This window comes from Anolis carolinensis, chromosome 2 (genome assembly GCF_035594765.1).
Source record: "Anolis carolinensis isolate JA03-04 chromosome 2, rAnoCar3.1.pri, whole genome shotgun sequence".
In the NCBI taxonomy this organism is placed as follows: Eukaryota; Metazoa; Chordata; class Lepidosauria; order Squamata; family Dactyloidae; genus Anolis; species Anolis carolinensis.
The window spans coordinates 35,690,812-35,834,990 of NC_085842.1; the positions used below are offsets into that span (position 1 = coordinate 35,690,812).

At 39.7% G+C, this 144,179-nt stretch overlaps 4 protein-coding genes across 14 annotated transcripts in view; 2 read left to right on the plus strand and 2 right to left on the minus strand.

Annotated features, from left to right (window-relative positions):
• The first annotated feature begins 4,543 nt into the window (after window positions 1–4,543).
• pxk (PX domain containing serine/threonine kinase like) lies at window positions 4,544–75,737 on the plus strand. Of its 8 annotated transcripts, none has more exons than XM_016991685.2 (19): window positions 4,544–4,796; window positions 25,128–25,178; window positions 27,072–27,119; window positions 43,980–44,166; window positions 47,867–47,944; window positions 48,805–48,878; window positions 50,459–50,533; window positions 53,976–54,080; window positions 54,877–54,978; window positions 55,634–55,795; window positions 56,496–56,613; window positions 57,310–57,388; window positions 57,955–58,003; window positions 59,560–59,637; window positions 60,545–60,631; window positions 62,388–62,457; window positions 64,238–64,300; window positions 69,505–69,534; window positions 74,669–74,807. In XM_016991685.2, exons 1-18 carry the CDS (start codon window positions 4,695–4,697, stop codon window positions 69,519–69,521), a joined length of 1,545 nt encoding a protein of 514 aa, XP_016847174.1. In that variant the 5' UTR covers window positions 4,544–4,694; the 3' UTR covers window positions 69,522–69,534; window positions 74,669–74,807. The 8 variants fall into 8 exon arrangements, with proteins under 8 accessions (XP_016847174.1, XP_062825707.1, XP_016847173.1 ...); XM_062969637.1 differs by having other exon boundaries at window positions 64,241–64,300; XM_016991684.2 differs by having other exon boundaries at window positions 74,666–74,804.
• On the minus strand, window positions 75,692–85,927 carry pdhb (pyruvate dehydrogenase E1 subunit beta). The gene is made up of 9 exons (XM_003217853.4): window positions 85,748–85,927; window positions 83,527–83,634; window positions 83,204–83,266; window positions 83,040–83,075; window positions 82,488–82,773; window positions 80,897–81,007; window positions 79,497–79,588; window positions 77,530–77,671; window positions 75,692–76,711 (listed from the first exon to the last, which is right to left on the minus strand). The coding sequence occupies exons 1-9, from the start codon at window positions 85,853–85,855 to the stop codon at window positions 76,566–76,568; spliced, it is 1,092 nt and encodes a 363-aa protein (XP_003217901.1). The 5' UTR covers window positions 85,856–85,927; the 3' UTR covers window positions 75,692–76,565.
• A 9,698-nt stretch (window positions 85,928–95,625) lies between these two features.
• Window positions 95,626–127,450, plus strand: kctd6 (potassium channel tetramerization domain containing 6). 3 transcript variants are annotated; one of them, XM_008105428.3, is made up of 3 exons: window positions 95,626–95,791; window positions 121,483–121,593; window positions 123,355–127,450. In XM_008105428.3, exons 2-3 carry the CDS (start codon window positions 121,567–121,569, stop codon window positions 124,039–124,041), a joined length of 714 nt encoding a protein of 237 aa, XP_008103635.1. In that variant the 5' UTR covers window positions 95,626–95,791; window positions 121,483–121,566; the 3' UTR covers window positions 124,042–127,450. The 3 variants fall into 3 exon arrangements, with proteins under 3 accessions (XP_008103635.1, XP_003217886.1, XP_062825709.1); XM_003217838.4 differs by having other exon boundaries at window positions 95,626–95,787; XM_062969639.1 differs by lacking the exon at window positions 95,626–95,791 and adding an exon at window positions 95,798–96,019.
• Window positions 127,451–128,888: 1,438 nt separating this feature from the next.
• The window catches only part of acox2 (acyl-CoA oxidase 2), a 38,993-nt gene continuing 23,702 nt past the window's right edge, over window positions 128,889–144,179 (minus strand). For both annotated transcript variants that reach the window (XM_003217837.4, XM_016991681.2), the window contains exons 10-15: window positions 143,998–144,179; window positions 141,546–141,707; window positions 140,750–140,855; window positions 138,479–138,696; window positions 131,774–131,906; window positions 128,889–130,188 (exon numbers count right to left, since the gene is read on the minus strand). The exon at window positions 143,998–144,179 is cut by the window's right edge and continues 9 nt beyond it. In XM_003217837.4, coding sequence (XP_003217885.1) covers window positions 130,126–130,188; window positions 131,774–131,906; window positions 138,479–138,696; window positions 140,750–140,855; window positions 141,546–141,707; window positions 143,998–144,179 — 864 coding nt within the window. In that variant the 3' untranslated portion in view covers window positions 128,889–130,125. The remainder of the gene's footprint in view (window positions 130,189–131,773; window positions 131,907–138,478; window positions 138,697–140,749; window positions 140,856–141,545; window positions 141,708–143,997) is intronic.

Consider the following 144,179-nt stretch of genomic DNA (forward strand, 5'->3'; position numbering starts at 1 on the left):
CACACACACTTAAAAGTAGGATTAATGTCATACCCGAGGCAACGGAGCACCAAGAACCAGACACAGAGGCCAATATCTATCTAATATCTTTATTAAGTAAATATATAAAAGTAATAAAAACAAGTGAAGAATATAGTTCAGAAGCTGACCTATCAAATGAGGTCAAATAAAGTCCAAAAATGTATTGTCCAATAAATGATATTAGAGTTCCAAAGTTTTAAATCCAATAACCGAAACACACACTATTGCCAAGCAATAGTGTGGGGAAAATGCCCAGAGTCTTTGAAGTCCAAGGTAGCTTGAGAACAAGGCTGGAAACAAACTTGAATCATTAAACAAGGTCCGTGACTAGGAACAAGGCGAAACAGAGATTCTAAGAACAAAGTCCGTGGCTAAAACAAGGCTAGACAAATCTTGAATACTTGATCCGGAAGGCAAGGAACTGGGGTTGCGGACTTTGCGAAGTCCACACAAGGCTGGAAACACGAAGTTGCTTCTGGAGCTGCTCAGTTGACTCCGCAACAATTCTAACGTGCCAGGCACCTATATTGGGGTCTCGTTTTCCCGCCAAACGACCTCTTTCCCTAGAGAACGGGAAATGAAACCCAACTTTGTCCAGATGTGAAACTCCTTAGAATTTCCCAAGGGAAGCATGGCTAATCAGCCTGTTGTTTAGCTGCAATCCGTAAGCTCCTGCGAGTCTGTTCTCTCACTCCCCTGTCTGCAGAATAGGACTGTCTCCTAGGGAACGGGGGTGAGGAATGCCCAAGGTCTGTTTTACTGGGTTCTTGGGCGAAAACATCCGGCAGCTGGAAAGATTCTGGCTCTTGTTGAACCGGTGAAAACCCCATGTTTTCGTCTTCATCTGCCACGATGGCACTAGGAGCAGGACTACAAGGCCCATGAGGCATCACAATTAATCTCTACTGAAAACCACAACATGATATACTAACAGAATTTAAACTTCTTTTGTTTTGTAAGTGTATCTGTCGGATCTTTTGAACTGATGTGGTGGTGTTGCCTCTTAGGGTGCATCTACACCAATGGTTCTCAATCTGTGGGTCCCCGGATGTTCTGGCCTTCAACTCCCACAAATCCTAACAGCTGGTAAACTGGCTGGGATTTCTGGGAGTTGTAGGCCAAAACATCTGGGGACCCACAGGTTGAGAACCACTGATCTACACTGTAGAATGAATATAATTTGACAATACAGTACTTTGAAATGCCATGGCTCATGGGAGTTGCAATTTAGCTGAACTACAATTCCCAGAATTTCATAGCATTGAGTCATTCAATTGAAGTGGTGTCAAACTGCATTAATTCTACAGTGTAGATTCATCCTTAGATAAAGCAGTATAGCATCGGGAGCCTGTCTAATGAATCAAACACTGAATCCAGCCATGCTCTTTCAAAATAATAGGAATGATCTAAAGTACACTTTAAAAATATGCCATCTTGCAGAAAATTAAACAGTATGGAAGTGGATAATAATAGTGTTATTTAGAAGCGAGGCCTCTAATTTTCTGCATAACATGGACTATACAGATGTGATCTTCTACATGGAATGTATTTTCAAAATGTCCATAATATGCCTTTCATACAATGGTGGCAAAACTGTATTAACACCATTATGGTATATTTCACAGTCACACATGACTGCTATGACCACACACTTTGACGCAGCCAGTCTTCCAGGATAGATGAGAGTTGAACATTTTCTTGAGAATTGCCTTGCTTTTTTAGGTTCCTTTTCTTTGAGCAGCTTTTCACATTTCCTTTTCTTGCTAAAATGTGCTAATTTGGTATTATTGTGTGCTCATATGTCATTTTTACACAATACTACGTTGCTGTTATATACTGCAATTTATTGTAATCTCTTTAAGGCTGCCGCGAATATAAGCTTTCATCAACAAGATTCAGAGATGTTTTCCATTGGATTTCTCTAAGGTTGCAGCTACACTAGGCATGGACAAACTACGGCCTTCCAGGTGTTTTGGACTTCAACTCTCACAATTCCTAACAGCCATCTACATCTACATCTACACTGCAGAATTAATGCAGTTTGACACCAATTTAATTACCATGGTTCAATGCTATGGAATAATAAGAGATGTAGCTTTACAAAGAGTGCTGATACCTCACCAAACTACACATCCCAGGATTCCATTGCATTAGGCCATGACAGTTAAAGTAATGTCAAATTGCATTAATTCCTCAATGTAAATGCACCCAATATGTGCATATTATATATACAGTATCTTCTGTGTGCATGTAACCAAACAAATACAGGTGATAAGAAATACCTGTGTATGTATATACATGTATGGAATTTTCCATCCCTCAAAAAGAAGACTTTCAGGAACTGACTTCAACTGATGTTTAAGGATTGCATCATTTTGGGGTTTTTTTAAACATTATTTTCATTATTTTATTACAATGATGCCTTCAAAGCATTTAATTGCCTTTTAAAATAACTTTCAGTATACTTTTACGGATTGTTTTTTATGTTTTCAATCTGTTTGGATTTTATTGTAAACAGGTTTAAGTCTCAACATCAGGAAGCAACAGATATTAAACAAATAAAATAAAAACACAATTGTATTTATCTTTTGTGTACACATATATATGCCTATAAAATCTCATGTGTCTATATAAACGAAACAATATCAAGTACGGTACAGTCTCACTTATCCAAGACTCGCTTATCCAAGGTTCTGGATTATCCAAGTCATTTTTGTAGTCAATGTTTTCAATATATCATGATATTTTGGTGCTAAATTCGTAAATACAGTAACTACAACATAACATTATTGCGTATTGAACTACTTTTTCTGTCAAATTTGTTGTATAACATGTTTTGGTGCTTAATTTGTAAAGTCATAATCTAATTTGATGTTTAATAGGCTTTTTCTTAATCTCTCCTTATTATCCAAGATATTTGCTTATCCAAGGTTTTGCCAGCCCATTTAGCTTGGATAAGTGAGACTCTACTGTAATGGCTGTACTGTACTGTTCCGGGCTGTATGGACATGTTCCAGAAGCATTCTCTCCTGATGTTTTGTTTGCATCTATGGCAGGCATCCTGAGGTTGTGAGGTATATTGGAAACTAGGCGGGTTTATATATCTGTGGAATAATGTCCAGGGTGGGAGAAAGTACTCTTGTCTGTTGGATGGAAGTGTGTATGTTGCAATTAATAACCTTAATTAGCATTGAATAGCCTTGCAGCTTCAAAGCCTGGCTGATTCCTGCCTGGGCGAATCCTTTGTTGGAAGATGTTAGCTGGCCCTGATTGTTTAATATACTATTGGATAAACACAGATGTCTATTCTAAACAATGTAATGAGCTATATAAAACACAATAATGGTTCAAAACATAAGTAGTACTCAGTATATAAATCAAACATTTTGGTAACCCTTCTTCTGGTAAGTGGCAAATGTTTTATAATTTTTTTAATTGATGGCTCTGCTTCAGGTATTATGTTTCCAGTATCAATATGCTGCTGTGGGTTACAGAAACTGGGATAAAACCTGGGAACCAGTTGTAAACGGCGTAAACGGCGTAAAGCTACTCAGGATCTACATCAGCATTGATTCTGTCTCCTTGGCTTTACTATTGATTCTAAACCTGTGGAGTCCTGAGGAATCCTTCCAGAACTGCAGAGACTCTGAATCGGTTTGCCTTTAAGCCAATCAAATCCTTTTAGGACTGCAGAGACTTATATCATCTTGTTTGATTTATATACAAGTAGAGTCTCACTTATCCAACATAAATGGGCAGGCAGAACATTGGATAAGTGAATACGTTGGATAATAAGGAGGAATTAAGAAAAAGCCTATTAAATATCAAATTAGGCTGATTTTACAAATGAAGCACCAAAACATCATGTTATACAACAAATTTGACAGAAAAGGTTGTTCAATATACAGTAATGCTAAGTAGTGATTACTGTATTTACGAATTTAGCACCAAAATATCACGATGTATTGAAAACATTGACTACAAAAATGCGTTGGATGTTGGATAAGCGAGACTCTACTGTACTGAGTTTGATACTTTTGGGTTATATACCATAGGGCTGAGCATTGATTCTGTGAATGTAATATGTATATGATGCTCTAATATACATATTGTGTACTACTTATGTTTTGAACCTGATCGTTTAATGCCTGGAATTTCCGTTTTCAGAGTTTACTGTCCTGATTTTAGAATTTCTTTTAATACTGGTAGCCATATTTTGTCAATTTTCATGGTTTGCTCCTTTCTGTTGAAATTGTCCACGTGCTTGTGGATTTCAGTGGCTTCTCTCTGTAATCTGACAGGGTGGCTGTTAGAGTGTTCCAGCATTTCTGTATTCTCAAATAATAGGCTGTGTGTCCAAGTTAGTTCATCAAGTGCCCTGCTATGACTGAGCACCTACCGGCTGTTAGGAATTGTGGGATTTGAAGTCCAAAAGACCTGGAGGGCCCAAGTTAGCCCGTCTTTTCCCTGCTTTCCTTTTCCGGCTGGGCCTTCCCAGGGGAGACGGAGACCCGGCGGGCTTTAGGACCGACGCGGCGGAAGGGCCGGCGCGCGAGGGGGGCGGGGCGGGGCTCGCGACTGCCTGTGTTGACAGCGGCGGCTCCAGCCTTGGTTGGCCTCAGTCGTCGCCCTGGCGGGGAAGCGTGTCCGTCGAGGAGGGAGGCAAAGAGGCGATGGCCTTCATGGAGAAGCTGCCGGCGGGGAAGGTGCTGCTGGACGACACGACGCCCCTGGCCGCGGTGGTCGAGGCCAGCCAGAGCCTTCATTCCCACACGGTGAGGGGAGAAGGGAAGGGAAGGGCGAGAGGAGGAAGGGCCTCAGAAGGCCTCCCTGGCATGGCTGGGCTGAGGAGAGGAGAGGAGGCTGCCTGGGAGACCCAGTTTGAGGGGAAAGCAGCACAAGAAGACCATTTACACTACTACACTACTACTAAAGCTAACCATGTCTGTAAAGGGGGGAGAAGAGAAGAGTACTTGGGAGTCCCAATTTGAGGAGGAAGCAGGTTATAAATATTACTACTGACATTTATATTATTATTAATAATACTACTAATCATGTCTGTAAAGGGGGGAGGGGAAAGCCGCATAGAAAAACTACTCACATTTATACTACTACTAATACTAATCATGTCTGTAAAGGGGGGAGAAGAGTACTTGGGAGTCCCAATTTGAGGAGATAGCAGCGTATAAATATTACTACTGATATTAATACTACTACTAATACTACTAATCATGTCTGTAAAGGGAGGAGAAGACTACTTGGGAGTCCCAATTTGAGGAGAAAGCAGGGTATAAATATTACTACTAACATTTATACTATTACTAATCATACTACTAATCATGTATGTAAAGAAGGGTGAGGGGAAAACAGCATAGAAAGATTACTGCCCATATCTACTACTGATACTAATCATGTCTGTCAAGTGGGGAGAAGGGTATTTGGGAGACCCAATTTGTGGAGAAAGCAGCATAGAAAGACTTACTACCCACATTTACACTACTACTGATACTACTAATCATGTCTGTAAAGGGAGTGTTTGGGAGACCCAATTTGAGGGGAAAGCAGGATAGAAAAATTACTACTGACATTTTACTACTAATATTACTAATCATATCTGTAAAATGGGGAGAAGAGTACTTGGGAGTTCCAATTTGAGGAGAAAGCAGGATATAAATATTACTACTGACATTAATACTACTACTGATACTAATCATGTATGTAAAGGGGGGAGAAAGCTACTTGAGAAGCCCAATTTGAGGGGAAAGCAGCATAAAAAGAATCCTACCCATATTTACACAACTACTAATACTTATCATGTCTGCAAAGGGAGAGAAGGGTGCTTGGGAGAATGCAGGATATAAATATTCTTACTGACATTAATACTACTAATAATGATGCTACAAATCATGTCTGTAAACGGGTTGTGTGTGAGGAGAAAACAGCATAGAAAGACTGCTACTCACGTTTATACTACTAGTAATACTAATCATGCTTGTAAAGATGGGAGAAGGCTACTTGGGAGACCCAATTTGAGGGGAAAGCATGATAGAAAGATTACTACTGACAGTTAAACTACTACTACAAATATAATAATATCTAAAGTGTGTCATTTGATGGGAGGGAGAATATCGGTATCACTAATAGTAGTAATATAAATGTGAAGGAGACCCAATGTAATTAGAAAACAGGATATAAAACTGCTGACATTTATACTACTACTGATACTAATAATACTGCTAATCATTGTGTATCTATAAAGAAGGGTGTATGTGCTTGGGAGACCCAATTTGAGGTGAAAGCAGGATAAGAAGATTGCTACTAAAATTTATACAACTACAATATTACAACTACTACAGTAGAGTCTCATTTATCCAACATAAACGGGCCAGCAGAATGTTGGATAAGCGAATATGTTGGATAATAAGGAGGGATTAAGGAAAAGCCTATTAAACATCAAATTAGTTTATGATTTTACAAATTAAGCACCAAATCATCATGTTATACAACAAATTTGACAGAAAAAGTAGTTCAATATGCAGTAATGCTATGTAGTAATTACTGTATTTATGAATTTAGTACCAAAATATCATGATGTCTTGAAAACATTGTCTACAAAAATGCGTTGGATAATCCAGAATGTTGGATAAGCGAGTGTTGGATAAGTGAGACTCTACTGTACTATTAATTAATGTCTGTCAGTAAAACGGGGATAAGGCTGCTTGGGAGTCCCAAATTAAGGAGAAAACTACTACTGATAATGTTGTGTATGGAGGCTGCTTGGGAGTCCCAATTTTGGGGGGAAGCGGGAAATAAATACTATTACTACTGATAATAATAGCAGTAATAATAATAATAATAATAATACCTCTGAGGGGTCCACAAAATTGTGAGGAGAAAGAGTGTTTGGGAATCTTAATTTGGGAAGAAAGTAGAAGGTTACTACTACTACTATTAATATTTTTTTCTGTCTGTATGGTTGTCTGTAGGGGGATGAGAAGAGTACTTGGGAATCCCATTTTTGGGGGGAGGGAGCAGGTTATGAATGCTACTAATATTAATAAATTTCTTTCTGTGTATGTGTAGGGAAAGAGACGGCTTTTATCATACTATATATAAGATCTCTCCCTCTTGTCTTCTAGTGTCATTTGTTTTCTATAAAGCTTCAAGTCTCTCAAGTAACTTCAATTTTTTCCCTAGTGTGTTTAATGTTAATGATGAATCCAAGGTGTACATAGTGACTGCTGGAGTGCATCAGGCAAGGGCTGGGGGAGAGGCTTGGGTTGTGATATTGCTCCTGCTGTTTATTTCTATAGCAACATCAATTTGCATGGTGCTTCACTTGCAGTACAGCCAAAAACTGGGCCGTGCTACAGACATACAATTTAAAATGCATGTGTACACTGGGCCTTCTGCGGTTTGATTACAGAACCCCCATGGATGCTAACATCCGTGGATTCTCACATCTCATTGTATAAACTGTGTAGTAAAATGATAACTCTTGTATAAAATGACAAAATAAAGATTTATCTTTTGGGTTTTTCTTTTGTGGGGTGGGTGAGTAGAATATTTTTAAGCTGTGTATAGTGGAATTTGTGGATATACATGGTTTTGAAGAGAGAAGGAATGGATAATAAAACATAAAGCTATGCAGTACAATTGTAAAACAAAACCAGGGTTCAAATCTGCCCTCAGCATCAAAGCTTGGACTTTGAAGTTACAGTGTTTCCTCCTAAACTAGCTGAGTAGGTTTTTGTGAATATGATGTCATGCTAGACAATTCTTTTGTTTGGAGTATCTGACCTGTCACAGGATATTTTTGTAGGAATGGACTAGCACAACTGTTCCTTTGAGCAGTAGTAGGTTGTCACAACTATGTATACAGTGTTCCCTCACTACTTCGCGGATCATTTTTTGTGGATTCGCTGTTTTGAGGTTTTTCAGTAAACTCTAAAAGACTATTATAAATCATAAAAATTTACAATTTACAGCCTAAGGAAGGGAGGAAGGAGAAGCCAAAGGGAGAGAAAAGGAGCCCATGCAGCAACAGGAGGAGAAGGAGGCGATTTATCAACACACAATTGGTTGTTAAAGACTTAAAATAGTGTATAACTTCTAAAATAATGTATAAATATTAAAATAAATATAGCGTCCCTACTTTGCGGATTTTCACTTATTGTGGGTGGTCCTGGAACCTAACCCCGGCGATAAGTAAGGGAACACTCTAGTGCTTTTTATGGAGGGATGTCAGCAACAATTGTTTATCCATAATTTCATGTGAAGTGAAAAATTCTCTATATGAGTCTCTGGCCTGCCACACGAGTTTTATGCAAGCATGGACTAACATGATTATCTTTGAATGGTAGAAAGCTGTCATAACTGCAGAGTAACTCTCATAGAGGGATGCCAGCATCAACTATTTATCCATAAATTCAAATCTTGGAAGTTCCCCTGAGTCAATGAAGAATGTCCTTCACATTGCAGAGTAGGAGCATAGATTTCCAGGCAAGGTTTCTTGTTTTAAAACATGTGTAAGCTCCAGTTAGAAATCCAGCATTTATTCAGGTGGAGGAATGTGTTTACTAGAGGCTTTTTGAAGTTAGTAGGTGTATGAGACATTGATGTGTTGTGAAAGGATGTCATAAGGAAGAGGGAGCAGGCTTGTTTTCTGCTGCCCTGGAGACTAGGATGTGGGGTTCAAATTACAGGAAAGGAGATTCCACTTGAACATTAGGAAGAACTTCCTGACTGTGAGAGCTGTTCAACAGTGGAACTCTCTGCCTTGGAGTGTGCCTTCCTTGGAGGCTTTTAAACAGGCTGGATGGCCATCTGTCAGGTGTGCTTTGATTGTGCTTTTCCTGTTACATGGCAGGGGGTTGGATTAGATAGCCCAACTGGTCTCTTCCAACTCTATGAAATGTTAGCAAATAATTCTTTAATATTTTAGTGTAAATTACTATTATTATTATTATGGTAATGTAAATTTGACTTTGTAAACTGTTTTATATCTGAGCATGGTTTAGCATGGGAATACTGCACACAGACCATAGAAATATGGTTAGAAAAGACCACAAAGGCCATCCAGGCCAACCCCTTTCTGCCATATTGGAATACATAATCAAAGCACTTCCAACAGATGGCCATCCAGCTTTTATTTTAAAAACCTCCAAAGGAGATAAACGTGTGGTGATGGTCATGAGAAGGCAATGTGGGTAGGATGGATATGGTCTGAAGTGTACTTTATTTCAGTTGGGGAAGGTTAAGTTGCACTTAATTATCTGTGTTGTAACAGAATCCTTGTTTTTTGGGGGATTTAAAATACGCTTTCTGGATGGGACTAACGAAGATTGCATCTGGTCAAGTATTGTGTTTTCCAAACAGTGCCCAGTTTTTGAAAAGTTTAGAATGGGACACACATGCAGTCTTTCTCCCCTTTTTTGTCCCTAGTACCTGTTATTTGAAGGCACTTTGCCAATGTTTATGGAGTGCAAAGAACACCAGAAAAACAGACTCTAAACCAAGCCTAGTATGTTCTGAGCTTTTACTGAGATGACAGTTTTGATATTGACATGCCAATTTTCCAGAGAACTATGTCGGTCAGAGGTTAGTCAAATACATGATTCCGTGCTCTGTGTAGAGTTGCTCTGGTTAGTGTTGTGATTTTGAGATGTTTTTTTGTGAAAAAATATAATTCGTCTTTTTATTTACTATGTAGAACTGTTTTAATTTTGAATTGTTAATTTATTATTACTGTTTTTGGTTGGTAACTGCATTTTATTAAACCGATGGCATGCCAAAAGGATTGATGTTTCCTCAATGATCATCTTTTTGTGAATGTGCTTTTTCCTTTCTGGGTTGGATAAGGTGTCTAGGAAAATGAAGAAAAGAAATTAGCTTTCAGTTTCGATTTTTTTGGAGTAGCTCTGCTGTGGATTGATTAAAGCAGCTCATTTTGGGTTCTAGTGCTATCTTTGGAAATATAGTGTCAGTAGTAATGCTTCCCATTTTAATGGTTGTCTTCTTTTCATTTGCTCTACATGTATAATTGTACATCTATAACATCAGTACTCTTTCCGAATGATACTGACTCCTGTAGCATTCCCCTAGTCTGCTTGTTGATTATGTAAATAAGTAATATATACCTTACAAAAGAGAGGGAGGATTTAGTATAGATTGACACAGGCTTTATTAGACTGTAACAGACCTTAAAATGGTTCTTTAGATAAGATCATGTCAACTAAGAATGCTAGAGATTAGAAGGTTACAGTGTATTTGTTGACTTAGAGCTGTTCATTGCATGTATCCTGTAAATGGCTCTGCAGCAGGAGTCTCGTGCCCTCTGCCCAGGGGGCAAGAATGGCAATCTGATTATCTATAATGAGTAGGTATAAAAACAGGTTTAATATGAGAACTGTATAGTCAGAACAGAAACACTACTGCACTTCTTTGTGTTAATTTTCTGTAGATATAGTTTTTAAGAAGCTTAGATACGTATTTACGAGGCTTTTCTACAGACTTGTAAATAACTTACTCATCTAGTGGCCTGAGGCAAACAGCAGTTGCCTCCAAGCAATTGAGCCGGAAAGTTTTAGAACTTGGAAGAAAGTATGTTTACTTTTCTTTCAGGCTTTCAGTGCTCCTCAAATGACAACACAGGAATGTGTGGGCAGTCAAAAAGTGTGAGGCCTAAAATCACACTTGTGGACTTAACTTGCAAGCTCCACATATTTGACAATCCCACGCAAATCTTTCCTTGGCAAATTGGGCATCATATTAGCCCATATCCATTTTCTTTCACTACCACTCTTTTTGTGTTTGCAATGGCCTAACATGTCTTAGATATAATACAAAATGTTCTTCCAGCTGTTTGGCTAGAATGGTGTTAATGATTTCAGAATTTCTCCTCATCTTGCTTTTCTAGCCACTCCATCTAGATAGAATGTATTGATTTAATTTCTAAAGATGCTTGCTTTGTAAAACCTTTAACAAACAATATGTAGCAATAGCCAAAACATTTCTGATCCGTTTATTTGTAATCCAGAAGAAATGAAGGCAATTCAGGTTTTTACAATTGTCTTTTCATTCTCATTGGTGGGTGTTGGTTTTCTACTAAACGTGGTTGTTCAAAAAGTGAGACAAGGCAAGGTTTTCACTGGTGGAAAACATTTAAAAATGGGTTTCCAACTAAAAACTTTATGGGATGTGCCTTTGTGTTAAAAGTTGACCAATACAGTAATTTTCCAGTCTTGTTATCTTTTAATTCAGTTTCTTTTTGTTAAAGACACAGAGGAATATTTCATTAGAGAGAAATTATTTTAATCAAAAGTATGTCAGAAGCAAGAAATACTGGTGAATTTTTGTGGTTGCTTCAAAATTCCATTTAGTCATATCTGATCTTTTATTTTATTTGTCAGGAGGTAGACTCAAAACAATTGTACAAGGAAATAATAGTATGTTCAAGGGTTTTTGTTTCGTTGCTTTGTTTTATCTTGCTGCCCTTGGTATCCTGCCAGTTTCCTTGACCCCTCTGTAATCTGAAGTTCAAGCAAGATGAAAGCTTATGGAATAGACACTGCCTTTTGATGTAAATGTTTTACTGGATAAATATAAGTGGCAGATTTTCAGAAGAACAAGCAACACAAGTGTCTTTGAAACCATTGAAACAACCCGTGTACGTAACTAAAATCTGCAAATCAGATTTTTTTTAAAAGCTAGTTCTCATGGTCATACAAAACACTGAGAACATGGCATTGCTTCAGATATTCAGGAGTCATTTTAAATTCATTGTTTTACAACTAATGGCTTTCAAGCATCAGAGATCATTTTATTTATGATTTTGTTTCTACTTTTTGGTATAATTCAAAGGGTGGCATTGGAAAGTACCCAATTTTTAATATCATATTTAAAATCTACATAATGCTTCTAGGGGTGTTTATTCAGAGTCTACTGTATGTTATGTCCTTTCTTCAAAATTTAGTGTGGTATTTATGCTTAGTGTTGCTGATGGACAGGATAAGCATGCCGTGGAAGGGAGAGAACAGAACCTCAATTGGGATAAGAGAGCTGGTGATGGTGGGTACTAAGGTCAGTCTTGGAGTGAGTTACTGTTTTGTCTTGACAGGTACAGAAATGTACAGTTTAACAGTTTTATTGATGGTAGCTTCCTGCTCCAATTCTTAAGTTATCAAAGAAACTGCATTTGTGCCTCTAGTTTTAGCTAGTATTAGCTGTACTCTTTCCTGCGAATTGCAAAGCTCTCCATGCCTCTCCATAGACTATTTTCTGTGTTCTCCTAGAAATGACAGTGGTTCAAAGTGAGGGAGGTAGACTCTGGATATTTCAAATTTAGTATCAGCACATCCCTTATGCCATATAATTAATGGGAAAGGACTTATTATTGGTGCATCTCCCTTCTCAGCTGTTGTGGGTAATGACCATTCAAAGCCTTTCCCATTGTGATTTCTGCTCCTTGAAACACCATGTTGCAAGGAACTTAGCTGGATACATCCTTCCTGTATTACAGAGATTAGTCAAAAGTTTTGTTTTTAGAAAAATGTCTAGATTTGCTTGTTTATTTATTTATTTATTACAAAATTTATATCCCGCCCTTCTCACCCAACAGGGGACTCAGGGCGGCTTACAATAAAACACATATAAAAAAATTATACAGTGCAATATAAATCAGTTAAAAATTATTATTAACTTACATCAGTATTCATAAAACACATTATAAAATACAGGTAGGCGTGTTCAGTTCAAATAACTACCAGAGCTGTAGATTTCCATAATTTGCATTGTTTCAGGTTTTATCATTTCAGGAAGGAATTCCATCCTGGGGGAAAGGCGAGATGTAAAGCCAATAATAAATAAATAAATAAATAAATAAATAAATAACAATTTCATTCATTTTAGTCAGCCAAGCTTTCTTGGGAATCATTCTTGGGCATGAAACAAGGTCTGAATATCAATAACAAATAAATATTAAATCTTCAGCTTTGTGAAAAGTTTAAATTCTTTTAGTGGGTCAAAAAATGGAATTTCACTTAAATCTCCAAAAGATGGTTATCTGTGTGATGTACTGAGTTCCAGAGAGGTGTTAGAGGAGACAGAAGTGACTAGGAGCTAAAGAGAGATAAGAGGTTGTAGTAAATATTAATCACATCTTAAATTCATTTTAAAATGATTTGAAATGACATTATTGCATCTAGGTATGGACAGTAAATTTCTGCCTTTCTGCCCCGTTAGCTGGTTGTGTTTAGTTTGAATGTGGGCACAATTGTACTCTGGTGTGAACATTTGAATAGTGAGCTTTTTGTTTTTGTTTGCTATAGTTGCACTTCAGATTGAATTGAGCAGATGCAGGGCTCTTTATAAGCTGTACATTCCTGAAATAAAAGCCATTGCTTGTAGAAAATTAGCATGCAGTCCATGTGTATGTTTTGCAGTTTGCTGCATGTGGATTCCCAGTGCATATCGATTGGCTAGCAGTTCCTTGCTTGAGTACACAAAATGCACACGTTGCATCTAAACAATCAGAATTTAAACGTGATTAGCACAGCATTGCCTACGATAATTAAAGTGTCTTGGTGGCATTAAATTATAGGACAAGGAATGTGTCATCTGGAATACCATAATTTTCTAAAAATCTGGAGATCTTGCATTGTATCACATTTGATAGTTGGTGAAATGTATCATTTGCTATACCAGTGGCAAAAGTGCAGCTCTGTTGATTTAGGCAGCACATGCAAGAACACCTTATGGCACATTTGAACAGGAGATAGGTATGCAATTTTGCCTGTATTGCATTGCTACCAACTTGGCATATTAGAGCAAAACAGCATGGGTGGAGGCTGTGTAGATAGACACTGTTCACAGTAACACCATTTTATGTTTTATTAATGTGGAATTCATATACTGCTCTTCAGCACAGGCTTTCAGAATAGCAACCAAATCATCAACTAAAACTGAAATGCTAAAAAAGTAGCTATACAAATAAAGCTATCAAATAAAACTATAAAAACAGTAGCTTCAGAACAGCTGATTAGTAATGCCAGAAATTTTGGGGTTTGCATGATACCAGAAGGATATTATATTTGGTGCTAGGCTGACTTCACTAGGAAGGGCATTGCACTTCCAGAAGTGCGACCTCTGATTAATGTCTGCCTAACTTTCAGATAGAAGATTTAGGTTTTATCTGCACTGTAGAGCAGAGACATCACACTGGCAATGAAGGTCCGCATAGTGAAAGCAATGGTATTCCCCATAGTAACCTATGCATGTGAGAGCTGGACCATAAGGAAGGCTGAGCGAAGGAAGATAGATGCTTTTGAACTGTGATGTTGAAGGAAAATTCTAAGAGTGCCTTGGACTGCAAGAAGATCCAACCACTCCATCCTCCAGGAAATAATGCCCAACTGCTCACTGAAGGGAAGGATATTAGAGGCAAAGCTGAAGTATTTTGGCCACAGAACGAGAAGTCAGGAAAGCTTGGAGAAGATAATGATGCTGGGGAAAATGGGACTGGGGGCAGCGACAACCGATAGGAAGCTCTGGTGTGGGCTCGTCCATGAGGTCACGAAAAGTCGGAAACGACTGAACAAATAAACAACAAAACAAAAAGAATTAATGCCATTAGACTCCACTTTAATTGGGCATAGGCTCAATGCAATGCAACCCCTGGATTGTGGGTTGGTGAGGCACCAACACTATTTAGCAGAGAATGCTAAAGACATTTTAAAACCATAAAACTCCCATGATTCCATAGTATCGAGCCATGGTAGTTAAAGCAGTGTCAAACTTTATTAATTCCATGGTGTGGATGCACCCTTGAGAGAAAGGGATTAGTTTGGTGAACGTGTGGAAAAGTTCACACTAGTGGAATATTGGCTTACAATATGGACATTCCTAATGTAGAACTTTTTGTGTGTTCATACTTAGGTGTAGTATTTTCCCTCACATCTTACTGATACATATGTGAATAAAACGTCAGTTGTATTTAAGAAGGCTTTGTTCTTAGTCCAATAAGATTCTCCTATTTGTGTGTCCTCTAAAACCCAATGAAATTTGGCCTTTATCTGGGAATAATCTGTTGGACTCTGGAGTTTAATGACTGCAATACTTCAGAAGGCAGAAGTCATCTTTTATCTAATTCAACCCAACTTCAAGTAAATGTACTTCATCCTGAATCTGCTTATTGTAAATCCATTGGGTCAGTTATATCTCCAGCTGAAATAGGTTTGGGTTGCTACATAAACATTTAGCAGCAGTGCTAATATTTTTTTCTCATCTAGAAAGATGATTGAGATTATGGGTATTTTCACATGTCATCTGCTGTGTGGCTGGCTTGATGCAGATAGTAATGCATCAAAAGCAAGGATGGTAGTGAATGGGAATAGGAGGGTTAATGTAAGACAAAAATAAACATGGTGCCACATTTGAAACAATTTTCGCTGCCATCTTACAAGTGGGGAAACATGGCCACAACTGTATTTGAAATAACTACTGGAGCCTTGATATCGCATGGAGGATGGATCTTGGCATCAGGAAATTCATCTGCCATCCACCTCCTTTTTCCTAGCTGAAGGGACTGTGGAAGGGCTGGGCTGAATGGACCAATGCTTGATTTAACCCCAAGAACTCTTAAAGGGCTTCCTAAAATGAAGGGATGGGTGTAAAGACTCTTCTCCCCCTCCCCCCATAGAAAGACTCAGTGCAGAAATCTCTTAGACTTCCAAAGCTTCTACTGATGTATTGCATCCAGCTTAGTGCCTAATCCAATTGATAAGCCACTGTCTGGTCAAAATAATAATAATAATAATGATGATGATAATGATTTTAGTTCTTACCTGCCTCTCCTTGTGATTTGGGGTAGGTTACAGAATAATTAAAACACATACACATTGTAAAAATACCATAAATACGCATATTTTAATGTATTTTTATGAAAGATGTATATTAAAACATATTTCTATAAAAGACATATTAAATACACAAAACAGAAATTAAACAAAGGACACATGTTTAAAATTCATGCTTAAAAACTGACTGGGTAGGCCTGCCAGAAGAGATAGGTATTTAGATGGTGTTTAGATTCTGACAGCTCATTTTGTTGTTGGAGCTCTTCCGACAGTCTTGAGCGGCTGATGAAAAGGTTCTCTGGGTGATGGTCGCCAGTCAGATTCTGGCTGGTTGGAGTAGCTGCTCCACAGAGGATCTAAGTGTTCAGGGCAGATTGTAAGGCTTCCAGCCTGAATGAGATCCCATTTCTCCTGATTGTCAGTCAGAGCAGAACTCAGGTGAGAGCCTTGTTGACCAAGAACTCTTGTTAGGTGATGAATGGCTCTATATTAACTTGAGGGTCTTTTCTGGGACCACCTATGCAGTAGGACTGTACAGTTCAAGATGGGAGGGAGAAGGTATTGTGCCAAACCACCCTAGTGGTAGCACATTCTTTGATGGTCTTTATAGGAATGTTTGGTATATCTACACTAAACAAAGTGCAGTAGGGTTAGGACAATATTGTAACAGAAACCAGAGAAATGATTCTGAATGTTCTTGTAAGGTTAAAAAAAGAAATCTTTTGTGTATTGTCTAGGGAGCTCCACTTTAGGTCAGTAAGGGAAATGAACAAAGGGGACCTATACTGGGTTACAAGAGCTCTCATATTTGGAGGTAAGCTAGCATTCATTATTGATGTTGGAGACTTGTGGATGTCTTTTCCAGACAGACCAAGGGAAATGAGAGAAGGGGGAGAGTACAGGTAAGAAGTGAGCAAAAGGTTTGAACACACAGACCAAAGAAAGATCCACAGAGATTAAAATAAAGGGAAATCGTTATCTAGATTCCTTTCTGTCACTGACTACTTTATACAAGTGTTGATGCCTCTTTGTTCCAACAGTCTTGGCTGCTGCAACCTCAGATTGATTTAAAATTGGCTGAGTCCATAGGATTTCGATGTCTTGTGTATGGAACGTGGAAACCATGTATGCTGGGTTGCTGATTTTACAAGATTGTGATTGGAAAGGAAGATTAGGGCCATTATGTGCAAACCCCATCCTAGGTTGGCCTAGGTAACCAGTCTTATTTTCCAATGGAAGGTGTCATAGCAGGGCTGGCAGTGAACCCTTCCTTCTGCTTCTCTTTACAGCCACTGGAGGGTGGGGTGGGATGCTGACCATTGCTATTCCAAACATCAAAGTCTGGGGTGAGATTCAGTCAGTTATTGTGTTTAAATTTACACTAGGACTTCTGGTATTTCCCTTCAATTGTATTCCAAGTATACCCTGCAAACATCCTGACACCCCTCTTTCATGACTTTAGTCAGAGTTGACTGATTTGTGTCCTAGAAAAAAAACGGTTATTAGTGGGTTGCTGTGAGTTTTCCAATCTGTATGGCGTGTTAGCTTGTGGGGTGTATCTGAAAGTGTTTTTCAATGTGTGAGTATAGGAAACAAATACCAGAATTATTTTTTCATCTGATATAATACCTAAAAACTTTTATCAAGAAAGTGTGAGGAAATGATCTGATAAAACTATATCAGCTGAGTAACCACAGGCAGTCTCTGAGTTACAAACATCTGACTTACAAATGACACAGTTAGGAATGGGGGTGAGACAATAGGAAGTGAGATAAATCTATCCCTAGGAAAGGAATTTCACTCCTAGAAGTTATTATGGGGAAAGGGTGTCTCCACTGAAGCTCTATCGCTAATCCTTGTATCCACAACTAGCCAACATTTTCAAAATCCTATTCACTTACTTAAGCGATCCCTCGTAGTTCGAGGACGATAGTCTTCCATCCTTGGTATCTTGGGGGTAGGTTCTTAGGTGACTGAAGAGACCTATTCTTGACCCGCATATTCTCCCGCAGTGAGGACATCGGTTTCCAGGTGGAAGGCGGTCCCGGTCGAGGTTAGCTTGACGCTCCTTCCTCTTGGCACGTTTCTCCCTTAAGCCCCCCGTTCGTGCCTCTTCAAACTCCGCAGCACTGCTGGTTACAGCTGACCCCCAATTAGAGCGCTCAAGGGCCAGGGCTTCCCAGTTCTCAGTGTCTATGCCACAGTTTTTAAGGTTGGCTTTGAGCCCATCTTTAAATCTCTTTTCCTGCCCACCAACATTCCGTTTCCCATTCTTGAGTTCGGAGTAGAGTAGCTGCTTTGGGAGCCGGTGATCGGGCATTTGGACAATGTGGCCAGCCCAGCGGAGTTGATGGCGTAGGAGCATCGCTTCAATGCTGGTGGTCTTTGCTTCCTCAAGCACGCTGACATTTGTCCGCCTGTCTTCCCAAGAGATTTGCAGGATTTTCCTGAGGCAACGCTGATGGAAACGCTCCAGGAGTTTGGTGTGACGTCTGTAGACAGTCCACGTTTCGCAGGCGTAGAGCAGGGTTGGGAGGACAATGGCTTTATAAACAAGCACCTTGGTATCTCTACGGATGTCCCGGTCATCAAACACTCTCTGCTTCATACGGAAAAATGCTGCACTCGCAGAGCTCAGGCGGTGTTGTATTTCAGTGTCGATGTTGACTTTAGTGGAGAGGTGACTGCCAAGGTAGCGGAAATGGTCAACGTTTTCTAATGTTACACCGTTAAGTTGTATTCCTGGCTTTGCAGAGAGATTAGCTGGTGCCTGTTGGAAGAGCACTTTGGTTTTCTCGATGTTCAATGAGAGGCCGAGCTTCTCGTATGCTTCTGCGAAGGTGTTTAGAGTGGCTTGTAGGTCTTCTTCTGAATGCGCACAGACTACGTTGTCATCAGCATATTGGAGTTCTATAACAGATGTTGTGGTGACCTTGGTTTTGGCTCTCAGTCTGCTGAGGTTAAATAGCTTGCCATCTGTCCGATAGATGATTTCCACTCCGGTGGGAAGCTTCCCATCAACAAGGTGAAGTATCATAGCGATGAAGATGGAAAATAAGGTAGGGGCAATAACACATCCCTGCTTGACACCTGATTCCACCTTAAATGGGTCACTTTGGGAGCCGTTGCTGTCCAAGACTGTTGCCATCATGTCATCATGGAGGAGCCGCTGGATGTTCACAAATTTGTCAGGGCACCCGATTTTTTGGAGGATGGTCCAGATTCACTGTGTCGAATGCCTTTGCAAGGTCAATGAACAGAGGTTGGTTTTGTTCCCTGCATTTTTCTTGAGCTGTCGAGCAGTGAAGATCATGCCCACCATTCCTCTGGAGGGGCGGAAGCCATTCTGGGATTCTGGGAGGGTGTCTTCTGAGACAGGGAGAAGGCGGTTTGCAAGGATTCTTGCGAGGATTTTCCCAGCGGAGGTTAGAAGGGAGATACCACGATAGTTCCCGCAGTGTGTTCTGTCCCCTTTCTTGAAAAGGGTGATAATGGTGGCATCCTTGAAGTCTGCTGGGATTTTCTCGATCATCCACACCTTTTCAATGAGCTGGTGGAGTTGTTGTATCAGCTCAGGTCCACCTCTTTGAAGATTTCAGCAGGAATCCCATCAGGTCCGCTGGCTTTGTTTTTTTTTTTGTTGGCTGATGGCATTGCTGACTTCTTCCAAACTAGGCAGTGCTGCAAGCTCATCCCTGGTTTGTTGTTGCGGGATTTGTGAGAGGGTCTCTTCGGCCACATTGGAGCTGCGATTCAGCAGGTTCTGGTAGTGCTCTTTCCAACGTAGTGCAATTGATGTTTTGTCCTTCAGAATTTTGGTTCCATCTGATGAGCGTAGAGGCTGTATGCCATGGTTTCTTGGTCCGTAGATGATCTTTGTGGCTTTGAAAAATCCCTGAGCGTCATGGGTATCTGCAAGGTGTTGGATTTCCTCAACCTTCTTTGTCCACCAGATGTTCTTGAGTTCTCTGGTCCTTCTTTGGACCTCAGCTTTTGCACTGGCATAGATCTTTTTCTTGGCAGCACAGTTGGTGTCTCTCTGCCATGTTTGGAAGGCTTTCCTTTTGTTATCAATTAGCTGTTGGATCTCTTTGTAGTTATCATCAAACCAGTCTTGATGTTTCTTAGTTTGGTATCCAATGGTTTCTTTGCAGGCTGTGATGATGGAGGTCTTCAGTTTGTTCCAATGTTCCTCAACATTTTCGGGGTGTTCTGTGGGTAGATGATCCTTGAGTGTTGTTTGGAGAAGGGCTCATTTGGAGGGCTCCTTGAAGGGCTTGGGTGTTCATTTTGCGCCTTGTTTTTCTTCCTTGGAGTCTGCGTTTGGGGACGATCTTGATAGCCATCGTGGATCGGATTAACCTGTGGTCCATCCAGCAGTCATCAGCACCTGTCATGGCTCTTGTGAAAAGCACATCGCGGCGGTCTCTGGCACGTGTGATAACATAGTCCAAATGGGGCCAATGCTTTGACCGAGGGTGCTTCCATGATGTCTTGAGCTTGTTTTTCTGGCGGAAGAGTGTGTTGGTGATGACAAGGTTGTGCTCTCCGCATTTGGTGAGAAGCAAGATGCCATTCGATTTGCTGTTTCCGACCCCGTCTTTTCCTATGATCCCTGGCCACAGGTCAGAGTCCCTCCCGACTCTTGCATTAAAGTCCTCCAGGAGGATGATTTTGTCCTCCTTAGGTATCTCCGATAGGATGATGTCCAGCTGACAGTAAAAAATTTCCTTGATGTCTTCGTCAGCATCTAGAGTTGGTGCATAGGCGCATATGATGGTTGCCTGTTGGTTTTTGGCAAGGTTAATTCGGAGGGTTGAGAGTCGTTCATTGATGCCAGTGGGTGCTTCAGTCAGGTGCTTCACCAGGTCATTTCTGATAGCAAAGCCAACTCCGTGTATTCTTCGCTCTTCTTCAGGCAGTCCCTTCCAGAAGAAGGTGTAGCCTCCCTTTTCTTCCTTCAGCTGCCCCTCTCCTGCTCTCCGGGTCTCCTGAAGGGCTGCTATGTCAATCTTAAAGCATCCCAGCTCCCTTGCAATGATAGCAATCCTGCGTTCGGGGCGTTCGCTGTCAGTGTTATCTAACAATGTCCGTACGTTCCATGTTCCAAAGTTCATTTTTCTTTTTTGGCCGCAGAGTGGTGACCCCTCTGGACGCGGCAGTTCAGTCAGGGTAGGAGAGGCAGACTATGTTTAGGGCACCTTTTCTAGCCCCTTCCCCGTGTGGGGTGAGCAGAGCGGATCCTAAAAAGGGCTGCTCAGTCATGGATACAGCTGCCAGACTACTCAACTGCCATGGTCCTTGAGGTAGAACGACTGAGTCCATATCCACCGCCCATGTGCCAGTCTGTGACTAGAGGCTTCCAGATTTCACAGTCCTGCCCCCGTCGCCACTCGCTGATCACCGTGGGACTTTTGTTGGTTTGTTTTTATTTTTGTTGGAAGATGCCTGTGTGTGATTTTTTTAAATGTGTGGAGATCGGTGCACGGCCGGTCAACACACAGTCTTCACAGAGTGAGGTTCCAGCAGTGGTGTGGTTAACACAACGAAAGTGGCTTCTCAGTCTGTTGCAGCCTTCACAGCCGTTGTAACATGTACCATGTTATCCTCCGCCTGCTCCGCCGTTGAGGTCTTTGGGTCTTCGGATTGTGCTTGGTCTGGAACCTCCCCTGCGGCCACTCCTGGGAGTGCATCACTCCAGTGGTTGTGCCCACAGGTTCATTGGAACACGCAAGCCCCCTCACCACGGCAAGGTGACAATCCATCGAGGGGGATCCTATTATCACAGGGACAGAAAGTGAGGTGAAATCTTCTGAACAGATAGATAGATATGACTGGATTTACACTGAAAAATTTACCTGTTCCAACTTACATTAGTATTCAATTTAAGTACAAATTTACAGAACCTATCTTGTTCGTAACTTTGGGATTACCTATATAAGGCTAACTAGTCCATGAAGTAGGCACCTTGGTTTACCTAATCTGGCACTTTCCCATTTGTCAAAATTCATTAGTCTTCCCTTGGGCTTCATTATAAACTCTTAAGTAGCATTGCTTCTTTTATCACAAGACAAGATATCAAGTGCTTTGCAGGAGGAAAGCTGCACATACTTAGTTCCTGACTAACACGAGGAGCAAAATATTTTCTGTACTGTGGAAGGCTGAAGGGCAGGGAAGGATAAAACAGGCTAGATTATGTGGTTTATGCATGTGATTGCATTTGGGCAGACTTCCCTCTTTGGATAAAACTATTACATTTATTTTATAGTTCTCTGCTTACACAAGTCCCTATATCAAGGGAAAAACAGTGTATGTGAGAATCAAACAATTTCCATCCAAGCACAGAACTAGCATAGACCTGCTTAGTTTTAGTCCTGTTGCAGCTTTTGAGCCATATCTGTGCCCAAGAACATAGACGAAGGAGCAGGCAAATAGCCATTTTTTTGGTTATCTGTAGAATGCAAGGGAGATTCAGTTAATGTGGATTTTTGAGTGTTGGATCAGGACTCCAGGAGATCAGGGTTCAAACTTCTGCTCTTACATGGAAAGCCACTTTGTGATCTTGGATAAATCACACATTCTCAGCTCTGTCACACTTTCACAGAAGAAGGCAATGACAAGCATTGCCAGGAAAATCCCATGATAGATTTGTCTTCATGTTGCTATAAGCCAAAAATTATTTTAAGGCATAGAGCAACAACTACAAGTGAGCATGGCCTCCTCCAAATTAATAGTCAGGGAAGCTTTGCATTAAAAATAAAACAAAACAGCTTTATTTTTCACATAAATATTAAGCTAGTGGTTCTCAGCATGTAGGTCCCCAGGTGTTTTGGCCTACTACTCCCAGAAATTTCAGCCAGTTCACCAGGATTTCTGAGAGTTGAAGACCAAAACATCTGGGGACTCACAGGTTGAGAACCACTGTATTAAGCAAAACATTCATTTCAGATAATGGGTACTCTCAATGCCACTTTGAGTCTCTGTTAAGAGAGAAAAAGTGGTATATCTATAAATATAATAACAGTATGTGTAACTGTCACTTTCTGGTAAGGAGAGTTTGTATTTATGTAATAGATAGATATAGAATCAAAGTCTTGTGTGGACTGGTCTATATTCCGGTTGGTAGATAGTTGGAAAGTAGTGTATTGAACTTTATCAGTGCCATTTGGAAGGGAATACGCAGGGAATGGACATTGGCCTGGTCAAGTTATTGTGATGACTTATGGGCCATGTAGTCCCGTTCCTAGTACTGTTGTGGCAGATGAAGAGGAAAACTTGGGTTTCCCACCGTTTCTGCCAGATTTGGAGCCCTTGCAGCTGCAGGATGTTTGCCCACAAGAAGTCAGACAAACAAGCCTTGAGGAGAAATCTCCCACATTTTCGCGCCGCCTTTATTATAATCAAGATAGACACGCGCGGGAGGCGACTTGCCGAAGCGCCCGGATAGCTGCCAGACAATTAGAAGATTAAGTCTACTTCCCTTGGGAAAGTTTAAGGAGTCCTGCATCTGGACAGTTTAGGTTTCGGTTCTTGTTCCCCAGAGAAAGTCTGCTTTGGCGGGAAAACAAGATCCTATATAGATGCTTGCCCTCAAAGGGTTCCTTGCGGAGTCAATTCGTCAGCTTCGGGAGTAGATTGTGTGTGGACTACGCTACTCCAGTTTCCAGGACCTTGTTCTCGTTCCAGCCCTGCCTTGTTCCCCGGACCTCGCCACGGATTTCCCACGGACCCAGTTCTTGCTCCTCGCTTCTTGTTGCCTTGAATCAAGCCTTGTTTGCCAAGAATCTAGTTTGCTTCCTAGCCTTGCATTAAGCTTCATGGACTAAAGGACCTTGTCAATTCCCCTCACTTTGCTTGGCAAAGTGAGTGTTTCGGTTATTGGATTACAACTTTGGATCTTAATATTTCATATTGGACATTGTTTTCTTGGACTAATTTTGACCTTTCCTGAAAGGTCTACTTCTGAACTATTTTCTACACTTGCTTTTATTAACTTTATATATTTCCTCAATAAAGATATTAGACAGATTCTGGCCTCTGTGTATGGTTATTGGTGCTCTGCAGCCTGGGTCCTGACAGTTATGGATTTTCAAACTCTGTTTTAAGAGCGCTGCTGCCCCTTGCTCCAGTATTTCAACCCAGTGCTGTGGCATTTGTTTCTTGCAAGCAAAGGTATGGAAACACTTAAAAATTGTCAAAGTGCATTCAGTGGTCTATTTTACTCCTTGTAAGTGAGCTGAGAAGCAGCAACCAGTTACAAGTGTCTGATGTCAGGATTTAGAAATGGCTATTTAGTTGTCATATGTTGGAAGCAATGCTTTTAAGCACTGGGTAGGGAAGTCTCCTAAATATTTCATATGTTCTGTGACACTTGTAACTGAGTTAAATTCAGACATGGTTGGTAAAATGTATACTATATGTTAGTGGGCCTTATTTTGGAGAGGTATCCAATCATACATGCTCATGGTGATGTAGCTGATACTTTGTAATAAATGTGTCAGACATTCAGTAAAATAATAATATGGTACAGCTGATCTTTATTTGTTCTACAGAATTTAATTGGCAATCATGTACATTGGAACTTGACATTTTAATTTCTAAACTGCTAAGTATGTTAGGGATTAGTGTTTAATACCTAAAAGATAAATGAAACTGGGACAACATGAATTGCTTTGAGTTTAGAAGGTAGCCATAATTCATTGGTTGTGCTGGTTACTATTGGGAGTTGCAATCCAGCAGCCAGAGGCTGTCTGATTCCCTTCCAAGTTCAACTTGGGCTGTGTCGCATGCGGGAGAGCAAGCCAGTGCAATTAACTGCAATGAATCACTCTGACCAGGAGGTCATGAGTTCGAGCCCCGCTCGGAGCCTATGTTTGTTTGTCTTTGTTCTGTGTTAAAAGGCATTGAATGTTTGCCTATATGTGTAATGTGATCCGCCCTGAGTCCCCTTCGGGGTGAGAAGGGTGGAATATAAATGCTGTAAATAAATAAATAAATAAATAAATAAATAAATAAATAAACTATTCAGTCAGTAGTTGGGATATGGAGGAAAACATGGTGTAAGGTGTTGAAGCAAAATAACTACACATAGAGCTGAGGGATCAAAAGGTAGAGATGTGCATAACATTGGAAGAAAATAAAGCTTGTGATCTAGAGGTATATTAAATCATGTAGCCAAATTTGACTTATCTTAGTTCAGTATAGCTTTCTTTAACCTGATCTCAGTTTTCTAATTTTATTTCTCCTTTCTAGGAATACATAATTCGAGTGCAAAGAGGAATTTCCATGGAAAATAGTTGGCAGGTAATTTTTTAAACTTTTATATAAATTGTTCTGTTCTTCAGATTAAAGGCAACATAGCAAGGTCCCCCTCAAAACCTTGATGATCAAGTATATTTATGTATCTACTATGTATCACATCTTTCTTCTTAGGTGGCTTGTCACAAAGTTAGTGCACGATACAGCTAAAAACTGTCAACTTACGATTATCCCATTGATTTCATAGGGATTTTCTTAATCAAGGAATGCTCAGAAATTGTTTGGTTATTTCCTTCTGCTGAAATAAAGCCTATATCATTAACCTAAAAGCAAAAAAGGGGGATGGGGGCCAGCTATCTTCCTTTGAGAGGGCATTCCATAATTGAGGAGCAGCCACTGAGCAGCCCTTTCCCTTGTTCTCATCACATGGCCCTGTAACAATGATGGGACCATAAGAATGTGCCCCTCCCCAAGGCAGTTTTATATAGAAAGATAGGGTCTTTTAGGTAGACTTGGTAGCATGGACTCTGTTCATTCAGCAGAGTCCATGTGATATGTTTGTTCAAATAATTTTTAAGTGGAAAAGGTTATGCAATGGCATTACAACATCATGTGATGCTCTTGTTCGCTCTGTTCTACATGCAACCTTATGTCACTCTGTCCCAATTCAAACGAAACTCCTGATAGCTTTAAATGTTTCCAAGGCAATTAAAATTACTGATGCCAGAGTGAATTATTATATTTTATCTTTCTTGATGCTGGGTAACATAGTTTTTTCAGCATCTCACCATAGAATTAAGAAGCAGGGTACAAGAGGAGTCCCAATCGCAGGCTTCTTAATTAATGCAATACTAGGCGATATGCTTTGGTACTGGTCGTTGACCTTTTCTCTCTTTCCTCAGTAGAACTACTCACGTCAGCAAGCGTAGGCAAGTGTTGGCTTTTCTGGGAACCTTGCTTTCCTCTCCTCACCTCTGTACCCCCAATTTTGGCACTACTGGCTTCTGCAGCTTTAATTTTTTTCCCTCTCTAATCTGCTTGTGTTCTGGTGGAATTTGTTCTTGCATAACTGTATGTTAACCACACACACATGCATGCAAGCACAGGTCTCTGATACATTTAAGCCAGGTGCTTTTCAAGGACACGCATGTATTTCAAGGAAGAAACATGTTTGTCTCTGGACATACCATATCTATTTAGTAGTAACAACATACTCCCAAGCAAACATGGTGTTTCTGTACTGTCTTGAGTGGGATTCCAAGTATTGTGTTGCAAAGGTTGATGGAAAGAGTGATGTCAAAATTAAAAACGTCCTAAAATTAGTTTCTTAGGCCTGTTTTTTTCTGGAGAGTTTACATTTTATAGAAACATGGATATAGAAATGATGATTTGTTATTCAGGTGGCTGGGAAGTAGCAAACAAAACCTGAATACAAACATTGGAATGTTATCATGGAGTGTGGAATTAATCTGAAGTGTTGACATTTTGCAGGGAAGAGAGTTACTACTATGAAAACAGTGAGCAGAAAATTGTTTTTCCTTCCATTCTCTAGCAAGGTTTTGCATGTACAGCCAGCCTTTCACATTTTCTGGGGTTAGGGAAACGACCCCCATGAAAGTCAAAAACTGTAAATAAAGAAATTGCTATTTTTTACCTCTAGGAATTTCTAGATCTTCCAGCATGACTACAAGAAGTTGACTATAGAATCACACTGGAACACCTAGAGATTCCTAAAGAAAACATTCTAAACTAAATCTTCAAAAGTCAAAACAAATGTGGAGGAATGATTGTAGAGTGATGTTCCTCCCATCCTCCTCATGGAACCTTTGTACCAGTTAATGTTATTCTTCTGAAGTGATATGCTGATGAGATAATTTTGAATTGATACTGTCCTGAGAGGTACAATTGTTTCAGTATTATTTCCCTGTTGTTTTGCAGATTATAAGACGATACAGTGACTTTGATTTGTTGAATAATAGTTTACAGGTAAGAGCTTTTTTTCTTTTTTATACCATACTGTTTAAAGTTAGTGATACACAAATATTTTCTGGTTTGTGTGATTAGTATGTGTTCATCAGTCTCTAAATTACACTGCTGTCTGTTCCAAAATCTGCTTTTTAAGTACATTATATAATACTTGTTTTATATGTATTTACTATCAAAATAAGAATTTATATGACTTTATATGAAGATGCCAGCCATAGATGTAGGAGAAATGTCAGGAGAAAATGCTGCTAGAACACAGCCATACAGCCACACAACACTCCAATTTATATAAATTACTTAAATTAAATCTCTTAAAATGTTTGATGGGGGTTTTGGTGGCCAGGAACTGCTTGGCAAATTATAAAAAATATGGGGTTAAGTAATTAAAATTCGAAACCACATATTATTCTGGATGGTAGGATTTTGTTTAAGATTTGCAAACTCTTTAAGGCTCCCTATTTGTAGTACTACCTCCATAATTTTAAAAAAGCATTTCCACGTGAACCAATGAAAAACAAATATTCTAATAAAGGCAAGATAGAAAATACTTGAAAAAAGACTTGCTGTGATGAGTCATGGGCCATGTAGTCCCATTCCTGGCACTGTGGTGCCAGATGAAGAGGAAAACTTGGGTTTTTCACCGTTTCAGTCAGAATTGGAACTTTCCCAGCCAGATTTGGAAACCTTGCACCTGCAAGAGATTTGTCTTCCAGAAGTCTGTCAAACAAGCCCTGAGCCTAAATCTCCTACGTTTTCTCGCCATGAGTTTTGTAAACAACAGAGGGGAGTTCAAGCGGCGTCTCGCAGGAGTGCTAGGATAGCTGCTAAGAATTCAGCTGATTAGGCCTGCTTTCCATGGGAAACTTTAAGGAGTGATGCATCTGGACTCAGAGAATAGCTTTCTTTTCTGGTTCTCCAGAGAACTGCTCTTTGGTGGGAAAACTAGACCCTATTTAGGTGTTTCGCCCACAAAGGGATCTTGCGGAGTCAATTCGTCAGCTACTGGAGTAGGTTGTGTGTGGACAGCGCTATTCCTGTTTCCAAGCCCTCGCTCCTGATTCCAAGCCTTCGCTCCTGTTTCCAAGCCGTCGTTCCCGTTTCCAGCCTTGTTTACCTCCACGGACCTTGCCTTGTTTTCCAGGACTCAGCCTTGCCTTGTTTTCCGGATTTTGCCAAGTAATTCCACGGATCTTGTTCTTGCTCCTCGTTCCTTGTTGCCTTGTATCAAGCCTTGTTTCAAGTTACTCCCTAGCCTCGCTCAAGTTTCATGGACTAAAGGACATTGCCATCTCCCCTCACTTTGCCTGGCAAAGTGAGTGTTTCGGTTATTGGATTACAACTTTGGACCTTAATATTTCATATTGGACATTGTTTCTTTGGACTAATTTTGACCTTTCCTGAAAGGTCTATTTCTGGACTATTTCATACACTTGCTTTTATTAACTTTATATATTCCTTCAATAAAGATATTAGTTAGATTCTGGCCTCTGTGTATGGTTATTGGTGCTCTGCAGCCTGGGTCGTGACAGTTTGACTCCGCCACCCTAAGCACCAATTAACCTAGGCCAGTATGTCTACCGGAACCGTGCCGGGTGGCCAGCCACTTAGCTACACCATCGACAAGGACGAAGTGGACCGCATCCGTGACAAGCTCAATGCGCAGGATGGAGAAATAAGGGGTTTGAAGGAGCGCGGAATCCGTCTCCCGGCCATGGCGTTGCCAACCAAGTTTTCTGGAGAAGCTACTAAGGTTCATGTTTTCCGTCGCCAATGCCAGGCTTATCTAGAGGCCCGTGCTGCCGAGTTTCCCCAAGAAGACATCAAGGTGGCGTGGATTTACAGTCTCTTGGACGGGCCAGCGGCCAACTGGGCGACGGCACTGTTCGACCAAGTCTCCCCACATCTAAGGTCAGCGCAACATTTCTTGGACCACCTTAAGGCGACCTGGGGAATCGAGGACAATTTGGAGGCAGCCGGCCACAAACTCCGGCGCCTCTCCCAAGGGGACAGACCCTTGTCCCAGTACATAGCCGAGTTCCGAGTGCTGGCCCACAACACCGGCTGGAACGATGTAGCCCTCAGAGGACAATTTCGGGAGGGTCTCAACATTGAGATGCTGGAAGAAATCTCCAAGGTGGATCCTCCCCACTCTCTTGAAGCACTCATTGATCAATGTTTACGAGCTGAAGTCATGCTTGCCAACAGAAAACAATGGGTCCGAGGCCAGAGCGGTAGAGCTGGGGTGAAACCTCCCGCTCCCACCGGCGTCCAGCCGCGTCCAGTATGGAGACCCCCGCCACCAGCCCCATACCCCAGAGGGAGCGAGGAGGCGCCGATGCAGTTGGGCAATGTGCGTCCCAGATTAGATGCCGCCGAGAAGGCCCGCCGCCAACGCCTAAATCTCTGTTGGTACTGCGGAAACGGGGGCCACTTCGCCAGAGAGTGCCCAGCTAAGGGGAAGCCCGCCGCCCGTCTGGCGGCGGCGTCCTCCACGGAGACGAAGGCATCTGAGGCGGCTGGCGCACAGCCGGCGGGGGAAGCCAGCGACCGGGCGTAGAGAGGCTCGCCAACCCGGTCAAAAAACCCACTCAAGAGCCGCCAACCGGGGTCCTATTTCTTCTAGTGGTCACCTTGTGGTCAGCAAAAAAGGGGCCCGTCATGGTCCATGCCATGATAGACTCAGGAGCCACAAACAATTTCATTGATAGAGAGTATGCCGACTCTCTGGGATTACAATATCATGACTTCAAGAACGCCCGTGTGGTGCAAGCCATCAATGGCCGCCCCCTCAAGACGGGTCCCGTAAGCCAGTGGTCGGAACCCACCAGAATGTGGATAAGGGAACATATGGAAGAGATTTCCTTCTTTGTTACCGAGGTTCCCCATTTCCCTGTGATTTTGGGAATTCCATGGCTGACACTTCACGACCCAAGCATCTCCTGGTCCAACAGAGAACTGCAGTTTGCTTCAAAATATTGTCAAAACCATTGCCTTGTAGCCAAGGTCTGCCATGCCACAGACACTGAACCCATTATCACCTTGCCCAAGAAGTACTCAGAATATTGGGATGTATTCAATGAAAAAGAAGCCGAGAGATTACCCCCACATAGACCTTATGACTGTGCCATTGACTTGGTGGAGGGGGCCCCGATCCCGCGAGGACATCTCTACTCCCTGACTGAACCGGAGCAAGAAGCTCTCAGGGAGTTCATAGAGTCAAACCTTCGCAAGGGATTCATCAGACCCTCTCAATCCCCAGCCGCTTCCCCAGTGATGTTTGTGAAAAAGAAGTCAGGGGACTTACGCTTGGTGGTGGACTATAGAGCATTGAACAATATCACTAAGCGGAACAGCTATCCCCTGCCCTTGATCTCGGACCTACTAGACCGACTTCGAGGAGCCAAGGTCTACACCAAGCTGGATCTTCGGGGGGCTTATAATCTAGTTCGCATCAGAGAAGGGGACGAGTGGAAGACCGCCTTCCAGACTAAATTCGGATTATTCGAGTCCCGAGTTATGAATTATGGTTTATGTGGAGCTCCCGCAACGTTCCAGCATTTTGTCAATGACATCTTTCAGGATTATCTAGATCGGTTCTTGATCATCTACCTGGACGATTTTTTGGTGTTTTCTAGATCACAATCAGAACATGAGAACCACGTCAGAATGGTGTTACAACGATTGCGGGATCATGGACTTTATGCCAAGCTGGAAAAATGCGCTTTTGATCTACAAGAGGTAGATTTCCTGGGGTACCGCGTCTCGCCACTAGGGCTCTCCATGGACCCGGCAAAGGTTTCAGCAGTATTGGAATGGCGGGCGCCAACCAACAAGAAAGAGGTGCAACGCTTCTTGGGGTTCGCGAACTACTACCGCAAGTTCATTCCAGACTTTGCCCGCTGGTCTGACCCAATCACCAGCTGCATCCGTGGGAAACAGCCTTTCCGTTGGACAGATCAAGCAGAGAAAGGGTTCCAGCAACTAAAGAAATTATTCACGTCCCAGCCAATCCTTCAGCATCCAGATCCTGAAACCCCTTTTGTTGTGCAGGCGGACGCCTCCGATGTGGCAATCGGGGCTGTACTCCTACAACCAGTGGGAGATCATCTTCGTCCTTGTGCCTTTTATTCCCGTCAATTGACCGCACCAGAGAGAAATTACACCATTTGGGAAAAGGAACTATTGGCCATAAAGGCAGCCTTTGAAACTTGGAGACATTGGCTAGAAGGGGCCAAATTTCCCATTGAAGTCCATACTGATCATCGAAATCTAGAGCATCTAAGAACTGCCCGCAAGCTAAATCAGAGGCAACAACGCTGGGCTTTATTCTTTGAACGTTTTAACTTCCAAATTCATTATGTAACCCCAGCCCAGACCAAGCAAGCAGATGCTCTGTCACGGAAACCGGAATACGCTGCAGGGCGCAAGGAGACCTTGGAGTCCCAGCTGCTACAACCCGAGAACTTTGCCACGCTCACAGTGGGAAACACCAAATCCACTCCCATTGAATCAACTCCCTCTACTCCAGGGCCCCTTTGTGCTCAGGAAATCAGGGCTAGTCAGCAAGCAGATGCCTGGGCACAGGACCAACTTCGCCAAGGACTACGTTTTCCCTTTTCGCTTAAGGATGGGCTACTTTGCTATAGAAATCATGTTTACATCCCCCCAGGACCGGGCAGGGAAAAAGCACTTCGTCTGTGTCATGACTGCAAGCCAGCAGGGCATTTCGGACTATTTAAAACCATGCATTTGATCCTAAGAGATTTCTGGTGGCCCAAGATCCGCAAGGATGTGGAAAAATATGTCAACACCTGCCCAGTATGCCAGCGCTCCAAGACAAGAAGGGAAAAGCCCTCAGGGCTTTTGCATCCCCTCCCTACCCCATCCCACCCATGGGAAATAATCTCTGCGGATTTTATCACTGATCTACCACCTTCCTGTGGATTCACCACGATCCTAGTGGTGGTGGACCTTTTCACCAAGTTAGCCCATTTCATTCCCTGTGATGGCCTTCCCACGGCCAAAGAGACTGCAGATCTATTCCTTCAACATGTTTTCAGATTGCATGGGTTGCCCAAGAGTTTGGTCACAGACCGTGGGTCCCAATTCACCTCTCGTTTCTGGAAAGCACTACAAAAACTATTGGGCATAGACTCTTGTTTATCTTCGGCTCATCATCCCCAAACAGATGGGCAAACTGAGCGCACCAATGCCACTTTGGAACAATACCTTCGCTGTTATGTGAACTACCAGCAGGACAATTGGGCTTCCCTGTTATCGCTGTCAGAGTTTGCCTACAACAATGGGGTCCAGGCTTCTACTAAAGAAACCCCGTTCTTTGCAAACTACGGCTTCCATCCACGTTTCTTTCCCCCTGTCATTGAAACCTCAGAAGTTCCCGCAGCAGAGGACTGGCTGCAGGAACTCACAGCGGTGCAACAACTCTTGCTCCAGCAACTAGACCAAGCCAAGGAGGACTATAAACGTCACGCGGACAAACATCGCCAGCCGGGCCCCGAAATCAAGGTAGGAGACCGGGTTCTTCTGTCCACTCGCTTTTTGCCCTCCCATCGCCCTTGCCGGAAGTTAGATGCCCGTTTCATTGGTCCTTATCCAGTGGTGGCGCAACTTAACCCCGTGACTTTCAAACTCCAACTTCCACGCTCTATGCGCATTCATCCAGTGTTCCATCGCTCCCTACTCCTTCCGGCGGATGGTGTGCGCCCTGATATAGACCGGCCGGCCCCCCCTCCTGTTTTGGTGGATGGGGGGGAGGAGGAGTTCGAGGTTCAGGACATTTTGGATTCTCGCTTTCACCGCCGCCGCCTACAATATCTCATTGATTGGGTGGGTTTTGGCCCCGAGGAACGCTCTTGGGAAGACGCTTCTACAGTCCATGCCCCCGATTTAACCCGCCGCTTCCATCAGACCTATCCCGCCAAGCCGCGGCCTCGCGCTTCGGGGAGAGAGTCCCAGTTTGAGAGGGGGCTTGAGGAGGGGGATAGTGTGATGAGTCATGGGCCATGTAGTCCCATTCCTGGCACTGTGGTGCCAGATGAAGAGGAAAACTTGGGTTTTTCACCGTTTCAGTCAGAATTGGAACTTTCCCAGCCAGATTTGGAAACCTTGCACCTGCAAGAGATTTGTCTTCCAGAAGTCTGTCAAACAAGCCCTGAGCCTAAATCTCCTACGTTTTCTCGCCATGAGTTTTGTAAACAACAGAGGGGAGTTCAAGCGGCGTCTCGCAGGAGTGCTAGGATAGCTGCTAAGCATTCAGCTGATTAGGCCTGCTTTCCATGGGAAACTTTAAGGAGTGATGCATCTGGACTCAGAGAATAGCTTTCTTTTCTGGTTCTCCAGAGAACTGCTCTTTGGTGGGAAAACTAGACCCTATTTAGGTGTTTCGCCCACAAAGGGATCTTGCGGAGTCAATTCGTCAGCTACTGGAGTAGGTTGTGTGTGGACAGCGCTATTCCTGTTTCCAAGCCCTCGCTCCTGATTCCAAGCCTTCGCTCCTGTTTCCAAGCCGTCGTTCCCGTTTCCAGCCTTGTTTACCTCCACGGACCTTGCCTTGTTTTCCAGGACTCAGCCTTGCCTTGTTTTCCGGATTTTGCCAAGTAATTCCACGGATCTTGTTCTTGCTCCTCGTTCCTTGTTGCCTTGTATCAAGCCTTGTTTCAAGTTACTCCCTAGCCTCGCTCAAGTTTCATGGACTAAAGGACATTGCCATCTCCCCTCACTTTGCCTGGCAAAGTGAGTGTTTCGGTTATTGGATTACAACTTTGGACCTTAATATTTCATATTGGACATTGTTTCTTTGGACTAATTTTGACCTTTCCTGAAAGGTCTATTTCTGGACTATTTCATACACTTGCTTTTATTAACTTTATATATTCCTTCAATAAAGATATTACTTAGATTCTGGCCTCTGTGTATGGTTATTGGTGCTCTGCAGCCTGGGTCGTGACACTTGCTAATTACAAATAATAAAGAACCAATCTATGAGACCAAAACCCAGTTGCTGGTCCTAAACAGAGTGCATGCATTGAGTCAATTGCTGAATGGCAAATCAATATTTAACTAAATATCATTAATTCTAAGAGCCTTTTCTTCTTGGGGACTGATAATTAGACTTAGAGTCTGGAAAAATAAGGCTTTGCTAGTCAGTTGCTTATTCCTTTATTTAATACATTTCTGTATCATCCCCCTTCCCGGCAAGATATAATAAATAAAAAAATGTAAATACATAGATATAAACTTGTAAAACAAGCTAAAACCCTTTAAAAATAATTTAAAATTTCTAGCTAGAGAAATTTCAAGGCTTAAAGGCCATGCAGAACAGTACCATCTATATATTCCTAGTAACCTAGAGTCTGACCAGTTGAAATCTGAATGTGGACAATAACAACTGTGATTGTTCACATCGGAGAACAAGCCCTATGAGGAGCGGCTTAAAGAGCTGGGCATGTTTAGCCTGCAGAAGAGAAGGCTGAGAGGAGACATGATAGCCATGTACAAATACATGAAGGGAAGTCATAGGGAGGAGGGAGCAAGCTATTTTCTGCTGCCCTGCAGACTAGGACACGGAACAATGGCTTCAAACTACAGGAAAGGAGATTCCACCTGAACATCAGGAAGAACTTTCTCACTGTGAGAGCTGTTCAGCAGTGGAATTCTCTCCCCCGGGCTGTGGTGGAGGCTCCTTCTTTGGAGGCTTTTAAGCAGAGGCTGGATGGCCATCTGTCGGGGGTGCTTTGAATGCGATTTCCTGTTTCTTAGCGGGGGGTTGGACTGGATGGCCCATGGGGTCTCTTCCAACTCTACTATTCTATGATTCTATGATGGAAGTGAAATGTTGATACCAAGTATTATCCTAAGCTACTTCATCATTTGTGGCTAAAATAATTCTCTTTCTGCTGTGCTTGCAAAAGCAAAAAGTCATATTAAACTTAAACACTGAAATGCAGTATGTGCAATCGTTTTGCCCACATTGGAAATACTTTCTGATGCTTTTCATCCTGCAGTGTATTTTCTGTCACTGAGGATGTTCTTTCATTTTCCGGACACTGCAGCTACTGTGTCCTCGTAATCTTCCCAGACACTGATTTCCTTTTAGTGTGTGTGGGAAAATATAGGGAAGGGCCTGCATGGTGAAGAAACGTTCAGTGACTTGCAGGCGGACGAGGGAAGTTAGGCATTGCAGAATTTCATCAAAGTGGATTTCAGCAGTTCCTTTCACTCACTTCCCCCTACTCTCTGTCAGTTGCAGATGGTACAAGAGTTGCCTTAGTGTGGGTTGAGCCATTGAAGCTAATATGCAACTGGATGGGCTATGTTGTAATACTGAATTCACAGAATAGCAAGAATGGGTACTCCCTTAAACTTTTATATGTTTTGTTGATTGATAGTACAGAAATTGTACTGCATGTAGTAAATTATATTACAGGAGCAATGGTAGCCCCCAGGAAGTGCAGCTGATAGGCTGTTAGATGCTCCAGACCTCTCTTTTTGTGGGTGGAAAGTGTCTGGTTAGCACGTATAACTCCTTTTGTGACACTGGAAAATTCATTTGCTGTTCCACGTGTGATATCCTGAGACAGTAGCCCTGAAAATAGAGTGGATCAACAGGATCATAAGCGTCTTCATTTATGAATTTTCCCCATAGCATAGTTAATTCCCTATTATTGATCACAAGAGGGAAGAACAACAATGGTTTGCAGAAGATATAAGAAAAATAAATATAATACCTACCAAATAACTTCCTCTCTGATTGTAAGGATCTCTGACTGTAAGAGCATTTTGGATTTGTCAATAATAAAGTCACGGAAATTGTACCAAAGACATGGAAAGCATTTGAATTTCATTTTACTGTCATTGGTACTTGTTTGGGCAAATATTAATAATTTCAAAACTAAGGCAAGTACAATGTTATTTCTTGACTTTTTAAAAAAACTGAGTGCAGGCTGCTTTGTGATTTTCTCTTAAGTTGAAATAGAAATGTGGAAGAATCACAATTATTTACGTCAGGAGTAGGCACCTATTATAAGTCTGTATGCCGGTTTTCTGCCCCTGGAAACATTTGGGGGCTACCTGGATTGATCAAAAAGCCCAAATTCCTATCACAGGATTTTCACCAGTCAAGCACACAACAACCACATTCTTCTCTGTCTTTTCTTATCTATCTCATTTATTTATTTATTGGGGGCTGTTGAGCAGTTCAGGAAGTCCATGCAAACTGTTTAGAAATGATTTGCCATTTCTAGGATACAGTTCTCCCTATTCACCCTTCTTTTTGGCTAGTAGTTTAGGTAGTTTGGTGAGATCAAGGGATGCAAAAACACCTTTAGGGCCTGCATGCCCCCAAGGCGGTGTTTTGCTCATCCCCAATGTATATGTTCGTTCTTATGCTTGTTTCTTGCATTAGTGCTCCATTCTCTTTTAGCACTTTGCTTTGTAATAACTTTTCTTGTCAATCTGGTAACATTAATAAGAAAGAGTCTTATAATATTCTTCCTCACCCAGCTTCTATAGAAATTCAATGTCTTTCAAACAATGTATACATTTAAAATATGAACGCACATATGCTTTGTATATATAATGGACTAAACCAGAATATATTATCTCTGGTCTTCTATTTCTTATTGGACTGTAGTCCTATTTTTCTTGATCACTAGTCGTTCTGGGGAGGACTGATTGGTATTGGAGTCCAACATTTGGCACCCCTGAGCTGAAATGCCTCATTATCCCTAGTATGGATTATATAAACATCACTTCAGCAGAAAGACAATAGATTGCTTTTCAGGAAAATTGGGTACGTTCAGAGAGTATTTCTCTTGAAAAACATCCTCTAGGCAAAGGAAGCTGCAATTTTGCTGTAAATGCAAATTCTGTGAACCTTCTTTCCTGTTTCCTCTATGCAGACTCATAATTCCTTTGAAAAAATAGTACAATTCCTTGTGATAGATTTGGCTGCCCTCCCCCTCTTCTGCCTTTCCGGTAGGCAAGGGCTTTTTCGCTGTTAGTTCCTTTGACTTATAGTTTGTGTAGGAGAAAGGACTGTTAATTGGGTTGTATTTATATTTTATGCTACATTTTAATTATGGTTTACACTGTTTTAATCTAGTGCTTCTGAGGAGCTTAATTATTTTTAAACTTCTGTAAAAATGTATTTTTTAATTTTTTGAAAGCTGCCTTGGATCTTATACAAGGAGCAAAAGGGAATATAAATTAAATAAATGTGTTTTTTAAAAAGGGGAAATGAATTGTGCTTTCTCCGCCTCAGTAAAATAAAACCCTAATGTTTGCAGCTACTTTATTTGTTTGTCTTATCCCACTTTTCTACTGGTAGAGGAAGATGGCTTATAAAATGAATAAAAGTAGACTACAGCTAAAATCCAGGCACTTATAATGCTGAAAAACGCATTGTCATAGGACAATGTAATTCTGAACAAAATCAATTTAAGTGAATTTACAATATAGTAAAAAGCGGTTATGGAGTACGCCACCTACCATTTCTATAGTAAGCAGATAATAACCTGGTCTTATGACACAGAGTAGCCATTGTTGGTATAATCTTCAAACTGTTGTTTCATGGCCAATAGATAGAACATTTTAATGAAACTGACCTTTTTTTTTGATGGAGGAAGCAAACTTTTTTGTAGTGAGCCATTACTCAGACTCTTATTTCTATGCACTTTTTGGTGGCTTTGTACTATTTGTATGCTTTATTTGGTGGCTCTCCTCCTCTTTCAGCAGAGTGTGGTTCTTCATGAATTGTGGGTTTGGAACTACCTACATTGTTCCACATTAGTTATGATGGATTGGATAGGTGAGAGTTACCATCCAACAACACCTGTAGGGCAGAATTTTGCTCAATCTTTGGTTAAATGAAGACCCAATGGCTTGGGCTTGAAACATAGGAGTAGATTTGATAGGAAGAGTTTGCTTTCAGACAAGGATGGACCATTTGTCCCTTTGGAGATACTACTTGATTGCAACTTTATCAGTCCTAGTCAACCTTTAGGCACTGGGCAGGAGGTGAGGGGTGGGGGGAGCTACAGTCTGAAAAAGTCTGAAAACCAGAAGTTTCCCAATCTTACCATGCAACAATCTTCTGCATCTTCAACACAGATTAGCTTGGAGAAACGCCTTTTGTGTTTTGTGTGACAGGGAATCCCCAGGGTCACATCTGTTATCAGCTGGTGGGCTAAGAACTGCACAGGGATTTAACCTTTGTCCTTCCTTTGTAAAACAAAGTGTTAAAACTTTAAACCATTTAAAAGTGTTATATAAGCTTGCTTTCTGTGGATAGCTGGTTCTTAAATGTTTAAGAAAGAAGGCAAAGGGAAGAACCAGTCAGAGTTTTTTTGATTTACTGTTTCAACAATATGGACACTTTCCTATTTGCAGAAAGTTGTCTACAGAATTTTAATCCTGACAGATATTTCCACAATGGCTCTTACAGTTTAGCAGAAATTAATATACAAGCTTTGAAGAACTCTAGTCACTTCATTATGCTGATGCTTGCTAATTGGATTCTTCAAAAAACACATTCTGTTTCTAGTGACACTTCACTGCCTTCTGCATTTTTAAAAATCTTGCTTTTATCCAGTTTTCTTTCTTGTAACTACAGTTTCAGAATCTTTACTGTGAAACTAAATGTTTTCCTGGATTTTATTCCTTTATGATTCATTGTTTCCTTTATGGAATTTTACAGAGATGACTATACTACTTCTGTTTCATTTACCAGAAAAATGGGCTCAGAAGGGAAAGATGGAATAGCACTGTTTTACCTTTTGATTGATAGTTCAATGAACCCTCCATCTGAAAGTGCATATTAAATGAAAGCTTTGTCACCTTTTAGAAATCTCTAGGAGAATAGCAATTTTGCTGAGGTAGGAAGCTCTTGCAAGAAAAAACTGGAATCTTTCTAAATCTGCTGTTTTGAAAACATGTCTTAAAGAATTAAAATAACTCCCAAGTGTAGAACTCTTCCATAAACTCTGATTTCTGTTTTTTCAAAAGCTCCTGTCAGTCCAGGCTTTTTGGACTATACAGTATGAGCATTACATTCTTACCCTGAGTTGTTCTCCCATGATTGAATCAACCTTGATTGAATCAACTCATTTCCAAATAAGTTCTTATCCACTTTGATAAGGCTACAGTTGTGTCCCATTACCATTCCCCCACTCCTTTCCCACAAATGTGAGGCTAAGTAAATGTTATATGTCAATTGGAATCCTTTTTAAGACAACCTTGGGATGGGGATTTAGGAGCCATTGAGTAGTGATCGTGGAACTGGTTCTTATCTTCATGTACTGCTCTCTAGCTTGCCACAAAAGTATTCAAAATTTCTATGTTCCAGTTATGGAAAATAACCAACAGTTGTAAATAATCTCTTTTCTGTTTGGCAGTTTGCGATATATATAGAATTCCCCTGTAGCACTACATTTCAAAAGAGTTGGGTTTTTCCCCGTTAGCTTTCCTCACTGTCAGGTTTTCACAACGACACATAGAATGTAGAAATACTATAGTATGGATTATTCAGACTTTGGTATTTAGTGATAGAATTTTACACATGACAAGTTTGAATGTATCCGGAGAAGGTCAACCAGAATGATCAAAGGATTTGGAAGCCAAGCCCTATGAGGAATGGCTGAGGGAACTCGGTATGTTTAGCTTAAAGAGAAGGGACATGATAGTTGTGTTTAATTATTTGAAAAGATGACTCATTGAGGAGGAGGCAAGCTTGTTTTTAGTCCTGAGCACTGCTTCTTAAACCATGTGTTGCAATCCCAAATGGGATTAACTCAATGTTGGGGCCACTAAAAATTTGGCAACAGTAAAAGGTTTTTGAATGCTCCCCTTTTACACAAATCAACTGTTAGCAACACCATGCAGTGCTTACAGTGAACTCTGAAGAAATAGCTTCAGTTGTACTCCATAAAAAGCAAAAGCAGCCTGTTTACCAAAACTTGCAAAAAACTTGCAAATGCTGAATTTTGATCAGTAAATGCTTGATTTTTATACCTATTTTATATCCTACTAACTTAGGTATCCAGCATTGCCCGGGTTATTAGAAGATGTCTTTTTTAATTTTACTAAATGCATAAGGTAGTGGGTGTACTACAACTCACATCATGCCAGACTAACCCCCTGAAACTCTATCAATACTTAAAGTTTGTCATGCTGGGCAAATGTGCTCTAGATGTATCATTGGTGGGGTTCAGTATGCTCTCCAGCTGCAGGATGAATTACAACTTCTCTGAGCCGCTCTGAGTCCCCTCGGGGAGAAGGGCGGGGTATAAATGCATGTAATAAATAAATAAATAAAACTTCCATCATGGTGTGTCAGTTCCTTCAAACCCATCCAGTATGTTCAGTTGGTCATGGGAGTTCTGTGTGCCAAGTTAGGTCCAGGTCCATCATTGATGGGGTTCGGAGTGCTCTTTGATTGCAGGTGAACTATAAATCCCAGTATCTACAACTAACAAATGCCAAGGCCAATTTTACCTCATATCCACCAGTATTCAAATTTGGGCATATTGCCAAATTTGGTGCAGATCAATTGTTTGCATTTTATTTATTTATTTATTTCGTGTCAAAAGCATTGTACATTTCAAATAATGGGGGGGGGGGGGAAGGAATCACAAGCAACTAAATAGTTTTGGACCAAAAGCGGGCAACAGCAACCGCATTGTCTGTAGCTTTAAACAACTCCTCCTCCGTACATGAGGCAGGGCATTGTGGGCAAGCATACATATGCTGAGTTGTTTGTTCAGCTCCACAGTCACACAAGGTGGAGGATTCCTCCAGGTAGTGCCACCTTGCCAAGTTGTCTTTTGATCTGCCCACTCCACTTCTGAGTCTGTTCAGGGACTTCCAAGTTGCCCATTCTTGGTTTGCCCCTGGAGGAAGACCCTCTTGGGGGGCCATCCAGTTGGGATTGCCAGGTTTAGCTGCCCAGAGAGACACCCTTGCTGCTGCTGGAGGAACATCAAGAGGAGTGGTGGTCCTCATGAAGCCCTTCCTTGATTTGAGTCTGGTGGGAGGAGGGTGATAGCCATGCAGTGGGTGGCTTTCACAATGTTCGACCTTTTTTCTCTCACCATTAGCAGCAACTTCCCGTCGCACATCAGGAGGGGCAATGCCAGCTAACTTGTAGAGTTTATCAACAGGTGTAGGTTTAAGGCATCCCGTGATGATTCTGCATGTTTCATTCAGTGCTATGTCCACGGAAAGAGCCTCCCCGAAGATTGAGTGAATTCAGTCGGGCGTCCCCTGGGCAACGTTTCTTGTAAGCGGCCGATCTTTCCAAACCCAAAAGCATTGGATGAATTGTTTGCATTTATGTGGAGTCAATTCCCCAAACTCCTCCAGTATGTTTAGTTGCTGCTCAGTTCTACTCTGTTATGCGGACAGAGTTGATAAGAGTAGAAAAGGGTTAAGGGAGAGGCAGTGGGTGAGCTCATACAAATTCCACACCAATGGAGAGAGTCAGTAACACTGGGATGTTTGCAGTGGAGAAAACACATAAAATTTAGGATGAAATTGTCCCCAAATGAAAGCATTCCTTGGGTGGTGGGCCGTAGTGTTTGGGGAGGAATTGGGAGGGTTTGGGCTACATGTTCATTGTACTCGCTGTAACCTGAAATGTCAGCATTGTGGGTGGTTTGTGGAGGCAGGAGCCTGCCTGTGGAAGAGGTCACGCCAGCCACATAAACACATACATTTTTTTCACTTTTATTATGTGTATAGATATAAAATGCCTTGAGTGGAAAGGGGTTGCTAATAGAAAACATTTAAGAAGCCCTACTCTAGAAACTAGGACGCAGATCATTGGATTCAAACTGCAGGAAAAGATATTCCACCTAAACATTAGGAAGAATTTCCTGATGGTAAGAGCTGTTTGATAGTGTAATATGCTGCCTCTGAGTGGTGGGGTTTCCTTTTCTGGAGGTTTTTAAGCAGAGGCTAAAAGACTATTTCTCAGGAGTGTTTTTATCATTTGTTTTGCATTGATAGAATGAGGTTGGACTGGATGGCCCTCATGGTCTCTTCCAACCCTATGATTCTCTGATTCTAATCTTACCTAATTCCTTCATAGTTGCCCTTCCTAGAACCAAAAGCTTCTTCTGATTTCTTGAATACAGTTTCCATTTAGAGTGATAATTCAACCAAAGCGGAGAAAATCTTGAATTATTTCTTAATGCATTTTAAAGTTATGTAACCATCTGTAGTCATTATTTATGTAGTCATTATTTTAATTATAATTACAAATAATATAGCCTTTTAAATGCTTTTCTTCAGGACAACAGATTGGCACAAATTTTGCAAAGTAATACATGTACAATTTCACTCTCACATAGAGATGGAAACATACTCAAATATTGAAAAACTATTTTTGCAATACCAAGAAATCCTGATGAGGAAAATCTTGGACTGATGAAAAATTTGTGCTTGTTGTTTTATGCAGGTAACAGAAATTCTAGTGCAGGAAAGAAGCAGAATTTAAACTGCTATGACTCAGTGCTATGGCATCATGAAAGTTGCAGTTTTACAAGATCTTTAGCCTTATTTGTCAATGAGTGTTGATATCTCACCAAACTATGTATTCCAGAATTCCATAGTATTGAACCATTGCAGTTCAAATAGTGTCAAACTGCATTCATTCTATAGTGTAGTAGATGCACTCTTAGTTAAGTAATACATTCCTAGTTCAAACTCCATGGTCCTTTAATGTATTATGTCACCCTACAAGATTTCCTGGTACAAAAAAATATACCAAATTAAATGAAGACAAATATGTTCATAAGTAAAAAACCAAGAGCTGCCAAAAGAGAAAATATATTTGGTTATGTCCTTGGCATTGTTGTATTTACTTATAATTTGGGTACTGTGAAGGTTTGGTGCCTGTGTTCAGTTGTCTAACTTGTGTTTTAAGAATTTGCATCTTTTGATATTCTAACTAACTTTATCTAGTTAGCTTCCTGTTTATCCAGTCAGCTCCAGTTTTTTTATTCATATATAGGAATTTATGCATGATATCTGTTTACAGAATCTTTTTACAAAGTAACTATACTGTTATTCTGTATTCATGGTTATAATATTAATTCAGACTAAATTGGCTTCTCATATGTGGCCTTGTTTTGGAAGAGTGAACAGACCACCCACTAAAACTTTTCTACCCTTTAATACTCTTATCCTTTATTGACACATTGACTGTGATGCAACAAAAATAATGATTAAGATGAGACTGGCTGTTTGAATACAATGGCATAATATTTATGGCTTGTAGTGAATTTTGCTTTTGTATCTCTGGTCTGAGTTCATAATGACCAAATTTTAATTTTATGTCCATATTTTCAACTGGTTTAACCGAGTTTCCAGTTCACATCTTTAGTCCTGACTTTCCTTCTGGTGTGGTTACAGAGAAGAGTTTTCAACTTCCATGTTGGAAAAACTAAAGCTTCACTTCATGTGAAATTGAGAAATTGTGATTACTTTTCAGTATAGTTTGGAACAAGCCAACTTCAAACCATGGGTTATACATTTTTCTTTTCCCAAATAACAAAATAATTACAGTTTAGGATTCATTTGTAATGTTAAACTATGATTAATGAAACAATGGAACTAAAGGCCTCCAGTCTTCTTGCAAATATACTCAAAGAGGAAGACAGCACACAATTACAAAACATGATATGGCTTGTTCTGTCACAGGATTATTATGTTCTCTAAATGCCACCTTTATTATTTAGAAGGTGGCTGTTACTTATTTTTTAAAATAGAGACTTATAGCTCTTGTATTTCCTCTTAATATTTCGCACTGGATCTTTTCAGTTCAATGTTTTTGTTTTCAAGGTTTCTGCACTTAGCCTACCTCTTCCTCCCAAAAAGTTGATTGGAAACATGGACCGTGAATTCATAGCAGAAAGACAGAAAGGACTTCAAAACTATCTCAATGTAATAACTTCCAATCATATACTGTCCAACTGTGAACCAGTAAAGAAATTTTTGGATCCAAACAACTATTCTGTAAACTACACAGGTAAGACAGTGGTGGTCTTACAGCTTCTTTGCTAAACTTTTCTTCATGAAGATAAATGAGCAATTAGGGAATGAGTGGGACTGAGACAGATTCTCTTAAGGGTGGAATATCAGTCTATTATCTGATACATAATCAGGCAGGAGAAGTTAGTGAGAAAGTGCTATTACATTTCATTTACATTAAAAATCTATGTTGATTACATTTTTGTTGAAAATACTTTGTTTTGATTGTTCCAGTTGCTGCTGGGGAAGTGTGGGTGGGATTCAAGGGGGGATTGTGAGTTTTAAAGGCTATTTTAAGTGTATGTACTGTATTTTAATTTATTTTTTACCACACTGTACTGTTTAATTTTTTTACTTTTGTATTGAGTTTTTAAAACTATGAATAAGTTCTGGGATTGTTCGCTGCCTTGAATCCCCATGGGGAGAAAGGCGAGTATAAATAAACTTAGTAGAAGTAGTAGTAGTAGTAGTAGTAGTAATAATAATAATAATAATAATAATAATAATAATAATATCTTTGCATTTGCAGTAAACTTTCAGAAAACGATTGAACATTTCCTTCCATACTTTCATTGTCACCACTCCTCCCTGTCTGCTTTGTGCTTTGGGAAAAAATACAGCTACTTGTATCTTGGAAAATCTAATTTTTCATCCACCTGCTGAAAGGGAATGAGTGAGATTAAATAGAAATAAAAATGTCGGAATGTTGTAGGAATTATTATATTGATATCTTGCTTTCTTCTCCTAAAGAAGTTTAAAAGCAGCTAGACCTTTATTTGTAAATCTAATATATGCCAGATCCATCCTATCCTAATACTTAACCTCATCACCAGTACCAACCACTCCACCAAGAACACATTACAAGAAATCTTTTTTGAAAAACAGTGACAGTTCATTGGTTAGAACCCCCTTTACATTCTTGTGTCCAATCATTCTTGTATTCTTCATTTGTCTTGTCATTCTCCTCCAGTATCCTGTGTCCTTTTGCTCCTAGCTTTCAATTTCCCCTCCCTCTTAGTCTTTCTATTGACTACTTTGATATTTGTCATTTTCTTCTTCTATGTATCTTCCACCCCATTCTGAGTATATTAGTCTTGCTTGATTTCTCCCTACTCTTTCTCCACTTGTCTCTCTTCTTTCTCTTGTTGCATCTGTCAAGAGTTTTTTCTCCCCTGCTCTTTTTTGGCAAGCAAAGCTTTCCTTTCTTGTGCCTGAAGGCAGCATGCCCTAGGCACCCCCTTCTTGCACCTCCCTCCCTCCTGTAATTTGGTCCCTGTTGGGCTTTCTATCAAATTTTTCACCTGCCATGTGGTGAAACACCAGAGCTCATGTATCTCATTGGGAAGGGGGACAAGGTAGCAAAGGAAACACTATCTGCAAACACTATCAAAAACAGCTACAATGTTTTGATGGGAGAAAATATATTTTTCATTCTAACTAGCCTCCCTAAGCTCTTGTGATAAAACATTAATTATAGTAATCACTACCCTTGATCTCTTCCAAAAGGCAGAGGAAGCCAATTTCTGCACTCAAGAAGTTTCGCTCCTTCCTGAAGGGACTTGAAATACTTGACATCAGACTGATGTCTGTATATTTATTTTAAAGGGCAAATTGATATAGGGCTGGAAATGCAGTAGTTCCCATAATCCGCAGTGTAGTGATCCCAAGATGAGAATAATGAAATTCCTGTTTATTAAGTAGAGATTTATAGGATTCCATTTTAAGTGCAACTTAAATGTGTAGAAGTACTGTAGAACTGATGCTAAGGAGTGTTTTAAGGAGGTGAGATGAAAGGCTGGCAGTCAGCCAGAAGAGCTTCAGTAGGCTAACTTCCTGTTTTGATGTATTTCCATAAAAATGATGTGGAATTTTAAAAAATTCCCAATGTAACTTGTATCGGAATCTCAAGTGTTAAAGTATTAGCCCCCCCCCTTTTTTTTTTTAGAAAATCAAGTGTTTTTTTCCAATTCACTTGATTTATACTTAACCCGCTCTTGCTCAAAAGCCAAGTATGTTTGTTGATACAGTTCCACATTATTTTCATAACGCTGGACTTCAGAATCTCAGGTTTACTCATTTTTCTGAAGCACTTTCACCAGTTACATGCAAAACTCTGTTTGAATGTAATCCACTGAACCATTAAGGTCTATGCAGTGAATACCATTGGACTCCTTCATGCCTGCTAATATCTCATTGGCATTGCAAGGCAATTCCAGGCAGCTGGATAATTTGGGTGGTTAGAACAGGTCAGGCCAGTGTACCAAAAATAGAAGGCAGAAAGTAATGACGAAAGAAAACTCTGAGGGAAATTCTGTTATCAGGAATCTTGTTTTTGTACTTAAATGTTCTGTCTTTTGTTTCTGTCTTTGAGTATGATGAACATCCAGATACCATTGGCATCCTGCATTTTTTTCAGTTAGCCAGACTTTCACAGCTCTCTCCACTTTTTAAAAAATCTGGGAGAATATTAAAACATCAGCAGGAGACCTCTGCACATTTAAAACTGATGAGCTGAAAGGTTGTCAGTTCAGTATTAACTCATGGAAATGCCTGCTGCCTTGTCTGTGGTGTCCTTGTTAGGCTGTCCTGCTTAAACATTTTGCAGCCTGAGGCCTTTCTCCCTGGCGTGTATGGCTTTTATCCTTGGAGATGAAACACCTGGGTCCAGTGGGGTGACTTTGAGCGTGGAATGTTGTTGTTAATTTTTGATTTTCCTTACTGCTCTCTCCCTGCTGTGATGCAGCCTTCAGTGTTGATGCAAATAATATTTATTTTTTTAGAACCAAACTGTAATCTAAGCACAGCTGTTTTACGTGTGCCTGTGTGCTAGAGGAAATGTAATGAATTGCAGATATTTCAGGCAGATGACAGAGGGAGAGAGAGAGAGTGCGAGGGTATCCTTTTAATGTGGGCTTTAAAATGTGCTTGTAAAATAGAAAGCATTTAAAAACAGATTACAATGCATGGCTGGCTTTCATTTTGGAGGTTAAACGTATTGTTTCAGCATACCTTTGGCATGAGTGCAGAGCTTAGAAACATTGCTTTTTTGGACTCTAGCTTCCAGAAACATCCAGCCATCAGGACCATGCTGACTGGAGGATTGCAGAAGTGTTAGTTGGGAAAAAAGTAAACATTGCAAGCCTTCTATGAGTACAGTCAGTCCTACAAATTCACGAGTTTTACTTTTGCAGATCTTATTTTTCAGAGATCTGATTGATATGGTCTCATTCTAGGAACCTCTAGGTATTACAGTGTGATTTTATGGCCAGTTTCCTCCTAAGGTTGACTTAGAGTTATGTTGGTGGATCTAGAGGTGTTCCCTTAGCCCCAGTAAATATGGAGGACCGCTGATAAAAGGCAGCTAACTCAGGACTATTTACGTACTGACAAGTGAAGTGGTTGTTCTTGCATTCATTGGTGGCTACTCATGCTTCTTTTTAATTAGCAATTTTCAGCATTTACAGTACATGCCCTCATGAAAACCTGCTGATGGCTGCATTAGAATCTCTTGTATAGAACCACATCCAAAATCCATTTACATATCTAAGTAGATAATATTTTTTTAAATTCTGTCTTCAGTGAACCAGAGAGAATCCTTGTAATTCCCATTTGTGTTTTAGTTTTTGAAGAGAACATTTGCTTTATCAATGATACTTATTAATCTGTGTCTAACAGCTCTCCAAAAATTATCTTTTCAGAAATTGCCTTACAACATGTTTCAATGTTCTTTCGGTCAGAGCCAAAGTGGGAAGTAGTGGAACCATTAAAAGATATAGGTAAGGGTTTTGCTTTTGTGGTAAAGTGAATGAGCTACAGACCTCAGAAATTTGCTAGTTGCCTAGACCAGCAATATGTTTTCTAACTAGCGGCTGCATTCATTGCCAGAGACCAAACTAGGCATTACATCAGTCATGCAACTAAAAAAGTATCTGGTTTTAAAAATGTAAAAAACAGGGTATTGTGGGGGGTGAACTGATCCCTGGTGGGAAGAGAGGAAATCATTGCCTCAGTCATTTGACTTTTGCCATTAAAACCTTTTATTCCAATAGAGATTCCAAGTATATGAACCATGATCCAGTTTGAGACTAGTAGGGAGGAAAGAATTAGTGTGCCCAACTCACCTGCCCCAATCTGCCAGGGTTGTGGTATAGAGTGCTCTGGTTTGATCTGGAATGGCATTATTTTTTGTTTGGCCCTCAAGAAAAGTCTTTTCATTCTGTTGTTGTGTACCTTCAAGCTGTTTCCCACTTATGGTGATCCTAAGGCAAATATATAATGCAGTTTTCTGGGGCTGAGAATGTGCCCAAGGTCACACCACGCAATGAATCAAATCCTGCTCTTCATAGTAATAGTCTGATGCCCAAACTATTTCACCATGCTGGCTCTCACCCTGTAGCTTACATTGTTTTAGCTTCCAGAGCAAGTGAACCTGTGCCCTTTATATATAATCCTTTTGTTGCTCATTTCAGGAAGCAAAAATAGACAGTGCACTGTCCAGTCAGACTACTTATAAATTAAGTTGCATTTGTGCAGAAATGGGATCATAGCAGTTGTACGTTTTCTGACTGCATCTTACACACAAACCTTTTCAAAGTTCTACAACAATAGCAACATGTAAACTGTTGCTTCCTTTTAGGCTGGAGAATACGCAAGAAATATTTCTTAATGAAAATTAAGAATCAACCAAAGGAGCGGCTAGTTTTAAGTTGGGTAAGTATATCTCCTTTGTGGTTTTTATTTCTCCTTCCAAAATTGCATCGTGGATTAACAACTTTCTTTTCCCCCCCTCTGTACCCAGACTATGTGTGTGTGTATCTGCCATTTTGTCTGGAATGATTATAGTACTATGATGAGGACAGTGTTAATTGTAAACTAACACACAGTAGAAGAAGAATCAGAATAACTGGACCATGTCAGTGGTCCCTGTAACCATTATTCTGTCTATAACTTGCACAGCCTAGTGGTCCCTGAGGATTTGTGTTGTTATACAGAACCTGTTCCTTACTCCAGTCTTCTGTGTGCTTATCATTTACTAAAAGTAGGGGCATGGCCAAAACTGAAATAGGTCTAAATTCAAAATAGAGTGAAAATATGTGCATACACGCATTAATCCTGATTCAGTGAATAGAGATGAGGGAGAATGAGAACCATAAAATGTGTGTGAAGTAGAGACTGAAGTATGTAGCTCCATAATTTGCTTCTAGTTGGGTCTGTTATGTATACAAAGTGTAAGATTCAGATACAGTTGGAGAAAGGGAGAGCAGGTGATAGCTAGGATGAAATGGTTGGTGGCATCTGTCTGCACAGCAGCTAAATCAAAATGTCCATAGTGCATCTATATAGTAGATGTAATGCAGATTGACATCACTTGAACTGCTCTGGCTCAATTCTATGGAATCATGGGGGTTGTAGTTTTAAGAGATCTTTAGCCTTCTCTGACAAAGAGTGTTGGTGTCTCACCAACATACATATCCTAGGATTCCATAGCATTGAGCCAGGGCAGTTCAAGTGGTGTCAAACTGCATTTCTACAGTGTAGATGCACCCTTAGACCTCTTACATTGGTTTCACTCTTGCTCTTTAGGGGCTCATGTCACTGGGATCTATTTAAAAACACTCTCTTTTGTAGCCTGCAGAATGCATGTGAATACAAACAGGCCCGACCCATATTTCGCTTACTGGATTTAGAGGCTGGGGAGGAAGAGATTAGTGATTCCACTGCAGCAGTGACATGAACTGCCATCTCATCAAAACATTCCTAATTGGAAATTGAATATAGTTTTTGTGCCTCTTGCTGCTATGGGGGGCAATGATGATAATAATAATAATACTATCAGGACCTCAAGATTGAACTTCAAAGACTCTGGCAGAAACCAGTGCAGGTGGTCCCGGTGGTGATGGGCACACTGGGTGCCGTGCCAAAAGATCTCAGCTGGCATTTGGAAACAATAGACATTGACAAAATTACGATCTGCCAACTGCAAAAGGCCACCCTGCTGAGATCTGCACACATCATCCGAAAATACATCACACAGTCCTAGACACTTGGGAAGTGTTCGACTTGTGGTTTTGTGAAACGAAATCCAGCATGTCTATCTTGTTTGCTGTGTCATACAACGTCGTTGTGTCAATAATAATAATAATAATAATTAAAAAAACACTTTATAAAAACCAGGTATACAAGTTCTTAGCTGTTTATGTGAAATAGCTACTTAATAGCTTAAATAACATAGCAAGTAGACATTTGTTGTTTAAAAGCTTGTTATGACATAATATCTTTTGTATTTTCAGGCTGACCTTGGCCCAGACAAATACATGTCTGACAAAGATCTTCAGTGTGCTGTGAAATTTATTTCTTCTTGTTCTGTGAGTAAAATAAAATATAATACAGTGTAATATACTCCTTCATTGTCATAACATCAGATTTAGCGGAGATCAGTAGTGAGAAAGCTACTGTGCTCTACCTTTATTCCAAACAATGATGCTATGAATTATTCTTGGTGACTTTGGGCATTTAGAGAGGTGGGTTCATAGCTGTAGACCTCTTTCCACATCTAAAAATGTGTCTCCTTTTTTTAAAAAAAAACTGTGTAGCTCCAAATGTTTGTGACTACAGTTTCTGTCAGGTGCAGGTAACATGGCTAATGATGAGCATCATAGGAGCTACAGTACAGCAATAAAATGTCAAATTAAAGAAGACATTTGGTGTAGAATAAAAAAGATAACAGCAATCTTTTGAAGAATTCGGTATGAAATAGTGCCACAAGATGCGACATGCAGAGATTTGGGTTAATCAGCTCTGTTGATTAACATTGATCCTAAGAAACAGTTGCTGGGAGGTGATAAGGACAACCTATCATAGATAAAAGTATTGACTGCATGTATAGGGATAAAAAGGTTTTGTCTTATGCAAGTATAAAAATACAGTACACCTCTAAGTGAACTTTTGTGGGTGAGGGATTGCTGTCAAAAAGTGCCAAAGTGAAAACTACAGGCAGTGAAAATGATTTAAATGGTAACATAATAAAATTAGCAAAAATTGGGCGTCCCCTCAGAAATTAGCATACACTCACAGGGCTCCTCCGAGAGAGCAAATGTTTCAGGAGATTCCTAAATGTTGTGATATACATTGCTGAAATTTTCAGGGATGTTTACAATGTCCATTTTATTCTCATCCTGCAATGGTTTTCTTCTGAGACATATTAGAACAAAAATATGACCATTCATTCTGCTGTTTTAAAAGTACATTTTCTTGATAAAGTGCTATCATGAATTGACACTCTAAACACGATGTTGTGAAAAATGTTTTAAAAGGGAAATGTCAAGACCCAGGCTACGGAGCACCAATAACCATGCGCAGAGGCCGGATTCTATCTAATATCTTTATTATAGGAATATATAAAGTCAATAAAAACAAGTGAAGAATATAGTTCAGAAGTAGACCTTTCAGGAAAGGTCAAATATAGTCCAGGAAAATAATGTCCAATATGTGATATTAAAGTCCAAAGTTATAATCCAATAACCGAAACACACACTTTGCCAAGCAATAGTGTGGGGAGATGACAAGGTCTTTTAGTCCATTGAAGCTTGACAACAAGGCTGGAAAACAAACTAGATTCTTGGCAAAACAAGACTTGATACGAGGCAAACAAGAAGCAAGAACAAGGTCCGTGGCGAGGTCCGGGGAACAAGGCAGGCTTGGAACTTGGTCCTGGAAACAAGGAACTGGAGTTGCGTAGTCCACACACGATCTCACTCCTCAAGCTGACGAGTTGACTCCGCAAGGTTTCCTTCGCGGCAAAACACCTAAATAGGGTCTCGTTTCCCGCCAGAAGAACACTTTCCCTGGAGAACTAGAAGTGAAACCCAACTCTGTCCAGATGCATGACTCCTTAGAATTTCCCAAGGGAAGCAGACCTAATCAGCTAATTGTTTGGCTGCGATTCTGGCGCTCCGGCGATTCGCCTCCCTAGCTCCTCTATCTCTATTATAATTGTCCTTTCGAGAAAACGGGAGAGAATTCTGCCCAAGGCTTGTTTGGCTGACTTCTTGAGGGCAAACATCCTCCAGGTGCAGGGGCTCCGATTCTGGCTGAACCGGTGGAAATCCCATGTTTTCCTCCTCGTCTGCCACAATAGTACTAGGAACAGGACTACAAGGCCCATGAGACATCACAGGAAACGATTTCTCCTCCAAAATACAGGCCAGCATTTGCAAACTTTGCCCTTGTTTTAGGGAGCCTTAATACAAATTCAAAGAATCATTACAAATGTCTCCCATGCCCCAAAGAATGGAGGGAGTAGATGCAAATGTGAAAACAACTGGAAAAATCCAAGGAGAACTTATACTTTTTTAGACGAAACTAGAAGCACACATAGCTAAATAAAAAGCCTTGTCGTCTTTCAGGTGCTACTAAACTGTTTGCTTTTTACAGCAACCCTGATGGACATTTTTTTAAAGGAATTGCGGTTTGCTCAAATGCTACACAGCCCAACACATTTTTGGTGTCTTGGTTTTTAAACTTGTTTGGGACGCTGCTTCAGAAAATTGCATTGGATAGACTTCATTTGTTCTGGTTTCTTAGATATTGTTCTTGTGGTTTTCTATGAGTGAGCAGATGACTACTGGTAGATGCCATATGTAATGTATCTCAAAAACTGGAGCTGATAGGGGAAAACCTGTGTCATTTTTGCAGGTCAAATATACCCATAAATAGGGCTAACGTTTGAGGCAACAAAATGTGTGTTGGCCAGTGTTATCATTTGGTCATCCAATGATCATTCATTGTGGTGTTGTGTTCAGTATATACTAAGATGCAGAAGTGGATAGAAGAGAGCAGTAACCCTTAACTTTGCCTGGAGCACCAAAAAAGCATTTGCATGGCCTTGTTTGAAGCTAGCATTGATGACTACTTTGCTTTGTAGTCTCTGTAGCTCAAAGTAAATATAGCTGAATATGAGATTTCTGCTAGGGAATATTGATTCTTGACTTTCTCTTTCCTCTACCTCAGGAATAGGCAGTATAGCCTGCAGAATGCATGTGCCCCACAGGGCCCCAGAACTCAAAACAATTTTTATCCCTGAAGGCCTTCTAGGTAGTATGAGGAGTGTTCTTTGCCATATCTGGTGTGTGTGTGTGTGTGTGTGTGTGTCACAGACCATTTTAGGTCCAGGAAAAAGACTTTTTAAAATAAGTAAACTGGAAGTGGTATCTGTTCAATTCCTGTCAACATCTAGGACTAAAATGGTTCCAGGGAGTAGGGCTAAAAGGCCTCCTATATCTCCTAGAGGGCATTTGGTGGCCAAATATATTTGATAAGCTCTGTCTAGTAGTTGGATGCAGTCCTCCTAATCTCCCACCATTGCCCAGCCTTACTCCCACTGAACTCTCCTTGAACTTGTTCTGTGATTTTCCACCCCAGATATGCTATAGAATGGAAAATGAGATGCACAGCAATCTTTCTGCTGGCTTAATGATGTTTTTGAAATTTTGTTTCTTCTTTCTGTTTCAAACTCTTATTTGATCTGAGTGTCTGTAGCACAGGATCTCTGCTCTAAACTTGGACAGGAAATTACCTGACCTGCTTGTAAACATCATGTCCAATTTAGGTAGCCAGGATTTCCAGTTCATCTGGCTGAACTGAGCATGTGCTGGAGTACTGGTGAAACCTATTTAGTGTGTGTGTCTTGGGATGTGACCCTGTGCTCAGTAGCAAGTTTTTTTTGAACCGGGGTCGGTGTGAGGTATTGTGCAAATGCATAGAGGATGAATTTGTTAATAAATGGTTTTTTTCTTCTTCTTTTGACAGCATCCTTATATTTATAAAGTCATTTTTGCAACAGCCAGTGAGTCTTCTGCACTAGTAATCAGATCCTTCAATGAAAAAGGAACACTGAAAGACCTGATATATAAGGTAGTGGAAATATGAATACAGCAAACATGGTAATGCAAAGACTGTAGGAATTGCTCTGCTGAGTTGGTTCCTGAGTTAGTTATAATTCAGGTAGAACCACTGAATCCAGTGGGACTTGCATAAATCAAACATATGCAAATCTCACTGACTTCATTGGGTCTAATCTGAGTATATGTGGGGTTTGTTTCCAAAAGGTACCACCCCAGAATAATTGAAAAATGAGTTATTGGTGGCAGCACATAGTTGGCTAAGAGCAGAATATTATGTGCAAAGAAAAACTATCAAAATACATTAAATCACTTCAGTACAAGGTTTTGAAAAATAGCAAAAGAATGCATATCCTCAGTATGCTTTTCCTCCTGATTCCTGTAAAATCTGTTTATTTTTTTTTTCCTGTAATTTTTTCCCCTATAAAATCTGTTTAGATGGATTCGGTACCTTTTGGAAACAAGCACCACGTATGTGGGTTTGACTCTATGGATAGCAAACCTCAAGTTAATTTCTAATAAACATTAGTCCTCTTATTTTTTTTTGAAAATTAATTTTTATAAATATACATATATTCTTTTTGACAAAGTTTTAATTGGAAGATAGTATTAGAAAGAACTATTTTAAAGGACATAAGGAGGAATTACCCTCTCATCTAAAACACATACAAAATGTGAGGTTAAATTTCTTTAATCAGATACCAGTCCTAAAATTTCATTTGCTACATAGTACAATAATGCTGTTTTAGAAACTAAAATGCTGATCTGCTATGTTCTATTATATTAATTGTAACTATTTATTTTTAAAGGCAAAACCAAAAGATCAATTTTTGAAGAAGTACTGTAATCCGAAAAAAATTCAAGGTCTTGAACTTCAACAGATAAAAACATTTGGCAGACAAATATTAGAGGCAAGTATTTTTATTGCATAAAGTACATTTGCAGCTAAGAGAGACAATGCACATGAAGGTCATATTTGTTGAAACAAAAGTGTGTCTGAAGCCCAATTGAGTTGTAATTTCTACATGCTGAAAACATGTTGGAATGTACTTTCCAAATGGGTTTTCCAGAGAAAATGCAAAGCATATCAAGGTGAAGAAGCTTACTATTCTTACATTACTGGTCAACATTCATATGAAAGATGCTCCTTTGAAGCAGTTTATCTGTATGATGGTACACATCTAAGACCAAACTGCTTTAGATGCAATACATAGCCAAAATCAAATGAGTCCAAATGTAGTTGTGAAACAGTGATTGTTTGGGAAGGATAGCTGGTACTGAAACAATAAACATGCCAGCATGAGAGGAAACTGAGATTTATGATACTAATGGGAAAGGAAATGACATTGAATACTAAAAACTCAGCATTTCAATTAATTGTGGAGGAAAAAGTAACTTGGTGAAGTATGGATAGGCTCGGTAATCATCAGTGAGCGAAATCCTCTAAGGAATGCCCTGATTCTGAAGTTCTTGGAAGGAAGAGTATGCATCCTTGGAATAGCACCATGTCTTTATTAAAGAAATTAGTTTACTTAGTCCAAATAATAACTTTGTTTGGTCTCCTAGGTTCTAAAGTTCTTGCACGAGAAAGGATTTCCATATGGGCACCTTCATGCATCCAATGTAGTGTTGGAAGGGGATACGTGCAGGTTGTTGGACTTGGAGAATTCATTGCTGGGACTTCCGTCCTTCTATCGGTCTTATTTTACACAGTTCCGAAAAATTAATGTATGTTGGAGCAAGCATATGTATTTTATTGTATGTGGGAACTCATTAAAATTTGTAATGCAATCCAGTTGTTTTTATACTTTTAGTAATACAATGAGAAAGCGAATTAGGTTGAAAATCAGTTAAATAGTTTAGAAACAATACATAGACATAGGACTTTTTCTATTGTAAGATCAAGCTGATGCTTTGATGTTGAGAGTAAGGGGAGAAGCAATGGTGAGAGGGCCACATTAAAAGGAAATTAAATTTAAAAATCAATCAAAAAGGAAGCCTACAAGTGGGTCTTTCTATGGATTGGTTTTTCCTAGCTGGAGAGTGAAAGTAGTAACCTATGTCTAAAATATAGTTTTGTACCTCACTGTAGCTAGTTAATATTTCCAGATGAATGTTACATTGCATAATAAATCTTCAGATAGTTATTTTAATGCTACAGAGAATCCAAGGATATTTCCAAAAGTGCTTACTTGGAGACCCTGTGTTACACTATTGTGCTGTCCTCTCGCTAGATGAATCTGAATCCCGAGAGAGGGACTTCTCTAAGCTTTTGGCCTAGTCCCTCATTGCCAGCTACTATGGCTAGCACATCATTTGTGATACAAAACATCTGGAGGGCACCAGGCTGGGGAAAGATAATTCTAAGATTTTATGAGGAAAGTTATGCTTCCAGTCAGGTGTTTTTCATTGTTTGCCTTCTTTTCAGACTTTAGAAGCTGTTGATGTCCATTGTTTTGGCCATTTGCTGTATGAAATGACGTATGGGAGACCCCCAGATTCAGTTCCAGTAGATAGTTTCCCTCCTGCACCATCCAACTCTGTAGGTCAGTCAACCACTTGGACCAACTTATTATTGGTTTATTTATACTCCGTTGTTCTCCATAAAAGAGACTCAAAGCAGTCTTCGGCAGACTTCAGGCAGAAACATGGGTTATTGGTGTTTCTCTTAGATATTGTTTATTTAGGTTTATTTACACAGAACTTGAAGCCTTTCTCAAGATGTCAGGATGGAAATTCTTATACCTCTGCTTTAACTGTAGTGGCTCAATCGATGGAATCCTGGGATTTGTAGTTTGATAAGAGATTTGTAGTTTGATTTAAAAGAAGGCTAAAGACCTGGCAAAACTCTACCTATCAGGAGTATTTCTCCTAGTCAGGAAGCTCATTGTGGCAACGTGTGGTAATCCCAGAATTTGAATTGTCTTCTTTTCCACAATATGAATTGCCTTTGAGGTGCTAGGAGTCCAGGTGTTATGTGCCTACCTTTAACTACTTTTGATACTTTAGCATTCCCAAGACATCTAAGTTTTGAAATGCCGGTTGCAGATGCTCACATCATGTTTTTTTAAAAAATTATATTGTGTTACTGTTGTTTGAAATATCTGAATACCTCATTATTCACTAATGCTGATTTTTAATCCTAACTTTTTTAAAAAATGCAGCAGGATTTCTTTATATGTGTCTATCTATGGCCTAATAGTCCTGTTTAATTTGGTTTCTCTGATTCTCTTCCCCTTTAGTGACTGTACTGGAATCCATTCTTTCTCCTGAAGCCACAAAAAATGGCATGCCAACCGTTTCCCGTCTCTTACAAATGCCGTAAGTTTTCATTGGCAAAAGGGAGCATATAGTATGGGCTTGAGCAGTGGTTCCCAACCTGTGGGTCCCCAGGTGTTTTGGCTTACAACTCCCCAAAATCCCAGCGAGTTTACCAGCTGTTAGGATTTCTGGGAGTTGAAGATCAAAACATCTGGGGACCCACAGGTTGAGAACCACTGAGATAGAGATTTTCATGATTGAATTTGAGTTTCATGACATGTTCATCACAGAGTATTATAAATGTGGCTTATTGGGATAACACCTTAAATTGTGACCTCATAGGTTGAGTGTCATTTGGCAAACAGTTTCTTTAAAGCTACTGTTCAAAATTTCCAGATTTCTAATGATGCCATGGCAGGTTGAATGACATAGGAGATGCTTTTATCCAAATGATTTGCTATACATTGCTACATCCATGAGCATACAATTCCTATGAGCTGATACAGAATGTGAGATGATGGAGGCATGAAATATCAGTGGAAAGTAATAGCTTTATGAAAGAGGGGATAGATATGGCAGTGCATGGTATCCAACTTTTGAAAATGCATCTTCTGTTTTTACTTCAGGTTATTCAGTGATGTCTTTTTAACAAATTCAGAAAAAACACAGTTTAAGGTACAGTTGATGACAATTTTCTTTTTATAGTATATCATCTAGACCCCCCTTTCTTCATCCAGGTTACAGTCATGGATATATTGTTCACTTGATAAATGGCAGTAGATCTGTGTATAATATTAGGCTTAGCTTTAATTCCATTGAATATATTGGTATTAATCTCCCTATCAAAATTTCTGACTCTCCCTTTTTCTTTTCAATCTGTTTTTTTTTCTGTGCATGATTTAAATATTAAAAACATTCCTTTGTGTTCTTAAGGTTGTAAATAGCCTGAATATAAAATTATTTTACTGTGGTCCTTTGTGCTGAACAGATGTTGTCACCTTCATTTTCCTAAGAGCGGTTTCATGAAATTGTATACAAGCATCCATTTTAGTACATCTGTATTTTTACTCTCTCTCCCAGCCAGACAGCAGATATCAATTATCTCCACTTTTACATCTCCCTGAAGATTTTGCCATAAACTTCAGCCTACCCTACCTACCTATGCAAGAACTGTATTTTCACTTTTCACTAAAATATATTAACCGTCTTTTATTATCTCATTTCAAAGATTACAACAGCAAAGCAGAAGGTCACAGTTTGCCAAATAAGATCGAATGACTGCATTCGTCTCTTTAGGCCAGGCATGGTCAAACTTGGGCCCTCCAGGTGTTTTGAACTTCAGCTCCCACCAGTTGTTAGAAATTGTGGGAGTTGGCGTCCAAAACACCTGGAGGGCCCAAATTTGCCCATGCCTGCTCTAGTCCTTTCCTCTTGCCTAGTCAAGGCTCTTTACTTTGTTCCTTCATTCTTGTTCTTTTTCTTCCACATGGGTTTCAGCATGCTATTCTACTCCTATTCTCCTAGGCCAGGGTTTCTTACACTTTTTATGTGGCACCAGGTATATAGGTATATGAAATAAGTATAAGAATCACATATTTACTGATAATACATGCACATTTGGAAGACTTGCAAAATAGGCTGATTTCCCTTTTTGTGAAGTACGGCTGAAGCATTTTCTGCCGATTCCACTGCAAACATTACATGTTGTTCCTAACAGATTTGTGTAGATGGGTGGCATTCAAACACCTTTTACTGTGGTCAAGATATTTATTACCCCAACGTTAATCTAAAGAGACCCAATTTGGGGTTGGGACATACAGTTTAAGAAGCAGTGTTCTAGGCTAGCCATTATGCCCAGAATAGTTTTTCCCCCAGTGTTTGGTAGTTCCCATTTGTGAGACTGAATGATCTTCCCTGCTTACAATGCCATTTCTAAGTGCCATTCACTGGCATGCCACTGGTGGAAGTTGATAAAGCCTAAATCAGAGGAGGGCATAACTCTCTACTACACGGTGTTGCTAACTCTCTGGCAGTAATATGACAATGACTTCTGCCTCCTAAAGAACTGCTGAATAAGTGAACTGTCCCCTTGACTGTTCGGCTGTTGGAACATAGAAAGTTGTAGATACCGCCTAGCTCTGACAAACAAATTTCTGGACTCAGAATTATTTAGCTATCAACTGTTTGATTCTGCAATCATTTCAGCATTTTTTCTCTCTTTCACTCATCAGATTCCCTCTAAATTAAAAGAAGCCCTGAAAACTGCCAAAGAATGCATAGAGAAGAGACTAGTAGAAGAACAGAAACTGGTAATTTTAAAATCATTCACCCCTAGTCCTCATTGTGCTAATGTCCCTACCTTCAAAAATATATGGTGTTTCAAGCAATTATTATTAATCTATATATATAAATGAGTGATGGCATCACGGCAACCAACAAAACAACAAAACTACAGGCCCCCCAACCTCGAAATTTGACAACACAACCCATCATCCACGCCTCTAGGTTGATACAACAAAAAGAAAAGAAAAATAACATCCTAATTAGAGGGAGAGGAATGATTGTTTTTATCCAATTGCTGACAGTTAGAAGGCTAAGCTCCGCCCACTTGGTCTCCTAGCAACCCACTCAGCCCAGGGGACAGGCAGAGTTAGACCTCACTTAGGCCTATAAAATACAGATTATCAGATTTGAACTGGATTATATGGCAGTGTAGAATCAAGGCCCTTCCACACAGCTATATAACCCATTTATAATCTTATATTATCAGCTTTGAACTGGATTATCTTGACTCCACACTGCCATATAATCCACTTCAGTGTCCAGTCGGACACAACTGGACTTAATGTCAGGAGAAAACCTTTACCCTTTACCTTAACTACCACCAATTCCTCAATACTTTATTTCCCATACCACCATGCTTCGCCACAGCAACGCGTGGCCGGACACAGCTAGTACATTATAAAAAGATTAAACACAAAAAATAATGTACAAAGCCCACAGCACATTTGGAGAGACCTAGGCTTAAGGCAACTATAAGTTGATAGTTCTCGAAGATGTCAGAAGGTGTAAAAAAGAGGAAGTGCACTTCATTACCCAAGGCCATTGTAGCAAGAAGAGCATAAAATGGATTTGCTAGAAGTTGGACAGACGGCTTTTTAAAGCTGTAAATTGATGTTATGGGTTTTCTTTTATTGCTTTCTCTCTCCTTCAAAGATTCATCAGCACAGAAGACTGACGAGAGCGCAATCTCATTATGGTTCAGAGGAAGAGAAAAAAAAGAGGAAGATCTTGGCTCGAAAAGTAAGCAGCATGATAGATAAAACGGCCATCTAATAAAATGGTTGTTTCCAGTATCTTTGTTTATTGTTTAAACAGAAATGAATAGCTGCCTGTTTTATAACTTTAATTTAGAAATGTATACAGGATCATCTCATGTCTGTTTTGCAAAACGTGAAGAGTTGGAGAAACAAGGTTGGCTAGACTGTGAGCGGTCCTAGCTGGCCCAGAGCCATTCAGTGATGCTTAATGGTTGAGATGAGCAATCTTTGGGCCCCCTAGGTAGTGTTGGGTTACAAATCCCAAAATCCCTGGCAAGATGGGAAAATAAGAGTTGCAGTTCAGCCTAAGAACATCTGGAGGGATCTGATCCCATCTCTGTTCATTTCGTACCAGGCAACATGGTAACCTGTGGTGGATCTGTACCAGCTGTTCTTTGTGGAGTTATATTTTCATCAGAAAACATTGTGTAACATTATTTTATTGCAAAATGTAATTCTTTTAAAATCTGTTTTGGTCTCTTGACAATCTGCCTTCCATAAAGGGCCAGGCAAGGACAGGTAGTTAGCACATTGTTGAAAGCAACAGTGGACATAAAGTCTGGTTGAAAATAATTCTTTCTTTAAGATAGGAATAGAGAAAGCACAACCAAAAGGCTGTACGTGGCCCACTTTTGTGTCTCCTGGTGCTCTCTGACACTTCTCAAAAGTCCCTGAACTGCTTCTTCCCCACACTGTCAGACTCAATTTTAGGCTGTTTTCATCTATAAACCACATGAAAATGAATGGAAAACAATTTCTTCAGGCCCTCTTGCACATCCCCTAACCACCAAAGTTTCTCTGTCTTTGCTTTTATATTAACCAAAAATGGTAACCAGAAGTACTGCATCAGCACTTCGGCTCACCATTTAGACTGATGGTATAGCAGAATACAGAGGTATATTTGGAACAGGACAGGTGGATACAGTCTGCGAGGAAGTTGGAGAGATGAAAATTGGCCCCTGCCCTCCCCAGTTGTTCATTCCTGCCTTTTGTGGCAATTTAAATGTCGGAATGGGTTAGGAGAAGGTTGTGCATATGCAGAAGGACACTTTATTATTTTCTATTTGTATGTCAAGGTAGTGAGCAGAACAGTTCTAATTCACAGCAAGGCAAAGTTTAGACTCCTCATTATGAGGTTAACTTCATGTTGCAATGATATCAATGAGCTCTAGATCCAGTTAAGTGCTAGTACTTGTACTGTTCAAAAATTGAAACTGTGGAGACTAAGGCTATGCAGTCATAAGGTAAAGGTTTCCCCTGACGTTACGTCCAGTCATGTCCGACTCTGGGGGTTGGTGTGCATCTCCATTTCTAAGCCGAAGAGCCGGCGTTGTCCATAGACAGCTCCAAGGTCATGTGGCCGGCATGACTGCATGGAGCGCCATTACCTTCCCGCCGGAGCGGTACCTATTGATCTACTCACATTGGCATGTTTTCGAACTGCTAAGTTGGCAGAAGCTAACAGCAGGCGCTCACTCCGCTCCCGGGATTTGAACCTGGGACCTTTTGGTCTGGTAGTTCAGCAGCACAGTGCTTTAACACACTTCACCACTGGGGCTCCTTTATGCAGTTATTGCTTGGTCAAAATGTTTTAATTCTAACAGACCTGACTAGTGCAAAATGACAGACAAGTTTGAGATTGGGGCAGTGTGGAGGAAATGAAATGGCAGCAGATAAAACATCTGAATATCTGAAAACTGTTCCATTATTTCTCCTTTTTCCTGATGTGATGGCTGAAGAAGTCTAAACGCTCAGCCTTCGAGAGTGGAGAAGAACAAACTATGAAATCCAGCAACTCAAATAATTCAGGTAATTAGTTGTTCTTGTTGAGTGTGTTCAAACTGTTTCTGACTTAGGGCAACCCAGAGGTGAACCTATTTTCTTGGCAAGAACCTATTTTCTTGGCCCGGGCTGTGGCGCAGACGGGAGAGCAAGCCAGCTGCCATTAACTGCAATGAATCACTCTGACCAGGAGGTCATGAGTTCGAGGCCGCTCGGAGTCTATGTTTGTTTGTCTTTGTTCTATGTTGAAAGGCATTGAATGTTTGCCTATATGTGTAATGTGATCTGCCCTGAGTCCCTTTCGGGGTGAGAAGGGCGGAATATAAATGCTGTAAATAAATAAATAAGATTTATTCAGAGGGGATTTGTTATTGCCTTCCTCTGAGACAGGGAGAATGTGGCTTCTGCAAATTCATTCATTTACATGGCCAAGCAGGGGTTTGAACTCAAACCACACATATCAGGACAGAAATATGGCCCAAAAGAAGGCTTTATGTCATTGAGACTGATCACTGTAAGTTTCAAATAGAATGCAAAAGTGTTAGGAGAGCTGCTACACATGTCTTTTAAATTAAAAAATTAAGTGAATTGTTGGAGCTTGTATTGTTATATTTAGGATTACCTCACCAGTCAGTTTCCTTATGGGAATAAGAACTAGTGTAGACTTGGTGTGATTGTGGTAGACCTCCTTACCCCTCTATCCATTGTACCTTTTGTTTGGGTAGTATTGGATTGGTTCACTGAGACCAGAAACTAAAATGATATACATCAACTTAATACATGTTAAGAACTGGATTACAAAATTTCACTTTTCTATAGCAGTGGTTCTCAACCTGTGGGTGCCCAGATGTTTTTGGCCTACAACTCCCAGAAATCCCAGCCAGTTTACCAGCTGTTAGGATTTCTGGGAGTTGAAGACCAAAAACATCTGGGGACCCCAGGTTGAGAACCACTGGTATATAGCAACTAACATAGGCAAACATTTTGTTTGATGTTATAGTCCATCTACTTAAACTAGGAAAACAGGAAGCTGGCTACCAAGATGTTCCAGGAGATCATGTTTGGAGGCGGCATTTTCCACACACACTACTTAATTGGTCAAGTCAAGTAATATGCAGAAGATTCATAAAGTTATTGCTTTAAAATGAAAAGTGAAATGAAGCAGTGGGAAGCTACACATTTGGGTAGAGCAGTAGCTGTTCATAGGGGCTGCTTAACCCACATTCCTATCCTCTGGATGCATTGAACTATCAGTTCCAGAATTCCTCCGAATTCATAGCTGTTTACTATTGAATTACGCCTTACCAAAAAATGAAGAAACATAAGACAATACAATTGGAAACTGTTCATACACCTCTCACATGATGTTTTGATTCCCCCTTGGGGATTTTTCAAAATACAATCAAGTGTTCTGTTCATTGCTACCATTTTTGGTGGTCTTGTTTATGGCCATATATTAACAACCACCTCTGACATGGAAAACAATTGGGAAGATCTCACTTGAATAACATTTTAAGGAAGTTCTGATCACTTTGTATAAGAGGAGGAAAGTGTTAAATACCCTAACAAAAGTGGGCTTGATCTTCATTCTGCTGTTTTGGCATTCTGTTTTCTTTAAAAATTAAGAACAAACAGCAGTCATATTAAATGTAGAAATGTATGCAGTTCAATGTATAGTTTTGGCCCAGTGTCTGCCTCCTGTGCTTGTTTTGGCAGACTTGAAGTTTATTTCAGTCCTTCCACTGTGAAACAGGGAAGTGGGCTTTGAAACTGCCTCATTAGCAACCATGATTTTGTTGTTTTTCAGCAGGCTCTGGAGCAAGTTCACCTCTGACATCGCCTTCCTCCCCTGTTCCACCTTCTACAGCAGGTGAGCTGAAAGCGTCAAAATGCTGCTTGTCAATTAATAATGCCTTGGTGTGTTGCTAAGCAGAACGTGGATCACCATGCTCTTTAGGATAAAAATGCATTCCTAAAAATTGCCCTGTTTTTGCTGGGTATGCAGATAAAAAGTTCAAATTTGGGACTTCTCTTTGGTAGTGCAGGAATCTATGTCAACCTTTTTGTTTAATAGCTCCCATGGCAATCCTTGAGGAATTCTTAACCCTTTCTGCCTCGCCATCTTTCTTTAACCCCTGAAGTCTGTTCGGAGTTGGCCAAACAATATTTGCAGTATTGGCACCAAGTGGATTCAATCCATGCTTCCTGTCTTTGTTGTTCAAGATTGTATGTGTGTGTCCATGCTGAGATTAATGTGCCATCTCCTGGGTATATAGCACACACAGCTGTTGTTTGAATAAGAAAATTGTTCAGGGAACTGATGCAATTTATTTCCAGTAAGAGGGGAAGAAACTGTATCACACAATGTCAACTAGTGGCTGAAAATCAGATAATCACACTTTGCAGGATTAGAACGGTACAGTAAGGACTAGAAAGGTAAAATTTCGAAGATGTCATTGCATTAGAAAACAAAAAGCGATAGCATATCTTATATCTGTGAATCTCCAATGTCCAACATAGAGTAGCTCTAAGGTATGTAAATATCAATAGATTTGCCATCCAATTGCAATTGTATACTAAACAAATTGCTGTTTATTGAATTGATTTATATTTTATAATGACTTTCTGATATAGATTTGCTGTCTCGTTTTGTCATGTGAATGTGCTCTGTTGGCAGGTGGGAGGGGGCACAAGAATTCTTTGTTGACCTATTTTATGACAGGTAAAAGTATTTAGATCTTGTGTTAAGAAGAGGTTTATATGTGGCCAGTGTCCCTTCTACAGTGTTGATGATGTCTTAAATTGAAAACAGTTATTTTTCCCCAGCCATTGCATACAAAGTAGTCTTCTAAGCTGTATAAACCTGATGGTCTGTAACAGCTTGTCCTTGTACCGATGTCTTTTATGCTTGCTTGCAAAAGAAATATTACCTCATTTTATACAAATGATGATGGCTGCATGTGCTTACAGATAGGAATTGTTTCAGCATGAGGATTGCAATTCTGCTTTTGTGTGTTATGTTTGTTTTGAGTCCTATGGAGTACTGCCACCATTTAAAAAGCATACACATCTTTTCAAAAGCATATGTCAGAGTGAAGGCAAATAAATTGTTGCAAGCAACGTGGCATCTTTAACAATGCAAATAGTATCAACTGGAGGATGCAGGACTCACAACAGTCAAGAACATAGTGGATGCAGAAGAGTAGACCAGCTCTTTCTACCCTGGTGGTGGCCCTGAGGATGGATAAAAATCCCTCATCTCAATTCAGTGTTTTCCCTGGTAGGAAATCCCTCATTGGTATTAATGGGAGACTCTGGTTATGGCCGTAGAGTAGAGATTTTCCTTAGGACTAGAGCAAGAGGGGAAAGGGTCACTCCCGCCCTGCACCTGATTTGGTCTCATTAAAGGATATTATATCAAGCCCTTCAGTTAAAGATTCAGAATCATTTACAGTACTATAAAGCAAATGCACCCATTAAAATAGGAATACACTATGTAACAAAACTTGAAAAATATATATTCCTGGTTTGAAAGTGTTATTTCCTGTTTAATTGTACAGTAATTACTTTGGAAGTAGTTGTTATACTCCATAAACTTCATTTTTGTGGCTGCAGGGACATGAGAGAAACCTCCCACAAGGAGAGTAAAAACATCAAAACATCCAGTTGTCTCCTGGGCAATGTCTTTGCAGACGGCCAATTCTCTCACACCAGAAGTGACCTGCAGTTTCTCAAGTCACTCCTGACATGAAAAAAAATTGTGGGTGCCACAAACTATGTTGAATTGGTTGAGGCGATATTCATTGAAAAACTTTAGCAAAATGTTCTGCAGGATGTCCCGCAAAAGCAAAGTTTTTGCAGTTTAATAAACTTTTTCCATGTTTTTATGATAGACCCAATTAGGAAATGACATTTATAACCCAGGAATAAAAATCATGTTACATAGTGTTACGCTAGCAAGCGGTTACATTTAAATATCTTCAAAGCCTATGTATAAATGAATTTTTCAGCCGCTGCATGAAAGATTACAGTGGCAGAATATGTATAATGTACCTAGAAAAATATTGCATTGCCTGAGTGCTGTCTTAAAAACTATGTCATAATCAGGTGGAAACACTGTTGTTAAGGTTATAAGACAAGTGTCCCTCTGGTTTTACACAAAGCTGTGTACCTTGTTCTTTCCTGTCCAGATGTGCAGTGTTCATATTACCCTTGCCACCATCATCCCCTTCTTTCTTAAACCAATTTCCCCCTTTTCTAAAGTTGTGAGCCTTTTTGAGATGATACATTACAAGTAGCCTGCAACCACTGGCACACACAGCTGTTTTGAAATTATTATCAGTTTTTAAAAACCATATCATTAGATTAGTTAAGGTGGGTATTTGCTCTGTCACTATCTAAACAGCTGTGGAGCTATTCCTGTGGTAGATGAAACAGTCATCAGAATGATGTTGGATCCAGAATGCAATGCCTATAATTATTTCCTTAACCTTTAATTGAAAAACAGCCCTCAACATACTGTTTACTACTTTACTGCTTTACTTATTTAGATGCTGGCAGATATTTATTGTCGCATAAGTATCTATAACTTTGGGTCTTCGGTGCATGTACTATTGAATGCTTGTTTGCATGTTTTGGGGTGTTTTTGAGGGGAGTACTGTGCTTTTAGATTTTTCTTTTAATTTAAAAACTCATTTGTTTTTCTGGTTTTGAATCACCTGTGGAAAGATGGTTCGAAGGAATAAGAGATACTATTGTATATCCTTTTGTATAAACCAACTTCGTATATAAGTTGAATGCAAGTTTTGTGACAAAGATTATGGATTTTGATATGATCTCTAGATATGCTGAGGGTCATTTTGCAGAGAAGGGAAAGCCTTCTCTGATTCGTTTTTTTGATAAGAGCTAAGGTATGTTCCTTAAATTGATCGGTGAATATGTTAGCACAGGTTTTTGAGGCTGATTTTTGATTAAATGTTCTAGACTTACACATGACTATATATAGTATGTAAAACACATTGGTCAGAATGAACATTCGTATGTTAAATAAATAACATTAGGCCATGTTAGGTTCAAATTGCACACTGCTTCTTTCTTATGAAGGCTTGGCCTCTTCCTTTTCTCTTCATTTGTTGCCATGCTTGTCCTGCCATGATTGAACAAATACACCAAGAAAAGAGGGAACCATAGGATGCATGGGAAAAATAAACTGTCAATTGACTGATATGTGGCAACTGTGACTGACAGTTCAATTCAATTGCAGTTGAGTCTGGGTTTTATCCTGTACACATTTGATTGCAGAAGTTGAAGAATGTCAGTAGGATTTCCGAGTGCCTCTGTAGAGTCGCTGGGAGTTTTGCATTTTTTTTTTTGCTATGTAAGAAAGAACTGTTGGCATGAAATAATTTTGTAAAGCATTTGGAACATTTCCTCCCTTTAGCAGTTATAAATATTGCAGACTAATTCTCCAGATTGTCTGCTATCTTCATGTAGGATTTATGACCATCCCCACAGTCCCCATTCTGTTAAAACTGGCCCTTGCCAGCTGGATCAGATTCTTCCTAGTTCTTAAGCAGATTAGGGATCTGTTCTTGCAGAAAACCAGACATATATATGCCTGTGTGTGGTCGGTGGGTTGCATATTTAGCAGAGGGTCCATAGCCTTCTCTGGCTATCTAAGTTTAGATTGCTTCAGCATGCAGACATGTTATTGAGACATCTGTGTTACAAATTGCTACAGTGCTGAGAAGCTAATAATGCAGACATAATGGAATACTTAAATGTAATTTTTAACTTATCATATTCTGTTCATTTAAATAGGTTTTTCTTGGAAAGACTGTCCTCACAAGTAATGCAAGCTGGGTTTGTCATGTCTTATGGCTTAAACCTGGATGTGTCTGCTCAGAAACAAGTCCCACTATGTAGAGCAGTGTTTCTCAAATGTGCTCCTTTAGGTGTTTTGGACTTCAGCTCCCAGAAATCCCAGACAGCTTATCAGATGTTTGGAATTGTGGGAGCTGATGTCCAAAACACCTGGAGCACAGTTTGAGAAACTCTGATGTAGAGGGAAACTTACATACTCTTCCGTAAATATGTGTAGAATGTATCCTGTACAGAACAGCATGAGCTTAAATAGCTAGTCAGGGTGACATTAGTGGCAGGGTATATAGTTTTATTTTTGAAAATATTTTATCAGTATATCTTGTTTTTAACTTATTGCTGCAATTGAAAACAAAATATAACGAACTGAAGACATGTCAAATTGTGTAACTAATTTTAATGCTTTTTGTAACTGCCCCAAGATTTTTTGAAAGAGAGGCTGGGTCATAAATATGTGAATAAATATAAGTGATTTATAAATATATAAATGTATTGGCATGTTCTTTGGAAAGTTGATCACTATGCCCCAGTTGCTACTGACTCATTCTGTGTTGATGTAGAACCATGAAGCCATTGGCTTACAGATATGAAAGGCAGTGAATCATTGTGTTTTCTGGATATGTCTTTTGTCTGAAATGAATGGATTTTGCAAATCTATTAAGAATTGTTCCTCTTTATACCAAGATGACTGAACTGTGAATAAATGTGAAGATTGCTTATCTTCTCAGAGATTGAAACTATGAGCACAACAGTAAAACCTATAGCTTGCATAGAGAAGGACCCAATGGCAGTGTTAAGTAACCCAGGATAGCACGGCTGAGTGAGACCATTGCCTGAGGTCGTGGAAAGTCACCACTTGGCCAAAAGGATAATGGTAGACCTTGTTGGTCCAGGTCCATACTTCATTCCAGTTTTTCCAGAAAGATGGAATGTGTTTGCATGTAATGAAACCTGTATTGTATGTCTGTCAACTTGGATGCTTGTGTCTACAGATAATTCGTTTGGGGACTAAAAAAAGCAGAGCACCAGGCCAGTTTGTCTAATCACTGTGTGTTCATAACTGTATACAACTGCTGATGTCCGTATCTCTTTCTCTGTACTGTTGCTCAGTGGCCTACCTTAAATATCCTAATAATGATTGTTATGCTCTTTTTCCTGTCTCTTTCTCTCTCTTCATTCTGCTGTCTTCAATAGAGCATGCACCATTTTGAACGTGAATACTGGGTAAAGTAATATGATGTCCCTATCTTTAAAATTCTTTAGAGCATGGAAATCCGAGAATTGAAAGGGAAAAAAATCATGAGGCATTTAATAATTTAATAATGACATTTTCAAAATTACAGCCCATTATTTTGCTGCCTCCCTCTCTGTTCTAAATAATTAAAAGATTACTTTGTATTGCAAGACACTCCATTCACTTTTTGGTAAAATGTGTTCTGTATTTTTCTAAGACAGAATTCTAATGAAACATTTTTGCTGTTCTCTAAGTTCCTTATTACGTGGTACGATTGTAAATTGATTAGACTGCCTGATCATGCTGATTTTAACTGATTGATTTGAGAATATGCAAATATCTTTGAGCATAGAATAAGTGGCTCTTTAAGGATGCAGAGGAAACAAACCAAATGATATTTTTCACTCTGAGAGCCAGTGATGTATAACGATTTGAGCATTGGACTGTGATTCTGGAGCCCAGGATTTAGATCCTTTCTCGCCTTTTGGGTGGCATTGGGCAAGTCACATTCTCTGAGCCTCAGAGAAAGGCAAATCTCCTCTTAACAAATCTTGCCAAAAAATCCTCACTTTTTAGTAGAGTTGGAAATGACTTGAAGGTACTCGGCAACAACTGTTCACTGATAGCAATTTAGAAGAGAGACTTTTTAGCAGCTTGGAGTGTAAAATAGACTTTATAAACATACATTGAAAATGTGGCTGGAAGGAAGGGGAAACCCAATCAGCTTCCAAACACATCTTATTTTGAAACAGAACAAAAATCTGAAGTTGCAACATATGAAAAATAGGGTGAGCAGATGCTCTAGTGCTTGGGACAGGAAGATCAATTGGTTCCCCCGTGTAAGAATATAATAAACAACATAAATTTTAAATTCTGTTTGACAGAGCGTTATAGCAGATGGTGCTAGATCTAATTCCCACCTTGAACTGGAGTTTTGCAAGGCCTTCAGCCTTATCTGTCAAGGAATGCTGGTGCCTCACCAAACTACCCCTTCTCATGAGTCCGTAGCATTGAGACATGGCAGTCGAAGTGGTGTCAAAGAGTGTTAATTTTACAGTGTAGTAGCACTCTTACGACAATCTAATTTACTTTGGAGTGTAATTAGGTTAAAATGGAGGTGGCATTGAAAATCTGACCATGGTGGAGAAAGTAGCCTGTGTCACTGTCTTTTGCTTATTAGCTGAGGATCAGCTTATTACTTAATTGTCTTGAGGAAAGGACAAAACTCAACCTGTTTAGAAACAAGTGTACAGAATCAATTTTATCAGTAGTAGTATTGTTGGCAAAAGTGGTGGTGAGTGCACTACCATGACAGAAACATGGACCTGTGTCTAAGATATTGTGGGGGGCTCAACCTTAGCAGGCAGGTTTTTTTAATTAACTTTTGTACTGGGGGGGATATTTCCCCATCTATTGAAATATCCTTGAGTTATGAAGGTTCTTACAAGCACAATGTATACTTAGGAACGCTCTCCATGAATAGATTTACCTTTTTGCAAGAAATGTGGGTTGCTCAGCTACAGAGATGCTTAATACACAGGAAGAAAGCACAGGTGGCAATATCTGCATATTTAAAAACATGGCAGTCAATCTGCTCTACGAGCAGCACATATAGTCAAGAGAGGGATTCATGCAATTCCAGAAACGGACCTCTGGCAGAGATTTTAAATGAGCAGGAAAGGTGTTGCGTGAATGCAGTGCCAGTATTTCTGTCATGGGGTTGCACATGTGGGCAGGTGAGAAAAAGCATATGATCTTGGGCAATACAAGAGAGAGAACAACCTCCGAAGTAAAGCATAAAACAAGCAAAGGTATACAAAATGGTACAGCCTTGGTATTCGAATGAGAGAATCTAGTGTTTGGTATGCTTGTTTTTATGGGCTCCATGACCACTGCATACATCCCAGTAGCTCTGTGGAGCTGCGTGCAGCCTTTACAATGCATTTTGGTGTTGCATTTATGCATAGGTAATTCACTACTAATTGTTTGTGAATGCTTTTATATGGTGGTGCAACAAGGGTCACTAGTGAAGTCAAGCATTAGCCAGAGAGAAAAGCCATACTTTGCCTCAGTGGGCATTCCAGTTGGAGGAAATAGTAATGTGTTCCCTCCCCAATTGTTTTTAATGTGGACACTTGGTATCTGTTGTTTCCAGAGCATACCTGTCCTCTGTGGATACCAAAATCCATGAGTGCCAATGCCTCATTATATACAATAGTTTCATAAAATTGTATCCCTTGTATAAAATTGTAGAATGAAGATTTCTTTTTTGGAATTTGGGGTGAGGGGGCTATTTTTAAGCTGTGGATGACAGAATTTGTAGATATGGATGAGCAACTCATGTTTATCATATGAAAAGGTTGTTCACAGTTAGATAGGTAGAAAATGTTGTTCTAGAACAATCTCAATATTGTGACCTAAAAATGAGTTACACCCAAAGGCTAGATCTAATAATAGAATGTGTATTTTAGTACATGAAACAACCTTTCATTGGGTTGCTAGCATTTTAATTTGTTATCTGTTGCTGCTACTAATTTAGTTTGGACACTGAATTTTGATTTTCATCCTCTTATCTAACGTGATATAACTAATTATGCACCACAGCTTTTTTTTTAATGATGCCCTGTATTTAGTAACTTTTCTTCCTCTTCCTTGTGGTTTAATTTTATTTGCCATTATAACCTATGTTGTTTGAAATGCAAACTCATATTAGCAGTAGGAAACCTGTGATTTTCCAGATGTTTCTAGGTTCCAGGTCCAATCAGCTCTAGTTAGCATGAGTGAGATTCAACATCATTTGGAAAAGTACAGGTTGCAAGATCATGTGGACATTTTTTGCTGTTTACATATGCTGTTTATCTCTGTTCTGTTCTCATCACCCATTATTTTGTCATTTTGTATTTTCTTTATATTAATCATCTTTATATTAAGATTTTTATAATATGTTTTAACAATGTTATTAAGGGATCTGTTTGTATTGTTTTGTTTTTATGATTGCATTTTGGGCATTAAATTTTGCCAATTTTTGTAAGCCGCCCTGAGTGCCCTCAGGTGAGAAGGGCGGGGTATAAATGTTGTAAATAAATAAATAAATAATAAATAAATTATCGACAAATATACTCCATTTAGAAAGAGTGCTGCTGGAAAAAATATTTCAAAGTAGGCTTTTTAGAATGAATGGATTAACTGAATTACTATTCTTTGCTATCATAAATATGTTCATTCCCAGGGATCAAATTTGGTTCATCTGGCATAAGGTTGCAGGCTATGTCTGGGCTGGGAATGAAAGAGTTACTACAGTTGAAATGAGAAAAATATTAATTGTCCAGAGCTGTATTCATTCTTGCAGCTCTTACCAACTCTTTAGGCAGGATTTGTTCTGTGTAGTGTCGTGCATTTGAGCAGTTCTGTGTTGTAAGTTTATTCTGTGCACAGGTGCAGCATGTTGCATCCAGGCCAAAAACATTTTCCTCTACATACTGCACAAAATGCTTATTCCTCTGTGGTTCATAGCACCTTAAAGGCTACTTTCTCTAGTAAAATACTGGTCTGCAGAAAAGGACCATTGCTGGCAGGATGTTCTTTGCTCTTATGTTCTAATTTGTTCTTTTTTCTGACATTCAACAAAATCCGAGTTATAGTTTACATAGGGGGGCATTATTAATACATGATTTTGGTATTGGTCCTAGCAAACCTACCACTACAATCGTAAACGTTGATAAGATTTCCATTTTGAAGCTGAGATGAATAAATCTTTCATAAATGGTTTTTTCCTGAGCTTAACTTTAGCTTCAAAGGGCAACCACAAATACTGGAAGATATCCCTCTAGGAGCAGTAGTCTGCCCAGTTCTGACATGGTTATTTGAAAGGCTATAGAAGATGAAGTGAAAGTCCATAGAAAAATCAAGTGTATTTATAAAAACACAACAGGAAAATGCAAAGATTCCTTAGTAGTGCTGGTAGTTAACAAATATCTATTTTGTCATTTTTAACACACCCTCCCTCAAAGGTGCCTTTCTTGATCTATGTACACATTTAGTTGGGGAGGAAAAAAGTGGAAAAGCACCAGGATAAGGATTGGGGAAGGAAGAGAGGTCTAGATATGCTGTTAGAAATATATTGGATCCAGTTCATTTTGGAATAAATCTCTCTTCATGGAATTGCTTGAATAACAGGTTTTATCTTGGTCTGTTAACCATGGCTATAACTTCAGGGTAGATTTTTAAAAAGCACATGGTTCATATTAGCCTTCGTAGTACCAGATGTTGCCAAAGTGGTTTCTGTTGACATTGGAGTCCAATTTCAGTGAAAGAAATATTGGCTTTGTTATAGCTATGTGTCAAATTATACTGAGTAGATGGGAGTTCCAAAGTCATTACAAACAGGGCAATTTTGAGGTTAGAAGGGTTCAGTGCCATGGCATCCTGGTAGCTGTAGTTTTACAAGGTCCGTAGACTTATCTGCCAAAGGGAAATGGTGCCTCGCTAAAGTAACTCTCGAAATTCCATACCATTGAGTCATGGCAATTAAAGTGATGTGAGACTGCATTAATTGTACAGTGTAGATGCACCCTAAATCTACATCCTCATACGCCACTGAAGTAAAAGACTTTTTCTGCAAAGGCTTATGCCAGCAACCTCATTTTCTCGGTCTCTAAGATACGACAAGATCCCCTATTGCAGTTTAGAGATCATATATCACCGCAACCTGACTGATCAAAAAAAAAAAAGTGAGATTTCTTGTGATGCCACTGCACTTGAAATCTGGAACTTCAGTAATATCAGTTGAGTTGTAGCCATCCTGTAACCAACCTATGACCCATCCTATGGACTTGGGATGAAAATTCCCTTCCTTCATTTACTGCCCCGCATGGTTGTAGGCAGCATTCTAAAGTTACTACATTGCTTGTCTTTTTTACATACACCCATCTTACTCCAGTATGTCTGCTCCTCTTGGCCCTTTTCTTTTATTCTTAACAATGCTTTTTGGCTTATGTGCATGAGTTTCCAATTTATTTCTTTCCATTTGTATATTTGGCAGCTTTATCAGACTTACTTTTGTCATGATGTCCAAAATTGAATAAATGGGGTTCCTCTCTTACCTACCTATTTTCTCCTCAGCAGGTGCCTCGACCATCCCTTCACCGCCTCCGCCACCAGCAGTCCCGCCCCTTCCTCCAAATCTGGATGTGCCAACACAGTCTGACCCTGTTAACAGCACAAGTCGGGGTGCCTTACTTAGCTCCATTCAGAATTTCCAGAAAGGAGCTTTGAAGAAAACAGAAACCTGTGACTACAGTGTCCCCAGAATCAGCTGAAACTAACTGTTGACACCAAGTTGTCTTGGACACACTTTCCACTTGTGTTCCAGAAACAATTTTTTCCTCATCTTGATTTAGACTCTGCCTGGTGGTTTCCTTGTTTTACAGCTGCCTGTTTAGAGCCATTTCAACCCTCTGCCCCACTCTGAGCAACTTGTTTGAGTAGCAGTGCTATCTCAGATGGCATCCTCCAAAATGGCAAAGTGTCATTTCTGTTTGAAAAGAACTTGTACTCCTTTATGGAATCTTGTTTTTGGTAGGTAGGATTCCTCTTAATAGAAAAAAAGAAAAGAAAAAAATTGCAAAAGCTCAATGATACAGTTCATTTGCTGAGGCCTGTTTCCATGGGCTTCTGAAAGGTTAACCTCTCTACACTGATGCGTGTTCATTGAGTTACAAAATTCTCTTAATCTGAAAACTGTCGTGATGCTCAAGTCTTCTTCTTTCCCTGCAAAACACTGAGTCAGTCCATGAAATTATTCCAATATTGTTAAAATTAGACAAGAGTGCATTTATGCAATTTAATTGGATCTGGGGATTAGCTTGGTGTATTGAGCTACTTTATACTTAATAGAGGACTTGCAGGGTATTTCTCATCAGACCAATTGTAGCATCAGTGTGAGTGGGCACGCTCTTGAGCTAGAAGTTAGCAGAAGAGCTAAATATCCTAATGTTTTAGTGAGGGAAAATCCCTCTCCTGATTTGCTCAAACCCTTAAATTGCACTTTAAGGATTATTAGTAATCCATTTTTAAAATCACGTATACATCAGTGTTTGTTGCTATGCAGAAAATGTCATTGTGTAAAAGAGTTCATGTAACCTGTGATATACTCAGTCATATTTTTATTAAAATAAATGTCAATAGAATTTCATTGGTGCTTGAATAGAATAAGCCAGAGGAATGTTTCCATGGGGAAAGCAAGTGATTCAGTACATCCCAACCACCCCAGTTGAAAAGTAGAGAGTGCTTTTCCTGCATTGGGGGGGGGGGGGGGGGCTGGACTAGATGGCCCATGTGGTCTCTTCTAACTAATGTTTTCCCCTCTCATAGGATCATAGAATAATAATCTGCAGTGAAAAGAAGTAATATTAATTTTATATTTTCCCCTTGGGGCAGTAGATTTGTCATGATTATATTTATAAAACAAATGGATTCAGGTTGACCACAAAAACTGCACCCCATTGTGGGTAATATATACTTCTGATGGGAACCTTCTGCCAACAGCTGGCAAGTTATTGTGTAAGTCTTGGAAAAAAGTTTAAGCATCCCATCTCCTAAATTGTTTTATACAGCCTGTTTTGATTTTAGATCTCACTTCCATCTGGATAAATATACTCAATCTTCTTGTTATTTTTTTAATTCAAACATGATAAGTTACAAAGAAAGCGCAAGCTGAGTCTTGATAGACTGCAAATCAAAGGAAGCCTGCTCATGTACAATGAGAAACAAGAGTTCTTACAATGAGATACTGAATATTAGTTTTAGATTTATGCCTGTTTGTTTCCTTCTTGAAAAGATGAAAAAACAGTATATGTCCTGTAACAGATTGTGTAGCTAACGTCACTTCCTTCCACATTGCCATCCTCCCCATGTGCTATACAAGGTGCAGTTCCATATACAAAGGCTTGTAAGTACATTCCATAAATACTTTTAAAGACATATAGTTGAAGAATCCACCACATTCAAATACATAGAAGATCTAGATATTTAGTGTTTTCTTCACCGCCAGTATTATGTCCTTTACTTGAGGTATGCAGTTATCCTCCAAAATTTTTGCATAAGGCATAGGAACGTCTGCCCCTGTGACACGAACGACCGGTGCATCCAAGTGGTTGAAAGCAGGGCCTGGAAGCAGAAGATGACAGCACAACTCATCAAGATAAAGATGTTGGGTATAGAGTGCTCCCTCACCCTCAATGTCCGAATCAGCTTCGCATGATTCAATCTAGACAGCTGAATGCCTGATTAAGGGGACTGATAGCAGACTGAGATTCCTGCCATAACAGCTTGAGCTCTCATTAAGGCTACATCGATTCTTCAAAAATATGGAACAATCTCAAGAATTCCTGTTTTAAAAGTTGCAGTTAGGGTTGAGGAAGTATTTCACATTGGCTAAAAACCAGTGGAATATCCTATCTTATAATTTAGCACGTTATTAATCAAAAACTATTGTGAAATTTAGTAAACTGTACAGCACCATAAGATAGAAGCTCTAAATAGTCCACAATTTAAAAACACAGCAACACCAGAGGCACTCTTAAGTGGCCAGCTACTGGTCAAAGGACATTTAATATAATGCCAAGTTGTTGGTTTTTTAAAAACACTTCCTTTGTTTTTAAATACATTGCAACTTGTACCCTTGGTTCGCTTCTGACATGATAAATAAATATCTAAATAGAAGGATTCTAGTGGCAGCAAAACAGACAAGAAGCCTGCTTCATAGCAAACTAAAAACAGTACTTAAAGACCAATTAAAGGCAGATTCAAACCAGGGATGGGAATTGCCTGGCCTTCTATATGTTGGACCATAACTCCCAGCATACCTCACCCCTTGGGCTGCTGGGAACAATATGTGGAAGACCTTATGCTTACTTCATATGATAAACACAAGTGAAAAGAGATATGCAGCAAGCTGATTTGTAAAACGGAAAATACAACCATACCTTCCATAATCCTGGCACAGATTTCTGCTCCCACTCCAAATTGGGGCCAACCACCTTCCACTGTCACAAGGTTATTTGTCTTCATAACGCTGGCCTCAACAGTTTCGATATCCATGGGCCTAATGCTGCGGAGGTTTATCACCTGTGGAAGAGACTTGATTACTCTTTAGATCATGTCCAGTCCAGGCAACAAGCACATGACCTAGGTTTAGAGCAGAATAAAGTTCACAAAATATGATTTCTCCATCTGTTCCAAAGATCAGGGGAGGGGGGAATGGATGGAAATGGCCTCTCATTCTTACATGGATGACAGATCAACCCATCTTCCGAAGCCCAGCTTTAATGGCACTGCACACTTGCAGTGCATCTATATGGGACAAATACCCTGGAAATAATCTGGACTGGAATACTCCAAATATGCTTTGCTTGGGGGGGTGTCCACACTAGTTGCTACTGTGACAGTAAGAGAAAGTTCACACCATCCAGCAGGGGCAAGCCAATGGAAGGCCACCCTTACCTTTGTGGCTGCCACCGTTGTAATGGAAGCTACACAGCTCAAAAGAGCTCCTGGTTGCTGTTCATCTCCTTCACCAACACTAGCAAAAGCGTCAGTGCAACTCGGAGAAATGGAAAAACTAGATCACCCCCTTCCCTCTCTGTGTAGCTCTGGAGATTTTAGAAACATCCGCAAAAGCAATTATTACCAGAAAATCCTTTGAGCTCCGTGGCAGCAGCTATGGTGGCAATAAGACAACTAAGTGCCATCCCTGCTCCTGGGGAAAGCAGGATGGCTATGTGAATAGCAGTGGCCAGTTCTGAATTAGAACTGATCCAAATGGTCACATTGCCCTAAAGTGCAGGGAAGCTCTGGGAGTTTCCCTGAGTTTGCATAATGCAGGGCAAGATAGCATTAGGCAGCCTTGCCCTGTGTTGGGGTGAATCGACTGTGTGTGTCACGTAGATGCTACAGAATCCATTCAGTCCTTTTCTTCAGATTAAGGTTGAGACGCTAAGTCATATGAATGACATGAATTTATGATGAGAAATGTCAGGATAATGGAAGTAGGACTTACAGCAAAGTCACCATCTGCTTAATTGTGCCTCAATTATGTATTAATCAACAGGTCTATTAAATCTGCATGTTGTATTGCAATAGTTGGAAAGAGAAAAAAGATTGATAAGTATCCCCGTAATTAAAAACAGTATTATCTCTTGGTGAGGCAAAATGGAGTTTCTATCTGAAAATGGCACTCAACCAACTATTTTTATGTGAAAGGTAATTTTGAGGAAATTAGAAGCACTTTAACTGAGATGTTTTATCAGATGGTGTGTATCTGAGTGGCACAACTCCTGCTTCCAAAGTCCCAAATACAATCCCTACCACTTCAGACAGTGGCACTGAGAGACGCCAGCCATCTTGATGACTTAAGAAAAGGGAGCTTCAAATGTTCCATTAGCTGAATAATTAAAGGAAAACCAGCACCACGTACACATGCAAGATGATTCAATTTATTGGCACAAAGCTTGCTTTACTTTGGCACCTCAGAGCACTGCTTCTTAAACTGTGGGTCCCATCCACAAATAAGGTCCCCTTTGCTCAGTGTTGGGGTCACGAGAAATTTGGAAGCCGTAAACGATTTCTGAATGCCACCCATTTATACAAATCTGTTTGCAACAACGTGCTGCATTTATAATTGACTCTGCAGAAAATGCTTCAGCTGGACTCCCTAAAAAGGAAAAGCAGCCTGTTTAGCAAGCCTTGAAATAATGATTTTTTTTTCCTGCAAATGTCTGATTTTTATCTCTCTTTTACATACCTATATAACCTGTAAAATGTATCGGATGGAAAGGAGTCACGAGGAGAAAAAGTTTAAGAAGCTTTGCTCCTGCATTCCCTTCCCATTGATGCAATGAAACTCAAACTGCTACCCAAAGACTGGATTACAATCCTATTAAACAACACACACCTCACACTCCACTCCATCTTTGGCAAGGACTGCAGCTGCTTCCACACAGTGGCTCACAGGTCGTGAATGAGACACTAAAGTAATGTGCGTTCCTGAAACACAGAGATGACTGAGGATTGCTGCACCATTTCGAAGACATCCTCCCCATATTACTGACAGCAGAGTACCTAGCAGTTACCATCTCCTTTAATTTTTTAAAAAACTTAAAACACTAAGATTCATTGACTATTTCTTAAACAGTACTTACAGCTTTATTAATAGTTGTATCTAATACCATGACATTCAATAGAAAGGGCCTGAGTGTTTTTTGTTTCTCACTGAATGTACAGTCATTCAGACATTTAGGCCCCTTTTAACTAGTCAAATCTTCCCCTTCACATCAAGGATAAAAGGTCCTAACTGCAGATCTGTGCATGTACGTACCTCAAGGAAAATCTATCTTTTTTGGAAAATCAAAATAGCAGAAATCTATTTATAGACATAGCGCAGCATATCAAACACCCTTTCATAAACTAACCAACAATAAAGGGAGAGCATGTATAAATCAGCTGCTCCTACAGCGATTTCTGGCAAGCTTTTTTTCACTTATTAATTTGCATGCCTTCTTTAAAAATTAGTTCATCTCTTGAATCTGCAGCTGCAACAATTTATGTAAAATTGTCTCATTTACGAAATATGCCTCCTAATGATGGGTTATGTTCCCTTTCTCTTAAGTTTTTGGTTTGTTATTTTTAGTCTTTATTGACAAATATACAGCATATACATTCCTCCAGGACAACTCTATGGTGAACTTCTACTGGAAGCTGATAATAGAGTTGCACTGGAGAATCTAGAGATACCTTGTCCATAGAGCAGCAATGAGAATCTAGAGATTCCTAGAGGTGTTCTGTCAGCTTAAAAAAATTGTAATTTGGATTTTCCCTATTTTCAAGGGGGTTCTGTAATCCTAATTCCAGCAGATGTGGAGGGCTGACTGAATTTGATTGTTAATGTTCATAGTCAAGACCAGTGTATGAGGCAGAGGTTGCCAAGGAAACCCATGGCATACACCCCCCCCCACCAAAAAAATATGGTAATGTCTCCAAAAGTCAATTTGATCACGATAGCAAAAGGAACAGACATCAGATCTAAAGACTGCCATTTGGTTGGTGATAAGAGCTAAAAATTCTTTGTGAATAGAGTAGAACACATTTTCATAAAGAATCACTTCAAACAAAATTATTAGGACATGATAAGTACACATCAAGGAGGGATACAATATCTGAGATCTACAGAATTAATTATGTTTAGAGAATCACAATCATTTTGTTACACATCTTTGTACAAAAAAGACAGTTTCTCCAGCTGATCATGTAAACAGATACTGGACTACTTCAGCACGAAAAATTGGTTTTACTTACCTGGCCTTTCTATCTTAGCCTTTCCGATGGGAACAAGGAAGTCCTTTGACATGGCCTCCTCAGACATTTCAAAGGGCACTCCATACATCAACTCGTTTTCCAACATTACAACTACAAAGATAATTAAAAACATACAAATGAATTAAATTTGCAGACAAAGACTCTTAGAACCCACCACAAAAAGGTCCCATATTCCTAGCTGTGGTTCTGTGAAGCCAAATCAATCTTCCCAAGCCCTAAACTTCCCAAACATCAGACTACAGCTCCTATTATCACTAGCCAGTATGCCATGTTTAATTCAGCACAGGACAGCAGGTTGGAGAAGACTGAGATAGACCCAAACAAACCTCTGCTCATTGACTCATGAAGCATATCAGACAATAATGGCTCATACAGATTGGATTTGGGGTATATCAAATGCATTCCACGTGTACGGATTTTGAAATCCCCAACAGACAGATTTGCAATATTCAGGTGGAAATTAGGTGTGTGCTTTGTAAATTATTAATTCATTTGCTTCAGCTAATAAATTTGTTCATTTATTTGTATCAAAGGTAAACTGATAAAGGCATGAACTGACTGCATGAACAGTTGCATACATAAGGTTTGGTAGGTCAAAGTAAAAAAAAAAACACAAGACAGTAGCTAATACCTTATCATTACTTCACTCAGTCCTCTACTTTCTGGCTGTATTCCAATAACTGCATATGCCAAATCTTATTTAGATATAACATTTTTTCCCAAGTCCTTTCCTTTCCACAATTCTCTATCATAATTTTGACTAAATCCACCAAAACGCATGCAAAGGTTTTTATGTTATTGTGGAATATTAATTAAACTTGTGTAATTATAATTTGGCAGGGAGCCAAAGAATGGCTTAGACTTATGTAAGCAGCTCAAATCTAAATTTAACACTTAAGTTTACAAACTAGACAACACAAGACGTTTCTGACTGCAGAACTATTTCTCAAATGCCCTTTCATTCATGGAACTACTTGCAAGGCTGTTTAGATCTCAATTCTGCCAGGATTTTGTAGTAACAACATTTTAAACTTCATTTACACCCCTACCTTATCTGGGAGATGCATTATAGTGCCTGGGACAGTGCCTATAAAGTGGGCTGCTGTGGTCCTAATACCAACTCCAACTTACATTTGCTTCAGCTTATTATAATTAAGGATTTAAAAGAGTTGCCATATAATTTTTTTTCATTTCCTAAATTCATAGACTACTTTCAGTATTTAACAGTTACCAAAGAACAACCAAAAATTGGTAATGTAAGCCTAAAACAATTCCAAAACACATACAAGGCTGAGTCCATGAACCACAGGAAGGGAGAAAATTGAACACAACAAAAAAGCCTGCTTAATCTAGTCTTTCCATGAAGAATAGAAAGGGTTTGTCCCTCCTTCTAGGGGGTTATGAGATTCCTGAACTTCACCTCAACTTTTCAGCCACACCTGAGACACTCAGCATAGGACTAATGTTATAAGTACGATCTCTATTTGAAATGCCAATGACTGCAGTAAATGTTATACAAATACCACTCAAAAAGCCATCACAAGTACATAGTTTTCCTTGCTTTGTGCACCTGGATTATCATCCCGGATTGAGGATTTAAGGAGACCTTTTGCGTCTTCTGCACTCCAAGGGCTGACTACTTTCAGCCCAGGACAGTGTCCATACCAAGCGGCAAAACACTGGGAATGCTGGGCTGCGACCCCGGCTGATGCTCCATTCGGGCCCCGGAAGACAATGGGGACAGGCACCAAACCAGCAGACATGTAATAAGTTTTGGCTGCTGAGTTTATAATGTGATCAATAGCTTGCATGGAGAAGTTGAATGTCATGAATTCACAAACAGGTCTTAAGCCAGCCTGTTAACACAAAGAAGACCAGTTAATGAAAAATAACTACACATTTTATCTCCAGTCTGTCCCTCTGTTCAACTGTTTCTTCAATTCATCCGTCTTGGACTAAGAATCTGTTGTGCCTGTTCTTTTTAAGCCGCTTATACACAGATGCTGATGTTTATAAATAGTGGAATATTATCAATTCATACTCTATGATTTTTAAAATTCAATTAATAACATTCAGCATTTAAAACATTATATATGCGAAAACACATTTAGAAGGCACATACCATGGCAGCTCCGACAGCAATTCCAGTAAACCCCATCTAGGAAGAAAGGAGAAAAGTGTAATAAATACTGAAACTCTCATCACATTTTCTGGAAATGCATTTCAAAAACAGTAGTGTACTTGGTTTACTTTTTAAAAAAAAGTAAATATATTTTGATTTCATACCTCTGATATAGGAGTATCTATGATTCTCTTATCACCATATTTCTTCCAAAGTCCTCTGCTAATCTGTAGATTTAATAGAGAGGATTAAACTATTGTTAAATATTCTATTATATTTTAAGATGATGATTTCAAAGTGGACGTCATTCTACAGATTGTTTGTTTGAAACAGCATACACCTTTTGGTGGCCTTTTTGTATGTTTTAGTCTGGATTTAGGAATTTGAAAATGGCTTCAAGTTACATTACTGAAAAAAAAGCCAGGATATAAATGAATAAAATAATAGCAATGATAAGAAGGATGCCCTCCACTGAGTGTCTTCTTACCTTGTATGCACCATCATACTGAGCAACTTCTTCCCCCAGCAGGAAAACTTTTTCATCCCTTTCTAGCTCATCATCCAAAGCCTGGTTCAAAGCATCACGGACAGTCACCTATAGTTGATAAAAAAAATTAAAACAAGAACACAAGTAATTTACTTTACTATAATCCTACTCAGTTATAAGAAGGAAGATATTTCAAAAGGCAGTTGACTTGGGAACACCTAATGGAAAAAGTGAGTAATTTGTGCCAATCTCATCAAAGGAGTAGGAAGGATGGATCAGTGCAGGGTTGAATGTTAAAAGGTACACCTGATATACATACTCTGAGGGTTATTTTACAGTATACACAACATTATTAATAATTGTGTGCCTGAAGCAAAGTTTGTGTGCATTGAACCACCAGAGAGCAAAAGTGTCACTATCTCAGATAGCCATTTTGGAGTATTTTGAATAAAGTCACTCCACTGACTGCCAATTAGTTTTTCGGGCAAAGTACAAGGTGTTGGTTTTGATCTTTAAAGCCCTACATGGTTTGGGTCCAGGTTACCTACAGGATCACCTTCTCCTGTACAATCTACCCCACACACTTCGGTCTTCTGGGGGTCTTCAGGGGAGTAATTGCTCCAAACAGCCAGAACCCGACTGGTAATCGTCACCCAGACCTTTTCATAGGCTGCCCCACAACTGTGGAACAACCTGATGGAAGAATTCCAATAGCTAAATTTGCTGTGGGAATGTTAAAACCATGAAAAGACTGTCTTTATACATAATGAATTTTAATTCATGTTAGGAATTGAAGTTCAAAACACCTGGAGAGCTGAAGTTTGCCCATGCCTGGTTTAATGTCTGTTTTGTCCATTTTAATATGTACAGTAGAGTCTCACTTATCCAAGCTAAACGGGCCGGCAGAAGCTTGGATAAGCAAATATCTTGGATAATAAGGAGGGATTAAGGAAAAGCCTATTAAACATCAAATTAGGTTATGATTTTACAAATTAAGCACCAAAACATCATGTTATACAACAAATTTGACAGAAAAAGTAGTTCAATAGGCAGTAATGTTATGTTGTAATTACTGTATTTACGAATTTAGCACCAAAATATCACAATATATTGAAAACATTGACTACAAAAATGGCTTGGATTATCCAGAAGCTTGGATAAGTGAGACTCTACTGTATTTCATAGAGATACATTTTGGACTGTAACTTTAATGGAGGTATGTTTTAGTGTGTGTATTTCTAGTGTTTTTGCTGTGCTTATGTATTATGTCGAGCCATGAGGAGAGGTGGGTAAGAAATAAAATCCTTGTTTTTCCATCATGTCTCCTTGGGAACCCCTCCCGCCAACACCAATAGAGTGAAGAGAGGATAGCCAAGAAGACACAGCTCCATCATGTCTCCTGCAACATCACTTGGGAGCCCCTCAATATATGTAATGTAGTAATATTTATTGCATGTATATTATAATATATATACATAATTAACATTAATAATATTATATATACACACACACACATATACATATATATATACAGTAGAGTCTCACTTATCCAAGCCTCGCTTATCCAAGCTTCTGGATTATTCAAGCCATTTTTGTAGTCAATGTTTTCAATATATCATGATATTTTGGTGCGAAATTCGTAAATACAGTAATTACTACATAGCATTACTGCGTATTGAACTACTTTTTCTGTCAAATTTGTTGTATAACATGATGTTTTGGTGCTTAATTTGTAAAATCATAACCTAATTTGATGTTTAACAAGCTTTCTGCTGGCCCATTTAGCTTGGATAAGTGAGACTCTACTGTATATATAATATATAATAATTAATATTATATATATATATATATACACACACACACACACACACACATATACAGTAGAGTCTCACTTTTCCAACGTTCTGGATTATCCAATGTAGTCTGCCCCCCCCCTCCCCGATCCACAGCTGTTTCTCTAGGTAGCAAGGCCTGAGCTTTTTAGATTTCACTTCCAACAATAATGTTACTGCAGTTTTACAAGGTCTGCACTCTTTCTGGCGCCTCGCCGAACTCCACGATGCAGTTCCCCATAGCATTGAGCCATGGCAGGTAAAAGGCTGCCAAACTGGACTAATTCCTCGGTGTAGACGCACCCTCTGGCCGACCTCTAACTCCAAGCAGCTCCTTTACCAAGCCCAGCTTCCCATTCGGAGACTCTCTCCCTCAGGGATGCCCCTACCTGAATGGCGGCCGGCGGAGAGCGGTGAAATCCCCGCCGCGGGAGCCCCGAGAGCCGCCCTGCTCCCACTCGCAAGAGGCCTTTCAACGGCAATACCGCTACCGCCATCTTGGATTTGCCCTCAACCTCACCGGCGCCGCTGCGTAGCGCGTCAAGGGCACGCCCATCGCCGTTGCCTCGCAACCAGTTAAGGCAAAAAAAAAAAAAAAAAGAAGGCGGGGATATCCTCCAACTCTCGCGGGACGGAATCGACGAGAGTTCAGCTCTATCGCCTGACTTATCTATAGTCTTGCCTGATGATGGGAGCGGTGTTCCCTATACAAACAGAAGGATACGGAAAGCTGATTGGGACAAGAATGTTCCATCCGCGCTGGGTTTTTTTTACCCATTTCTCCCATTCTGAAAGATTACTAGGGAACTTTTAGCACTCAAGGGGGTGGATGAGAAAGTCTCTGTATATTTGAAGGAACAGTTTGAATATTCAGCTAAAATACATATTCAGCTTCAGTAGACTCTCACTTATCCAACATTCTGGATTATCCGACGCAATCTGTCTCCCGGCCGGATCCACAGCTATTTCTCTAGGCAGCAAGGACAGAACTTTTTACGCACTTAATTTCCGACAAAGTTATTATTGCAAGTTCATTTTATGCAATTCTATCTTTATTTGTAGTCAATTTGTTAGTAGCCAATGTTTTTGTAGTCAATGTTTTCAATACATTGCGATATTTTGGTGCTAAATTTGTAAATACAGTAATCACTACATAACGTTACCGTGTATTGAACTGCTTTTTCTGTCAATTTGTTGTAAAACATGATGATTTGGTGCTTAATTTGTAAAATCATAACATAATTTGATGTTTAATAGACTTTTCCTTAATCCCTCCTTATTTTCCAATATTTTCGTTTATCCAACATTCTGCTGGCCCGTTTATGTTGGATAAGCGAGATTCTGCTCTATATTCAAAACAAGAAGTTTTATTTCCCTGGGTTGCTATGAGTTTTCTGACCTATATGACCGTGTTCCTGAAGCATCATCTCCTGACGTTTCGCCCACATCTATGGCAGGCATCCTCAAGACGTTGTGAGGTCTGTTGGAAATTAGGCAAGTGGGGTTTATTTATCTGTGGAATGTCCAGGGTGGGAGAAAAAACTGTTGTCTGTTTGAGGCAAGTGGGAATGTTGCAATTGGCCACCTTGGTTAGCATTGAATGGCCTTGCAGCTTCAAAGCCTGGCTGTTGCTGCTTGGGGACATCCTTTGTTAGGAGGTGTTAGCTGGCCCTGATTTTTTTTCCTGTCTGCATAAACCCAATGTCAAACTGGTGGCAGGGATGATAAACTTTCTTCCTTAATCTTCTGTTGTAAACCACTTTTTGATGTTTATTCGTTCCATCATTTCTGACTCTTCGTGACCTCATGGACCAGCCCATGCCAGAGCTCCCTGTTGGCCATTGCCACCACCAACTCCTTCAAGGTCAAGCCAGTCACTTCAAGGATAACATCCATCCATCTTGGTCTTGGTCGGCCCCTCTTCCTTTTTCCTTCCATTTTCCCCAGCATCATTATCTTTAAACCACTACCACCCCCTTATTTTCCATGAGCCCATTCAAAACACCTTAACAAGGAAAATAAATAAAGGGGAAAACAGTTATGTTCTAAAAGTATTGCCATGAATACTGTTCAGACATTAGGAGACACCACAATGAGAAGCTATATATTAATCCAGAAGACTGAATTATTCTTGAAGAACCTTGACTAAGTTGCTGACAAAGGCCCATCTACACTGGCATATAATGCAGTGTAGCTGTAGATGCTGACAAAGGCCCATCTACACTGCTGTATGTATAATGCATTTTAACAGCTAGGCTAAGCAGGTTAATCACCAAGCTGCAATAGATCTTGCCAACCAGAAGGCTGAGATGTATTGTTGAAGGCTTTCATGGCCGGAATCACTAAGTTGCTGTGAGTCTTTTGGGCTGTATGGCCATGTTCCAGAAACTTTCTCTCCTGACATTTCGCCCACATCTGTGGCAGGTATCCTCAGAGGTTGTGAGGTAAGTTGAGAGTTCGAAGCCCGGGTCAGGGTGAGCTTCTAACCTTTAGCCCAGCTTCTGCCTACCTAGCAGTTCGAAAACAAGCGTGAGTAGATAAGTAGGAACCGTATTGAAGTGGGGAGTTATTTAGGCTCAATGTTTGATCATAAAAAAGTGGAAGTTTATGAACAAAGAAAGCTCTTTGGCAGGGAGATGGAGCAACACCACCCCCGGGTGGCCAGAACTGGGCACAGTGTCCAAAGATGCCGAAAGATGGGAAAGCTTATATCCCTCTATATGTTGTCTGTCTTGTTGTTGTTATAATTGGCATTGAATGTTTGCCATATATGTATTCTCTGATCTGCCCAGAGTCCCCTTCAGGGTGATAAGGAATATAAATACTGTAAATAAATAACATTAATTAATTAAATGGCAATGTAGACTCATATAACGTACTTAAACCGCATTATATGGCAGTACAGGTTAGGCCACTGTCATTAAGAGTATTTTAAAGATTAGAACAATCCAGGAAAACACATCAAATGTGTTTTTTCATTTAAATATTTTCAGATAATGTATCATGTAGGCAGTGATACATTCAAAGTGTTCATAAATTGCATAAATTAATATATTACAGTGAAGAGCACTTATTACTTATCTCCATCCATGTACACGGTTTTCACTGGGGTTATCTTTTAAGTGGAAAATCTTACATCTCATTTCCAAACAAGCCCTCTCCAGCAATTACACGCTGCAAATGTTTCAAAAGAGATGTAGTTAGAATCGCCAATTACTTGTGTCACAATGGTTAATTCATGCATAATTTGACATATCTGCTCAGAAAGACTAATTCAGCTGAGGAAAGACAAAATTGCATGTTTGCTCATGCTTTGCAAAGCCTAACCCACCCAATTCTTGGGTGTGTCTACATATTAGAACTGACGTAGCTTGACAATACTTTAACTGCTATGGCTCAATTCTATCCAATCATGGGAGTTGTAGTTTTACAAGGTTTTTAACCTTCACTGCAGTGCTAGTGCCTTACCAAAACACAAAATCCAGAGTGTAGATGCAGCCATAGTTCTTTCTGGAAGTCAACCTCTACTTATATGTTCAGAGAAACAACATTCTTTTTACATCCAAAATTAACTTTGAGGCCACTGCAGAGAAGCAAAACAAAAAGTCTTAAATGCCAAATGGTCTCTCTATCAAATTGTTTTCTTCAGCAGTATTATGTTGGGAAGCCTGACGTGAATTTGGAAGACAGGACAACATATGAAAGAGACCATATAAACATATTAATACAATGGAGAGGTGGCTGAGCAGGTTAACTCACCAAGAAAGTGATTTCATGACAAGTATCTCCACTTTCTGGTAAGTAAAGACGTTAAAGAGAGGCTTTGGAAAGATGGAGGATTCAATATATTGAATATCACACAAACAACTATCAGATACATTTGGAGTCGATCACCAAGCACAGTGGTTTATACGTGAATGCCGGATACCTCTGAGTCAAGATGGGACACTACAAGTCTGAAGTTAAAGTACTACATTAAAGGCTTGGGACCTTTCACACGTGAGGTTTATTGGAGAATCCCAATATTTCTTCAATGGAAGCAACTCAGGACATGGTTGCAAAACTTGGAAGAGGGTCTTATTTGTGGTGGCACCCCATTGTAGAATTCCTTCCCCATGACGGTCTAATTGGCACCAACACGGATCATTTCGGTGTCTAGTCAAAGATGGGCTTTTCATTGAAACTTTTGAGCCTAATTGATTTTATCCAGAGTGTGCATGTTTTAGAGGGTTTAAACCAGTCCCCTTCTAGGAAGTAAGCAACCAGGCAGGCAGGGCAAGGACGGGAGGAATCGAGAGCCTTGCCCCATTGCTCACTGCCTTTCTCATTGCCAAGGCACCTGATTTCTCCAGGCCTTCTTTATTTACCTGTCCTGCCACCATATTTCATTTTCCATAGGGATTTACAAGCCTCGCCATGCATTTGCAGTCTCCCTAGTCTTGCGAGGCTTGCAGTCACTATTAAAAATGGCAGAAGGTAGCAGCAGAAGCAGCAGTAAATAATCAGCAAATAACCAAATTCATGAAAGTGAAACTTGTGAAAATTGAGAGCTGACTGTACTTTGGAATGCATACTAATTTTGTAATGTATGTTTTGTCTCCATGTATTATATGTCTTGTCTTGCTGAGCATATTTAAGCTAAACGATTTTAAAAATAATGTTGGTAAAGCCAGGATGTTTTGCAACCCGTACAAAACTTTGGGGCCTGAGACAATCCTGAACTAGCAACCTTACCAAAACACAACCATCAATTGTTACTTTGTTGTCTTACCACTATCAAAAGAATCACATTTCCAGAGGTGTTCTCTGATGTCCTAGGGTACATCTATCTACACTAAAATTAATGCAGTTTGACACTGCTTTAACTGCCATGGCTCAATGCTATGAAATCCTGGGATTTGTAGTTTGGTGATACATCAGCACTCTATGACAAAGAAGGTTAAAGAACTTGTAAAGCTATCATTCCTGTTTCCATAACCTTGAGCCATGGCAGGTAAAGCGGTGTCAAACCAACACTTTGATGGCACTGCTATATCATGTTGTTGGGAATCATCCTGGACTACTCAAGTCTAGATGTAGTTAGATAGATGAATAGAGTTAGATTGAGGGAATCCTTTCCCTGTTTCCAAAGCATGCCTAGACAGGCTTTACTGTGTTTCACTCTATCCTGTGTACGTCACATCCCTTACTTTGAAGTTAGTAGAAATGTGAATCTCTAGGGACACTAACTTCCCATTAGTCAGAATGTCTTTTATGGCCGCAATAAACTGGACCATGAGGTTGGAACCATCTTGGCTCTCTCTTCTCCCTTTGTTCTTCTAGCTAACAAGAAGCATCTTGCCATCTCTCCTAAACATCTCTTTAGATGTTTGTTATTTTTCCTTTCTTATTTTTCCTTAGAAACCAGTCTAGAGTAGACTAGACAGCTCCCAAGCCTTTCTATCTACAATGGAGTTCTTTTTACCTGAATAAATACTTTTTGAACTTTTGCTGAGACTCTGCAGTCCATTGCAATCCTAAATGGTCAAAGGATTCTCTTGCTCACCCCGTGTAAGTAACTGTTGCATTTGAAAGCTTTTGCTTTTGCTACTCTGCTGATTTTCGGTGGAATCTCCCCTAGAGAGGGTTAAATTGAGTCTAACCGCTCAGAGATTACCACAACAGTTGTTGCTGTTGTTATTGTTGTGTGCCTTCAAATTGTTTCCAACTTATGGCAGCCTGAAGGGAAGCCTATTGCAGTGTTTTTGAGATGAGAGTGTGTGACTTGCTCAAGTTCACCCAATGGGTTTTCATGGACAAGCAGGATTCATAATCAAATGCTCAGCTCCCAGCTGGCTCTTGCTGTAGGGCTTACAATAGCAAAGAAAGATAGTTACTCAATTTATGTTTTAAAGAATTTGCATTAAAAACATGAGTGGATATAAACCACTTTTCTTTAGCTTTCATTGGAAAGGATAATTTTTTACGGTACTGACCCAAAATAGTATAATGGACTAAAATAACTCAGCTCAATCAGAATTTTTGTTCTTGCTAAAGTAGGAAAGTTTGGAAACGTGTGACATCCATTTGAAAGACGAATGATTTTGTGTTACTCTTCTAAATTTAGAATCTAGGATAGGGAAAAGAAGATGAAATGGCAGTTTTGGACTATAATTTAGAAGAATGCACACAAAGAACTGATGATTACATTGTTCTAAGCAAGCTCATTAGCAAAGCTAATAATCAATTGCAATCTGCATATATAAGAGCACAAGCAATAATGAAAGCAAATTTCAGTGACCTTACTGAAGAGGTTATGGTTATTAGCTAAATATAAATGTATATCTTAACATTTACCACACATATTCTTTTTCTAAATGGGGATATTTATAGCAGCTATAAAGTCTATAGGATCTACTCCTTTTTTGTAGGAACACTGGATTCCTGAGAATTTGCTTAAGGATTTTTTTTCTGCTTCATTTGTGGATTTTTGTGAAAAGACTAGAATCACGGAAACAGAGTAGGAAGAGATCCCAAGGGCCATCTAGTCCAACCCCACTCTGCCATGCAGGAATACACAATCAAAGCACTCCTGACAAATGGCCATCCAGCCTCTGCTTAAAGATCTTCAGAGAAGGAGGCTCCACCATTAGACAATTGGGCTCGGGCTGTGGCGCAGGCTGGAGAGCAGCTGCAATTAATCACTGCAATGAATCACTCTGACCAGGAGGTCATGAGTTCGAAGCCCGCTCGCAGCCTATGTTTGTTTGTCTTTGTTCTATGTTAAAAAGGCATTGAATGTTTGCCTATATGTGTAATGTGATCCGCCCTGAGTCCCCTTCGGGATGAGAAGGGCGGAATATAAATGCTATAAATAAATAAATAAATATTATATGGGTCTACACTGACCATACAATGTAGATGGGACCATAATGGAGTTCAAACGGCATTATATGGTCAGCATAGAACCAGAACTGAGATTACACTCTGCATGTAGCATAGCAAATGGAGACGTGTGTCTCCTGGACAATTGTAACCATACTTCGAAATTCAATCAGAATGTGTAAGGCCATACAATTGTATAAGATTGTTATGTCTGCATGCAGACTGGTCTGCCCTCATATGCCAGCCTGGCTTTGAACCCTTTCCTCCCCATACCTAACATTGACATGTTCAGCACAGTGGCTTAATACTAGCATGAAGTGGGGAGAGATGTTGGAGTGGGGTCAACACCTTCATCTCCCTCACATGTCCAGAGCGTTGAGGAATCAGCATTGTGACTGGCTCTACTCTTGCTGCAGTGCTGAGTATTGGCTTTGCATACCTAAGAAGGTGTGCAGCTAGTAAATACGTCCAGGAGTAGCAATTCTAATGTCATGAAGGATCATAGGGATATTTTGTCTGAATGGCAAACAGGCTTCATATGATTATCAGTGAGTCTCTTTGAGCCTCTGGGCTCAATTCTATAGAATAATGGGAGTTGCAGTTTTACAAGGATGCAAGTGATATATGCAAATGGGGACGAAACCCCTAAACATTGTAGTTTACCTAACTTATGGATGGTGGTGTTTGGAGCTCTCTTATGAACCGGCGTGATTTTAATATTGAATGTAACGTTTTTAAAGTACGGTATGTACTAATTTTAATTCTATTATTTTAAGTTTACTGTTTGTAATGTTTTAAGGCATCTAATAGTTGCATATGTAAACCTCCTTGAGATCCCTGTGGGGTAGAGAAAGGTGAGGTAAATAAATAAATAAATAACCCTAACCCAGATAACTTATTTCACCTTTGATATATATAGTATATATGTTTACTATTTGTATGTTAGATATATAGTTAAGAAAATAAATATTTCCTTGCAGAGTTTGGGCTTGGTCAGATCATGAATTTTAATGAGTTACCAATGCCGCATTTCAATCTGATTAATGGGTTTTATTGATCAGTAACATCCGTTGATCAAGCTCTTTTGAAAACTACCGTATATGCCCTTTCCACCAGCTTTTAAAATAGGCCACATGTGATGCAAACCTAAAAGGAAGAAATGTTGTACTTTGAAATCTTAACCAATTACAGGCTTTTATATATTGGGCCTCATCTACACTGCCATGTAATATGGCCAGTGTAGACTCATATAATGCATTTTAACTGCATTGAACTCTATTATATGAGTCCAGACTGTATGATGTGGTAGTGTAGATGGGTCCTCAGAAAAGGCAATAGTAACAGGATTATAACATTATAATAATAACTTTTTTTTATACCCCACCTCCATCTCCTCGAAGGGACTCGGGGCAGCTAACATGGGGCCAAACCCAGGTAATTACAATAGAACAGAATAAAATACATACATAACACACATCATCAGCAGGTAAAATGCATTAAAATAAAAAGACAATTATACACAGTAACATAGTAAAATAATAAAATAATAACAATAGCATAATAAAACATAATAAAACAGCTCTTGTTTTTGAGATATAGAACGTACGCCAATCACCATCTACTAATCCATAGGAAATTATGATAACCCTATCTGAGAAACTAGAGCTGATGCAGATCAGATCAGCCCCCTCCCTCCTGTCCTTTAGAAAGATGGTAAAGACCTGGTGGTGGGACCAAGCCTTTGGGGCAGTGCAATGAGGCAATAAACCTATTCTGCTGACCGGAGCCAGCAGGGTGTCCTGAGTCGGTTTAAACAGCTGATTTTAAAGTAGATATAACTGGTTTTAATGTTTAATGTTTTTAATGTTTCAATGTTTGTGCATAGGTAAAGGTAAAGGTTTTCCCCTGATATTAAGTCTAGTCGTGATTGACTCTGAGGGTTGGTGCTCATCTCCATTTCTAAGCCGAAAAGCCAGCGTTGTCTGTAGACACCTCCATGGTCATGTGGCTGGCATGACTGCATGGAGCGCTGTTACCTTCCTGCCGGAGCGGTACCTATTGATCTACTCACATTGGCATGTTTTTGAACTGCTAGGTTGGCAGAAGCTGGAGCTAACAGCGGGCGCTCATTCCGCTCCCGGGATTTGAACCTGGGACCTTTCGGTCTGCAAGTTCAGCAGCTCAGTGCTTTCACACACTTCACCCACACGTCTTCCTGTCCTTTAGAATGATGGTAAAGACCTGGGGACTCAGGGCGGATCACATTACACATACAGTAGAGTCTCACTTATCCAACATAAACGGGCCGGCAGAACCTTGGATAAGCGAATATCTTGGATAATAAGGAGGGATTAAGGAAAAGCCTATTAAACATCAAATTAATGTTATGATTTTACAAATTAAGCATCAAAACATCATGTTTAACAACAAATTTGACAGAAAAAGTAGTTCAATACGCAGTAATGCTATGTAGTAATTACTGTATTTATGAATTTAGCACCAAAATATCACGATGTATTGAAAACATTGACTACAAAAATGCATTGGATAATCCAGAATGTTGGATAAACGGATTTTGGATAAGTGAGACTCTACTGTATAGGCAAACATTCGAATCTTCCACCTTGTGTGACTGTGGAGCTGTACAAACAACTCAGCATATGTATGCTTGCCCACAATGCCCTGCCTCATGTACGGAGGAGGAGTTGTTTAAAGCTACAGACAATGCGGTTGCTGTTGCCCACTTTTGGTCCAAAACTATTTAGTTGCTTGTGATTTCTTTTTTAAAATTTTTTTATTTCCATTATTTGAAATGTATTTGTTGTACAATGCTTTTGACACGAAATAAATAAATAAACATAGAACAAAGACAAACAAACATAGGCTCCGAGCGGGCCTCAACTCATGACCTGGTCAGAGTGATTCATTGCAGTTAATTGCAGCTGGCTTGCTCTCCTGCCTGCGCCACAGCCCGGGCCTATAGATGGGAACCAACACTCTGAGGGCAGAGGGCAGCTAATGACTGAAGAAAGGATGCCCCCAGGCACGAGACAAAACCTTTCCAATGCTAATTAGGGTGATTAACTGAAACATTAATGCTGGCTTCCCAGTGACAAAGGACTCTTGCCACACCCTGGACTCTCCACAGATATATATTCTTTCCTTTCCTTGCTTAGTTTATCCATACCTCACAACCTCTGAGGATGCCTGCCATAGATGTGGGCGAAACGTCAGGAGAGAATACTTCTGGAACATGGCCACACAGCCCGAAAGACATACAACAACCCCATCCTTCTTTCGCTCTAGCGGCCCCTAGTGGCCTCCGCAGGGATAGTGGCACAGTACCATTTGCAGTAGATTGGCATAGGATAGGGAGCGCCTCCTAGATTCATTCATTACAGTGAATGGTGAAGAGGAAAACTCCCTGCTGGGATCCTTCATCCCTCCCTCCTCGTTTCAGGGCTGGCTTTGGAGGAGGAGAAAGAGGAGGAGCCAGAAAGGCAGCAGTAGCAGAGGAGCTGGGAGAGAGAGAGAGAGACAGAGAGAGAGACGGAGGAGAGAGCGAGTGAGTGAGTAGCAGCCAAGGCTGGGGCTTAAAATGGCGGGAAGGGAGAGCCAAGCCAGGAAGAGGAGAAAGAGGAGAGAGAAAGCATGGCTTTGAGGGAAAGAAAGCTTCCACATTATGGTTTGACACCACCTCCTGGAGCAATACTAAGGGGATCCTGGGTGTGTGGCTGCAATGAGGCACCAGCACTCTCTGGCAGGGATATGGAGTCAAGAGGGAGAGAGAGAGACAGGCAAGACACTTCTGTCATTTCCATGCATCTCTAAGTTGCTTGTTGTTGTTATTATTAGTAGTAATTGTTTTAAATGTGGGTATGATGGAGAACCCGTGTAAACATGCATGCCTGTTTGGAGTTTATGGGGTCTTGACCATGTTTTTATTTTTATTTTTTATCTTGTTTAATATAGTGTATATTTTCTTTTATTGTGTTGTTTAATGTGCTATGATTTGTTGTTCTATTATATTTTGTTATATTGTATTGTTCTGGGCATGGCCCCATGTAAGCCGCCCCGAGTCCCCGTTGGGGAGATGGTGGCGGGGTATAAATAAAGTTTATTATTATTATTATTATTTGACCATGGCTAGCCATGGCTGCAAACAAGCCTAACACTGCAGAGCAGGCCTGGGCAAACTTGGGCCCTCCAGGTGTTTTGGACTTCAACTCCCACCATTCCTAACAGCCGGTAGGCTGTTAGGAATGGTGGGAGTTGAAGTCCAAAACACCTGGAGGGCCCAAGTTTGCCCAGGCCTGCTGTAGAATGAATGCAGTTTGGCACCACTTTAACTGATTTGTAGTTTGCACACTGGCAAACCTTGCAAAACTCCCATAGCATTGAGGCATGGCAATTCACGGTATTCGTACAACAGTGTAGATTCACACATCCATAGCTAACTATCCTAGAAGCTCCAAATGATGTGACCATGGCTAACAACAGTGTAGATTCATACCTCCATGGCTAACTACTCGAAAAGCACCAAATGTTGTGGCTAAATGCTCCCCATAAGTCCAAATTATGTGATCATGGCCATTCTATATGCTCCAAACAAGCATAATTGTGCCGTCATGCTCAACTACTCCATAAGCCACTAACAAGTGCAGTGATGTGACTATGGTTGTCAAACTATTCGTTCTGCGATATACTGTATATGCATACCCCCATGTCTAACTATCCTAAAAACTGCAAATACTGTAACGTACTTAGTCCTAATCTTTTTTATACTGGTTTTAAACCACTTCATTGGATGTGTTGCAATAGCAGATAGCCAGATTAGTTTAGTGTTTACACCTTATTTTATTTTATTTTTTTTGGTTATTTAATATTTTATTTTACTTAAGTGGTACAGTAGAGTCTCACTTATCCAACATTCACTTATCCAACGTTCTAGATTGTCCAACGCAGTCTGCCTTTTAGTAGTCAATGTTTTTGTAGTCAATCTTTTCAATACATTATGATGTTTTGGTGCTAAATTCGTAATACAGTAATTACTGCATAACATTGCTGTGTATTGAACTACTTTTTATGTCAAATTTTTGTCAAACACAATGTTTTGGTGCTTAATTTGTAAAATCATAATGTAATTTGATGTTTAATAGGCTTTTCCTTAATCCCTCCTTATTATCTAACATATTCACTTATCCGACGTTCTGCTGGCCCATTTATGTTGGATAAGTGAGACTCTACTGTATTTGTCTTTAATGTTCTAATATAGCACAAATCCCATGTAAAAATCATACTACGTATTTTTGACATTAATATTGAAATCTGAAATATATACAGAAAGTCTTTACTTGCTGGCTAAATATCTCCCATAAGCCCAAATTATGTGATCATGGCTATTCTATAAGCTCCAAACAAGCATAATTGTGCAGTTATGGTCAACTACCCCATAATCTAGAAACAAGTGCAGTGAAATGACTATGGTTGTCAAACTGCATTCATTCTGCAGTATGGATGCATACCCCCATAGCTAACTACCCGAAAAGCTCCAAATGATGTAATCTTGGCGAAGTGCCTCCATAAGCCCAAATGATGTGACCATGGCTATCCTATAAACTTCAGACAAGCATAATTGTGCCATCATAGCTAATTACCATAAGCTACAAACAAGTGCAATGATGTGATTATGGATGTTAAACTGCATTCATTCTGCGGTATGGATGCATACCCCTATGGCTAACTACTCTAAAAGCTCCAAATGATGTGACCACAGCTAAATGTCCCCCATAAGCCCAAATTATGTGTTCTTGGCTACTCTATAAACAAGCATAATTGTGCCATCATGGCTAACTACCCCATAAGCTATAAACAAGTACAGTGATGTGACTACGGTTGTCAAACTATTTGTTCTGCAGTATAGATGTATACCCCCATGGCTAACTACTCTAAAAGCTCCAAATGATGTGACCATAGTTAAATGTCCCCCATAAGCCCGAATTATGTGACCATGGCAATTCTATAAGTGCCAAACAAACATAATTGTGCCGTCATGGTCAACTACCCCATAAGCTACAAACAAGTGCAATGATGTGACTCTAGTTAACGTAACACTCAAATAAGTGTAATGAGCCCTGCTTTGAGTCTTCTTTAGAAGCTTTGGGTCTCGTTTGCGAGAGGAAAGTGGGATATTGTTATTAATATTAATAACAGTAATAATGATGATGGGACCATGCCTAACTTCTCTATAAACTACAAACTATGTGACCATGGCCAACTACCCTATAAGCTCCTAACAAGCATAGTTATGCCATCATGGCTAGCTACCCATAAGCTACAAAAAAGTGTAATGATGTGTTGTTGAAGGCTTTCATGGCCAGAATCACTGGGTTGCTGTGAGTTTTCTGGGCTGTATGGTCATGTTCCAGAAGCATTCTCTCTTGATGTTCCGCCCACATCAATGCCAGGCATCCTCAGAGGTTGTGAGGTGTTGGAATCTAGGCAAGTGGGGTTTATATATCTATGGAAGGTCAGGGGTGGGAGAAAGAACTCTTGTCTGTTGGAGGCCACTGTGAATGTTGCAATTGGCCAGCTTGATTAGCATTGAATAGCCTGGCAGCTTCAAAGTCTGGCTGCTTCCTGCCTGGGTGAATCCTTTGTTGGGAGGTGTTAGCTGGCCCTGATTGTTTCATGTCTGGAATCCCCCAGTTTTCTGAGTGTTGTTTTTTATTTACTGTCTTGATTTTAGAGTTTTTAAAAATACTGATAGCCAGATTTTGTTCATTTTCATGGTTTCCTCCTTTGTGTTGATATTGACCACATGCTTGAGGATTTCAGTGGCTTCTCTGTGTAGTTTGACATGGTGGTTGTTAGAATGGTCCAGCATTTCTGTGTTCTCAAATAATATGCTGTGTGTCTAGGTTGGTTCATCAAATGCTCTGATATGTCTGACTTCTCTGGTTGAGTCTTGCTTTGAGTCTTGTTTCAATGCTTTGAGTTTCGTTTAAGAGGAAAGTGGAATATTATTATTAATATTAATAACACCAATAACAATGATGTGACTGACCATGGCTAACTTTCTATAAGCTCCTAACAAGCATAGTTATGCCATCATTGCTAGCTATCCATAAGCTACAAACGAGTTTAATGACGTGACTCTAGCTACACCGCAAGCTTCAAATAAGCATAATGAGTCCTGCTTTGAGTCTTGTTTAGACACTTTGATTCTAAGAGAGGGAAATGGGGTATTAATATTAATAGCAACAGCAATGATGTGACCGTGGCTTACTACTCCATAAGCTCCAAGTTATGTAACCTTTGCTAACTATCCCATAAGCTCCAAACGAGCATAATGAGTCCCACTTAGACAAGACACCTTTGAGTCTTGTTTAAGAGAGTAAAGCAAGGTATTATTACCATGACAACAGCAGCATCAGCAATAATAATAACACTATGTAACATGACTTTTGTTCCTGGGTTGTAAATGTCATTTCCTAATTGATTCTATCATAAAAAACATGGAAAAAGTTTATTAAACTGCAAAAACTTTGTTTTTGCGGGGCATCCTGCAGCACATTTTGCTATATTTTTTCTATGAATATTTCATTGAGTCTCAACCAATTCAACATACTTTGTGCCAGTCATAAAAACACAGTTTCTGTAGTATAACAACTACTTTCAAAGTAAGCACCACACAATTAAACAGGAAACAACACTTTCAAACCAGGAACAGTTTTTCCCCCCACATTTTGTTACATAGGACCATGGCTAGCTACCCCATAAGCTCCAAACAGAGCCTTCTCTCCTTCTCAGGATGGATGAAGGATCAGAGTAACTCCATCCATGGGCACAGTACTTGCAGGCAGTGTGGGTTTTATCCATTTTAGTGATATTGTGGCAAGGAGCCTGGAGCACTTCGCTCATTGACTCATGTCATGCTCTTGTGCAGTCTTTATGAAGGGGGGAATTTTTCTGCAAGTGTCAACTTCCATAGTGTTTTGATGGCTAGTTTGTTCTCTATTGTGAAAGGATATGTCTTTAGGAAATTCATATTTCTGTGACATCTTCTTGATCAGTCATTGGGAGAAGAGGTTGCTTGTATAGGCAGTCCCCAAGTTACAAACAAGATAGCTTTTTATGTTTGTTAAGTTGAATTTATATTTAAATTGAAACAGGTACATCTTTAAATGTAATTCCAGTTTTGGATAGCATAGGGAAGGGTTAACACCCCTGTGGTGTGTTTTGCTGTCTGTGCTCCTGTTCAGAAGATTTTGCCTCACTTTAATAACAACAACAACAACAACTTTATTTTTACATCCCGCCACCATCTCCCCAAAGGGACTTGGGGTGGCTCACATGGGGACAAGCCCAGCAACAACATAGGTAAAAACAATCCATAAATTAAAACAATGCAACAATATATGTATAAAACGACATAAAACACATCAAATACATTTAAAACTTTCTGTCCCTGTAATAATAATTGGATTTTGAAAAAATTGGTTTGTTGTGGAAACAAGGATTGGGGATAAAGTTGAGCCCCCTTTTCCCCATGATGACTCTTCCAGGAGTGAATTCTCCTTCCAAGGGTAGATTTCTCTCACTTCCTGTTGTCTCCCCCCCCCCCTTCTTAACTGTGAGTCTTTTGTAAGTTGGATGTTTGTAACTTGGAGACTGCCTGTATAAATATATTTCTTTTTAGATCAACTAAAATAAGAGATGTTGCAATCAACTTAGGTTTTTCCAGGTCTAAATTCGTTTATCAGTCCCAACTAGAGTGGATCTATTGAATCACTGAGATTTATTTAAGTGTTGTCTTGCCATTCAGCAGTTGAATCAAGTGGCTAAACCCTAGTTGAGACTGAATTTAGGTGTCAATGTGTAGCTGGTGTAATGGTTTGAGAAGCTTTGGAGACTAGGGTTCCATTCTTGGCTTGGCCATGGAAACCCACTGGGTGATCTTGGACAGGTCACACACTGTCAGCCCCCTAAAAAACTTAGGGTTGGCTTGAAGATACAGAACAACATCAAAATTGTATTGTAAGTTGATGGCTTTTCTCAGTGTAGTGCAATTTGGAAATGGGTATGAAAAGGGTCTTGTTTGAGTTTACTAGCAGAGAGGGATTTTTATAAACGTGATTTGTTGTTTACCTTTGTTGGTTTTCACAGGAACGATTTCATATTTTCTTTTTTTGCAAGCAAATTGCATTAAGAACACAATGTAGTAATTACTACTTGATGTATTTTCACTTTCAGTTCTGCCTCTCTGATGAATTATAGTAAACAGAAATGCCACTCTTTGTAAAGAACTTTTGATTATGACTACTAGGAAATTTTTCCAGCATTACCAAGGTTTATCCTGGCAGTTCACATCTAATTTGAATGAATTAAGAGTTTGGAGTGATAATGCTTATGGACTGTATAAATTGTTTCTCATAAGTTTCATGCAAAATGGGTTTGGAAGACCACTTTCTAAAAACAAAAGCCCAATAACTGATTACAATGGACCCTCTGTATCTATTGGGTTTTGGTTCAAGGACCATTGTAGATACCAAAATTAATGAACGCTTAAGTCCTATTTACATACAATGGTGTGTTAAAATGGTGCTGCTTATATAAAATAGAAAAATCAAAATTTGCTTTTTGGATTTAAGAAAAACCCTTATGTTCTCAGACCTTGGATGGTTGAATCTGTGGATGCAGCATTCATGGCTATAGAGGACTGAGTGTTGTTGATTAATATTGATGATTAATATTGAAATTGCTTTAAAATGTTAGGGGTAGTCTGTTTATTTGTAAATGTAAAGTTTACTCAAAGATTTCAGGTCTGGATTTTTTCCCTCGTGTCAGGAGTGACTTGAGAAACTGCAAGTCACTTCTGGCGTGAGAGAATTGGCTGTCTGCAAGGACATTGCCCATGGGACACCCAGATGTTTGATGTTTTACCATTCTTTGAGAGGCTTCTCTCATGTCTTACATGGGAAGCTGGAGCTGACAGATGGGAGCTCACCCTGCTCCCTGTATTTGAGCCGCCAACCTTTCAGTCAGCAGTCCTGCCGGCACAAGGGTTTAACCCATTGCGCATCTGGGTGCTCCTCAGGTCTGGATGACTTGCACCTAAGAATACTAATGGAATTTGCAGATATAATCTCAGAACCACTGTCAATAATATATGATAATTCTTGGAGAACAGGATTGATTGCAGCAGATTGGGATGCTGTTCCCTTCTACAATATAGACAAAAAAGATGAGTAGAAAAACTATTGGCCACTCATCTGGATGTTGATACCAGGAAATGTTCTAGGAAAGATAATTAAAGAGTCAACCTGGGGACACTTAGAAAGGAATGCTGTGATTGCTAGGAGGCAGCTTGGGTTTCTCGAAAACAAGTCTCGTCAAACTAATCTTTCCTCTTTTTTTTTGATGCACTTGCAACTTTGATAGATCAGGGAGGTTGCTGCAAATATAGTATGTATTGATTTCAGCAAGTTCCCCACAATATTCTTGTAGACAAAGTGACACACTGTAAACTAGAAAGTTCTGTTGTTAGATGGATTTAAAATTGATTAATAGAATGGACCCAGAGAGTGTTAATCAATTAATGCTCATCAGCTGGAGAGGAGTGACTAATGACATTCTTCAGGGTTCTGCCTGGTCTCAGGATTTTTCACAATTTCTATTGACTTAGATGGTGGGGTAGAAGGCATGTTTATCAGATTTGCAGAGTATACCAAATTAGCAGGATATTTGGAGCCTCCAGTGGCGCAATGGGTTAAACCCTTGTGCCGGTAGGACTGCTGACCGAAAGGTTGGCGATTCGAATCTGCGGAGCGGATTAAGGATTAAAAATGACTTTGAGAGATAAGAGATTTGGACTGAACTAACAAAATAAATTTCATCAGGGTTAAATGGTAAAAGATACTACATTTAGGCTGGAAAAAATTGAATGTACAAATACAGGATGGCAGACACCTGCCACGAAAGCAATGTGTTTGAATAGGACTAGAGGTCTTAGTCCACCATAAGTTAAATGTGAGTCAACAGTGTGATGTGGTGGCCAAAAATCTTATGCAGTTCTAGGCTGCATCAACAGGAGTATATAGTGTCTCTAGATCAAGAGAGGCCATAGTCGCACTCTTTTTTGCATTGGTCAAACCTCACCTGGAATAATACTGTTTCTAGTCCTGGGCACCAAAGTTCAAGAAGGATATGGACAAGCTGGAATGCACGTGTCCACAGAAAGTCCACAAAGGTAATCCAAGGTCTGGGTACCTAGGCTTATGAGGAACAATTTAGAGAGCTTGAGTGTTTTGGGCTATAAGGATGTCATGTAGCAGATGGAGTGAACCTTTCTGCTGTTTTGGAGACTAGGGCACAAGCCCATGGATTCAAAATACAGTACAAAAGAAATTTCTCTTAAATATTTGCAGGTTTTTCTTAACTTGCAAGAGCTGTTCAGCTGTGAAGTGGGCTGCCAGAGGCTTGGCGGATTTTTCTTTGGATATCTTTAAATAGAGGTTGGAGGGTCATATCTCAGGAGTGCTTTAATTATGGAAAGCGTTTAGATGTGATGGTCCTTGCTGTCCCATCCAGCTCTATAGAATCGTAGAATCTGATTCATTCCAGAGCTAAAGTACATAAATCTGAAGTATTTGTTTGGAGTGTACCAAAGGATGTTTCTAGATTGGGACTAAAACCTTACTGTGGCCCCTTCCAAACAGCTGAATAAAAACCCACAATATCTGCTTTGAACTGGGATACATGGCAGTGTGGACTCAGATAACCTAGTTCAAAGCAGATATTGTGGGATTTCCCCATTGATATTCTGGGATATATGACTGTGTGGAAGGGCCCTGTGTTATGTTCCTCTAATAGAAATCCTGGTTTGGTGATAACGTGGCTATAACTTGTATAGCATTAGCATCAGGCAGATACTTTAAATAAGAGCTTTCTAATCCGTATGTTGCAACGTGTCATTGTGTCAATCGCAGTATGCAGGTGTGTCACACAAACATAATGAGAAATGACAAAAATCTTAGAAATCTTTGTTATCTTACAAATCATATGTTTTAAAATATATATAAGGTTTTCATGAGACATGTTGTGTCTCCATAAATTTCATGATTACAATTTATGTATGTGCCCATATCTCTTATAAAGGGTCTGTTTAACCTCTTGGTTTACTCGTAAACCTTTACTCTGTTGCGAGATGATGCATGTCTAAAAAGTGTGCCACCAGCATGAAATGTTTGGTAGGCTCTTCTTTATGTAGACATCTGTCAAGTTGCCTTTCACTGTTAGAACCTTTTGCCTTGTGAACAGAAGTTTGATTAAAATTTGCATCTATCGGACTAATTTGCACATCAACATAATTTCCCTAGGGATTGAAAAGACTACTAGGGTAAAACATATTCCCTCCTCATTGTTTGGCCATTTTAAAGATGCCTCTTTAATAACAACCAGACTAATGTAAGCTTACGACCACCAAGAAGATTAAAAACGACCATGGCATTCATAACTTTTAGACTTCAAATAGATTTATAAAGTGACAAATATATGCTTTGATATGAACAAACCTTTGAAATGATTTGGCAAGGCAAAGCCTAGTTGGTCACTCTAGGCAAGAATTGTCATGCTCCGAAGAATAAAAAATAGAGTACAAGTAAGTCCCCGAACCCCCAGTTACAAAGATCTGACTTACAAATGACTTATAGTTAAGAATAGGTATGAGACAACAGGAAGTGAGAAAAATCTATCCATCAGAAGGGAAATTCAATCTTGAAAGACTTATAATGGGGAAAAGGGGTCTTCACTGAAACTTTATCACCAATCCTTGTTTCCACAACAATACCATTTTTTTTTCAAAATCCAATTATCACAGGGACAGAAAGTAAGGGCATACACAGCAAAACAAACACTACAGGGGTGTTAACCCTTACCTATGCTATCCAAAGAGTATATCTATATATCTATATCTATGACTGGAGTTACACGTAAAATGCACTTGTTCCGACTTACATACAAATTCAACTTAAGAACAAATAATAATAATAATAATAATAATAATAATAATGTAGGTGGCTCAGCTTAGTGTTGATCTACATATGCTAACTTGAGCTGTACAAGATTACAGACTTCAAGCTTCTTTTCCAACTTGAATCAAAGTTTATGTTTGGGGATATTGGCTACTCTTAGTTTTATGCACTCTAATAATAATAATAATAATAATAATAATAATAATATAGTTTATTTATATTCCGCTCTATCTCCTCGAGGGGACTCAGGGTGGATTACATAACACATATACGGCAAACATTCAATGCTGTTATACACTTAACAAGGGCAGACATTACATAAACAGAGGTAAATGCTTTCCCCATCTTTTCCATTTCCGGTATCTGGAGGCTGTGCTTAACTGCGGCCACGGGGGGGAGGGGGGAGGGATGTCACTCCGTCTTCCATGCCGAGGAGCTTTGTCGTCCTTAGATGTCCTCCTGATCGAACACTGTCATGTCCTTATGGTATTCTCTTATTACCTCGCCGCTTAAAGCAATACCTATTTACTCACATTTCTGTTTTCGATCTAGGTGGGCAGGGAGCTGGGGCTGACGGCGGGTGCGCACCCTGACCCAGGCTTGAACTGCCAACCTTTCAGTTGGCAGGATTTTCTGCAGCTCAGTGGGTTAACCCGCTGTGCTAAGCCCAATCCGTACAAACCTACGGAACCTATCTTGTTCGTAACTTGGGGACTGCCTGTACTATGCTATACATTGGCCATCATTGAGTCAGGTGACTGACAACAATAGTGAAAGCTTGCTGGAGCAAGTCAGTGAAAAGCAAGCTTTGGTAGAGGTTATAAAGTAGAAGATGGCCTTCATCCAAAAACAAAAAAAAAAAAAAACCCTAGGTCATTACGATGCCTTTGTCTAGAAGTTTGAATGGCAGACACTGTGACAGTAAAATTAATGATCATTTGAATAATTGGCTGTTTCTTATCCTACAAAATCTGTCTTGCCTTGCTTAGTCACAGAGCTGCCCTTGCTTCCTATGGTAATGTGATATAGATATAGAATTCTAGGTATTGCTTCCTCATCCATTCTATTTGTATGGACTCATCATTGTGTATCTGTGAGTGCAGTAGTGTGCTAGAAGAAAATCAAGCCAAGGTGCTATGTTTTATGTAATTTAACAGGTTTTAAAAATGATTTTATTTATTTATTTATTTACAGCATTTCTATTCCGCCCTTCTCATCCTGAAGGGGACTCAGTGCGGATCACATTGCACACATAAAGGCAAACATTCAATGCCATGACATAGAGACAGAGACAAGATGCAGGCACCGGGCTGGCCTCGAACTCATGACCTCTTGGTCAGAGTGATTTGTTGATTTGTTGCAGCTGGCTTGCTTTCCAGCCTGCGCCATAGCCCGGTCCTTGAACTGGCCTTGAACTATATATTTTTAATAGGCCCTGTGTTTAATTCTATTTTAATGTTAGTATGCTTTGGGTTTTAATCTACATATTGTGTGATATTTAGTGTTAGTTGGTTTGAGTCTCATTTGGGAGAGAGGAATCAAGATATAAATACAGATGATGATGATAATGATGATAATAAATATCATCCTCCGCTGCTCTTGTATTTGTGTCTTTTTATAGTTTTAAAAATATTAAAATAGACTTTAATTTTGAACATTAATGAATAAATTGAATCTGAATTTTTCCCTAGAAGCTAAACATGGCTCACTTGGAATCAGTATTCAGTTGTTAGAACATATTGATGGTTGCATTCCATTTTTTAAAAACTACTCCATTCATTTGGGTTGGTTGTTTTCTCAAACCACACAGATCAAAGATGCCACAGAACTGCTGCATCCCCTGTAGCCCCTTCAAGGAGAATTTTAGCAGGCGCAGCTATCCTCATTGGTTTCTCCAAAACCAATGACATTATACTTGCTGAAATGTTTGATTTGCAAACCATTACTAAAGACTATGTGGAATGCCTTTTGGCTATCTTAAGAGATCTTGGAGATCTTAAGAGGCCAATCTACCTGATCAGTCACTTCTCAATCACAGTAACCAACATCATAATAGATTGTGGAAGACCAATTACGGCGGTTCAGTTTTGTATTTTGGGATGGGCTTTCAGGGACCTATTTTGTTTTTGCTAGAATTGTGAGGTTCACTAGATAGTAATATACTGTTAGGATTAAGGAGCAAGAATGTCTCTAAAGAAATGAGCAGCCCAGGAATTTTGTTTTCTGGACCAGAACTGGGCTGATAGTTATTTCACGTTATTAAGCCTCACCCATATCTAGTTAATTATAATATAGAATATACAACAAGAAGACATAGTGTTGCTTATCTTGTTAAATAACTGGGAGTCAGAAATTATTGATGACCAACCAATAGAAGGTGATCTTATTTCCACTGCATATTGTTGTAGATAATTATTTCCTTGTAGAATGGATCCTCCATTCTCTGTGAAAGTGGAAAAAACTGACAAATAACAAAACCATGAGTTTTGTTAACCCGTGAGAACACTTCACCTAGAATATCTAAGGCTGGGTCTATACTGCCACATAATCCAGTTTCTGAATCCAAATGATCTGCTTTGTAGTAGTGACAGCAGAACAGTAATAACATTCATAGACAGTAATAAGGGGAACAGCAATAAGTATAATAATAATAATAACAATAACAATGATACCACTGGTTGCTTCTACTGGTATATTTCCCACCCAGTTACTCTAATAACCGATTCCTACTTCTGATTGTTTTTAATTGAGGTAATAGTTAAAAAGCCAAGTTTTCCAAAAGAAGCATGGAGAATTAAGATTTTGTTATGTTTCTCTTTCCAGCTTGCTTTCATTTGTTCACTTGTTTATTCAATTTTAACTGCAAAAAAATTCGTAACATTTCTTCAATCCTTTGCAGACCCCATTTTGAGAACCACTGCTGTAAACCAAAATGTAATGCACAGTCCCTTTACCTCCAGGTTAATCCCATTGTCATTGTGTTTCCAATGTTTTTTGGCTTCTTCAGCTAGTCTAGTTCTTCACAATTTGAGACATTTGAATGTGTCTTTCTTAAGACATTTAAATCAAAATCTGTGCATGTTTCAGATGTACAGAAACTCAGCCTAAATGGCACATTTGTTTCTCTTAGCGCTGGGACACATGGCCCATCTGTTATATATATAAACATCACAATGCCAGAGGCAGGGAAGTTGGTGTAATGGAATATAATAATCTGGGAACAGCTTGAAAGAATTGACAGCACAGAGTTGTGTAATAAAAGTTGTGTCATCCTCTTAGTTAAATCCCTTTTTTAGTCCCACTTTTTCTGATGTCTGAAACGTTTACAAGATTCCAGAAAGCCAAAATATCTCTGAAATTTTTCACATAGATTGATAATCTCCTTTTGATAATTAGGAAGAAGCCAGTAGTAGCATATCTAATTTTCTTTGCTCTCGGCATTTCCAACTAAAAAGACCTTGGGTTGCAACCACTGAGCCCCTTAATTGGGAGATTCTGGAAGCTATACCCCCAACAAGTAATTCATATTTCCAAGCTGTGGACCAGTGGGGACTTTCAAGGGAAGAATTCTTAAGTATTACTGATTGAAACTCTATGAAAAGTTATTTCTTCCACCATAATGGAGCATTATTTATTTGCACTAGAAAAAAAAAAGATAAGGATAGAAGTAGCAGAGGGATGACATGGGCAGGATTTGAATGGAAGACACATCATAGCCCATATCTAATGCAAAATCCCATGTGTTACATAATAAACGTCTTGCCTGCAAGCATATTAAAGCAATTCTTAGGCTAAAACTCAAGTGTCAAACAGTAAGTCAAACAAGTTGTGATACAGCAATATCTGGAAGGCTGAAGTTTGTTCTGTTTAGTCAGGAGAGGGGAGTTTGGATTTAGATACAAGGCTTGTGGACATGATGTCTGACTTTAAAATGTCCTTTAACCTTTCCCCAAACTCAGAGCTACAAGTGCTATTGGTCTGCAAATCCCATTATCCCCAGTCTGCATGGCAAATAATCAAATGTTATGGGAGCTGTTGTTCAATCCCACCTGACCCAACTTGGGAAAAAACTAAAGTGCACCAACCACTGTATAAAAATAATTATAGTTGGCCCATGGACTCAACTGCCCTTTAAAGGCAACCATAAAGTTGGCCTTCAATGAAAATGAGTTTGACATCTCAGTCAAGACCTTGTTGGTCAATCAGTGCTGAACATCCTTGTCCTGAAGTACACAGCATCAACATAACAGGCTCCTATTCTTCTATCAAGTCCAACCTATGTTTTCTTTCCAGTCATGATTAGTGGAGTAGGATGCCTGTTTGCTAGCGTCCTCAGGCTCGAATCATCTGTTCTCTTGAAAGGTTAGTCATTAACTGACATTTGCACAAGCTAGGCTTTCTGTAATGAAACATCGTAGATATTACTTTGGGGAATCACTTCAGGTACATGAATTTATTCATAGGGTTAATAAAGAATCCTCCAACCTGGTCACTTAAAATGCAGAATAACCTTCCAGTTTCCCAGAAGCCTGCCTAAAATACGTTGATTATAGCTTGTCAGTCCTGATAATATTTAAATCCATTGGTTAAATAGCTCAACCTTAGGAGCTCATGTATATCTTTGCTTTCCCATCTCCAATAACACTATATAGCACAATTTTTGTTCCTAGGTTATAAATGTCTTCTATTAATTGGATTTATAATAAAAACATGGATAATGTTTATTAAACTGCAAAAACATTGTCTTTGCAGGACACCCTGCAGCACATTTTGCTATAATTTTTCAATGTATAGCTCAACCAATTCAACATAGTTTGTGGCGGCCATAAAAACAAAGTTTCTGGAGTATAACAACTACTTTCAAAGGAAGTGCTGCACAATTAAACAGGAAATAACACTTTCAAACCAGGAACAGAAAAAAAATCAATATTTGTTACATAGTGTAATAACTATGGGTTGCACATCCCTTATTTGAAATTCCAAAATCTGAAATTATTCATATGGGTGACTGAGATAATGACTCCTTTGCATTCAGAGAGTTGAGTGTACACAAACCTTGTTTTGTGCACAAAATTATAAAAAGTATTAGATATAATCGGACTATGTGTATCAGGTGAATATGAAACAAATGAAGTTCATGTTTAGATTTGAATTCTATCTCAGATGTATTGTTTATGCATCTGCAAATATAGGTACAGTCAGCCCTCCACATTTGCGGGTTTGACATTTCTGTTTTTGATTATTTATGGATTTAAGTATAGTAGGGTCTCGCTTATCCAAGCCTTGCTTATCCAAGTTTCTGGATTACCGAAGCCATTTTTGTAGTCAATGTTCTCAATATATCATGATATTTTGGTGCTAAATTCATAAATACAGTAATTACAACATAACATTACTGCATATTGAACGGCTTTTTCTGTCAAATTCGTTGTAAAACTTGATGTTTTGATGCTTAATTTGTAAATCATAACCTAATTTGATGTTTAATAGGCTTTTCCTTATTCCCTCTTTATTATCCAAGATATTTGCTTATCCAAGCTTCTGCTGGCCCGTTTAGCTTGGATAAGTGAGACTCTACTGTAATATGTTCTGTTTAGGAATTTTAATCCTCCAGTGTGATTCTTTGGTCAATTCTGCTGCGGGCCCTAAACTTTTCTAGAGAGAACACTTCTCTTAGTATTTGCAGGTCTTCCGGTACAATTCTATGGACAACCTATGGCAGGAGCTGACAATAGCATTGCAATGGAGAGAGAGGTGTTTTCTTAGATTTAAATTAGGAAAACAGTGGGTTTTTAATTCATGTTTTTTTCACATTTGCAGAGTTCCTGAACTTTTATTCAAAGTGAATGTGGAAGGTTCACTGTATTCCAAAATCCAAAACACTTCTGATCCCAAGCATTTTGAATAAAGGAAGTGCAACCTGTATTAGATTAATTAATAAGCCATAATAATTGTAGTGACAGCAGTAACAATGATGGTTACTGCTGAACAAATATTTTCATTTCAAGCCATCAGGATAATGTTTTTAGGTAACTGGTTCACATGTTATCTTCCTAAATCCAGTATAGGAATGGATACATATGTCATTGGCCCCAATCCAACTCTTGAGCCATGGATTAAGATTAGTAAGTCATTTGCTTCTAACCGGTTGAGATAAATGAAACAGCCCATGCTTTCAAGTAACTACTGCAGAATAAACCCCACTGAGTTCAATGGGATCTACTCTCATGCTTTTGCAGCTCTGGTCATGATAGAGTTCAAATGGGACCCATGTTAGAAAAAAGCTATATATATAAGAGACTAAAATAAGGCCAATCCTGTTAATTACCAAACTCCTGTTTTAGAATTCCCTGAATTCTCCAATTATCAGAGTGATCAAAATTTACAAGCACTTCTCTCTCTGACAGTACCTAGTGAAAGTTTAGGCAAGAAAACTTGAAAACAACAACAACAAGGGACTATTATTTACCTTTTCTCCATTCTCCCCTCTTTCCTTTCCCTGTAACGATAAGTTTCATCTACACTGTACAATGAATGCAGTTTGACACAACTTGAACTGTCATGGCTCAGTACTATAAAGTCCTGGGAGTTGTATTTCGGGGAGGCAGCAGTAGGATTTGGCAAACTAAAGACTTTGCAAAACTACAACTCTCATGATTGAGCAAAACCATGCAAGAAAGGCAAAACATGAATTCCCCAAAATACAAAAGAGAGAATGCCTATATAGAAATAATGGGATGCCTATATAGAAATAATTTTCAAAGAACTAGGAAGTAGGTTTAACATTCATAGAGTGGAGTCCACTGCTTGCAGGTTGGAAAAGAAAAGAAGGTTGTGTTCACTAGTTTCCGATACAGCTGTCTGTCAGCATTCCTTGCTTTGAATGTAAGCGTTTTAAAACTAGACTTCTGCACTGCTAGCAATACTGGAAACTGGCTCTGATTAACGAGGCATCAATTTTATGTGCCTCCTTTTGTGTGTTGCATAGCTGTGTGTAAAAGGGGATAGAAAGAGACTTGCCTGTACTAATTGATATAATAAATTATTCATTATAATGCTACATAGCCTAGTGATATGAAGGCCAGGGGCAGAGACAGAAACTAGAACAATTATAAAACTATTCCCCATCTATTCTTCAGTAAAATAAAAAAATGATTAATGGAATATTTTGTTTAAGAAACATGATTAAAATGTTAGAGACAGGTGTTCATGTATTTATTTCTAAAAATTATGTAGAAGTATGCCAAGACTGCATATGGCTTTGCCATTCAAAGTAGTGGTCCACAGGCCAATGCTAATGCATGAACCAACAGATGGTAATACACAGTGAGTTTTCAGGTAAGAAAAACGATTATTATTATTATTATTATTATTATTATTATTATTATTGGCTGATTTTGACACAAGCTCTTTGTACTTAAGTAAGCTGTGTCTATCAATAAGAAAAAAACTATGGTTAGACACATTAGATTATTTTCAATGCAGTTAAAATTTGAAGTTATCTTTTTTGTTGTTCTCCAAGAATGCATTTAGTGAGAAAACAAAAGGAATGTATACAGGTTGTGTATTGCTCATCCAAAAATCTTTGGACACAGACATGTTTTTTGTTTTGGGTTTTTAAAAATTATTGTGCAATGCAGTATGTTTTTGGAATAGCCTTGTGTCGTGTTCTTTCACTACTTGTGTTCTGTATGTGATGCGAGGCTGGAGAGAAGTGGAGGACCTTTGCAATGGCGAAATACTGATATTTTGGCCACCAGCTGCCTGCTTCTGCTTTCAAGGTAGTGGCTGCAGCATGTGTTTGTCATTAAGATCTATTTGTTCATCATTCAGATCTTCAGTCTTTCCAGCCTTGCGTATTCTACACAGCATAAGTAGCCAATGAACAAGAAGTGAGGCAGGAGAGAGAGAGACAAACAAGTATCAGAGAGATGAATGAGCAGAAACATCATAACAGCGGTCAGTATGTTGAGCATGTCCAATCTGTGTGTCATTTTTTGTTTTGTTTTCCATATTGACATATTTTAGTCAGAATTTGAGTGGATTCCATCTCTGTTGCTTGAAACAGCTTTAGTGCTATGCCAGCAGTTTCAGACCCAACCATAATTTCTGATACATTGATGGACAGCAGGGAAGGGGATGTGGTGATCTTCCGTGCTCACTCTCCAAGCATGAGTTTGGAAGATAAGAGAGGACCTTTGTCCAACTTGCTAGAACTTCACGGCACCTTGTATTGCTTCACAATCTGTTCAGGATTAAAGTTAATGAAGATCGGTTCCATATTCAACCTGGCAAACCTATCAGTAATCCTGGCCACCTCTATGTGCACACATATCAAAAGGCATTTTGTCCCATACGTTCATTTTCATTCACTGACGAAGCTGCATCATTTTGGAACATTTCTCTCTGGGCTTTTTCTTTGCAGCATTTGGAGTGATTGTCATCTATTCTGCTTTGACTTGGGCCAGACATTGGGTCAGTGAGTGTCACTTTCTTTGCTGACCCACTAGAAATCTCTAATAAAACAGTCTTTCAGGCAGTGTTTTTTTTCTTTCATGTAGAGGAAAGATACCTCACTCAGCCACTCCGGGTGTCTTCTTTGTAAGGTGCATGACAGGGACTCTTTGTCCTCACTGCCAATCGTTTACTTTGCACATTCATAGAAACAGCACCAATTTGGTTGAAGGCTCTCCAGTGAAAGAATAATGATAGAGTTGCCAAATATTCTGGCAGGACAGGGCTTATACTGTCTGTCTGGCATCAGTTTGCATTTGAATCAGACCAGTGTTTCTTAAACTGTGGGCCCTGACCCCAAATGGCTCAATGTAAGGTCCCCAAAATTTGGCAACCGTGAACATTTCCTGAACGTAACATCATGGCTGTTTTAGACATTTACACAGATCTGTTGTGCAGTGTTTACAGCTTCAGCTGTACTTTCTAAAAAGGAAAATCAGCCTGTTTAGCAAGCCTTACAGATGCTGATTTATCAGTAGATGTTTGATTTTTATGTCTATTTTATTTATATACTTATATACCTGGTGTCACGTAAAAACTTCTTGGGTCAAAAGGGGTTACGAGTGGAAAAGTTCAAGAAACCCTGCACTAGACCAACATTAGCAGTGAATGTTTGCAAGCTCCGTGAAAAATCATTAGAAGGACAAGGACTTAGTTGCCTTCTCAAAGGGTGAGAAATACATTTCTTGGGGCTAGAAAACCTAATACCCTCCTGTCAACATGGTCAGGTTGACTGGGATGGGGGATTCTGATAATCCAAAAAAGTTAATTTTTCAACTGCTGCTGCTGTCCTTATTACTAGGAACGAGGCACAGAGCATATTCCTGAATGCGATATTGGTGCAAGTATAAATGGTGTGATCATGAATAATCACTATAAGAATTAGCTAACAGAGTTCTCTTTTGCATTCTTGGTTGAACAAACTGATTTGTTTGGCTACCCTCTGTGTCTAGGCCACTTATGCACTTCTGTAGTTTTGTGAAGATATCTCTCATGATTGAGTTTGACTGAATTGGAAGAAAAGTGTTCATTTTTGAAAGAAAGGTTGAAGGCTGGACTGTATAATAGAAGCCCATCTTTAGCCAGGACTGTTTCATAGAAGATTTTTGAAGAAGGAACACAAAAAGTCTTGCTTTGGCATGTTCTAGAATAGGTCCATGTTCTCCGAGTCCAAAATATGTGCCGCTACCTGACTGGGGTAGAAACCAATCTGTTCCTCCATTCATGCTGCTTGATGCATTCGTTTCATTTGGTGATATTTGATATAGTCAGATGCTCCTTACTACCATAACATTCAGCACCTCCTTCTCTCAAAACATTCGTGTAGGTTTTTGAACTAAAGCCTTCTTTGTGTAGTCTGTTTAGAGTTGGGATAGGGAAGCTTTCAGATATTTTAGAATTCAACTTGCACAACAACTTACACAACACTGACTAAAGCACTTGGTAAGAATGAGGCCTTGTGCATTTCTGCCTTGGGGACCTCTTAAGGCACTTAAGGGAATTGTGCAAAAGTTTGTGCAGAGGTCTGGAGCTGACCAGCCAGACTTAGTATAAATACAAAGAACCTAGACTTCTGCCCTGCCCTTCCCTTGTTATCCAATTTATGCCTTTTACCTAAATCATCTCAACTCACATCCTTTTTCTGGTTCAGGTCCCCAGTCAGGTAGCGGCACATATTTTGGAATCGGAGAACATGGACCTATTCTAGAACATGCCAAAGCAAGACTTTTTGTGTTCCTTCTTCAAAAATTTTAAACATTTAAATATGACTCTTCCACCAATGATACACTTGTATGTTTCCAGTTTTATGTTGTTATCCCCAATATAATGAAAATATATTAACTAATACCAGGTATTTGTGGGATGATCAGGGGCAGGCTGCTGAGAATGTTGTGTGTGGAATTTCTTTTGAGGGTGGATGTTTGAAATGTAATTTTAATTGTATTTTAACTTTTTTATCCATTACCAAATGTTTAATTGTTTGTTTTCATTTTTGTATCCATACATATATGTATTTGCCTTGTTTTTAAATTATGTTGTATTGTGTCATGTTATTGTTAGACACTTTAGAGTCCTTATGGGGAAAAAGGTGGGAGAAAAATAAAATAAATATAATCATTAATCATCATCATTATCATCTAAGAATGCATCCAGTTGCACTGGCAGAGCAATATCTCTGCTGGTATTTTGGAGCTTGGTTCTAGCTGTTCCTATTCTCTCTTCTTCCCCCCCCTCCCCAATTTTTGCTGCGAAAGGGATGCTGAACCACTTTCTATAGAGATTAGGATGTTTTTGTGTGTGCAACTAATGAGATAATTTCTTGAGAATATGAAGAAGTCGGTGGCACTGCTTTCTCTGATGAAATAATAATAATGGTTTGCATTGAGAAGTTGCTTTGTATTGCAAAAGCTCAATGCTGTGCTAGTGAAATGTGGATCCCTGTCTGAATTGATTTATTTTTGGTTATTGTAGGATACGGAGGACCCTGTAGATGACTTGCTTCTGTCTTTATCATGAGGATGAGTGCAAGTGTGTATGTGAGAGAGAAAGAGACAGACTATTATATTGTACAAACATACTGGAAGCCACCTTTCCCAGAGAAGTGACTCCAGCCCCCTTTTGTTGTCCATTAAAACCAAATCTTGTTTGGGATGTGAGCTAGCCCTAGTTACAAGCCTTGCAAGGACAAAACCTTTGTGGCCTTTCTTTCTTTTTGTCTTTTGGATTCCCAGGGAACAGGAATATTGCAGTAAAGGAACGTGCTTGCCAATAGCTTAACCTTTAAAATATCTGAATAGATCTGACTCAGACTAAAATTGAGATCTCATTTCTTGCCAGATACATCCTTGGATGTTTCTGCTATCAATCAGTTTCAGGAAATGTTTGTCTCTTAATTTGGAGAAAGAGGAGATGGAAAATAACTCAATCGCATGAAGAAGCCACCAGGATTGATATCATGCCATATATACACATTTTTAAAGGCTTTGTTCCGGTCCAGCTTCCATGTTATCTCCCCTTTAAACGGATGTTGGGGATTAAAGCCTGGCAAAAAGGATGCCAGAAAACTGCAGCTACCAGAGATCCTTAATGTGTTGAGCAACATAGTCTTCACATATCAGAGTCATAAATGTTAACCCAGTTTCCTGCACTAGTGTGTCTCCTGTAGTCCAGAAGTGGGTTGCATGAAAAATGCTTCGCACCCCAACAAACAAAGGCTGTCTGACAAGCCACAGACATCCAGTCCGATCCCCTTCAGTTAGGCAGGAAGACACCATCCAAGCCCTTTGACAGATGGCCATCCAGCCTCTGTTTGAAAACCCCCAGAGAAGTTCAGTCACTACAGAATTAGGGTGCTGGTACTGTTAAAGTGCAGGTACTGTAATAATGTATATAATTTGCATAATTTGTTGATGGAGCTACAGTAATTACCACTAAAATGAATCATAGAACCATAGAGTTGGAAGAGACCTTGTGGGCTATCTAGTCCAAACCCCTGACAAGAAGCAGGAAAATCTCATTCAGAGCTGACCCCTGACAGATGACCATCCAGCCTCTGTTTAAAAGCCTCCAAAGAAGGAGCCTCCACCACAGTCCTGGACAGTGAGCTCCATTGCTGAACACCTTTCACAGTTAGGAAGTTCTTCATAATGTTTAGGTGGAATCTCCTTTCCTGTAGTTTGAAGCTATTGTTCTGTGTCCTAGTCTCCAGAGCAGCAGAAAACAACACGTTTCTAATTAAGAAAAGGAGCTGATAGTTCTGTTTGTGATGAACCATATAGAGCAGCTATAGAGGAAACTACACAAGAATCAACTGCAGTACATAAGAAGCATAAAGGAAAAATACCAAACCTTATTTATATAGTAAATATTATATATATATATATGTGTGTGTGTGTGTGTGTGTGTGTGTATACACACACACACACACATGCATAGAATGAGCACCTGCTGTTAGCCCCAGCATCTGCCAACTTAGCAGTTCGAAAACATGCAAATGTGAGTAGATCAATAGCTACCACAGGAAGGTAGCGGCGATCCATGCAGTCATGCTGGCCAAATGACCTTGGAGGTGTCTACGGACAACGCCGGCTCTTTGGCTTAGAAATGGAGATGAGCACCAACCCCCAGAGTCGGACACAACTGGACATTAAGTCAGGGGATAACCTTTACCTTTACTCTGTATCTATATATCTCTATCTATCTAGTATGAAACTCTTATAAGGGGCTGGTTTAATCTCTGGCTTGCTAATATGAAAAGATGCATGTTTAAAAAGTGTGTCACCAACATGAAAAGTTTGGAAAGCTCTGTTCTAGTGGTTTCAGTGCTGGACTATGACTCTTCAGACCAGGGCTTTAATATTCGGTCAGCCATGGAAACCCACTGGGTGATTTTTGGGTAAGTCACACACTCTCAGCCCCAGGAAACACTATCATAGGGTTGCTGTAAGTCATAAACAACTGGAAGGCACCCAACTATAAAGATTACTGTTAAAATAGAGGCCAGTCTATGATTTTTAATTAACTGAATCATTGCTTTGGTTTTTCTCCAAGCAAATTAGCACCGATTTCAATTCACACTGAATAGAAATGATTTTGCATTGTCAAAAGCTTTCTGAAATATAAGGAATAGAGTGAAAGGAGTGGAACAAGTCTGCCTTCTCTCCTTCCACTCCTTTCACTCTATTCCTCATATTTCAGTGGGCTTTTATAAAGTAATGGGTGAGAAAGGAAGTCATTTCTCCTATTCAGTGTGAATTGAAATTGGTGTTAACTTGCTTGGAGAAAAACTGAAGCAATGATTCACAGAGAGCTCCGTGGTGAGATTCATGAAGTGTTTGAAGTAAACCCCCTGTGGTTTAAGGCCAGTGCTGGACTGTGCAGTCTCCCATGAAAGATTATTACCCTGTGGTTGTGTGTAGTTAGCTACCTCTCTAAGCAATTTCACAGTATATTTAGAGAAAGAGCTTGATGGCTGCTTCAGCACATTCCTGTTGCGTAGATAGTAAAACTCTTGGCTTATTTTCTTTGCTTGTAAGCTTGTGTATGCGTTTGTTTGTTTGTGTCTTCAAGTCGCCTCTCAACTTATGGCAATCCTATAAAATTAAAAGGTTTCTTAGGCAAGGAATACTCAGAGGTGGTTTTGTCAGTTTCTTCCTCTGGACAAATAGGCTATCGAACAGGTATGGGCAAACTTCAGCCCTCCAGGTGTTTTGGACTTTAGCTTCCACAATTCCTGCCGGTTGTTAGGAATTGTGGGAGTATGGCCAACTCCTGTAGGGAAAATGTTCGCAAGGCTAAAGCGCAAAATGAGCTCAGGCTTGCAGGGACATTAAAAACAACAAAAAAGGCTTTTTTGCTTACGTTGGTAGAAAAAGGAAGAACAAGGAGGCGAATAAGGCCTCTGCGAGGAGAAGATGGGGTGATGGCGACAGGGGACAGGGAAAAGGCAGAACTGCTTAATGCCTTCTTTGCCTCGGTCTTCTCACAAAAAGAAAGCCATCATCAACCTCAGCAGCATGAAATGGACGAAGGATTTGGGGAAATCCAACCCCAAATAGGGAGACAAGTTGTCCAGGAACACCTGGCTGCTCTAAACGAATTCAAGTCCCCAGGGCCAGATCAGCTACATCCAAGAGTATTGAAGGAACTAGCTGAGGTTATTTCAGAACCACTGACAATGATCTTCAAGAGTTCTTGGAGAACAGGAGAAGTCCTAAAAGATTGGAGGAGGGCAAATGTGGTCCCTATCTTCAAGATGGGCCCGGTTCTGTTTAACATCTTTATTAACGACTTAGACGAAGGGTTAGAAGGCACGATCATCAAGTTTTCAGATGACACCAAACTGAGAGGGATAGCTAACACTCCAGAAGACAGGAGCAGAACTCAAAACGATCTTGACAGACTAGAGAGATGGGCCGAAACTAACAAAATGAAGTTCAACAGGGATAAATGCAAGATACTTCATTTCGGCAGAAAAAATGGAATGCAAAGATACACAATGGGGGACGCCTGGCTAGACAGCAGTACATGTGAAAAAGATCTTGTAGTCCTTGTGGACAACAAGTTAAACATGAGCCAGCAATGTGATGTGGCTGCTAAGAAAGCCAATGGGATTTTGGCCTGTATCAATAGGGGTATAGCGTCTAGATCCAGGGAAGTCATGCTACTCCTCTATTCTGCCTTGGTCAGACCACACTTGGAATCACACTGTGTCCAATTCTGGGCACCGCAGTTGAAGGGAGATGTTGACAAGCTGGAATGTGTCCAGAGGAGGGCAACTAAAATGATCAAAGGTCTGGAGAACAAGCCCTATGAGGAGAGACTTAAAGAACTGGGCATGTTTAGCCTGCAGAAGAGAAGGCTGAGAGGAGACATGATAGCCATGTACAAATATGTGAGGGGAAGTCATAGGGAGGAGGGAGCAAACTTGTTTTCTGCTGCCCTCCAGACTAGGACGCGGAACAATGGCTTCAAACTACAGGAAAGGAGATTCCACTTGAACATCAGGAAGAACTTCCTCACTGTGAGGGCTGTTCGGCAGTGGAACTCTCTCCCCCGGACTGTGGTGGAGGCTCCTCCTTTGGAGGCTTTTAAACAGAGGCTGGATGGCCATCTGTCGGGGGTGCTTTGAATGCGATTTCCTGCTTCTTGGCAGGGGGTTGGACTGGATGGCCCATGAGGTCTCTTCCAACTCTACTATTCTATGATTCTATGAGTTGAAGTCCAAAACACCTGGAGAGCTGAAGTTTGCCCATGCCTGCTATAGGACTCGGTATTCCCGGATGGCTTCTCATTCAAGTTATAACCAGACCTGACACTGCTTAGATTACAAGATCAGATGGGATCTTGTGCCTTTTGTCATTTAGGCACAGTGAATTAACTTTGATCCTCCAAAAGAACTGAAGGGATCTTTTACTTTTCTTGTTCTTTCCTCTGAAATACATATCTAACAAATTAAAAAAACACAAAGGTGTATCAGTGACATACATATACAAAGGTATTTGTATGTCATTGATATATGAATCTGTATGTATACTATATGTACAGATTTTTAACATGTGTGTATGTTTGCATTGTGTGCCTTCAAATAATTTCCGATTTATGACCTGCTAGCCAGTCCCAAGGTTTTCTTGGCAAGATTTGTTAAGGGGGATCCTTCTTTTTCTTTCCTCTGAGGCTGAGAGAGTATGACTTGCCCAAAGTCATCCAGTGAGTTTTCGCAACCAAGTAGAGATTTGCACCCTGATCTGCAGAGTTATATTCAAAAACTTACCTCATTCTAGTATAGATGTATTTGTATACGTATGGAGCAGCGGAGATATCCGTGGCATGCACGTATCTGGCATTGCTAGGCTGCCTTTCAGAACTGGCTGGTTTGCCCTAGTAAAATCCTGCTGCATCCCCTGAGCTTGAATCCTCTTCCGACGCTGACTGCTCATTATTTAACACAAGGCAGCAGCGTACAGGCCGATTACCATTTTTCCCGGGAAGCATGTTGTAAAGGGTGTAGGAAGGTCAGGAGAGGGAAAGCACGCTTTTGTAGACAATTAAGCTCGAGTTGCTTTGTATCTGGAGTTCAAGGCACAGAGTTTTGGCAGAGCGCCTGCTTTCCTGCCTTTTGATGGATAGAAACATTGCTCTCTTCTTCTTGTTCTTCATCTTCTCCGTGTAAGTGCTCATCATTCGCTTTGTTCCCCTTTCTCCTCCCACAGGAAGGAATCAAGTCAGGAATTGTATAGCCTTCGCAAAGATTGCACATACATTTGGGGATCCGCGTGGACCGCGCACCGGAACAGATGGATAATGGAGACTGGGGATATATAGTAAGTATTCCAGTTGGGGAGGGGGAACATTTGCCTCCCCAGGGATCCTGTGTTCATTCATGTGCCAATCTGCACATGTGTTTGTGTTGTGCAAAACCATCCCTTCTGTGCTCTTTGCACTGACAGCTGGCCATATGAATACACTCTGTTTTATAAAATTCATCACATTCAGCCAGACACAGCTAGTTGGTTTCCTCTATCAGAGGAGGCTGAAGGTTATGTTGGTTAAAGGAATTTCAGCTTCAGGGCTTGAATCATAGCATTTGAAGAGACCACAAGGGTAATTCCAGTCCAACCCCATTCTGCCATGCAGGAAAATACAATCAAATCATTCCCAATAGGTGGCCATTCAGTCTCTGTTTAAAAACCTCCAGAAAAGGAGACTCCACCAGACTCCAAAGAAGAATATTCCACTGCCGTTATGGCTCTTTTCATCAGGAGGTTCTTCCTAATGTTGAGGTGGAATTTCTTTTTCTGCAATTCCTAGCCTCTACTGATCTTAAAGTTATAAATATAAATTAAACTTTATAACCTGCCCTTTCTCCCCGAAGAGACTCAGGGTGGTTTACAAAAATAACAAAAATGTCAAACATTCAATGTCCAAAAACAAATAACAGAAAAACAATAGTCAGAGCAAGGTAAAACATAAAATAAAATAAACTCAATATGACTTATAAACAGCAGAAACTAAGGGTTAAACTAAATAAACATAAAAGTGTGGGGAATCACTTTTGGGGGGGATTCTGAGTGTTGCAGTCCAAAAACTAATGTTTCCAAGTTCCATCCATACTACAATATACCTGTATATGCTACTTTTCCAAGGTACTAAAAGACTCTATTCATCATTTGCCCCTCTTCATATTTACTCTTGTCAATTCTCTTTTTAACATTTAATTTGTATTAAGTTTGAAAAAAATGCAACTTTAATCTAACCAATTGAAAATAAAATAAAAACACAGGCACTAAAGTAAGATAAACAAAACAAGGGATCAAATACAAAGATATAATCCCCCAATACTCATAACTTTCCCACATTCCTGTATTCTCCCTTCTTTTTAAAGATACAAAATACAAAAAACCCATTAAAAACAGCTCTTGTTAATTCTCTGTGAATCAAAAAGTGATTTGACTTTGGTGCCATTTAATGATGCTCAGATTTTATAAAGTCTCTCATCTGATACACAAAAAGCAATTGCAAATGTTATCGTTTATTTGCTACTTTTTTACTCCGCTTTTTGACAAAAGAGCTTCTAATATGTCTGATGTACAAGTCAATAAAACAAGACAGTCCTGTATTGCAACTTTGCAATCTACAAAGAATACGGAGAGGGAGGGAGGGGGGGGGGGAGAGAGATGAGAAGACTACTGGAAATAAACTCATAGTTCAGTTCTAAATGTTAAATATTAGTTTCTTATAGTAAAAAACTGGAATGGAAACAGTTCCAGGATAGAAGGAACATAATGGGCATGGTCTTCTTATTTTCCAGATGAACATACCCAGCTTCCTCATCCGTTCCTCCTAGGGCAGTGGTTCTCAACTTGTGGGTCTCCAGATGTTTTGGCCTACAACTCCCAGAAATCCCAGCCAGTTTACCAGCTATTAGGATTTCTGGGAGTTGAAGGCCAAAACATCTGGGGACCCACAGGTTGAGAATTACTGTCCTAGGGCTTGGCTTCCAAACCTTTGACCATTTTGGTTATCCTTTTCTGGACACATTCTAGCATATCTGAAAGGACTGATACTTCTCCTTTCTCCTTCAGATGACTGAACCAGTCACTCTCAATGTGGGAGGCCACTTGTACACGACGTCGCTGACCACACTCACCAGGTATCCTGATTCGATGCTGGGAGCCATGTTCCGGGGAGACTTCCCCACTGCCAGAGATTCTCAGGGCAATTACTTCATTGACCGGGATGGGCCGCTTTTCCGGTACGTTCTCAATTTTTTACGGACCTCAGAGCTGACTCTGCCTGTGGACTTCAAGGAATTTGATTTGCTTCGAAAAGAAGCTGATTTTTATCAGATCGAACCTTTGATACAGTGTCTTAACGACCCCAAGCCTTTGTATCCTGTGGATACTTTTGAGGAGGTGGTGGAGCTTTCCAGCACACGCAAGCTTTCCAAATACTCCAATCCGGTGGCGGTGATCATAACGCAGCTCACCATCACAACAAAGGTCCACTCGTTGTTGGAAGGGATTTCCAACTATTTTACCAAGTGGAATAAGCACATGATGGATACCAGAGACTGCCAAGTTTCTTTTACCTTTGGGCCGTGCGATTACCACCAAGAGGTCTCTCTCCGTGTCCATCTGATGGAGTACATCACGAAGCAGGGTTTCACCATTCGAAATACAAGAGTCCACCACATGAGCGAGCGAGCGAATGAAAACACAGTTGAACACAACTGGACTTTCTGTAGACTGGCCCGAAAAACGGACGACTGATACCGTTTGTTCTCGTCTATTATTTGTTCACTCTCCAAAAGCGAAATAGCCACTTCTCAAAACCATGTATTTCAGTGACTGGAGTCTGGCCTTGACCCTAAACAGCCTCGGAGAGACTCTTCTTTTATTTTATTCTTTTTTTTTGGTTATGAATATTTATTATTTGGTTTTTAGAGACTGGAGGATGGACATGCTGTGGCCTCTTGTCTTTTGTCTTGTGAGAAACGTATGCATGTGCCTGCTTAAAATGTTAAGTCTCGTTTTAAATTAAAAGATGAAGCAAAACAAACACAAATCATTCTTAGAGACAACTTCAGAATTAACTACCTTAAGATCCCTCCCTTTCTTACAATGCAGTATAAGGTGCTAAAAACCACCTCTTGATTGGAATGGCATTTATTTAATGCTATCACATACCACTGGGAATGAAAGAGAAAATCCAGCTCACACTGAACTAGATTGAAATGAATGCAGATGGTATAAGAGGAGCTTGTTTTGGACACGTTTCCTCTGGGCTGTACCCAGAATTGTTTAGATGTAATTGGAGGAAAAGCTATCATCATGTAATCTAATCTAGTTTTCCTTGACCACAAAACCAGCAGTATTATTTAGTTACCTCCAAATCCTCCCATGACCATTTCCTCCTGTCCTCGGTTTTATTTTTTTAAATGCCATATTTGTCAGTTCTGATGATTGCTTTTTCCCCTATACATTATAAATCAAGCAACCAAATATTATCTGAGCTATGAAGGTATAATTAGAAGTATTTATATTGGTTTTGAATGCAAAAAAACATCCCTGTGGTAGGACTTCTTTATTTTTTAATGCCTGGTGCAATAATGATTCCCAAATGTAATGCTTGCCACCAAGAAGCTAATAAAAACATGAAATATGGAAGCCAGATCTGCAATCTTTTGTTTGTGCTTTTTTAAAGTTAATGTTCCAGGAAATGTAGGAGGCACAGAAAATGAATCAGCTTCTGTGAAAAAGGAAAGAGGGAAATCATTAATTTTAAAACCACTAGCTGGGATTTCAAAACAACATTTATGATAAGGTTTTACAGGCAGTCCCCGAGTTACAAACATCTGACTAAGGCCCCTTCTACACTGCTGTATAAAACCCAGATTATCTTCTTTGAACTGGATTATATGGCAGTGTAGACTCATATAATGTGGATTATCTGCTTTGATAATCTGGATTATATGTTTATTATTACTATTATTTTTTTTCGTGTCCGGAACAACTTGAGAAACTGCAAGTCGCTTCTGGTGTGAGAGAATTGGCCATTTGCAAGTACATTGCCCAGGGACTCCCGGATGTTTTTGATATTTTACCATCCTGTGGGAGGCTTCTCTCATGTCCCCCCATAGGGAGCTGGAGCTGACAGATGGGAGCTCATCCGCTCTCCCCCAATTCGAACCGGCAACCTTCAGGTCAGCAACCCAACTTTCAGGTCAACAATCCTGCCAATACAAGGGTTTAACCCATTGCGCCTCTGGGGGCTCCTTTTATTATTACTGTAGTATGTTTTCAATTGTGTTTTAGCTTGTAATCTTTGTTTATGCTGGTCTTGGTTCCCATGTAAGCAGTCCCAAGTCCCTTCGGGGAGATGGTGGTGGGATATAAAAGTAAAATTACTATTACTATTATTATTATTATTGTTATTATGTCAGTGTAGAAGGGGCCTTACACACAACTCCTAGTTAAGAACGGGGGTGAGAAAACGGGAATGAGAGGAAATCTACTCCTCGGAAGGGAAATCCATTCCTGTGAAAGTGATCATGGGGAAAAGGGTCTCCATTGAAGCTTTACCACCAATCTTTGCTTCCATGACAACCCAAAATTTTCAAAATCCACTTATCGCAGGGACAGAAAGCGAGGCGAAATCTTTTGAAGTGGGGTACAGACAGCAAAATAAACATTACAGGAGTGTCAATCCCTCCCAATGCAATCCAAAACTTAAAAAATGGCTGGAGTTATACTTCAAAAAAAGTCTATCTGTTCTGACTTACATACAAATTCAACTTAAGAAAAAACCTACAGAAACGATCTTGTTCTTAACAAGGACTGCCTGTACTGAACTTAATTGGGTTTCGGTAACTTAATTTATAAATAGCAATCATGCGGGACAGTACAAATATGGATATAAAGCTCTAAGGTTCCCAGCCCATGGAGCAGTTCAGGACACAAAAGCCACTTTTTCTTTATTCCTAGTGGTTATACCAAATTGATTTCTTTTAAATAATTCTTATTCATTATTAGATTTGTAATCATACACCGGCATGATTCTGTCACACGTGAGACTCTGCAACCCAGAGAGAAGCCACTGACTCACAGATTTTCTGTTGTCTCTCTCTTCTTCATATCCTTTTCAAGCTCTTGTCGAGTTTTGTATCACTTTAATCTAGCTTGCTGTTCTGTACAGACCTGAAATAGTGGTTTGCAACAACAATCCAGGGTTGGTTTACTTACCAATTGGCTAAAGTTTGTGTAGAATCACAACTATTAGTTGATGTATGGCAAGCAAAGGATCATATCACCTAAATCTTGTAGCTATTCTTGTTGAAGGGCTGTGGGAATTGTACCCCAAATACGAAACCTCTTCAAGCTTTGTGTGTGGTGGGATTTTGTAATACAGGTTGAGCGTCTGTAATTCCAAAATACTCGAAAATTGTCCACAAGGGTGGACATCTGTGCTTTTGCATGGTTCACTAGCATCAGGCTACCTGTATCAAGTGTCTATGAAACATAAATGAATTTTGTGTTTAGACTTGGGTGCCATCTCTTAGATAGCTCATTATGTATCTGAAATAAAATCCAAAATACGCAACACTTCTGGCGCCACGTATTTTGGACAAAGGGCACTCAATCTATAACAAATTTAACTTTGTGTTTGTTACATAATGAGCTAAAGAGTGGGATTTTTTAAAAAAAAGTAATTTTCCCATAATTGAAAAACAGTTATATTCATAGTTTAGAACAGATATGTGAGTCTCATAGTGACTATGAGCTAGGAGACTTTCTGATAGCCTGTTTGAGAAGAATAATTATTGCAGCAGTAATAATGCTTTCCTCACTCTTCACAAGCTTAATTAAAATAGTCATGTCTGCCTTTTGCTCTTATGCCATTACATGCAGTTATTCTTCTGCCTATGGCAGATGAAGCACACTTGTGCCAGTAAATAGGGTGGGTTTTTTTTAGTTTTTAGCCTGATTTATTTTTTGGTAATGAACATAAAATGGAAAATGCATGAGAAATAAAACTCAACCTCTCAGGTGGCAAAGCATGTCTGCTATGGGAAGTGGCTTGACCAGCCAAATGTTGTTATTGTCTGAAAATTGCGGCAGTCCATAACTGTATGCCATCGCTCTACATGTGGTTTGAATTAAAATTCAGCTTGCTTATTTATTTATTTATTTACATACTTCTTTCTTTATTTAATATCTTGCCTTTCTCCAGTTATGGGGTTCCAAGGTCACTTTCAGTGTCAGATTAAAACAAAAATAAAATTAAAACAATATATGGTTCAGAATTTTAAAAGGAATTAAATGGGACAATCATATTAGAGTACTCAAAACAGTTTAAGATAATAGCACTCTATTAAAAGATCCTTCTATCTCAGTTTTAATAGAAAGGTTTTAGCCTGTTTGCAAAAGATGGGATCACAAAGGAGGCCAATCACAGTATCGGAGAATCAATGAGAAGAGACTCTTAGATCCTCATCAACCATATCTATGATGATGCTGGGGGGGGGGGGGGGGGAATAGCTTTCCCTTAGCAATTAAAATAATCTTTGTTTCCTGCCTCTCTTCACAGCTCAAGGCAAGGCACAATATAGTTAAAATATATAGATAAAACAAAGTACCACGGAAATACATTTATTAAAAACAGACAACAAAGGTTAATACCAATCTTGGTAACTGGCATCTGTCAATTTCGGAGGTGAAGTTTTTGGATAGTTTTCTCTTTTAAGAGATGTTTTTGCCAGTTCCTTCCATGGAAATGTAGTCTACTGCACCTGATGTTCATGGTTAGCATCTCCCATCCAAGTGTTAATCAGAGCTGGCCCTGTTTAGCTTCCAGTTCAGCTAGAACCATGTGTCTTTAGGACAGGCATGGGCAAACTTCAGCCCTATGGGTGTTTTAGACTTCAACTCCCACAATTCCTAGCTGCCAGTAGAAGTTGTGGTAGTTGAAGTCCAAAACACTGGAGGATCGAAGTTGGTGCTCATCTCCATTTCTAAGCCGAAGAGTCGGCATTGTCCATAGACGCTTCCTGGGTCCTGTGGCTGGCATGACTGCATGGAGTGCTGTTACCTTCCTGCTGAAGCGGTACCTATTGATCTACTCACATTTGCATGTTTTCAAACTGCTAGGTTGGCAGAAGCTGGGATAGCATCGGGAACTCACCCCCATCCGCAGATTTGAACTGCTGACCTGATCAGCAAGTTCTGCAGCTTAGCGGTTTAACCCACTACACTACCACAGCTCCTTTCACTAACACTAACATGGACAGGTCTTTGAATTCCAAAATAAGAGAAAGATGCCAGAATGTGGGATACTGGCTGATGAAATTGAGGGTTGCGAGGAGGAAAGAATCTTGCAAAATTAACTCAGAACCAGATTTATGTATTCTTAACAGCACATGAAGGCATGTAGTAGTTTCATCCAATATTAATTTTAATCTTTATTTGTACTTTTAAATTCAGTCAACAAGAGACTTTGAGGACTCATCCCATAGATGAAGACTCAGAGTTCTACCCTAAAGCCATTCGCTTGACTCCACCAATCTTTGATTTTTCATGTTTGCATAAAACAATGTTATTTCAGTAAGAGTAAGGACACATAATAGCATATGTATTTATTTGCACAGTTCTAGTTTTTAATGAACCAGACACCAAATTAAAACAATAATCAACATTGAAATACATTAACTCGCTCTGCCCTGTATGTACCCACCACATTTTGGGAGTTTTTAAGCCAAGAGACTAAATTGCTTCCATTTTAACTGATAGTATATCTTTTACAATAAAAGCCATTTTAGAATTGCACAGAGCTCACTGAGAGCTCACGGAGGACAAATGCAACTAAGAAGAAACATCTCAATCTTTACTTTCAGCCAGACAAATTCAAATAGTTTTAGCCATGACAGTCTTCTAGCTGATTCAGATTCACAGCATTATTTATTACATTTAAAAACTGTTCTCACATCATAATGGCACTTTTCCCCATCAACAATGCTGTGAGGTGGTTAGGCTGGGAAGTAGTACCAGCTCAAGAGTGACCCAGTGAATTTATTTATTAAATTCATATATCACTTTTCTGCCCTAAATGCATGTAAGACAGCATATAGGGGCATTGTTTAATTTTTTTAATTGCCTAAATTTCTATTTTTATAATTAAGTGGAAAACTTGCAGTCCTTCGGGTTGCTTTTGGATTGCCACTCCTAACATTTGGTCATGCTGCATGGGGCTGCTGGGAACTGTAGTCCAACACAATCTAGATCCCCACCTGAACTGATAGTCCCTACGAGAACAGACCATTATAACAATATTTCTGAATGGGAATACTCAGTAAATCCCATTAATTCCACAGATTTATTCTGGTTGGGACTAAAAGTGAGTTTGGGCCAGACCCTTCACTACCCTGTTGTGTCATCATTCAAGGGTAGCAATGGGGACATTATTGTCCTAGTTCTATATTATAGTTCCCACCAGCCCTAGCCAGCATGGAGGTGATGGGAATAGGGCTACAGGCCCCCACTTCTGCCACAGAGACATTAGTGGTGCCCTAGACCTAAGACTGGTGAATAAGACCCTACAATCGAGATTGGGCTGCCCACAGACTGTTGGCAGCGATTGCTGTGGACTGTGGAAAAAACCCTTTATATTCAAGTCATATGAAGATACAACGGTTCCTACCCAAAAGTTAGCTGGATTCTGCCAGAACACCTTAACAGTATGGCTGGAGCCGTACACCCAGCTATTGCATTTGATGCAATAACAAAACACCCAGCTATTGAATTTTATGAGTTGGAATTGGGCATCAGGAAAAGGAGGCGTCCTTGTTTCATTCTCCTCTTTTATAACTTTGACAGGGCATTCTTGAAAAGTGGCTTCAAATAGGTTTCAAAGACCCTCTTGTCCTGTTGGGAGACAGAAAAGGACAGGCATAGGAGATTGTCAATAGACGGCAAAAATAGAACAGAAAAGGCTGTATCGTATTTTTTTTCACACAGCCACACAATTTCTTCCCTAATTCACAGCTTCCACTTCATTGTCTCCCTCGATATTGAAAAGCTGGACCTCATTAGCTTTTATTCATTCTGGAAAGCATAATCTGCAGCTGAATGCTGTGGACAGACGGTAGATCACTTGGACCAAAGGGCATTACAAAAAGGAAAGAAGGAAGGAGAACTACATAGCAAGCTAAGTGTTTGAGCAGTCCTCCTTTATCGTAGCTGGAGATCCTTTCCATTCTCCATGACACCCATTTGATGGTCTCCTAGCTTCTGAATGCCTTTTTCCTTCTCCATTCTATAATGTTAAAATGCCTGTCTGACTACCTCATCACACTAAAGAATGTATCCACTTTAAATCCGGTTTCTGCCTTGTGCAGAATTCTGGGGTTTGTAGTTTGGTGAGGCCCAGGACCTGTCTGGCTGAGCTATTTAAAGCCCTCTCCTTAAAGTGGATTTAAAGTGGATCCAAGCTCTAGTGTGATTAGGTCCCTAAGGCTTCGAAGAAGCTTTAAGCTAATATTAGGCTGGTATTTTTGATCCCATCCCTTTTGTCCCAGTTGGATTGAAGGAGGCTCCTAACCCTTTGCTGTGACTCATGCTCATCAACTAAGGCATTGCTCATATGGTGTAGATTACACAACCCAACAAAAAATGTTTCTTGATGTCTTGGTTTATAGGCCTGTTCCTGGGGTTATTTGGGGTACTGATTCAGGAAATTGCATTGGATAGACCACATCAACTCCAGTGTCTTAGATGTGGTTCTGTTGGCATGGTTAGCTATGGGTGAGCAGATAGTCACTGGTATATGGCATGTTCTGTATTTCAAAAACTAGAGTTGATGGGGGTAAACTGGTGCCATTTTTGGAATCAGCAGATCAAATATACCCAGAAAATGTGTGTTGGTCAGTGATATGTATTAGATAAAGGCATTTTTTTCATCTCAGGACCGACTTGAGAAACTGCAAGTTGCTTCTGGTGTGAGAGAATTGGCCATCTGCAAGGATGTAGCCCAAGAGACGCCTGGATGTTTGATGTTTTACCATCCTGTGGGAGGTTTCTCTCATGTCCCCGCATGGAGAGCTAGAACTGACAGAGGGAGCTCATCCCGCTCTCTCCTTGGATTCGAATTGCCGACCTGTCAGTCAGCAGTCCTGCTGACACAAGGGTTTAACCCACTGCGCCACCGGGGGCTCCTAGCCAGATAAAGGCATGAAGGTTATTGATTAATTATGGAAAAATGCATACAAACTCACAATCAACCATTCAGAATTCTGTATTTATAAACTAACTTGGAAAGAAGGAAGACTTGGAGGTGCAGAGGCCCAAGCAGTCTCTTGCAGCATTCCTGGGTCAGGGCTTTCCTACTCTCTCACTTTGATCCTGACACTTCTTCCATTTTGTTGCCTGCTCTTTCTTGCAGTAGTAAATGAAGCCCTATCCCAAACTGATCTCCTTTGTCTGGACTGACCAATGAGTGCAATGTTCTTACCTGATTATTGGTTGGGGACTTCTTGGCCCACTCGTAAAGGCGCTCATAGACCCGGCCATCGTAGCTTCCAAGGGCTGAATTTAAGCTTGTGTCAGTGAAATCAAACACATCCACTAATGGCACAGCATCTCTCCTGGGGAAAAAAGAGAGAAAATAATGTTTTCTTTTATGAGTCACCATTTTTGCCTCTCAAGGACTATTCAGAGCCAACTACAACCCATACAATCCAAATAAGCAGCCTAAAGTTATATTACAACAAAGGTACGCACAGTGAGTGCAGCATCCAATTAGAAAAAAGGGGCTCACAAACAAACACAGTTTATCAGGATCATTCGCCTGCCTGTAGGCATCTCCGGGGATGGAAAAATAATATGCTGGTGGTAAAAGAAGTATTTGGGTGGAGGGTCTAAACATGTGAAGTCCACTATAGAAAAAGAACTGCTTTCACTTCAATAGATCTTCCCTGTCAAAGAGGGGATGCAGAGCCAATCATTCACATCAGTGTTCACATCAATCATTCACACCTGCGCACCCAGGTGAAAAAACACCCAGGTGAAAAAGAGTGTATGTAAGTATGCAAGGCATGGAATAGATGAGTCAGGGGTATGCAGGTTGCAATTGTGAAGCTGTCACTTAGTATTTCCAATTTCAAACACACATAATAACAGAAAGTGTGTATCATATTGGGCGGGGGGGGGGGGGGGGAGCATAGAGAACAGTTTTTCCATTCCCTCCTATTTTTTCCACATAGTGATGTGAGGGAGAGTAAGGAAGGAATGGATTCAGGTTTAGTCATCCAATAATAATTCAAGCTTTAGTAAGATGATAAACCAGGCATGGGCAAACTTTGGCCCTCCAGGTGTTTTGGACTCCAGCTCCCACAATTCCTAACAGCCTCAGGCCTTTTCCTTTTCCCTCCAGGTGTTTTGGACTCCAAAACACCTGGAGGGCCAAAGTTTGCCCATGCCTGTGATAAGCCGTAACGACAGTGTATGGAATGAGTTCTTTCTGTGCTCTTACTCTATAGCCTGAAATAAAAATTTATCGAGATTCTCCAACCAGGTAGTCAAAATGCTTGTAGAATTAAGTCAATATTTAACATTCATTTTTGTCATTTATTTTGCTAAAAAAGGAAGAAGGGATTAGGAGTGTGCCAGAATACTGGGGACCCATCCAGGTGAGCAACTGTTGCACTGGAAATACCTATGACCACAGAACCGCAGAAGAGTCCAGGAATATAAGCAGTTTGTTGTAAAACACACAAAAAACATATAAAAAACAGGAATGAGAAAGGAAGATATATAATCCAAAAAGGTTTAGCAACAGGTGATAACCAAACAATAATCCAAATGTCTCATAAAGTTCCTGAGGTGAAAAGGTTCAGGAACAGCCAGAAATTACAGGTACACCATAAGTCCATAAACAAAAGATACAACTAGTAAAACTTGAACAGGAGTACATGAACAGGAACGTAGAAAATTTCAGAATTAAAATTATTACAATTTATTACAACAACATTTATATCCCACCCTTCTCACCCAAGAGGGGAGTCAGGGCTTGATTTGAACCAAGAACAAGAGAACTCAGGCTTAGCTTCACACTCTAACACAACATTATTGCCTGAACTGCCTTTAAGGTAAACAACTTGTTGTTTAATAGCCACCCATGAAAGCATTATGTCTCCGGTGAATTTTCTCCCCAACTTTCTCACATAATCTCTCAGCAAGGAGTACTCTGATTTGTAAACAAAGACTTTTGTTGATCTCCGTAGCTGCATGTGGTTTTTCCTGGGAATGCTCTTCATCACTCAGCTCTTCACTCAATTCCTTATCTGCTGTTACCACTTCTGGCTCCTAGGCCTGGACTTGAGGCCCTGCATATTCTGAGTCAGTTTTCTCACACAGAGAAACATCATTTCCCAGACCTGAGCCCCAATCACTTTGTGCCACAGGAAAGTCCACAATCATCAGTTAAACCAGCGTTTCTCAACCTGGGGGTCAGGACCCCTGGGGGGGGGGGGTCGCAAGGAGGGTGTCAGAGGGGTTACCAAAGACCATCAGACAATACATATTTCTGATGGTCCTAGGAACCCCTTTGGCAGAGAAGGCTGGATGTAGGTGAACTACAACTCTAAAACTCTAGATCACTGCCTACCAAACCTTTCCAATATTTTTGTTGGTCATGGGAGTTCTGTGTGCCAAGTTTGGTTCAATTCCATCATTGATGGAGTTCAGAATGCTCTTTGATTGTAAGTGAACTATAAATCCTAGCAACTACAACTCCCAAATGACAAAATCAATACCCCCAACCCCACCAGTATTCAAATTTGAGCATATCAAGTATTTGTGCCAAATGTGTTCCAGTGAATGACAATATATCCTGCATATCAGATATTTACATTATGATTCATAACAGTTGCAAAAATTACAGTTATGAAGTAGCAACAAAACTAATTTTATGGTTGCGGGTCACCACAACATGAGGAACTGTATTAAGAGGTCGTGGCATTAGGAAGGTTGAAAACCACTGAGTTAAATCATCAGCCTCTGGCTGATCTACAACAGCATCTTCCTGAGACTTTGCTATGCAATGCCTAGAAAACCTGTCAATACCATCTCTGTATCCTTATCGAGTAAAAATTAAATTTTTAACAGAAACAAGTATTGCTAAAACACAGGATATGGAATTACAATTTCATACTGGCATCTGCTTGCATGCTCATAGGAAATGAAATCAAAAATGTAAAAAGCACAGCAATCCTGGACTTCTTGCAGCAACGGGAAGGGAGCACGGAAGCATTTGGCTATCTTCAGTTGCAGGTTACAAAAGGAAGAAAATCCTTATTATGATGTGTAGAGTCAAAGCTGTTTGTGGTTTTATTACCCAGAAGATTATTTTAGTTTATTTTTATTACCAAGAAAGCTGCTCTTGGGGTGTTATTTTTTTAAAATGCTTTCTCCTGTGCCCTATAAAGATTGCGTGCCTCATTCAATTTTAGTACAACAATGAAAGCCCTGCAGATATTTTGAATGGTGCGCAAGCAATAGCTTTATCTTTTAATGCTGTTATACTGCTGTCACAACCATGCATTCATCCCACTTATTGGGAGGGATTTGATAAAGCTTTGAAATTAATATTTCTGGGTTATTGAAAAAGCCTACGCCACCGTTTTTGAATGAACGTCATTCAGTGCTGATGTATCCACTTCCGTCAGTAAAAGGAGAGGTCGTAACTTCCATGCTTTTCGAAATATCAAAGTTAGGACAAATAATGTTATTGGATACCTGTTTTTATTAAAAGTTCTTTAGACACCATGAGATAAGTCATCTAAGCATGGGACTGACACAAAAGGTTATGGTTTCCTTCTTACTTTGAACTGTAAACAGTGGCTTTGAAAGCTAAAAACCTGTAGGAACAAAGTAAGCTGGTTTATATTAAAGTAGACCATGGGCTCATTCCATCAAATGTTTTCCATTTTGAAAGGCAGGGATTCTTCAACTACTCAACTACCTATTATCTTGCGAATCAGGTGGAATATTAGCTAGTATGTTGGATTCAAATGTGAATATCCAGGAGAGCCATTAAACTCTTTGTGCTGCCACTTTCTCTCAACTTAGAATCATAGAGTTGGAAGAGACCTCGTGGGCCATCCAGTCCAACCCCCTGCCAAGAAGCAGGAAAATTGCATTCAAAGCACCCTCAACAGATAGCCATCTAGCCTCTGTTTAAAAAACTGTAAAGAAGGAGCCTCCATTACTCTCTGGGGCAGAGAGTTCCACTGCTGAACAGCTCTCACAGTGTGGAAGTTCTTCCTAATGTTCAGGTGGAATCTCCTTTCCCATAGTTTGAAGCCATTGTTCCATGTTCTAGTCTCCAGGGCAGCAGAAAACAAGCTTGCTCCTTCCTCCCTATGACTTTCCTTTACATATTTATATATGACCCTCATCATGTCTCCTCTCAGCATTCTCTTCTGCAGGCTAAACATGCCCAGCTCTTTAAGCCGCTCCTCATAGGGCTTGTTCTCCAGACTCTTGATCATTTTAGTCTTTCTCCTCTGGACACATTCCGGCTTGTCAACATCTCCCTTAAATTTCAGTGCCCAGAATTGGACACAGTCTTCCAGGTGTGGTCTGACCAAGGCAGAATAGACCTACTTCAAGGGACTTTTGTGAAAACAAGATGGAGAAGGAAGAGGAACATAGCCGGACATTGTTAGGGAATTAAATATAATGATTGAAAGTAGGTAAGCTCAGACACTTGCAAATGCATCATTAAATAAACTTTGCATCCACTGCCGGGAAAAAAAAATATATGTGCAGATGCAGAACGGAGCAAGTTTCAAATTTGAAACAGGTAAGTCTAACAGAATGCATGAAGAGAACCCCTTGCCTCCAGGGATGTCTAAATTAAAACGGGGAGAAAATTAATTGCATAGTTAAGGGTGTTATACACAGAATTTACAAATGTATTGGGTAAGATGGCACAACCTGGGGATCACAACCAGACACAGTGAAGACATCTGTCCTTGCGCTTTGCTACTCTGCTGCTGAATACGCATGCCCAGTGTAGAATACATCTCACCACGTTAAAACAGTGGATGTGGCTCTTATTGACACATGATGCATTATCACAGGATGTCTATGCCTTGAACCCTGGAGAAATTATACTGTTTAGCCGGTACTGCACCACCTGACATCTGTCGGGAAGTAGCAACCTGTAATGAAAGGACCAAGGCATTGACATCTCTGCCCCATCCTCCTTGGATATCAGCATGCCAACACCTCAAATCAAGAAACAGCATTTGAAGATCTATAGAGATACTCGCAGGAACACTCAGCAAGCGAGAGTTCAAAAGTGGCAGGTTAAAACCCAGAACCTCAGTCCATAGCTGATACCAGATTAGAAACTCCCTCCTGGGCATACAGAACTGCTGAACAGGCCCCACTCTGGGACCACAAGATGCAGAGCTAATCTTAAGAAATGGGGCTACAAAGTGGAGTCCACAACATGCAAGTGTGGAGAAGAGCAAACTGCAGACCACTTATTACAATGCAGCCTGAGCCCTGCCACATGCACAGTGGAGGATCTTTTCACAGCGACACCAGAGGCACTCCCAAGTGATCAGCTTCTGGTCAGAGGAAATCTAGTAAAATGTCAAGTTTTTATCTTTGTTTGTGTTTTTTAAAATACATTATAACTGTACCCTCATTTGCTTCTGACACGATAAATAAAAAAATGGCAGAAAAGACCATTAGTCTCAGATCAACACTCGAGCACAGCATCTTCACATGCAATTCTGTCAGAAAAACCCAGAGTAGAAGTAGGAACTGCTTTCCCATATTTACCCCTAAGGCCAAAGATCTACTAAGGCAAATGGAGCAGGGGGAATACTGTAACCACCAGGCACTGGTATTTTACATTCTTGCTTCTACTGAGAAAGAGGTACACAATATGTTTGTGGTGAGTATGCAGTAGTCAGCTCTGAAATATAGCCTACAGCATATGGTATTCATTGGTGGTTTCCCATCCAAATACCACCCAGTCCTGCTTAGCTTGTAAGATCAGACAGGAGTTGGTGCCTTTAGGGCAGTGGCTTTCAACCTGTGGGTCCTCAGGTGTTTTGGCCTACAACTTCCAGAAATCTCAGCTAATTTACCAGCTATTAAGATTAAGGAGCCCCGGTGGTGAAGTGCGTTAAAGCACTGAGCTGGAGACCGAAAGGTCCCAGGTTCAAACCCCGGGAGCGGCGTGAGCGGCTGCTGTTAGCTCCAGCTCCTGCCAACCTAGCAGTTCGAAAACATGCCAACATGAGTAGATCAATAGGTACTGTTCTGGTGGGAAGGTAATGGCGCTCCATGCAGTCATGCCGGCCACATGACCTTGGTGTCTACGGACAATGCCGGCTCTTTGGCTTAGAAATGGAGATGAGCACCAACACCCAGAGTCAGACATGACTGGACTTAACGTCAGGGGAAACCTTTATCTTTAAGATTACTGAGAGTTGAAGCCCAAAACATAAAAAATGACTCTTCTCTTTTCCCAAAATGTGCCAACGTTACGCCTGAAGATCCATTTCATACCCTAAATATTTGTTTACAAAAGCATTTTACCCTTCTTTACTGACTCCAAAGAGGTTTAAATAGCCACCCTATGGACCTCCGCTTCCTCAGTCCAAATAAGAAGCAACTGGATAGCTTTGGATGGAGAGATTAAGAACAGTATAGTATATATAGTATAGTTGTGAGCCACTTTGAATCTCCATATGGAAAGAGAAACCGGGATATAAACATAATACAGTAGAGTCTCACTTATCCAACATAAACGGGCCAGCAGAACGTTGGATAAGCAAATATGTTGGATAATAAGGAAGGATCAAGGAAAAGTCTATTAAACATCGAATTAGGTTATGATTTTACAAATTAAGCACCAAAACATCATGTTATACAACAAATTTGACAGAAAAAGTAGTTCAATACGCAGTAATTCTATGTAGTAATTATTGTATTTACGAATTTAGCACCAAAATATCATGATGTATTGAAAACATTGACTACAAAAATGCGTTGGATAATCCAGAATGTTGGATAAGCGAATGTTGGATAAGTGAGATTCTACTGTAATTGTCATCATCATCATCACCATCATCATCATCATAAAACATGAACATGCATTCAGTCCTTTTTAGGGACAGGAGAACCCTCTCACCGAATGACAGGCAGGAGATCCAAGTACGATTCAGTCACCATGGCAACTTGCTCTGTGGAAAGGTAACCATCCTGCATAAAATCTCCCGTATTCAGATACATCCCATGCAGTGCAAAGAGGTCACAGAGATGTTTGAGGATCCTATGAACGTCAGCTTCTCTTTCGTATCTCTGCAGGGCTTTGGCGAATTGTTCCACCACAATGTAGTGAATGTGGGCCTGAAAAGAATTAACAATCAGATGTATATCCCATACAGGAGTACGCTACCATGCAGAAGTATCATGAAACATTTTCAAAGTGGGGGTCCAGAAGGAGAGCTGAAATGAGTAGGTGGCATTACGGGTTTCCCATTCAACATCACAAGCAAGTCTGTACTCACTGACTTGCATCCAGAATTAGACCAGCATCACTGAGATAACAGAAGGGACCATCTCACCATATTCCTCCTCATTTGGGGAGTCTGTGTAGCCAGAAAGAAGGGAGAAGGTGGGAGCCCTAAAAACCCAGGCCACTTCTATACTGCCATATAAAGTCCAGATTATCTGCTTTAAACTGGATTATACGGCAGTGTAGACTCACAGAATCCAGTTCAAAGTAGATAATGTGGATTATTTGCTTTGATAATCTAGATTTATGTGGCAGTGTAGAAGGGGCCTCATGCTCTGGATTCAAGCCAAGGTTCTCACAGACTCCAGGTCAGTAAAAGTGCTTTCCACATGTGTTGTTGTATGCCTTCAAGTTGCTTTTCAATGTAGGTTGTCTATAAGGGTTTTTTTTTGTTTAGCTTCAGGGAGAGAAAAGATAGTTACAAACAAGTCACTGACTCCTACCTCCATTCTGTTTAGTTGGGCTCCCTTTAGTTGTTTCAGGTTTCGAGGGACTCAAGGCAACTCTTCTGTTGTTAGGCCCCAGTAAGTACTAGCTCTCTAAGCAGCAAAGAGCGCCTGAGGGTGGATCTACACTATCATCTAATCTAGATTCTGAATTTAAATTATTTGCTTTGAACTGGATTATATACATTTACACTGCCATATAATCCAGTTCAAAGCAGATAATTCAGATGAAGAAACTGGATTATATGGCAGTATATTTGGAGCCTGAATCTTGCCCATTCTTAGCAGCACCTAAGAATAATGGGTTACCTTTCAATGTACAAGCTGAGCATCCTTTATCAATAATGTATCAAAAGCATCCTTTATCAAAACCCAAAATATCTATTCATGGGTGGATAAGAAAAAGATTTTCTGATGGTTCAGATTACACAAACTTTATTTAATTAACAAAATTGTCAAAATATTGTGTATAAAGTTACCTTCAGTGTACGTATGCATATAAGGAGTATATGAAACACAAATCAATTCATATTTAGACTTGGGTTCCATCTCCAATGTATTTAATTTTCTTGGGATTCCAAAATCTGAAAAACTCAGATTCCAAAATATGAAAAACAAATCTGAAATAATTCTGGTCCCAAGCCTTTCAGATAAGGGATACTCGACCTGTAATTACTTCAAGGTCTGTTGTTATCTGTTCAGGTTCTAATAATACTTCCTCTTAGGCATTCTGAGAAATGCAAAAAAAAAAAAAAAAAAAAAAAAAAAAACAGCCAGACCCACATTTTTTAGTATGTATCAAAGAACCACAAAAATTGCTCACAAAGCAGTAAGTCATGCTGGGCAGTTGTTCCCATGGCAGCTGTCTGCCCTGACTCAAAATCCCACCTCAAAAGAAATTCCAAGCAAAGTCATCAGTTCTGTCCCATTTAACATCTCTCCCATTTAACATCTCTTAACTTATTTTAAGGTGACCCACATTCTGCAAAGACAGATTAATTTTTAAATAAAACACGTTGTTGCTCCTCAACTAGCATATCATATTTTGCTACCGTCTCAAAAAATACACAAAATGACCAGAGTAAGATTCACTTAATGGAAGGGTAGACAATGTACTTCTTTCCAAGCGTTGTTGAGACTACAACTCACAGCATTCTTCATTATTTGTTATACTCTCTAGTCTGATGGGAGTGGAAGTACAATTATATCTGGAGGATCACACTATGCTCATTTCAAAGGGACGGCTTACATCAAAAGCAAATAATAATAACCTATTACTCAACTATTCTTCAAAAACAAGACCTGGCTTTTAAAAATGGGCACAGGATGAATACGCCATGACTTGCTTTTCCTCGGCTTTGTTCTCTAAGCATAATTCGGGTGGCCGGCTCCCAGACAAAAGAGTCACTTTGGGTGAAGGGGCAAACTGAGTACCAACCATAGCAGCCCATGCCAGCTGGACAGAGCAGCTGTTCCATGCTTCATGTTGTGCGACTCCTAATTGAACCAGACTCTGGAGCTTGATCGCTGCATTCTGTAACATCCTGGAGGCAGGAGATATAAAAAGGATGTTAAAACATTGTGCAAAGAGCAGTAATCAATTACCTTTGTATTTTTCAGCAGCTATACTTTTTAAAAAAACAACAACTGCCTATTTGTCTGTGGTGGTGCTAGCATGAAAAATAGAAAGTTGGTTTATATACTAATGTGATTGAAAGAGGAGACATCTCAGTGATATTTTAAAACACATTGTGCACACAAACATACACATTGTATTGATGTTAGTGTGACCATCTTCAGTAATTAGGTGGCAGGCTCTCTCTCTAGCCAAAAAAGTTCACTATCCCTATCTCAACATCACATTATTTTTTGATGTAGCCCCCGTGGCACAATGGGTTAAACCCTTGTGCCAGCAGGACTGATGTCTGACAGGTGAGCGGTTCGAATCTAGGGAGAGCGGGTGAGCTCCCTCTGTCAGCTCCAGCTCCCCATGCGGGGACATGAGAGAAGCCTCCCACAGGGATGGTAAAACATCAAACATCCGAATGTCCCCTGGGCAACATCCTTGCAGACGGTCAATTCTCTCACACCAGAAATGACTTGCAGTTCCTCAAGTCGCTCCTGACACACACAAAAAATATTCTTGATCTATTGTTATGTATCTCCAATTTGGAAATCCTGCTAATCCAAACAGATAGATGAATAAAACTTTGGGTTCCAGTCTTCATGACAACCTGAAGGCTCTTTGCTGGTAAGCGTCAATGTAAACATCAGGATTTAGAAAATCTCCTTTTTTCCAGGCTTGGCATTTTCCAAAGTTTTTGGAGGATAAGTAGGCAACTGATGAAGGGATAGGGTGGCCATCTTTTGCCATCCCAAAGCATTTTATCAGGAACCTAGCAAGAAAGAAAGTGAAAGCTGAGGCAAACAGTGAACCCAAATTATATTCTAAAGCCTTCAATTTTCAAGGACAAAGAAAATAAAAAAGATAATACCGCAATTCAGTGTGAGCAAGACAAAGCTTTGTACGTTCATAATACTAGAAAACTAGAAAATAGGTTCAGATGGAATTCACAATTGCAGTTATCAATGCATAAGCTAGATTTATGCATCCATCACTGATGTGTATCTACAATCCCTACATATTCAACAGTATAAGGAAAATGTAGGGCTCTTGAAATGTTAACTTCCTGAGCAGCAGCAGCGGTGACTAATGAGGGTCTGTTCTCTTATCAATTGGGAGCAGCAGACATGTTTCCAACCTCCCTATGAATTATATCTGATGCACGGAGAAATTGCAACAGGGATCTTGCTTCTGACTCTCATACTGGAGTTTGCAGGAGCATAGGAACATTAATTTGCTGCATTACAATCACAGGAGAACAGATTTGTCACTTGCAGCAGCTGCTGCCTGGTAAGGCATGTTTAGTGGGACTGAGCTATTAGACGCTACTTAAGTACACAGTGAAGATGGTTATGTAACTAATTAGATGATCAACAATCTTGTGCATTGTGTACAGATTGTAATGCAGAATCCTGAACAACTTTGATTACTCAACATAACGAATATGTTATACTTTTATTGAGAAGAAGCTTCAAAAACTTATAACCAGGCTCTTCAGGATAGAAAAGAGTTTTGATGCAACCAGAGGAGTACCTATAGTGGTTTCCTCCCATGCACTTACTGGCACAAGAGTATGTTTTCTTAGTCCTTTCTTTAAGTGCTACCCTTACTCAAGTTCTCCATTTCATAACTGATATGAAGAAGTGGAAGAAAGAGCTTTGTCTACTAGTCCAAGGCAGAAATAAATAAATAAATAAATAAATAAATAAATAAATAAATAATAATAATAATTCTTTCCCATCTCTCCCCATGGCTCGAGGCGGGACACAGCACAGTCAAAAACACAAAAAAAACTACAAAAATTCTACAAACACACATATTAAAATGCAGTTCCATCAAAGATACATATCAAAGCATTTCTGTAAAATACACATTAATACGTTTCATACATTAATACACATTAATAATATATCCCTCTACTGATTTAAAAAAAGGAATCCTAAATCTAAAAAGTCTTAAAATGTTGTGTTTGAACCTGTGGCTTTCACCACTCACGGATTCTGGGGTTTGCAATCAAAAAATAAATTTTCACATACTGTAAAATTTATTTATTTATTTATTTATTACAATATTTATATCCCGCCCTTCTCACCCAACAGGGGACTCAGGGCGGCTTACAATAAAACACATACCGTATATACTTGAGTATAAGCTGACCCGAATATAAGCCGAGGCACCTAATTTTACCACAAAAAAACTGGGAAAACACTGACTCCAATATAAGCCGAGGGTGGTAAATTTCAGAAATAAAAATAGATACCAATAAAATTACATTAATTGAGGCAGCAGTAAGTTAAATGTTTTTGAATATTCACATAAAGCTCAAATTTAAGATAAGACTCTCCAACTCTGATCAAATCATTATTCTCATCTTCTTCAATGTCAATGTGCTTATGTATCCTTTTAATAATAATAGAGTAAAATAATACATGTAATAATAATAATAATAATAATAATCATAATAAATACAGGAAAATAATACATGTAATAATAGAGTAAAATAATAAATGGAATAATAATAATAGAGTGAAATAATATAATAATAATAATAATAATAATAATAATAATAATAATAATAGAGTAAAATAAATGTAATAGTAGCAACAATAATAGAGAAAAATAATAAATGTAATAATACCAATAATAATAGAGAAAAATAATAAATATACCATATATTCTTGAATATAAGCTGACCCAAATACAAGCCAACCAGGACCCTCACCCAAGTATAAGCCGAGGGGAGGTTTTTCAGTCTTAAAAAGAGGGCTGAAAAACAAGGCTTATATTCGAGTATATACAGTATATAAAAATTGTGTAATACACTATAAATCAGTTAAAAAATTATTAACTTACATCGGACATTCATAAAACGCATTATAAAATACACATAGGCATGTCCAAGTTTAAAAGACTGTGTCTGTCAATTGAGTTCCAGCGTACATAATAGTAATTAACGCTGCTAATTGTTATTCGAAAGCCTGGCCCCACAACCAAGTTTTAACCTTCCTATGCACTGGCAAGGTCCCAGACTCCAGACTAGGAGATATTTTAGGTGAAGTTACCTGGCTGTCTGCAAGAGGAGAACAGTGTTTTCACCCTCATAGGTGCACGAGGCAACCAGTCTAGTGTACAGGGAAGGGAGTCCGCTAAGAAGAGAGTATCCATGTCCTCCGCAAGCCTTTCGACACACCTCCACACCAGACGAGCTGTACTCTGTAGCTATCACTTTAATGCCTGAAGCAAG

What these genes read in the sequence shown, in the direction of transcription:
- kctd6 (XM_008105428.3), top strand. Translation starts at nt 121,567, where the DNA reads ATGGATAATGGAGACTGGGGATATATA. An exon ending in ATGGAGACTGGGGATATATA is followed by an intron (nt 121,594 to 123,354) that starts GTAAGTATTCCA and finishes TTTCTCCTTCAG; the next exon opens with ATGACTGAACCAGTCACTCT.
- pxk (XM_008105429.3), top strand. Translation starts at nt 4,695, where the DNA reads ATGGCCTTCATGGAGAAGCTGCCGGCGGGGAAGGTGCTGCTGGACGAC. An exon ending in AGCGGCTAGTTTTAAGTTGG is followed by an intron (nt 48,879 to 50,458) that starts GTAAGTATATCT and finishes TTGTATTTTCAG; the next exon opens with GCTGACCTTGGCCCAGACAA. An exon ending in CAGAAAAAACACAGTTTAAG is followed by an intron (nt 58,004 to 59,559) that starts GTACAGTTGATG and finishes TTCACTCATCAG; the next exon opens with ATTCCCTCTAAATTAAAAGA.
- pdhb (XM_003217853.4), bottom strand. Translation starts at nt 85,855, where the DNA reads ATGGCGGTAGCGGTATTGCCGTTGAAAGGCCTCTTGCGAGTGGGAGCA. An exon ending in AGTATGATGGTGCATACAAG is followed by an intron (nt 83,267 to 83,526) that starts GTAAGAAGACAC and finishes TTAAATCTACAG; the next exon opens with ATTAGCAGAGGACTTTGGAA. An exon ending in TTGCTGTCGGAGCTGCCATG is followed by an intron (nt 82,774 to 83,039) that starts GTATGTGCCTTC and finishes TTGTGTTAACAG; the next exon opens with GCTGGCTTAAGACCTGTTTG.